General features: G+C 39.8%; 2 protein-coding genes and 1 pseudogene across 3 annotated transcripts; 2 read left to right on the top strand and 1 right to left on the bottom strand.

The window, feature by feature from the left end:
* Positions 1-2,608: 2,608 nt before the first annotated feature.
* CCNB3 (cyclin B3) lies at positions 2,609-71,944 on the bottom strand. Its single transcript, XM_043569833.1, has 12 exons — positions 71,770-71,944; positions 67,891-68,022; positions 65,443-65,529; positions 60,306-60,436; positions 50,881-53,797; positions 49,915-50,010; positions 48,580-48,672; positions 11,027-11,164; positions 7,694-7,849; positions 6,792-6,941; positions 3,134-3,264; positions 2,609-2,919 (listed from the first exon to the last, which is right to left on the bottom strand). Exons 2-12 carry the CDS (start codon positions 67,984-67,986, stop codon positions 2,847-2,849), a joined length of 4,068 nt encoding a protein of 1,355 aa, XP_043425768.1. The 5' UTR covers positions 67,987-68,022; positions 71,770-71,944; the 3' UTR covers positions 2,609-2,846.
* On the top strand, positions 13,112-14,265 carry LOC122477699 (annotated as a pseudogene).
* Positions 71,945-87,499: 15,555 nt separating the features above from the next.
* On the top strand, positions 87,500-98,184 carry AKAP4 (A-kinase anchoring protein 4). 2 transcript variants are annotated; one of them, XM_043570339.1, is made up of 6 exons: positions 87,500-87,635; positions 90,379-90,474; positions 91,502-91,552; positions 92,116-92,217; positions 94,708-96,846; positions 97,840-98,184. In XM_043570339.1, the coding sequence occupies exons 2-6, from the start codon at positions 90,379-90,381 to the stop codon at positions 97,993-97,995; spliced, it is 2,544 nt and encodes an 847-aa protein (XP_043426274.1). In that variant the 5' UTR covers positions 87,500-87,635; the 3' UTR covers positions 97,996-98,184. The 2 variants fall into 2 exon arrangements, with proteins under 2 accessions (XP_043426274.1, XP_043426273.1); XM_043570338.1 differs by lacking the exon at positions 87,500-87,635 and adding an exon at positions 88,390-88,537.
* Positions 98,185-113,269: the final 15,085 nt, after the last annotated feature.

The following is a 113,269-nucleotide window of genomic DNA, read 5'->3' as shown; positions in this document are numbered from 1 at the left end:
ACTTTGGCTCAGGTCGTGACCTTGCAGTTCGTGAGTTCAAGCCCCACATTGGGCTCTGTGCTGACAGCTCAGAACCTGGAACTTGCTTTGGATTGTGTCTCCTTCTCTCTCTGCCCCTCCCCCAGTCACGTGTGAGCGCTCACTCGCGCTCTCTCTCAAAAATAAACATTAAAAAATTTAAAAAGACAAATTCTTGATAAAGAATTAGATGTGCTTCTTTAAGAAAGAACTAAATAACAAGATCCAGGTCTCATAGCTATCTTCATTTTGATGTAGTGATAAGTATAAATTTTGAGACATGTGCAAGGACAACACCACAAATGATTGATGGTTTCATTATCACCTCTAAAGAACAGAGTTGAAAACAGGTGTGGGGCAGGGTGGGGGGTGGAGGGAAGAATAATCAAACCAGCTCATGTTTTCCTCTGATGAAGCTCCAGCATTAAAAAGCAGGTATAAGACACTTCCTTTCAGTGAGGCTGGAATTTGCAAGAGGGATTCCAGCCTAGTGCTTTCAGCATGTTTATGCCAAGTTGGCTATGCAAGCTGAATCACTGCCAAGCTGCTTAGATCTCTAGCTGTGCCCTGTAGTCACCTTGAATACAAGTAGAACAGGGCAGGTGGGAACCCAGTGATGTCTGGTTGCCAGGGAAAAGCAAGTTTGGAGGGGTAATGGAAAACTGACACAAAGAGAAAAGAAAGCACTAAGACATCTAAGGGTTCCGAATGCCCTCCCTCCTGTCCCCAACCATAAAAGGGGATGTGACCAGAATAGCACGGGGCATCTGGGGCTAGAATTGGTGTGGTATTTTCCCCCAAATTTCTCCATGGATTGTCCCCTCTACCAGATTCCTACCCTCAGGACTGATATTCAAACATTTGACAAGTGGTAACAAATGAGCACAGACCAAGACTGGCAAATGCCAGTCATAGTACTAGAATAGGGTCCTAGAGGTCTTCCACTATGACAGACATTACTTAACTGCAGTCACCAGATTGTGGGGAGGTCCCAGAGGTCTTAGAGGCAGGATTAAGGCACTGGCTCTTTGTCATCTTGCATGAAGTAGATTCAACTCCTCTGCTAACAACTAAGATAGCTGTACTAATACATATCACCCCAAAGGTAGGATGGATAGGGAGAGAGAGGAGAACCTCCTTAAGGCTTTATAAATTAACGTTGTACAAACAGTTGATGCTTGCATTCATAGGACATCTCACTGATTGAACAGGTGGAAATTTTCCCTCTTGACAGAAGATAAGGTCCAAAAGAGGTTCTGGTGTGCCACTCCAAGCAGCTTTTCAAATTTAGACTCGAATAAACACTTCTCTAAAGAAGACATCCGGATGGCCAACAGGCACATGAAAAGATGTTCAGCGTCGCTCCTTATCAGGGAAATACAAATCAAAACCACACTCAGGTATCACCTCACGCCAGTCAGAGTGGCCAAAATGAACAAATCAGGAGACTATAGATGCTGGAGAGGATGTGGAGAAATGGGAACCTCTTGCACTGTTGGTGGGAATGCAAATTGGTGCAGCCGCTCTGGAAAGCAGTGTGGAGGTTCCTTAGAAAATTAAAAATAGACCTACCCTATGACCCAGCAATAGCACTGCTAGGAATTTATCCAAGGGATACAGGAGTACTGATGCATAGGGGCACTTGTACCCCAATGTTCATAGCAGCACTCTCAACAATAGCCAAATTATGGAAAGAGCCTAAATGTCCATCAACTGATGAATGGATGAAGAAATTGTGGTTTATATACACCATGGAATACTACGTGGCAATGAGAAAGAACGAAATATGGCCTTTTGTAGCAACGTGGATGGAACTGGAGAGTGTGATGCTAAGTGAAATAAGCCATACAGAGAAAGACAGATACCATATGGTTTCACTCTTATGTGGATCCTGAGAAACTTAACAAGAACCCATGGGGGAGGGGAAGGAAAAAAAAAGAGGTTAGAGTGGGAGAGAGCTAAAGCATAAGAGACTGTTAAAAACTGAGAACAAACTGAGGGTTGATGGGGGGTGGGAGGGAGGAGAGGGTGGGTGATGGGTATTGAGGAGGGCACCTTTTGGGATGAGCACTGGGTGTTGTATGGAAACCAATTTGACAATAAATTTCATATATATAAAAAAAATTTTTAAATAGAAATGAAAAAAAAATAAAGTAGCACTTTGGATGTTCTGTGGAAGGAAAAAAAAACAAATTTAGACTCGAGAAAGCTGCTTAACTATGAAAGTAGGGTTATATTTGGGTTAAAAGTCTGTTCCCCACCTTTTCATCATCTAGGAAGAAACAAAGCAAGCAACTTGAGATGGGGACCAAAGAGTACTGACCCACACTCCCAGCTTCCCCAGATCTGAACACTGAGACCTGTGTGTCCAGTAGGGCTCTCTCTCCTTGGACTGGGCGCTAACCCCCCTAGGATCCTCCTTCCACAGACTCATCCTTCAATTCATACCCTAGGTTCAATTCTTCTTCCCATAAAGAGCAAGTCTCCAAACAGAGAAGGAAATTGGATAAGCTAGATCCTTTAGGCACAGGGAAAACACATCCCTGGACTATGCATGGAGCTCCTGAGCAGTAAGAGAGGAGGTGAGCCATTTTAACGATAAACATTAATTTTTTAATTAAATTTCTAATCAAATACAACAATAATTTCTTTTCCTTCATTAAAAAAAAACTATTTACAACATTACCAATTTGGGAAAAGATAAACAAAAGAGTAAAAAGAAATAAAAGTAATTAAAAGACAAATTCCAAGACAGAATAAATAACAGCTTACTTAAATGCCTGCCTGGCCCTGGCTGCTGCCAGAGTGCCAGATCCTCAGCCTCAGAATTAGCAGTAGTTCAAGATATCCTCCAGGTTCAATGTGTCCAGGGGGGGGATTTTGGTGACTTCAAAGAAGACCCTGCAAAAGGAAGAGGGGCCTGCTCAGTGTAAAATGGGCCAAAGCAAACAGGGTCCATGGACTAAGTGGGACATAGGGCTCTTGGTTCCCTATCTTGCTTTAACCCTAAAGCAGAAAGTAAAGTGAACAGTACTAAATCTTTTTCCTTAAGTGAAGCTAGCCTGCCTCCCAATGGCTAAGCACAAACTCATCCTCACTGGAGCTTGGTACTTACTGGTGAGAATACTTGGAATGCACAGTCTTGAGCCTACTGCAAGGATGCAAAGTCAGCAGGATGTTTAGCTGCTTGACCAAGGGGTGAAGATCAGAGGTCTTGTAGCCACTGCAATACTCCAGGGCAGGAGCCTGGAAGAAGCAACATGAACAGTGACTTTTACCACAGGAAATAGACCCTTCCTCTCTCTGTACTACCTCAAGTCCAAACTTCCTATACATGGTATAGGTAGGGAAGATAGTCAAACACTTCAAAAATGCATACAGTGCAGACACTGACCAACAATTATAGAGTACTTCCTAGAAGACTAGGTTCCAGCTGTGAACTAGTGGTATGGCTATCCATAGTACGTATGTACCATATACCTATACTTACCAGTTGAACATTAGCCCCGTGGTAGGTATTCATGTAAGTCAAAGTCCACTAAAGAATCTAAGGAACATGACTGGCTTTGTAATGTACTTGCTCTTAGGTGAAGAGCGGGTGTCCAGGCAAACCTCAGAATAAACTTAAGGTCCCAAATCAACAGACCACAGGAATTTAAGGCAGCTCCTCTTCCCTGGCTCTAAGAGCTATCATCCCATGCATTTATTTTCTCATTCAATTTTAAGGCTTCCCATTATGTGGCAGAAGTAATATAGCAGAGCATTTGAGAGCAAAGGTTGCAGAGGCAAACTGCTTGGGTTCAAATTCTAGCTCTACCAACAGCAGGAACTTGAGCCAGTTATTAATTTCTTGGCGCCCCAGTTTCCCACTATGCCAAATGAGGATCATTACAGTAATTACATCATAGGATTAAATGAGTTAATATACACAATGCATACGGAACAGAGTCTAGCACATAGTAAGTGCCTGAGACATGCTAGCTAGGATTAATATTACCAAGTCCTGCGTAGGCTGCTGTGAATGCAAAGATGACCCAGGTTCCTGCCCCTAAGGAACCTGTAGTGGGGGAGACAGACATGCATGCAGAGAATTACAGAACATGTGGGAAAGGCTATAATGGAAGTGAGAATGGGACACTGGAGGAGCAGAGCAGCAGGACCCATGAACTTTCTCCAGGAGTCACAGAAAGCTTTGTAGAGGAAGACACATCTGCAATGGGTGTTGAAAGTCAAGTGGGACCTCCACAGGTAGAGAAAAAAAGGTTTATTCTGTAAGGCAGTGGTTTTCTAAAAAATGTCTTAAATTATTTTTCCTGAACTCCTTTTTTTTCAAACATCTTATCTGGAAGCCCAAATATCTTACCTGCAATTAGGGGTGGGAGCTGACAAACCCACCAGTTTGTATCCCTTTACCTTTTACATGGCCCCTGAGACACTTCTAAAGGAATCCCAGGGCTCTGCTAAATACTGTTTAGAAACAACTACCACAGGGAAAAGGGAATCATTGGCATGCTGAGCAGGGGAGTAACACAAGGGGTAACACATTATATTGAGTGTGTCAAATAAGATCAATGGCCCCATTGTCACTGCACAGGCTCAGGCCCCAATGCTTCATCTTGACTATTATGAAAGCCTACTCACTAGTGTTCCCACTTTTGCACTCTCTCTCATTTAATTCACTTTCTATACTGCTATACCGGTGCTGTTTCCAAAACACAGAAACACAAGTAGGTCACTCCTCTGCATAAAAACTTTCCAACGCCTTAGTATAGAGTGGGTCTCAGCTTGGTATCAAAAGTCTCTCACAATCTGATGACACCATATTATTCTGGTCTCATCTCTCACTATTCCCTATTAATATATCCTCTGCTCTATCTATAGAAAGTGCCTTATTCTGCCCTGAAAACATCATACTTTTTTCTTATTGCCTTCACATCTTTTCAATTCTCATTCCCTCTACCAAGAATGTCTTCTCTCACACGTTCCTACGAATCTTTCAAGACCCAACTTAAAAGTACCCTCCTCTGTGAAGCCTTTCTTATCTATAGAAGCAGTATACACAGCACAGAGGACTGTGGAGCCATACTACCTGGATTCAGATCAGGGTTCACATTTAGCCAATACTCACTGGTACACTGGTACAGCCATGCCAAGTATTAAAACACTGATATATTTCTGTAGTGGTTAGCAAGCAGTTTGCTTCCCTGAGCCCCTCAACTGTCTCCCTCAGCACCTATCACATTTCCCCAGGATCCAAAGGTCAAAGCCTGGCATAGCATGGGGCATCTGGGGCCACAGTTCCAAAGCTATGGCCACATCACTTCTGATTACACAGTAGGTATACAATGTGAACACTACTCCTAATCCCCAAAGACTAGCTCTGCCCCTCATTAGCAAAATCTGGGAAGTTATTTCTTATCTGTAAAGTAGGGGTAATTGTACTGATTTTGTGAGGATTAAACATTAATAAACAAAGTACTCACATCACTGTGTAAGCACTCAATAAATGCTAGCCATTTTTTTTTCTTTTTCATCAACATCACTGCCATTTGTTGAATGCTTTCTCTGTCCCAAGAAATTTCAGTATGACTTGTCGAGTTCACACCACTGTTTATAAGATTCTTTCTCAGTACACATAGCTTTTCCCAACAGTAGTAGTTCCAGGATTTCTAGGTTGGAAGAGTTTAGGAGTTTTATTTTGTACTGGGGAAGAAGGCTTTAGGCACCTTCCTCTTCAGAGAAGAGCACCATACTGTACCTCTAAGTCCCCCATTAGACACATGGACAGTTGCTTTCACAACTCTGTTTTCTGGGTCTGTGCCTCTCAAATTCTGTTCCAATAAGCTCCCTCAGGGAAGTGGAGAGCAACCTTGCTGAGGGGACTGCATGGGGCAGGGATAAAATGGGGCTAGGTGAGAAGGGGGCCCATCCTACCCTCTGCTGCAACCAGAATAACTTCAAACGAGTCTGTTTCGTGATATTGGGCTTTCTTTGGAACAAGGGGTACTGTGACTAAGAAAATAAAATAAAATAACTTAAAACCATTGCTGTAAAATCCCTTTAGGCAGCCAGGCTCCTAACACATTGAGATGTCAAAGAATTTATAACCGTGGGTATGCAGCGGTTTTGTCACTGAGTTTCCCATGACCCTAATTTACACCTTCCTCCTGAATGGACCCTGTGTTTTTTTTCTTTTTAATTGAAGTACAGGCGACATACAATACTACATTAGTTTCAGGTGTATAACATAGTGATTCAACATTTACATACATTATGAAATGTTCACCAGGATAAGTGTAGCTACCATCTGCCCCCATACAACATTATTACAATATTACTGACTATATTCCCTATGCTGTACTATACATCCTATGACTTATTTATTTTGTAACTGGAAATTTTTACCTTTTGATACCCTTCACCTATTTCATCCATCCCCTCACCCCTCTCCCCTCACCAGTTTGTTCTCCATATTTATGAATGTTTGTTTCATTTTTTTTAGATCCCACATATAAGTGAAATAATACAGTATTTGTCTTTCTCTTAATTCACTTAGTATAATATCCTCTAGGTGTATCCATGTTGTCACAAATGGGAAGATTTTATTCTTTTTTACGGCTAAGTAACATTCCAGTGTGTGTGTGTGTGTGTGTGTGTGTGTGTGTGTGTACACACCACATCTTCTTTATTCATTCATCCATCAAAGGGCACTTAGGTTGCTGACTCTGTGCTTTTAAATCTCAACCCCTTGCCCCCAGCAAGTGTTTGTTTACCCAGTGTCCGAGTTTCTTCATGTAGAGGGCCAGGAGGAAGGAGCCAGCAGCTAGCTTGGAAGCCCTCTCCTGGATATAGTCATATTCCTGCAGAGTCATCTCACAGATGAAGCGGGACAAAGTCAGCGTCTTCATGCTGGCATGGAGGCACTAAAGGTAGCAAGAACACTGGCTCAGCAACCAATTCAGAAAACCAGCACCAAGCAGAAGACCCCCTGTACCCATTCTCTCTAGTTATCCGAACTCAGGCCTAAATGGTTCTCTGCCTGAACAAGTTACCTGTCCTGCTACCGTGACTCATATGAAGGACCCTACCCGCCAAAGTATAGAATCTTTAGCGGGGGTGGGATTCTGAAATCGGCAATAGGATTTGCTCCCTTTAGGGTTTTTAGCCAATTTATCAATTTATCCAACTGTAACTCTGCACCTGGCTCCACCCTAGAAATATTCCATGCCTCAAAAGAACTTCTCTTTTCTTGTTTGACTCTTTTTAAAAATATATATAACCAATAACACACAGACAAAAGTACACACGTGTACTTGTATAATACAATAAATAATTACAAAGTGACCTCCCCTGTAACTAATACTCAGATGAAGAGAGCTTTACCAGCATCTCCCCCAAACTTCCCACATATTCCTTCCTGATCAAGGAATCTTCTTCCCCTCCCCTACTCTGCCTTTACCTAAACTTAAGGGCATGCCACGAAAATCTGCAATTTTGTTACCCCCACACTTCATAAAGATTGCCAATCTAGGAGGACAGATTGAAGAAGAAATTCCCCAGCACCCCCCCCCACCACAGCCCCTTTCCCTTTTCCTGCCACTCAGGCGGCCACTCTGGGTATGGAAAAGACTAACCCAGTAGTGGGGAGAATGTGGATGTGCCTCCTCCCTCTTACCCTAGCATATCTTCGCAGAAAATGATAGGCAATGGGAATGTTGATATCAAATTTGAGGGTCTGCAGGATGCTGATTTCCATGGTGAGCATCTCATCTCGCTGATAAATATCATCACAGATGTACAGGAAGTCATCCACACAAGGTGGGCAAGATTCCTATGGGTGGAGAGGAGAGACAGTCATAACCAGGCAAAAACAGCCCACTCCTCTCTGCTTTGAGGTAAAAGGCAGTGGGGGAGAGAAGTGAAGGAGAGGAGGCAATAACATGTCCCAGCATAAACCTTCAGGGTAGCTCTGAGAGCAAACTTCTGTTGACTTCAGTGGTCCATCTGAAAAACAAAATCAGAGACATAGGAGAAGTCTGCCCCCAAACTGTACTACTGGAGAGAGAACAGGGCCTCTTGGGGTATATTCTTACTGTTAGAAGTGGTATAATATGACACAGGAACTGGGAGCAATGATCTCTCTATTAATGAGTGAAAACCTGGAATGGAAATCTAAGACTTGCTCTGGGGAAAGGGGGGGAGGGAGGGAAGGGTGGGAAGGGAGGAAAGGAGACCATGGAAAGTGGAGCTAGAGAGAGAAAATAAGCCCATACTTTGTTTCCTAGTCTAAGAAATTAATATGGATGTTTGGGAGGAGCACTACTAGGGTAGTAGGCAGTGAGAGACAGGCAGGCAGCCACAGAGAGCCTAAGCAGAGACTGAGGAAGGACTGCAGGGGGTGGGAGGATGTGCTTGGGGGCTAGACTGGAAAGATCCAGACCAGGCCAAGGGTGAGAAGAACCCAGATCCAGGAGCACCTTAACATGTTCTGCCCTCTGCAGGTTGAAACTTGGTTATGGGGAGAAGACTAGGAGGCAGGAAGACCCCCTGAATCTTTTATGCAGCTACACCTAACTGCCCACCCCAGTGTTCTTCCCACATCTTTCTCTATTTTTATATCTCAGACTAGACCAAGCCTCTAGTCTGCAGACAAGGAAATTGAGGCACAGAAAGAGTATGCAAATAGCTCAAGTTAACACAGCACCTAGCACCAACACCAGGGCAAGAAACTCTCCCTTTCTTTGCTCTACTCACCAGTGGTTCCTTCCTTTCTTCTCTTCTCATACCATTTCCATACCTCCCCTTGCAAAAGTCTTTCTGTATTTCCCTACCCCCCACAGGAGGGGAACACACCCCTTCTCCAAAAAACATAGTGGGGCCCTTCGTCCTGATAACCAGAAGAGGAGTGCTCCTGGTTCCAAGATTTGCTAAGTAGTGCCTCTTTGCACTCTGCTCCTCCTTCTGCTGTTGGCCAGTGATTCCCAACTTCTTTTTAGCCCCCTTGGGGCTGAGGCATGGAGCACTTGCTAAGCCATAAAGATGGCCCTAGGTAGGGGAAGGAAGGAGGAGGGTGAGGAGGGAAGGAGAGAGGGAAGGAGAGCAAGGAATGAACCAGGGAGTGAGTGAACAGGGAAGGAAATGAGCCACACAGGGGAGCAATAAACGAGAGAGAAAGAGACACAGTGAGGGAGGAAAAAAGGAGACAGGGAGAAGGGAAAGGAGGCTAGGGATAAAGGAAGGGATGGAGGGAGGAAGTGAATCAGAGAAGGTGGGAAGGAAGGAGAGACCAAGAGAGGGAGGGAAAGAGGATGGAAGGGAACATGGGTGGGAGGAAGTGAACATGTTAGAGGGAGCTATCAAGAGGTAGAGCTTAGAGGGAGCAGACAGTGAGGGGGAACAAGAGAACCAGGGAGCAAGTGAGTAGGGAAGGAAGTGAACCAGAGAGGAAAGTAGGAAAAGAGCAAGGGAGGGCAGGAGAAAAGAGCGGAGAAGCAAGGGAAGAAGATGAGAGGAGGATGGGAAATAGCTAGAATTAGAGACAGTCATGGTGCCAGAGTACCAGGGAGCAAGGGTGGGAGATAGGGTGGGAAGGAGCACTCAAGGAAGGGAGAGAAGGCATTTACAGAAAAGGAAGGAAGGGAGGATGGGAGGGGGAAGCAAAATAGGAGGAGGGAGGAAGCCTGAAAGGAATGAGGTGGGGACTAAGGAGAGATGGGATGGGAGAAGAGAGCAAGGGAAGGGAAAAGAAAAGGAGGGAAGAAGTAAGGGAGGGTGGGAAGAAGATTGAGTGGAACAGAGTAAGGGGTTGTGGCAGAAAGAGAGACACAGAAGGAGGGATGGATGGAATTAGGTTGGGAGGAGGGGACAGAGGGAACTAGGGAAGGAGACAAACAGTGATAGAAGAAGTGATGCAGGAAGGAAACCCAGTTTGGAGTGGATGAATGTATAAGACAGGGATGGAGGAATGAGGGAGGGATAGACAGAAGGCTGGAAAAAGGAAGAGAGCTAGAGAGCAAGGGCAGAAGTGAAGCAAGGAGGGAAGTGAAGCAAGAGCTGTAAGAAAGGGAAGGAGAGAGGAGGTAAGGAGCAAAAGAGGGAGGACTGAAATGAGGGAGGGAGGTCCGTGATCACGGTAGGGAGTGAGGGAGTGAAGGAGTAAAGGAGGGAGGGAAGCATGAAGCAAGTTAGGGATAAAGTTGGAGAGGGAGTGAGCGAGGGATCACAAAAACAAACCTACAGCTCTAAAGCTCTTCGAATGCAGTAAAAGTTGCTATCTCTCTGCTTCTAAACCCAAGGTTTCACACAACTAGCCTATCTATAGAAAAATAAGTTGAATAAGATCATTTAGCATCTAAAGAAGAGGAAAGAACCAGATAAATGAGATGGATTATGGTTACAAAGGAAAGGCCTGCTACTTGCTTTTATAATGCTACTTCAAAAATAACTATTTCACCTGGACTCATTACCATCTACACGAGGTCATTGTCTCTTAAATGTCTCCAGCACCCAGGTTTGGAACTGCTTTCTTATATATGAAGTTCAAGACTCCACTAGGTAGAGATGGAGTTGGCAGAAGAAAAAAAGGGTGTGGTAGGAGGGCACAGAATTATGGATCAACAGGAAGATTTACAAAGAACAACCTATTTAACTAGGCACATAACCACATACACACGTCTTCAAAGAGGAAATGAAAGAACCCTGTGGACACCAGGAAACAAACACACCGTGATTGCCACCTAACACAAGCTTCATTGCTAAGAAAGAGACCAAAAAAGGTAGGTAATATTATTTTTGTTTGTATGTATGTATCTGTACACACACACACACACACAGGCACACATATATGCAAGTATAAGCATGTATGTGTTTGTGTGCATATACATGTATATGATACATGCACACATATGCCTACATACATACTGATTTTTGTAAACATACACGTACATACACATCTGACTCAGACAGAAACTTGATTAATTATCTCCAGGCTCTATGAACTCGGGCTCACCTCAAATTTTGCTGCAATCAGAAATGCAGTGGAACCAAGGAGTTGGAGCTTGTCCCTCTTGCATATTACCTCCATAAGGTAGTGATCCACCAGTTTCACTGCCAAGTACAGGGTCTCATGACTCATCTCAAAGGTCATCTGGAATAATACACAAACAGGAATCTGCATATTGTCCCACCCCAAAGCCACACCCAGCAGATCTAACCACCTGGTCTGCAGCATGGTGGACAGTGGAGCTACCAGGCCTGGCCAGCCTACACTCTGCTATGAATGTGGGCACTCCTTCAGCTAGGTGCCTGGCCATATCTCCTGTGCCTTTGAGGACCTGGATAATTCTCGCCTTACACAATGAGGTAGATGATCAGTCTTACAAAAGAGATGGTCTGTCTTCTCTATGAGCACCTCGAGTGAACACACCCTCTTGCCTTGGTCTCCAATACCGAGAGTCTTGCTTTCCCCACTTGCTACTACATTATATGGTGAACTCCCCCAAAGAGATCATGTTTATTTAGCTCTAAAATACAGAGACCTGTTTATTATTCGTTCATTAGTGTTTCTTCCCAATTAGATATACTATTAGAATATATGAATTGGGAACAAGTACCAATAGCACCATTTGGAAGTGAGCTGAGGGACTAGAGAAGCCAAGATGAGATTAAAGCATTAGTACTATAATCCTCCTTCCCCTTTTTCTCTTATCTATCCTTGTCTTGCCTTCACCAGCTTGAGGAAACCACCTCCTATAACTCTAGACCCAGTGTTAGTGCTGGCCCATATGGCCTACCTCACAGAGGTATCATCCTCAGAGAACTGCTACTTTCCATTCTTATCTTTTTTTCTTTCAGTAACTATTTGACCTCAATTTCTTAATACTTAAGGTGGTAGTCATTACCTACTTCATTTGCATGAACTCTGTCCATCTCTTTCTTATGACATTGCTTTCGAAAATGTGGAAGGCAGAATAAAATGTTCACATTCTAATCCCCAGGACATATGAATATGTTATTTTACATGGCAAAGGGAAATTAAAATAGAATATGGAATTAAGATTGTAGTCAGCCAAATTTAAAATAGGGTGATTATCCTGGATTATCTGCATGGACCCAATGAAATCACAAGGGCTCTTAAAAGTGGAAGAGGTAGGAGAGAGTAATGCAGTGTGAGAAAGACTCTTCTGGCCATTGCTGGCTTTGAGTTACCTCTGTGAGTAAATGACAAAGCCAATGCGTGCATAGCCTCTTTCCAGTACCTCACATAGGCACATGGTTACCCATGTAGCACACTGTTACAACATGGTAACATCTAAAGTGTAGGTAATATCTGAATGAATGGTTGAAATTTGGAGTCAAATATTCAAATGAGCAGCAGTGTCAGTTATAGTAATCCTCCTTCCTTGAATTTAAGACAGTACTCTTCTAAAATAATTCTACCACCTGGGACTACATAGAACAAGTATAATTGTTCTTGTGACAGCCCTTCAGCTACTGAAGAAATGTATCACATCTCCTATAAATTTCCATTCCAGACCAAATAACTTGACTTCCTCTATTCTTCACATGATATGGTTTTCTGTCCCTCAGCATCAGGAGGAGCCTAACTTTGTGCCAGTTAGAGAAAAGTGGCAGTGCTTTGGATAATTCAAGTAGCTACAGTAAACAAAGACAAGAAGCCTTTCAGCACTATAAGCAAGTTTCTCTCCCTCACAACTGCCTTTGGCTAGCACACCCTTCTAATTGTTCATAAATGATTATGCTCCTTATCTGGGGATAAGCAAGAAACAAGAGGGAAGTAATAAATTAAAAAACCTATAGAAAATATAAAGATTACTCTTAGTCTCAAACTAGGAGACAAATCTGACAAAATTTATCACAAATTCCAAAACCCAAAGACCATCTTCTGCAAAGATAAATAAATGGAGAAAATTGCCCAAATATATAAAAAAGACCAACTAATTTTTCAAGGGGAAATGTTCTGAGAAAACCAGAGCAAGTGTCTATTTATGAAGCCTTTTCATTGCAAAGAACTGAAATAAACTTTTTAAAAGCATATCCTTGACAAGATCTGAGAGGACACTGAATCTAAGAAGAGAACACTGTGGGATCCGGAAAGACTAGTTTCTGATGAAAAATCACGTTATTAAAAAAAAACGTAATAGAGAAAGCGAACAGTACATTCAGTTATGACAAAAATCAAATCAATTATTCTAAAGGCTGCTTTAAGAAATTCTCCCAGAAATGAGAGGCAAGAGAGAGTTGAAAATATGAAAGAAAAGTTGAGATACAAGAACAGATTATGGAGATACACATGTACACATGCATATACACACACACTCAGAATGAGAGAAGAGGCAGAAGAGAAACAATAAGTAATAGTTAATAGATAGATAGATACAAATTTCTCTAAGCCAGTCTCTCCTCCACCCATCCAAGATGCCAAAAGGCAAGAAGACTAAGGGGAAGAAGGTGGCCCTGGCCCCTGCTGTGGCAAAACAGCAGGAGGTCAAGGAGATGGTCAATCCCGTTTGAGAAAAGGCCCAAGAATTTTGGCATCAGATAGGACACCCAGCCCAAAAGGGACCTCATTCACTTGTCTAATAGCCCTGCTACATCCGGCTGCAGCAGCAAAGGGCTATTCTCTCTATATAACTATCTAAAAGAACCTCCTGCGATTTACCAGTTCACCTAGGCCTTGGACCACCAAACAGCTACTCAACTGGTTAAGCTGGCCCAACAAATACAGACCAGAGACAAAGCAAGAGAAGCAGCAGAGATTGTTGGCCCAGGCTCAGGAGAAAGCTGCCAGCAAAGCGGATGTCCCCACTAAGAGGCCACCTGTCCTTAGAGCTGGGGTTAATACTGTCACCAACTTGGTGGAAAACAAGAAGGCTCAGCTGGTAGTGATTGCACATGATGTGGCTCCGATTGAGATGGTTGTTTTCCTGCCTGCCCTGTGTTATAAGATGGGGGTTCCCTACTGCATCAAAGAGAAGGCCAGGCTGGGCGTCTGGTCCACAGGAAGACCTGCACCACTGTCGCCTTCACACAAGTTAACTCCAAAGACAAAGGAGATCTGACTAAGCTGGTGGAAGTTATCAGGACCAATCACAATGACAGATACGATGGGATCCGTCGACGCTGGGGAGGCAACATCCTGGGTTCAAAGTTGGTGGCTGCATTGCCAAGCTGGAAAAGGCAAAGGCTAAAGAACTGGCCACTAACTGGCTAAGTGCATGCTGTTGAATTTTATGTACACCAAAGTAATGAAAATTCTATTATGTCAAAGTAATGAATTTTATGTACATCAAAGTAATGAAAAAAAACCTCTTTTTCAAAGAAAATTTCTCTGAAGCAAAGACAGATTTATTCTTCAGACTGAAAGGACTCACAATATAATGGACAAAGTTAAGGAAAACAGAAATTTCAAAAATAATTCTTTGTAGGGACGGTAATGCATTAAACAACAATAATATGGATCTAAGTCTCAATTATCTTGACTACACATAGAAGCAAAAATAAACTACAAGTGTGCAAATTATCTTACTTGAGAGGCAATTAACAGATCAGGTTCACTAAAGGAGTCGATTTTTTTTAATGTTTATCAATTTCTGAGAGAGAAAGAGAGAGTGAACAGGAGAGGAGCAGATAGGGAGACAGAATCAGAAGCAGGCTCCAGGCTCTGAGCTGTCAGCACAGAGCCTGACCCGGGGCTTGAACTCACAGGCCAAGAGGTCATGACCTGAGCTGAAATTGGCCACTTAACTGACTGAGCCACCCAAGCACCCCAAAGAGTTGATTAAATAATAGACTCTATCCATATAATAAAATATTATGCAACAGATGGAAAAATTGCTAAGACGTTCTTAAAAGAGCAAGTTGCAGAGCAATGTGTACAGCATGACCTATTCATGTAACAAAAATATCACAAAACCCACACTCATTAAAAAGTGGTATTTTTAGGGACACCTGGGTGGCTCAGTTGGTTAAGTGTCCGACTTCATCTCAGGTCATGATCTCACAGTTTGTGGGTTCGAGCCCCGCGTCGGGCTCTGCTGACAGCTCAGAGCTTGGATTCTACTTCAAATTCTGTGTCTCCCTCTCTCTCTGTCCCTCCCCCACTTACACTCTGTCTCTATCAAAAATAAATAAACATTTAAAAAAATTTTTAAGATAAAAATTTAAATAAATTTAAAAATGGTATTTTTGTAAGTATATACATGTATATATATGTGTGTGCATTCATGTATTCCTCATAAAATGTAAGATTTTTAAAGAAAGATAGTCAGGGTGAGCTTGAGCCCCCCACCTGGCCAGCTCGAGCCTCTCTGCCAGTAAGCACAAGGACCACTTCAGTTTGGAGAGAAGATGGTGGCATAGGAGGACGCTTGGCTCACCTCCTCCTGTTGATCACTTAGATTCCACCCACATCTGCCTAAATAACCCAGAAACCCGCCAGAATACCAGCAGAATGGACTCTCTGGAGCAAAGTGTAGACAAGAGGCCCAGGGAAGAGGGTAGGAAGGGTGGAGAGGTGATAAATGCTACAAGGACTGGCGGGAGGGAGCCGGGGCAGTGGAGGGGCAGCCCACCCGGCAAGGCAGAGCCCCTGAGTCTGACTTGAAAAAGCAGAGGGGCCAGACGGAGTGAGTTCTGACAGCCAGCAGGACTTAACATCTGGAATATTAAAAGTCAACAGCTCTGCTCTCAGAGAGCAGGGAGGGAGGGAGGATACCAGGAGGGAAAGTTGTTGAGCCCTGGAAGACAGAGCTCAGCTCAGCAGGGAACAAAGGCGCTGGCCAGCGCCATCTCCCTTTCCCATCCCCCAGCTGAAATCCCAAACGGAACCATTTCCCATCACCAAACTTGCTTGCACCGTGCAAACTCCCAATGCTGTGCTTCTGTGGATCTATCCCGCTGACGGGTCTGCCTCCCTCCCAGTGCTGCAGGGACCCTCCGGAAGCAGACCACTGATGGCAAAGTGAGCTAAGCCTGCCCCTCCCACCCCTGTGCACCTTGCAAATCCACCCATTCACCCCAGCTAATATGCCAGAACCCATCAAAGCAGCACCACAAGCCTGGCAGTGTGCAAGTAGCCCAGACAGGGGCCTCACCACTCCACAGTGAGTCGTGCCCCTGGGAGAGGGGAAGATCACCTACACACCAGTCTGACTGCAGCCCCGCCCACCAACACAAGTTACTCCAGAGAGCACAGGGGAAGTGCCCTGCAGTTCCACGCCACCCCAGGGACTATCCAAAATGATGAAACGGAAGATTTCTTCTCAAAAGAAACCCCAGGAAGTAGCAATGCTAACGAATTGATCAAAAACGATTTAAGCAATATAATGGAACAAGAATTTAGAATAATAGTCCTAAAATTAATCACCAGGCTTGAAAAAAGTATACAGGACAGCAGAGAATCTATTGCTACAGAGATTAGGGACTAAGAAACAGTCATGAAGAGCTAAAAAATGCTATAAATGAGGTGCAAAATAAAATAGAAATGACCACAGCTCGGACTGAAGAGGCAGAGGAGAGAATAGGTGAATTAGAAGATAAATTATAGAAAAAGAGGAAGCTAAGAAAAAGAGAGATAAAAAAAATCCAGGAGCATGAGGGGAGAATTAGAGAACTAAGTCATGCAATGAAACGGAACAATATCCATATCATAGGAATTCCAGAAGAGGTAGAAAGAGAGAAAGGGGCTGAAGGTATACTTCAACAAATCATAGCTGAGAACTTCCCTGATATAGGGAAAGAAAAAGGCATTGAAATCCAAGAGGCACAGAGAACTCCCTTCAGACGTAACTTGAATCGATTTCTGCACAATATATCATAGCAAAACTGGCAAAATACAAGGATAAAGAGAAAATTCTAAAGGCAGCTAGGGATAAACACGCTCTAACATATAAGGGGAGACCGATAAGTCTAGTGGAAGATCTATCTACTGAAACTTGGCAGGCCAGAAAGGAACCACAGGAAATCTTCAATGTGATATATAGAAAAAATATGCAGCCGAGAATCCTTTATCCAGCAAGTGTGTCAATCAGAATAGGAGAGATAAATGTCTTCCCAAAAAAACAAAAACTGAAGGAATTCAACACCACTAAACCAGCCTTACAAGAGATCATAAGGGGGATTCTGTGAGTGAAATGTTGCAAGGACCACAAAGTACCAGAGCCATCACTACAAGCATGAAACCTACAGATATCACAATGACTCTAAACCCATATCTTTCTATAATAACACTGAATGTAAATGGACTAAATGTGCCAAACAAAAGACATAGGGTATCAGAATGGATAAAAAAACAAGACCCATCTATTTGCTGTCTACAAGAGACTCATTTTAGACCTGAGGACACCTTTAGATTGAGAGTGAGGGATGGAGAACTATTTATCATGCTACTGGAAGCCAAAAGAAAGCTGGAGTAGCCATACTTATATCAGACAAACTAGACTCTAAATTAAAGGCTGTAACAAGAGATGAAGAAGGGCATTATATAATAATCATAGGGGCTATCTATCAGGAAGAGCTAACAATCATAAATGTCTATGTGCCGAATACGGGAGCCCCCAAATGTATAAAACAATCACAAAAATAAGCAATCTTATTGATAAGAATGTGGTAATTGCAAGGGACTTTAATACTCCACTTACAGCAAAGGATAGATCATCCAGACTCAAGAATAATAAAGAAACAAGGGCCCTGAATGATACATTGGATCAGATGGAACTGACAGATATATTTAGAACTCTGCATCAAAAAGCAACAGAATATGCTTTCTTCTCGAGTGCACATGGAACATTCTCCAAGATGGATCACATACTGGGTCACAAAACAGCCCTTCATAAGTATAAAAGAATTGAGATCATACCATGCACACTTGCAGACCACAGTGCTATGAAGCTTGAAATCAACCACAGGAAAAAGTATAGAAAACCTACAAAAGCATGGAGGTTAAAGAACACCCTACTAAATAATGAATGGGTCGACAGGCAATTAGAGAAGAAACTTAAAAATATATGGAAAATGAAAATGAAAATACAACAATCCAACCGCTTTGGGATGCAGCAAAGGCAGTCCTGAGAGGAAAATACATTGCAATCCAGGCCTATCTCAAGAAACAAGAAAAATCCCAAATACAAAATCTAACAGCACACCTAAAGGAAACAGAAGCAGAACAGCAAAGACACCCCAAACCGAGCAGAAAAGAAAAAATAAATATCAGAGCAGACATAAACAATATAGAATCTAAAAATATTGTAGATCAGATCAATGAAACCAAGAGTTGGTTTTTTTGAAAAAATAAACAAAATTGACAAGCCTCGAGCCTGGCTTCTCAAAAAGAAAAGGGAGATGACCCAAAGAGATAAAATCATGAATGAAAATGGAATTATTACAACCGATCACTCAGAAATACAAGAAATTATCAGGGAATATTATGAAAAATTATATGCCAACAAATTGGACAACCTGGAAGAAATGGACAAATTCCTAAGCACCCACACACTTCCAAAACTCAAACAGGAAGAAACACAAAACTTGAACAGACCCATACCAGTGAAGAAATTGAATCAGTTATCAAAAATCTCCCAACAAATAAGAGTCCAGGACCACATGGCTTCCCTGGGGAATTCTACCAGACATTTAAATCAGAGATAATACTTATCCTTCTCAAGCTGTTCCAAAAATAGAAAGGGAAGGAAAACCTCCAGACTCATTCTATAAAGCCAGTATTACTTTGATTCCTAAACCAGACAGAGACCCAGCAAAAAAAGAACTACAGGCCAATATCCCTGATGAATATGGATGCAAAAATTCTCAATAAGATACTAGCAAATTGAATACAACAGCATATAAAAAGAATTATACACCATGATCAAGTGGGATTCATTCCTGGGCTGGAGGGCTGGTTCAACATTCACAAATCAATCAATGTGATACATCACATTAATAAAAGAAAATATAAGAATGATATGATCCTGTCAATCGATGCAGAGAAAGCATTTGACAAAATTCAGCATCCTTTCTTAATAAAATCCCTCGAGAAAGTTGGGATAGAAGGAACATCATCAAAGCCACTTATGAAAAGCCCACAGCTAATATCATCCTCAATGGGGAAAAACTGAGAGCTTTGTCCCTGAGATCAGGAACACGACAGGGATGCCCCTCTCACCGCTGTTGTTTCACACAGTGTTGGAAGTGCTAGCATCAGCAATCAGACAACAAAAGGAAATAAAGGCATCAAAATTGGCAAGGATGAAATCAAGCTTTCGCTTTTTGCAGATGACATGATCTTATACATGGAAAACCCGATAGACTCCACCAGAAGTCTGCTAGAACTGAAACATGAATTCAGCAAAGTCGCAGGATACAAAATCAATGTACAGAAATCAGTTGCATTCTTATACACTAACAATGAAGCAACAGAAAGACAAATAAAGAAACTGATCCCACTCACCATTGCACCAAGAAGCGTAAAATACCTAGGGATAAATCTAACCAAAGATGTAAAGGATCTGTATGCTGAAAACTATAGAAAGCTTATGAAGGTAATTGAAGAAGATATAAAGAAATGGAAAAACATTCCATGCTCATGGATTGGAAGAATAAATATTGTCAAAATGTCAATACTACCCAAAGCTATCTACACATTCAATGCAATCCCAATCAAAATTGCACCAGCATTCTTCTCGAAACTAGAACAAGCAATCCTAAAATTCATATGGAACCACAAAAGGCCCCGAATAGCCAAAGGAATTTTGAAGAAGAAGACCAAAGCAGGAGGCATCACAATCCCAGACTTTAGCCTCTACTACAAAGCTGTCATCATCAAGACAGCATGGTATTGGCACAAAAACAGACACATAGACCAATGGAATAGAATAGAAACCCCAGAACTAGACCCACAAACGTATGGCCAACTCATCTTTGACAAAGCAGGAAAGAACATCCAATGGAAAAAAGACAGTCTCTTTAACAAATGGTGCTGGGAGAACTGGACAGCAACATGCAGAAGGTTGAAACTAGACCACTTTCTCACACCATTCACAAAAATAAACTCAAAATGGATAAAGGACCTGAATGTGAGACAGGAAACCATCAAAACCTTAGAGGAGAAAGCAGGAAAAGACCTCTCTGACCTCTGCCGTTGCAATCTCTTACTCGACACATCCCCAAAGGCAAGGGAATTAAAAGCAAAAGTGAATTACTGGGACCTTATGAAGATAAAAAGCTTCTGCACAGCAAAGGAAACAACCAACAAAACTAAAAGGCAACCAATGGAATGGGAAAAGATATTTGCAAATGACATATCGGACAAAGGGCTAGTATCCAAAATCTATAAAGAGCTCACCAAACTCCACACCCGAAAAACAAATAACCCAGTGAAGAAATGGGCAGAAAACATGAATACACACTTCTCTAAAGAAGACATCCAGATGGCCAACAGGCACATGAAAAGATGTTTAACGTCGCTCTTTATCAGGAAAATACAAATCTAAACCACACTCAGATATCACCTCACACCAGTCAGAGTGGCCAAAATGAACAAATTGGAAGACTATAGATGCTGGAGAGGATGTGGAGAAACGGGAACCCTCTTGCACTGTTGGTGGGAATGCAAATTGGTGCAGCTGCTCTGGAAAGCAGTGTGGAGGTTCCTCAGAAAATTAAAAATAGACCTACCTTATGACCCAGCAATAGCACTGCTAGGAATTTATCCAAGGGATACAGGAGTACTGATGCATAGGGGCACTTGTACCCCAATGTTCATAGCAGCACTCTCAACAATAGCCAAATTATGGAAAGAGCCTAAATGTCCATCAACTGATGAATAGATAAAGAAATTGTGGTTTATATACACCATGGAATACTACGTGGCAATGAGAAAGAACGAAATATGGCCTTTTGTAGCAACGTGGATGGAACTGGAGAGTGTGATGCTAAGTGAAATAAGCCATACAGAGAAAGACAGATACCATAGGTTTTCACTCTTATGTGGATCCTGAGAAACTTAACAGAAACCCATGGGGGAGGGGAAGGAAAAAAAAAAAGAGGTTAGAGTGGGAGAGAGCCAAAGCATAAGATACTGTTAAAAACTGAGAACAAACTGAGGGTTGATGGGGGGTGGGAGGGAGGGCAGGGTGGGTGATGGGTATTGAGGAGGGCACCTTTTGGGATGAGCACTGGGTGTTGTATGGAAACCAATCTGACAATAAATTTCATATATTAAAAAAAAAAGTTTTCTTTTTTTTTAAGTTTTTATTTTGAGAGAGAGAGAGAACAAGCAGGGGAGGGGCAGAGGGAGAAGGAGAGAGAGAATCCCAAGCAGGCTCCTGTGCTGTCAGTGTAGAGCCTGATGTGGGGCTCAATCTCATGAACCCATGAGATCATGACCTGAGCAGAAATAAAGAGTTGGTCGCTTAACTGACTGAACCACCCAGGCGCCCCTAAAAAAAGTTTTCTAAGGTAAGATCTACCTACTTAGAAACCTACTTAATACAAACTGTTTCAGCAAATGTAAAAAGAGGAAACACTCCCATATCATTGTATGCAATTCATATATAGTCTTTATGGAGAATAACCAATCTCACATACAAACTTAGATACAAAAATCCTTAAAATGCTAGCAAACCAAAGTAGCAATGCATATGAAAAAGATATATCATGACCAAACTAGAACAAGCAACCCTAAAGTTCATATGGAACCACAAAAGGCCCCGAAGAGCCATAGTAATTTTGAAAAAGAAGACCAAAGCAGGAGGCATCACAATCCCAGAGTTTAGCCTCTACTACAAAGCTGTAATCCTCAAGACAGCATGGTATTGGCACAAAAACAGACACATAGACCAATGGAATAGAATAGAAACCCCAGAACTAGACCCACAAACGTATGGTCTACTAATCTTTGACAAAGCAGGAAAGAATATCCAATGGAAAAAAGACAGTCTCTTTAACAAATGGTGCTGGGAGAACTGGACAGCAACATGCAGAAGGTTGAAACTAGACCACTCTCTAACACCATTCACAAAAATAAACTCAAAATGGATAAAGGACCTGAATGTCAGACAGGTTTCTCCTCAAAACCCTAGAGGAGAAAGCAGGAAAAGACCTCTCTGACCTCAGCTGCAGCAATTTCTTACTGGACACATCCCCAAGGGCAAGAGAATTAAAAGCAAAAATGAACTATTGGGACCTCGTGAAGATAAAAGGCTGCTGCATTGCAAAGGAAACAATCAAAAAAACTAAAAGGCAACCAACAGAATGGGAAAAGATATTTGAAAATGACATATCGGACAAAGGGATAGTATCCAAAATCTATAAAGAGCTCACCAAACTCCACACCTGAAAAACAAATAATCCAGTGAAGAAATGGGCAGAAAACATGAATAGACACTTCTCTAAAGAAGACATCCGGATGGCCAACAGGCACATGAAAAGATGCTCAACGTCGCTCCTCATCAGGGAAATACAAATCTAAACCACATTCAGATATCACCTCATGCCAGTCAGAGTGGCTAAAATGAACAAATCAGGAGACTACAGGTGCTGGAGAGGATGTGGAGAAATGGGAACCCTCTTGCACTTTTGGTGGGAATGCAAACTGGTGCAGCTGCTCTGAAAAACAGTGTGGAGCCTCCTCAAAAAATTAAAAATAGACCTACCCTATGACCCAGCAATAGCGCTGCTAGGAATTTACCCAAGGGATGCAGGAGTGCTGATGTAGAGGGGCACTTGTACCCCATTATTTATAGCAGCACTTTCAACAATAGCCAAATTATGGAAGGAGCCTAAATGTCCATCAACTGATGCATCTGTGAAGAAATTGTGGTTTATATACACAATGGAATACTACATGGCAAAGAGAACGAATGAAACATGGCCTTTTATAGCAACATGAATGGAACTGGAGAGTGTTATGCTAAGTGAAGTAAGTCATACAGAGAAAGACAGATACCATATGGTTTCACTCTTATGAGGATCCTGAGAAACTTAACAGAAAACCATGGGGGAGGGGAAGAAAAAAAAAAGAGGTTAGAGATGGAGGGAGCCAAAACCTAAGAGATGCTTAAAAAACTGAGAACAAACTGAGGGTTGATGGGGGGTGGGAGGGAGCGGAGGGTGGGTGATGGATACTGAGGAGGGCACCTGTTGGGATGAGCACTGGATGTTGTATGGAAACCAATTTGACAATAAATTTCATATTTAAATAAAAATAAAAGTAATAATACAAAAAATAAAAATATCTGGAATGATACTAATTTATTGTTGTTACCTCTGAGGAATAAAAAGCGTTGTTGATTTTATTCATATACATATACACAAATATATATGAAAACATACACACATATTATAAACATTTCTTAATTTTGCAGTTAAAAAATTGTATAGGGCAGAGTTTAAAGTGAGATTGAGGGGTTGAAGAAATGCCAGGACAAATGAACTAAACAATGATTGTCAATGGTTATCACACTGCCCTTAGACTTTGATAAAATAAGCAGAAAAATAAGTTAGCATATAAATTATATAATAATTAAATAAAAAATAATTGATACAATGATCTATGTATTCTAACGAGAATACCTATTTTCTACAAACATCAGTGAATCACTTATAAAAATCCATTATATCTAAAGCCATGAAGAAAATCTCATTAAGAAAAACAGAAATTATTATTCAAGTCACTTTCTCAATATACAATACAATAAATCTAGAAATTGGCAATAAAAGAATAAACCAAATAAAGAAAAGCAAAGCATTTGAAAAAAATGGTAAGAACTATTTTTAAAGAAAGAAACAAAACCTAGGTCAACAAGGAAATAAAAATAGCAGTTGCAGATTATTGAGGAAAAAAAACTAAGATAGCTACAATGCTACTTTTCAAAATTAATGGAATGTAATCAGAACTGCTACTCAGAAGAAAACGTATGCCTTTAAAGCTTTTATCATGAAGTCAGAAACAATTACAACAGACTAAGCACTCATTTCAAGAAGATAGGGAAAATAAATTTTAATAAACTAAGAGTAAAATAAAGATGAAAGCAAATGTCAAAAATTTTTAAAAAGGAGAAGTTATACATATATCCATGAGCTGGTTCTTTGACCAGAAAACTGAATGAAAGTTTTGCAGGAACACTAAAGACAGCATGCACATGCATGCAAACCCATGAAAGCAAGGTAACATAACACACACATTTTTAATGAGAAAAGAAATAATTACAAAGGATTAATTAAAAAATACCATAGACAGACTATGATAATGACTGTCAAAATATCTATAAAATAGATTATTTGGGGGGGTACCTGGGTGGATTAGTCAGTTAAGCATCCAACTCTTGATTTCAGCTCAGGTCATGATCTCGTGGTTTGTGGGTTCAAGCCCTGCACTGGGCTCTGCACTGACAGTGTGGAGCCTGCTTGGGATTCTATCTCCTTCTCTCTCTCTCTCTGCCTCCTCAACTCTCTCTCTAAATAAACTTAAAACTTTTTTTTCAAAAATAGATGATTTTTTAAAGAAAATATAAAGTACAAAAATGACTCCTGAGGAATAATAAAACCTTATAGGCCGGGGCACCTGGGTGGCTCAGTCGGTTAAGTGTCCTACTTGGGCTCAGGTCATGATCTCATGGTTCGTGAGTTCGAGCCCCATGTCGGCCTCTGTGCTGACAGCTCTGAGCCTGGAGCCTGCTTTAGATTCTATGTCTCCCTCTCTCTGTCCTTACCCTGCATGTGCTCGCTCTCTCTCTCCCTAAGAATAAACATTAAAAAAATTTACAAAAAAAAACCTCAGTAGGCCAATAACCATCAGTGTTATTAGAAAGAAAGGGTTATCCAAGAATGACTATTATCCAAGAATGACTAAATGGTACCATGCATCAATAAATTCATGAGCAAGTTCATCAAGGAAAATAATTCTCATGTTAAACTTAGTATTGTAGGAAAATTTCTCCAATTATGTTAAGCTAGAGTAGGTCTGGCACCACAACTTAACAAACACAGCACCCTTGATCAAACATTTACAAAGGAATCTTATTTGTGAATATAGAAGCAAAAATTATAAATAAAGTAAAAGCATATCCAATCCAAGAGCAAAGTCAATAAACCATAACCAAGTTCAAAAAAGTAGATGAATGCAAAATAAATACAGAAAAAATACTGCTTTCCCAATATATGAATAAATTTAAAAATTAAAAGGACAGCATGCATAACATTAAAAAAATTCCTCAGTACCCAAGAAAAACCTTTTCACATCAGTGAGACCAATACAAAGATGACTTTTTTAAAACTTAAAATTGTAAAAGAAGACCTGGTAACTAAACAGACACAACATAACTGACTTGGAAAATTTGGTACTATAAAATCTGTGAATTCTCCATAAATTAATCCGAACAGGCTATTTCTGAAAAGTTGACAAAACTACTCTACAGCACACCTGGAAGAATTAATGTGTAAGAACAATGATGAACATTTTATAAAATAAGTAAAGAGGTAATAAATGTATTACAAAGCCATAATAATAAAAACAGCATACTACTGATATTAGCATAGACAAATGTACCAAAGAATAGAATTGGAAACACCATAAACAAACCCAAGTATATGTGATTAAACATTAAGAGGTCCAAACATCCAGTTATAAAATAAGTTAAGTTACAGAGATGAGAAGTACAGCATAGGGAATATAGTCAATAATATTGTAATAATGCTGTATGGTAAGAGATGGTGAGTACACTCACTGTAGTGAGTGCAGAGTAATGTACAGAATTGTTGAATCACTGTGTTGTACACATGAAACTAACATGACATTGTTTGCCAACTGTACTTCAATAATAAAAAATACATTTCAAACTGCTAGATAATGAAAACAAATAAATGGTGTTAGAATGACCGGATAATCATTGGGGGGAAGTGTGTATAGGTGCTAACACCAAAACCAAAATAAATTCCAATTAAAGATTTAAATGTGAACATGAAACTATAAATGTTCTAGAAAAAAATTCAGAGAAATATTTATATAATTGTGACTGGATAAGACTTTTCTAGGCAAGAAACAAATCTTAAAACCATAAAAAAAAAAAAAAAAACTGATGGGGGCGCCTGGGTGGCCCAGTCGGTTAAGCGTCCGACTTCGGCTCAGGTCACGATCTCGCGGTCCGTGAGTTGGAGCCACGCGTCGGGCTCTGTGCTGACAGATCAGAGCCTGGAGCCTGTTTCAGATTCTGTGTCTCCCTCTCTCTGACCCTCCCCCGTTCATGCTCTGTCTCTCTCTGTCTCAAAAATAAATAAACGTTAAAACAAAAAACAAAAAAAACTGATGGACCTGACTACTTAAAATGTCAATGCATCAACCTAAAGAAACACATTAAGGGGCGCCTGGGTGGCGCAGTCGGTTAAGCGTCCGACTTCAGCCAGGTCACGATCTCACGGTCCATGAGTTCGAGCCCCGCGTCAGGCTCTGGGCTGATGATGGCCCAGAGCCTGGAGCCTGTTTCCGATTCTGTGTCTCCCTCTCTCTCTGCCCCTCCCCCGTTCATGCTCTGTCTCTCTCTGTCCCAAAAATAAATAAACGTTGAAAAAAAATTAAAAAAAAAAAAAAAAGAAACACATTAAGTGAGGGGAAGGTGGGTGATGGGTATTAAAGAGGGCATCTTTTGGGATGAGCACTGGGTGTTGTATGGAAACCAATTTGACAATAAATTTCATATATTTAAAAAAATAATAAAAAAACAGAAACACTAAAATTTTTCATTCATCAGATGGCAAAAAAATATAACACCCTATGTTGGTAAGATTGTGAGAAAACAATCACTTTCATTCAGTAAAAGAACTATGGGCATGATATTTCAGAAGGACAGTGCCTACATGTATAAAACTCTAAATGTTTACTGCTTTGGTCTAATACTTCTAATCCAAGTAATTTATTACAGAAAAAAAACAGTACAATTATCTACAATGTAAGCATATGCATGTTCACTACAGGGTTATTTCTAAGAACAAATTTTAGAAATAACCTAAATGTCCATTAATAGGGGTTGGATAAATAATGACAGTTGAAGAACAGAATACTATATAGTCAACAAAACTGATATAGAAATACATCAATTTAACTGGAAAGATGTCACAATTACATGAACACTGTTACATGAGAAAAAAGGAAGTCACAAAACACTATAAAGAGGATATAACAATCTTCACTGTGTATGTTCCTAATGTATTTTCAAATACACAAACCAACCGATGACACAACTGGAAAAAGAAATATACAAGTTCACAATTACAGTTGAAAATTTCAGTACTATTCTCAGCAACAGAATTAGTACACAGAGGACCCTGAAGGAAGATGGCAGCATAGGAGGATGCTGGGCTCACCGCACGTCCTGCTGATCACTTAGATTCCACCTACACCTGCCTAAATAACCCAGAAAACTGCCAGAAGACTAGCAGAACGGAGTCTCCGGAGCCAAGCGCAGGCGAGAGGCCCACGGAAGAGGGTAGGAAGGGCAGCGAGGCGGTGAGCGCTCCATGGACTGGCGGGAGGGAGCCAAGGCAGAGGGGAAGCCTGCCGGTCAAGCAGAGCCCCGAGTCTGGCTGGCAAAAGCGGAGAGGCCAGACAGAGTGTGTTCTGACAGCAAATAGGACTTAGCATCTGGGAGGTCATAAGTTAACAGCTCTGCCCGGAAAGCGGGAAGGCTGGAGGACAAAGGGAGGGAGAGTTGCTGAGCCCCCGGACAACAGAGCTCAGCTTGGCGGGGAACAAAGGCGCGCGCCAGCGCAATCTCCCTCACCCATCCCCAGCCAAAATCCCAAAGGGAACCAGTTCCTGCCAGGGAACTTGCTGCTCCGTGCAAACACCCAATGCTGTGCTTCTGCGGAGCAAAACCTCCAGCAGCAGGTCTGACTCCCTCCCGCTGCCACAGGGCCCCTCCTGAAGTGGATCACCTAAAGAGAAGCGAGCTAAGCCTGCCCCTCCTGCCCCGTGCACCTTGCCTACCCACCCCAGCTAATACTCCAGATCCCCAGCACCACTAGCCTGGCAGTGTGCAAGTAGCCCAGACGGGGCACGCCACCCCACAGTGAATCCCGCCCCTAGGAGAAGGGAAGAAAAGGCACACACCAGTCTGACTGTGGCCCCAGCAGTGGGCTGGGGGCAGACATCAGGTCTGACTGTGGCCCCGCCCACCAACTCCAGTTATACACCACAGCACAGGGGAAGTGCCCTGCAGGTCCGCACCACTCCAGGGACTATCCAAAATGACCAAACAGAAGAATTCCCCTCAGAAGAATCTCCAGGAAATAACAACAGCTAATGAACGGATCAAAAAGGATTTAAATAATATAACAGAAAGTGAATTTAGAATAATAGTCATAAAATTAATCGCTGGGCTTGAAAACAGTATAGAGGACAGCAGAGAATCTCTTGCTACAGAGATCAAGGGACTAAGGAGCATTCACAAGGAGCTGAAAAACGCTTTAAACGAGATGCAAAACAAAATGGAAACGACGACGGCTCGGATTAAAGAGGCAGAGGAGAGAATAGGTGAACTAGAAGATAAAGTTATGGAAAAAGAGGAAGCTGAGAAAAAGAGAGAGAAAAAAATCCAGGAGTATGAGGGGAAAATTAGAGAACTAAGTGATACACTAAAAAGAAATAACATACACATAATTGGTATCCCAGAGGAGGAAGAGAGAGGGAGAGGTGCTGAAGCTGTACTTGAAGAAATCATAGCTGAGAACTTCCCTGAACTGGGGAAGGAAAAAGGCATTGAAGTCCAAGAGGCACAGAGAACTCCCTTCAGACGTAACTTGAATCGATCTTCTGCATGACATAGCATAGTGAAACTAGCAAAATACAAGGATAAAGAGAAAATTCTGAAAGCAGCAAGGGATAAACGTGCCCTCACATATAAAGGGAGACCTATAAGACTCGTGACTGATCTCTCTTTTGAAACTTGGCAGGCCAGAAAGGATTGGCACGAGATCTTTAATGTGCTGAACAGAAAAAATATGCAGCCGAGAATCCTTTATCCAGCAAGTCTGTCATTTAGAATAGAAGGAGAGATAAAGGTCTTCCCAAACAAACAAAAACTGAAGGAATCCGTCACCACTAAACCAGCCCTACAAGAGATCCTAAGGGGGATCCTGTGAGACAAAGTACCAGACACATCACTACAAGCATAAATCATACAGACATCACAATGACTTTAACCCATATTTTTCTATAACAACACTGAATGTAAATAGATTAAATGCGCCAACCAAAAGACATAGGGTATCAGAATGGATAAAAAAAAAAAAAACAAGACCCATCTATTTGCTGTCTACAAGAGACTCATTTTAGACCTGAGGACACCTTTAGATTGAGAGTGAGGGGATGGAGAACTATCTATCATGCTACTGGAAGCCAAAAGAAAGCTGGAGTAGCCATACTTATATCAGACAAACTAGACTTTAAATTAAAGCTGTAACAAGAGATAAAGAAGGGCATTATATAATAATTACAGGGTCTATCCATCAGGAAGAGCTAACAGTTATAAATGTCTATGCACCGAATACCGGAGCCCCCAAATATATAAAACAATTACTCATAAACATAAGCAACCTTAAAGATTAGAATGTGGTAATTGCAGGGGACTTTAACACTCCACTTACAGAAATGGATAGATCATCTAGACACACGGTCAAAAGAGAAAAAGGGCCCTGAATGAGACATTGGATCAGATGGACTTGACAGATCTATTTAGAACTCTGCATCCCAAAGCAACAGAATATACTTTCTTCTCGAGTGCACGTGGAACATTCTCCAAGATAGATCATATACTGGGTCACAAAACAGCCCTTCATAAGTATACAAGAATTGAAATTATACCATGCATACTTTCAGACCACAATGCTATGAAGCTTGAAATCAACCACAGGAAAAAGTCTGGAAAACCTCCAAAAGCATGGAGGTTAAAGAAAACCCTACTAAAGAATGAATGGGTCAACCAGGCAATTAGAGAAGAAATTAAAAAATATATGGAAACAAATGAAAATGAAAATACAACAATCCAAATGCTTTGGGATGCAGCGAAGGCAATCCTGAGAGGAAAATACATTGCAATCCAGGCCTATCTCAAGAAAGAAAAAAATCCCAAATACAAAATCTAACCACACACCTAAAGGAAATAGAAGCAGAACAGCAAAGGTAGCCTAAATCCAGCAGAAGAAGAGAAATAATAAAGATCAGAGCAGAAATAAACAATATAGAATCTAAAAAAAACTGTAGAGCAGATCAACGAAACCAAGAGTTGGTTTTTTGAAAAAATAAACAAAATTGACAAACCTCGAGCCAGGCTTCTCAAAAAGAAAAGGGAGATGACCCAAATAGATAAAATCATGAATGAAAATGGAATTATTACAACCAATCCCTCAGAGATACAAACAATTATCAGGGAATACTATGAAAAATTATATGCCAACAGACTGGACAACCTGGAAGAAATGGACAAATTCCTAAACACCCACACTCTTCCAAAACTCAATCAGGAGGAAATAGAAAGCTTGAACAGACCCATAACCAGCAAAGAAATTGAAGCAGTCATCAAAAATCTCCCAACAAATAAGAGTCCAGGACCAGATGGCTCCCCAGGGGAGTTCTACCAGACGTTTCAAGCAGAGATAATACCTATCCTTCTCAAGCTATTCCAAGAAATAGAAAGGGAAGGAAAACTTCCAGACTCATTCTATGAAGCCAGTATTACTTTGATTCCTAAACCAGACAAAGACCCAGTAAAAAAAGAGAACGACAGGCCAATATCCCTGATGAATATGGATGCAAAAATTCTCAATAAGATACTAGCAAATCGAATTCAACAGCATATAAAAAGAATGATTCACCATGATCAAGTGGGATTCATTCCTGGGATGCAGGGCTGGTTCAACATTCGCAAATCCATCAACATGATACATCACATTAATAAAAGAAGAGATAAGAACCATATGATCCTGTCAATCGATGCAGAAAAGGCCTTTGACAAAATCCAGCACCCTTTCTTAATAAAAACCCTTGAGAAAGTCGGGATAGGAGGAACATACTTAAACATCATAAAACCCATTTATGAAAAGCCCACAGCCAACATCATCCTCAATGGGGAAAAACTGAGAGCTTTGTCCCTGAGATCAGGAACACGACAGGGATGCCCACTCTCACCGCTGTTGTTTCACATAGTGTTGGAAGTGCTAGCATCAGCAATCAGACAACAAAAGGAAATAAAGGCATCAAAATTGGCAAGGATGAAGTCAAGCTTTCGCTTTTTGCAGATGACATGATCTTATACATGGAAAATCTGATAGACTCCACCAAAAGTCTGCTAGAACTGATACAGGAATTCAGCAAAGTTGCAGGATACAAAATCAATGTACTGAAATCAGTTGCATTCTTATACACTAACAACGAAGCAACAGAAAAACAAATAAAAAACTGATCCCATTCACAATTGCACCAAGAAGCGTAAAATACCTAGGGATAAATCTAACCAAAGATGTAAAAGATCTGTATGCTGAAAACTATAGAAAGCTTATGAAGGTAATTGAAGAAGATATAAAGAAATGGAAAGACATTCCCTGCTCATGGATTGGAAGAATAAATATTGTCAAAATGTCAATACTACCCAAAGCTATCTACACATTCAATGCAATCCCAATCAAAATTGCACCAGCATTCTTCTCGAAACTAGAACAGGCAATCCTAAAATTCATATGGAACCACAAAAGGCCCCGAATAGCCAAAGGAATTTTGAAGAAGAAGACCAAAGTAGGAGGCATCACAATCCCAGACTTTAGCCTCTACTACAAAGCTGTCATCATCAAGACAGCATGGTATTGGCACAAAAACAGACACATAGACCAATGGAATTGAATAGAAACCCCAGAACTAGACCCACAAACGTATGGCCAACTCATCTTTGACAATGCAGGAAAGAACATCCAATGGAAAAAAGACAGTCTCTTTAACAAATGGTGCTGGGAGAACTGGACAGCAACATGCAGAAGGTTGAAACTAGACCACTTTCTCACACCATTCACAAAAACAAACTCAAAATGGATAAAGGACCTGAATGTGAGACAGGAAACCATCAAAACCTTAGAGGAGAAAGCAGGAAAAGACCTCTCTGCCCTCAGCCGTTGCAATCTCTTACTCGACACATCCCCAAAGGCAAGGGAATTAAAAGCACAAATGAATTACTGGGACCTATGAAGATAAAAAGCTTCTGCACAGCAAAGGAAACAACCAACAAAACTAAAAGGCAACCAATGGAATGGGAAAGATATTTGAAAATGACATATCTGACAAAGGGCTAGTATCCAAAATCTATAAAGAGCTCACCAAACTCCACACCCGAAAAACAAATAACCCAGTGAAGAAATGGGCAGAAAACATGAATACACACTTCTCTAAAGAAGACATCCGGATGGCCAACAGGCCCATGAAAAGATGCTCAACGTCGTTCCTCATCAGGGAAATACAAATCTAAACCACACTCAGATATCACCTCATGCCAGTCAGAGTGGCCAAAATGAACAAATCAGGAGACTATAGATGCTGGAGAGAATGTGGAGAAACGGGAACCCTCTTGCACTGTTGGTGGGAATGCAAACTGGTGCAGCCACTCTGGAAAACAGTGTGGAGGTTCCTCAGAAAATTAAAAATAGACCTACCTTATGACCCAGCAATAGCACTACTAGGAATTTACCCAAGGGATACAGGAGTACTGATGCATTGGGGCAGTTGTACCCCAATGTTTATAGCAGCTCTCTCAACAATAGCCAAATTATGGAAAGAGCCTAAATGTCCATCAACTGATGAATGGATAAAGAAATTGTGGTTTATATACACAATGGAGTACTACATGGCAATGAGAAAGAACGAAATATGGCCCTTTGTAGCAACGTGGATGGAACTGGAGAGTGTGATGCTAAGTGAAATAAGCTATACAGAGAAAGACAGATACTGTATGTTTTCACTCTTATGTGGATCCTGAGAAACTTAACAGAAACCCATTGAGGAGGGGAAGGAAAAAAAAAAAAAGAGGTTAGAGTGGGAGACAACCAAAGCATAAGAGACTGTTAAAAACTGAGAATAGGGGCGCCTGGGTGGCGCCTTCGGTTAAGCGTCCGACTTCAGCCAGGTCATGATCTCGCAGTCCGTGAGTTCGAGCCCCGCGTCGGGCTCTGGGCTGATGGCTCAGAGCCTGGAGCCTGCTTCCGATTCTGTGTCTCCCTCTCTCTCTGCCCCTCCCCCATTCATGCTCTGTCTCTCTCTGTCTCAAAAATAAATAAAACGTTAAAAAAATAATTAAAAAAAAAAAACTGAGAACAAACTGAGGGTTGATGGGGGGTGGGAGGGAGGGGAGGGTGGGTGATGGGTATTGAGGAGGGCACCTTTTGGGATGAGCACTGGGTGTTGTATGGAAACCAATTTGACAATAAATTTCATATATTGAAAAAAAAAGAATTAGTACACAGAAAAACAACAAGGATAATTATGAAACTAACAACATTAACCAACTGGATCCAACTGACATTTATAGAACACTACCAACAGCAACAGCATACGCATTTTGTCAAGTGCACATGGAACAATCACCAAGACAGATCATATCCTGAACCCTTGAAATTTTTTAAAGAATTAAAATCATAGTAGTTTCCTTGATCACAATGGAATTAAACTAGAACTGATAACAGAAAAATAACAGTGAGCCCTCCAAACACTTGGAAATTAAAAAAAAAAACACACACACTTCTAAATAGTCCAAGGATCAAAGAGGATGTCTCCCAAGGTGCCTGGGTGGCTCAGTTGGTTAAGCACCTGACTTTGGCTCAGGTCATGATCTTGCAGTTCATGAGTTGGAGCTCCACATCAGACTCTGCACTGACAGTGCAGAACCTGCTTGGGATTCGCTCTCTCTCCCCTCTCTCCCTGTCCCTCCCCCACTTGCACGCTCGCTCTCTCTCTCTCTCTCTCTCTCTCTCAAAACAAATATATTTAAACAAAAGATAATAAAATTTCCTTAACAAAAGAAAAAAAGAGAATGTCTCCCAAATTTTGTGGCATGCAGCTAAAGCAGTGCTTAGGGAGAAATTTATAGCATTAACTGCTTCTATTAAAAAAGAAGAAAAGTCTTAAATCAATAACCTAAGCTTCCACTTAGAAACTAGAAACTTCCACTTAGAAACCAGAAAAAGAAGTACAAACTAAACCCAAAGTAAGAGAAAAGGAAACTATATAAATTGGAGCAGGTGCCAATAAAACTGAAAACAGAGGGGCACCTGCGTGGTTCAGTTGGTTAAGTGTCTGACTTCGGCTCAGGGAATGATCTCACCCTTCATGAGTCCGAGCCCCAAGTCGGTCTCTGTGCTGACAGCTCACAGCCTAGATGGAGTCTGCTTCGGATTCTGTGTATCCCTCCCTCCCTCTAAGCTTCCCCAATTTGTGCTCTCTCTCTCTCAAAAGTAAATAAACATTTTTTTTAATTTAAAAAACTAAAAACAGAAAAACAGTAAGAAAACGAATGGAATGAAAACCTGGTTCATTGAGATCAATAAAATTGATAAACTTCTAGCAAGATTGATAAACAAAAAGAGAGAAGACACAAATTACCACATATCAGGAATCAAACAGTGAATAATAATAGAACACATGAAGAACTCTATGCATATAAATTCGACTTAGATGAAATAGACCAATTCCTTGACACCCACAAACTACCAAGTCACCTGAAACAAAATAGGTAAATTGAATCATCTTATAACCATTAAAGAAATTATATTCCTAGTTAAAATCTTTCTGGAAAATGAAAATAGAAAACTTCAGGCCCAAATAGCCTCACTTGTGAATTCTACAGAACATTTAGAGAATAAACAACATCAATTCTACACATCTCTTCCAGAAAATAGAAGAGGGGGATACTCTCAAATTATTTTATGAAGTATCATTCTCATACCAAACCAGACAAAGACAGTACAAAAAGAGAACACTAGAGAGAAATGTCCATCATAAACATAGATACAAAAATCCTCGACAAAATACTAGAAAATAAAATCCAGCAATATATAAAAAGAATAACATACCAGGACCAAATGGGGTTTATCTCAGGAATAAGACTGCTTCAATATTTGAAAATCAATCAATGTAATCTACCATATTAATAGTCTAAAACAAATAAAATTATATCAGTAGATATGGGAAAAAAGCATTTGACAAAATTCAACATCTATTAATGATAAATATACATCAGCAGACTAAGAATGGAAAGTCAATTTCTCAACCTAGTCAAGGGTGTCTACAAACACTCTAGAGTTAAGATCATACTAGTGGTGAAAGACTACCTGCTTTCTTCCTAAGATCAGGAACAAGGTAAGGTTGTCCACTCTTACTGTTCCTATTCAACATTATAATGGAAGTCCTATGCAGTGCGATAAAACCCAAAAATGAAATTGAAAGCATGAATATTGGAAAGGAAGAAATAAATCTGTCCTCATTTGCAAATTACATGATCATCTATGTAGCTAATTTCAAGAAATCTATAAAAAAAAAGAGCTCCTAAGAATTAACAAGTGGTCCAGGTTCAATCTTCTGCATGTCACTGTTCTTACACCATACACAAAAATACTCAAAATGGATGAAATTGCTAAACATAAGACAGGAAGCCATCAAAATCCTAAAGGAGAAAGCAGGCAAAAACCTCTTTGACCTCGGCTGCCACAACTTTTTACTCAACACATCTCCAGAGGCAAGGGAAACAAAAGCAAAAATGAACTATTGGGACCTCATCAAGATAAAAAGCTTCTGCATGGTGAAGGAAACAATCAACAAAACTAAAAGGTGACTGACAGAATAGGAGAAGATATTTGCAAATGACATTATCAGATAAAGGGTTAGTATCCAAAATCTATAAAGAACTTATCAAAGTCAACACCCAAAAACAAATAAATAATCTAGTGAAGAAATGGGCAAAAGACATGAATAGACAACTTTCCAAAGAAGACATCCAGATGGTTAACAGACACGTGAAAAAATGTTTAACATTACTCATAATCATGGAAATACAAATCAAAACCACAATGAGATATCACCTCACACCTGTCAGAATGGCTAAAATTAACAACTCAGGCAATAGATGTTGGTGAGGATGCAGAGAAAGAGGAACCCTTTTGCACTGCTAGTGCGAACACAAACTGGTGCAGCCACTCTGGAAAACAGTATGGAGGTTCCTCAAAAACTTAAAAATAGAATTACTCTATGACCCAGCAATTGCACTGCTAGGTATTTATCCAAAGGATAAAGGTGTGCTGCTTCAAAGGGGCACATAAACCCCAATGTTTATAATAGCACCATTGATAATAGCCAAAGTATGGAAAGAGCCCAAAATGTCCATCAATGGACGAATGGATAAAGAAGATGTGGTATACACACACACACACACACACACACACACACACACACACACTAGAGTATTACTCGGCAATCAAAAAGAAGGAAATATTGTCATTTGCAACAACATGGATTGAACTAGAGTGTATTATGCTGAGTGAAATTAGTCAGAGAAAGACAAATATCATATGACTTCTCTCATGTGTGGAATTTAAAATACAAAAGAGATGAATATAAGGGAAGGGAAGCAAAAATAATATAAAAACAGAGAGGGAGAAAACATAAGAGACTCTTAAATATAAACAACAACCTGAGGGTTTCTGGAGGCATTTTCGGTGGGGGGATGGGCTAAATGGGCAAGGAGCATTAAGGAGGACACCTGTTGGGATGAGCATTGAATGTTATATGCAGGGGATGAATCACTGTATTCTACTCCTGAAATCATTATTGCACTACATGTTAGCTAACTTGGATGTAAGTTAAAATAACAATCATTATCATCATAATATAAATAAATAAGAAAATAAATAAATAAGAAGAATTAACAAGTGAATTGTAGCAAGGTCATAGAATACAAAGTCAACACATAAATACCAATATTTCATACTGGCAGTATACAAATGGAAAACTAAATTTTTAAAAATATCATTTATAATAGCTGTAAGAAAAGAAAATATTTTGGCATAAATCTAACAAAACATGTATGGGATCTATATGGTAAAAAGACAGAGATGAAAGAAAACCTAAATAAATGAGACACATACCACATTCATGGATTGGAAGATTCAACACAGAAGAGTCAATTCTTTTCAAGTCGACCTACAGATGTGTATCAGTGGTCCTCAAGACCACCCCACAGTAAAGTGATTCCTAGCCACAGGACTTGGCATATAGTCATACTCATGGCTATGATTCATTATAACAAAAGACAGGAAGTAAAATCAGAAAAGGGAAAAGGAACATATACAAAGCTTGCCAAAAGCCAGAAATAAGCTTCTAAGAGTCTTATCCCAATAGAGTCACTCAGGATGCACTTAATTCCTCCAGGAATGAGATGTGACAATACATGTAAAGTATTGTCTATCAGGGAAGCTCATTAATGATCCAATGCCTAAGATTTTATTGGGAGCTAGTCACATAAGCACTCTCTGCCTAGCATATGCCAAAGTTTCAGACTCACAAAAGGTAAGCAGGTGTTCACAATAAATCATATTATTTATATAAAGAGTTTAGGCACAGTTATCATTAAGGGAGGGTTTTATAGCAGTGTAGGGAACTTTTTACCACTCAAGTTCTCAGATGCCCAGACAAGGGCCAACTCTGCAAACAGGACTTTTTAAGGAGAGCAGTATTTGGCCTGTTAACTCTTTTCTGCACAAGATATAAGTCACTTCTAACCAAACATTCAGCAGGATTTTTTTGTAGAAACAAAGTGATTCTAAAATATACAAAGATAAAGGAACTATAATAGCTAAAACAATTTTGAAAAAAAAAGAACAGAGTTGGAAGGATCATACTACCTAGTTTTAAGACTTAACTATAAAACTACAGGAATAAAGACAGTGTAATACTGGCAAAGTGTCATGGAAATCAATAAAAAAGAATAAAGTATAGAAGAATAGAAATAGATCCTCACAAATAAAGTCAATAGGTTTTTGACAAAGGTGCAAAAGCAATTTAATGGAAAAACCATATTTTCCCACAAATGGTGTTAGAACAATTGGACATCCATATGCAAAAATATGAACTTTGACCTCAAAAACCTCATAATATACAAAAATTCACTCAAAATGGATTACAACTTTAATGTTAAACCTATAAAACTTTTAGATAAAATATAAGAAAATATTCATAACCTACATTTAGGTAGAGAATTCTTAAAAAGCACAAACCACAATAGAAAACATTGAAAAACTAGACTTTATCAAAATCGAAAACTTTTGCTCTCCTTAAGACTCAAATAAGAGAATAAAAAGGCTAGAGACTGGTAGGATGTATTTGTAAATAACATCCAACACAAGATTTGTATCCAGAATACGTAAAGAACTCTCATAACTTGACACAATGAAAATAAACTACTAAATTTAAAAAGTAAGACTTAAAATACTTCACCAAAGAGAATATCTAGATAACAAGTAAGTATTATATTCAACATTATTAGCCCTTGAGGAAATAAATGCGAATTAAAACTATGAGAGGAGAGGAGTTAAGATGGCGGAATAGTATAGGGACCCTGTACTTGTCTCATCCCTAAAACACAGCTAGATAAACATGAAACCATTTTGAACACCTAGGAAATAGAACAGAGGATTAATGCAACAATCTGCATAATTTGAGCTACAGATCTTGACAAGTATGCAATGCAGAGAGATGAATTGAAGGAGAGAAAAGTTTCAGTGCCAGGTAAGGGTAGGTGTGGGGAATAAATTCAGGAATTCCCTGAGCTTGCACCAATGGGTTAACAAGGCTTAGGATGAAAGCATCCAAGATTAGGTAAACAGGGTGAAAATGCCCCTAGCATAGTACAAAAGCAGAACGCTGCTTTCACAGGATGAAGGTCCAGTAAAGGTAAATAGGTAAACAGGGCTATAGACCACCGCAGCAGGGTGAAATTGCCCAAAGCAGAGCTAATTAGCAAAAGAAAGGTGCCTTGTTGACCCTGAGGTACCATGCTCTATCTGCCTTATCCCCTAGGCAAGTTAAGATAAACAGACCCATGATTTTGTTTTATATTGACCCAAACCCCTAATATTGCATATCTTCAAAACTCCCTTTTTCTCACACACATGAATTAATGTTCCCTGTTTCATTGTCTCTGCAAATGTATCACGTTTGTAAGCTTTCTGATCCTAATAAAAATGGAGCAAGGACCCTTACTCAGGGCTCTTGTCTCCTCCCAGACATTAGCCTCTCTAGCATTTAATTCTGCATCTGCTCTCTTGCTGGACAAGAGAGAACTCCAGACTCAAATTCTGCAACAGGAAGGAAGCTGTTTTTGTGGGAGAGAGGATAGAGAGAGAAAGAGAAAGGGGGACAGAGAGTATGGCGAGTCAGGAATGTGCAAGAAAAGCACTCTCCAAGAAAGCTAGAGAGAAAGAAAGAAAGAGTGAAAACAAGAAATCTATTCCCCAAAACCACTGAAGGGGAAAAAAGGAGAGGGTTCAATACTGCCAGTTTTATATAAATAGCGGAGCACAGAGTCTGAAGTTTTGGAGCTCAGTGCCTGGCAGTGCTCTAATGAGGGGGCAGAGTGAATCCCCAGGAACAGGTAGCACAGCCTGAGGGGGCCTGTTTGCCACAGGGGAAGAAGCAGTTCCCCTGCTTAGAGTGCATTTGGTATAGGAGAGATTGCCTCTCCACAGGCAAAAGTCTCAGTGGGACCCAGAGAGTTGCCACTTTTACTGGTATAGGAACAAAGATGCCCACTGAGGGCAACAAAACCTGGTGCCGGCTGTGTTGCAATTTACCATAAACTCTGAGCCTCTTCCACTCCACGGTCTTGTGTATGCTTTCTGGAACAAACCAGAGTTTCTCCATTGCTTGGAGAGACTCTCTCCCAGAGGATCAGCACGGGTCTGAGGTGGGAGTCAAGGGAGTTTCTGAAGTCTAGAGTTTTGAAACACAGTGCCATCTGAGATAAAACTCTGGAAGAAGGCTTGGACACAGGGTAAAGGCAGGGAGCAGATGGAACCCTGAGACAAAGGAGGCGTGACTGATCATGCATCTGTGAGGGTGTGAAATTCCCACTCCAGAGACTAGAGGGTGGGGTGAAGCAATTTTCACCTCTAGCATGCCCATACTGGTCGACCCCAGTGAGCTAAGCATAGCACCAAGGGGAAAATGGAGCTGTTACATTATGCCCCGCCCACCTGTGCCATCCAGACACATCCCCCAGAAGACCAACACAAATCCCTTCCACCCACTTAGTCTATAGATCATAGTGTGCTACCCAGGTTCAGTTCCAGGGGAAACTGGATCTAGCTTCATTTGGGATTTTGTTTGCTTGTTTGCTCATTTTCTTTGCTTCTCTTTTTATGTTGTTTTTTTTCTTTCTTTTCTTTTCATTCTTGAACATAGAAATCTCAAATTTTTTATTTCATCCTATTTTATTTAAAATTTTTTAAATTTTTGGGTTTTTTAAGTGTTTTTTTCTTTTCTCTTTTTTCTCTTTTCTATCAAGCTTCTCTTAATAAGCAGACCAAAACACACCTAGGATCTAGATTCCCTTATTCTAATTTTTTGTTTTGTTTTTCATTTTTCATTTTTATTTATTTTATTTTATTAATTTTTTTTCATCCAACAAAATGACAAGATGGAGGAATTCACCCCAAAAGAAAGAACAGGAAGGAAAGACAGCCAGAGATTTAATCAATACAGATACAATACTAGCCAGGGTTGAAAAAAGCATAGAAGACACCAGAGAGTCCCTTTCTGCAGAGATAAAAGAACTAAAATCTAGTCAGGCCAAAATTAAAAATGCTATAACTGAGATGCAATCTCAAATGGATGCCATGATGGTGAGGATGGACCAAGCAGAGAAGCGAATAGGTGATATAGAAGATAAAATTATGGAAAATAATGAGGCTGCAAAAAAGAGGGAAACAAAAGCAAAAGATTATGATACAAAACTTTGTGACTTATTAAGAGTAATAACATTCCTATCACAGGAATCCCAGAAGTTGAAGAGAGAGAAAAAGGGGCAGAAGGTTTATGTGAGCAAACTATAGCTAAAAACATCACTAATCTGGGGAAGGACACAGATATCAAAATCCAAGAATCACAGAAAACTCCCATTAAATTCAACAAAAACCGACCATCACCAAAGCATATCATAGTCAAATTCACAAAATGCACAGACAAGGAAAGAATCATGAAAGCAGTAAGGAAAAACAGTCCTTCACCTACAAGGGAAGACAGATCAGGTTTGTAGCATTTCTGTCCACAGAAACTTGGCATCCAGAAAGGAATGGCAGGATATATTCAACATGATGAATGGGAAAAATACGCAGCCAAGAATTTTTTATCCAGCAAGTCTGTCATTCAGAATAGAAGGAGAAGGGAGCCTGGGTGGCTCAGTCAGTTAAGCATCGGACTTTGGCTCAGGTCATGATCACACGATTCATGAGTTTGATCCCTGCATTGGGCTCTGTGCTGATAGCTCAGAGCCTGGAGCCTGCTTTTAGTTTCTGTGTCTCCCTCTCTCTCTGCCCGTCCCCCACTTGTGGTCTGTCTTTCAAAAATGAATAAACATTTTTAAAATTTTTAAATAAAAAAAGGAGAGATAAAGAGCTTCCCAGACAAACAAAAACAAAAGGAATTTGTGACCACTAAAGCAGCCCTGCAAGAAATTTTAAGGGAGACTCTTTGAGTGTAAGAAAAACAAAACAAAAAAATGACCAAAAGCAACAAAGACCAGAAAGGACCAGAGAACATCACCAGAATCTCCAACTCTACAGGCAACACAATGGTAAAAAGTTCGTATCTTTCAGTACTCACTCTAAATGTCAATTGACTAAATGCTCCAATCAAAAGACACAGGGTATCAGAATGGATTAAAAAAACAAGATCCATCTATACGCTGCCTACAAGAGACTCATTTTAGATCTAAATACACATGCAGGTTGAAAGTGAGGGGATGGAGAACCATCTATCATACTAATGGATGTCAAATTAAAGCTGGAGGAACCATATGTATATCCAACAAACTAGGGTTTAAAACAAAGACTGTTAACTAGGGATGAAGAAGGGCATTATATCATAATGAAGGGGTCTATCCACAAAGAAGATCTAACAACTGTAAATATTTATGCACCCAACATGAGAGCACCCAAATATATAAATCAATTATAACAAAAACAAAGGAACTCATTGATAATAATACAATAATAGTAGGAAACTTTAATAACCCCCTTACAGCAACGGACAGATCACCTAAGGAGAAAGTCAACAAGGAAACAATAGCTTTGAATGACACACTGGACCAGATGGACTTAACAGATATATTCAGAATATTTCATTCTAAAACAGGAAAATACACATTTTTTTTTGAGTGCACATGGAACACTCTCCAGAACAGATCACATAGTGAGTCACAAATCAGCCCTCAACAAGTACAAAAAGATTGAGATTATACCTTGCATAGTTTCAGACCACAACACTATAAAACTTGAAGTCAAACCATAAGAAAAAATTTGGAAACACCACAAACACTTATAAAGAACATCCTACTAAGGAATGATTGGGTTAACCAAGAAATTAAAAGAGGAAATAAAACAGTACATGGAAGCCAATGAAAATGAAAACACGACAGTCCAAACCCTTTAGGATGTGGCAAAGGCAGTCATAAGTGGGAAGTATATAGCAATCCAGGCCTTCCTAAAGAAGAAAGAAATATCTCAAATATACAACCTAAACTTACACCTAAGGAACTGGAAAAAGAACAGCAAATAAAGCCGAAAACTAGCAGAAAAAGGGAAATAATAAAGACTACAGCAGAAATCAATGACATCGAAATAAATAAAAACAGAACAGATCACTGAAAATACGAGCAGGTTCCTTGAAAGAATTAATGAAATTGATAAACCTCTAACCAGACATATCAAAAAGAAAAAGGACCCAAACAAATAAAACCACAAATGAACGAGGAATGATCACAACCAACACTGCAGAAATATAATTATAAGAGAATATTATGAGCAATTATATGCCAACAAATTGGGAAATCTGGAAGAAATCATTAAATTCCTAGAAACATATAAACTACAAAAACTGAAACACGAAGAAATAAAAAATTTGAACACACCCATAACCAGTAAACAAATTGAATGGGTAATCACAAATCTCCAAATAAACAAGAGTCCAGGGCTAGATGGCTTCCTGGGGGGAGTTCTGCCAAACATTTAAAGAAGAGTTAATACCTATTGTTTTGAAACTGTTGAAAGCAATAGAAATGGCAGGAAAACTTCCAAACTCATACTATGAGGCCAGCATTATTACCTTGATTCCAAAATCAGGCAAAGACCCCACTAAAAAGAAATACAGACCAATTTCCCTGATGAACATGGGTGCAAAAATTCTCAACAAGATACTAGCAAATCGAATCCAACAATACATTAAAAAAAATTATTCACCACAATCAAGTGGGATTTATTCCTGAGCAGCAGGGGTGGTTCAATATCCACAACTCAATCAACATGATATACCATGTTAATAAAACAACAGATGAGAACCACATGATCCTCTCAATAGATGCAAAAAAAGCATTTGACAAAATACAACATCCTTTCTTGATAAAAACCCTCAAGAAAGTAGGGATAGAAGGAACATACCTCATCATCATAGAAGCCATATACAAAAGGCCCACAGCTAATATCATCCTCAAGGGGGGAAACTGGAAGCATTCGCCCTAATGTTAGGAACATGACAGGAATGTCCACTCTCACTACTGTTGTTCAACATAGTACTGGATATCCTAGCCTCAGCAATCAGACAACAAAAAGAAAATAAAAGGCATACAAATTGTCAAGGATGAAGTCAAACTTTCATGCTTTGCAGATGACATGATACTCTACATGGAAAACTTAAAAGACTCCACCAAAAACTGCTAGAACTGATAAATGAATTCATCAAAATCACAGGATATAAAATTAACATACAGAAATTGGTTGCATTTCTATACACCAATAACGAAGTAGCAGAAAGAGAAATCAAGGAATCAATCCCATTTACAATTGCACAAAAGACCATAAGATACCTAGGAATAAACCTAACCAAAGAGGTAAAAGATCTGTTGGCTGAAAATTATACAATGCTTATGAAAGAAACTGAAGATGACACAAAGAAATGGAAGAACATTCCATGTTCATGGAATGGAAGAACATTGTCAAAATGTCTATACTACTACCCAAAGCAATCTACATGTTCAATGCAATCTCTATCAAAATAACACCAGTATTCTTCACAGAGCTAGAACAAACAATCCTAAAATTTGCATGGGACCAGAAAAGACCCCAAATAGCCAAAGTTATGTTGAAAAAGAAAACTGAAGCTAGAGGCATCACAATTCTGGACTTCAAGCTGTATTACAAAGCTGTAATAATCAAGACAGCATGGTACTGGCACAAAAACAGACAAATAGATCAATGGAACAGAATAGAAAACCCAGAAATGGACCCAGAAATGGCCAACTAATTTTTGACAAAGCAGGAAAGAATATCCAATGGAAAAATGACCATCTCTTCAGCAAATGATGTTGGGAAAACTGGATAGTGACAGGCAGGAGAATGAAACTGGGCCACTTTCTTAAACCATACACAAAAATAAATTCAAAATGGATGAAAGACATAAATAGAGACAGAAAACCATCAAAACCCTAGAGGAGAAAACAGGCAACAACCTCAGCCACAGTAACTTCTCACTAGACTGTCTCTAGAGGCAAGGGAAACAAAAGCAAAAGTGAACTACTGGGACCTCATCAAGATAAAATGTATCTGCACAACAAAGGAAACAATCAACAAAACTAAAAAGCAACTGATGGAATGGGAGAAAATATTTGCAAATGACATATCAGATAAAGGGTTAGTACACAAAATCTATAAAGAACTTATCAAACTCAACACCCAAAAAACAAATACTCCAGTGAAGAAATGGGCAAAAGACATGAATAGACACTTCTTCAAAGAAGACATCCAGATGGCTAACAGACACATGAAAAGATACTCATCATCACTCATCATCAAAACCACAATGAGATACCACCTCACACTTGGTAGAATGGCTAAAATTAACAACTCAGGAAACAACAGATGTTGGAGAGGATGTGGAGAAAGGGAAACACTTTTGCACTGTTGGTGGGAATGCAAACTGGTGCAGCCACTTTGGAAAACATTATGGAGTTTCCTCAAAAAATTAAAAACAGAACTACCCTACAATCCAGCAATTGGACTACTAGGTATTTATCCAAAGGATATAGGAATGCTGATTTGAAGGGGTATATGCACCCCAATGTTTATAGAAGCACTATCAACAACAGCCAAAGTATGGAAAGAGCCCAAATGTCCATTGATGGATGAATGGATAAAGAAAACATGGTATGTACACACACACACACAATGCAATATTACTCAGTGATGGAAAAGAATGAAATCTTGCCTTTTGAAACAATGAAGATGGAACTGGAGTGTATTATGCTAAGCAAAATAAGTCAGTCAGAGAAAGACAAATATCACATGATTTCAAATATATTATTTCACCCATATGTGGAATTTAAGAAATAAAACAGATGAATATAGGGGAAGGGAAGGAAAAACAAAATAAGATAAAAACAGAGAGGGAGGCAAACTATAAGAGACTCTTAAATACAGAGAATAAACTGAGGGTTGCTGGAGGGGAGGGAGGTGGGGGGGATGGGCAAAAGGGTGATAGGCATTAAGGAGGGCACTTGTTGGGATGAGCACTGGGTGTTATATATAAGTGATGGATCACTAAATTCTACTCCTGAAACCAATACTACACTATATGTTAACTAACTTGAATTTAATTTTTTGAAAAGTCAACAAACAAAATTAAAAATAAAACTATGGTGAGATTCCTCTACCCAACTGTTACATGGCTAAAATAAAAAAAATACTAATACCAAGTGCTGACAAGGATATCTATCCTTGTGTAGAACTCTCACACACTACAGATGGATCTCAAGGGAATTATGGTGAATAACAAAAGTCAATCTCAGAAAGTTATGTACTGTATGATTCCATCCATATAACATTTATGAAACTACAAATTATAGACACGAACAAATTAGGAGTTTCCAGGGACAGGAAGGTGAGGGGAGAATGATGGCTGTTGATATAAAAAGATAACATGAAGGATCTTTGTGGTAATGGAACAGTTCTATATCTCAACTGTGGCGGTCATGCTTACAAAATTTACATGTGCGATAAAACTATATAGACTAAACACACACAACAAATAAATACAGGCAAAATTGATGAAATTTAAATAAATTTAATTATGACACTGTATTATAGTTCTGCAAAATGTTATCATTGAGAAAAAGTAGGTGAAGGGTACACAGAACCTCCCTATATGGTTTTTAACAACTTCTTATGAATCTTATTTCAAATCAAATGTTAAATTTTCATAGAACTATATACCTAAAAGTCCACTTTACTGTTTACTTAAAAATGCAAAAATTAAAGTTATAAAAACACTATGTATATTTTCTAGAACTGTGATTCTCTATCAAAAGGTGTACACTAATATCACTTGTGGAGCTTTATAAAAATATATGTGCCCCTTTACCCAAAACATACAAAAACACTAATTCAAAGGAATACATGTACCCTGAGTGTGTGTGTATGTATGTGTACACATATACATGCCTGAGCCACACCCCCACAATTCAATTCTGATTTGACAGTATATGGGACTTGGGCATCTATGATTATATGATTCGTGCACTAGAGGTACACCCCTAAAGTGGATGACCACCACTTTAAAAGTGGAGGGATAGGGTCGCCTGGGTGGCTCAGTCGGTTAAGCGTCTAACTTCAGCTCAGGTCATGATCACACGGTTCATGGGTTCAAGCCCCTCGTCAGGCTCTGTGCCCATAGCTCAGAGCCTGGAGTCTGCTTCGGATTCTGTGTCTCCCTCTCTCTCTACCCCTCCCCTGACTTGCACTCTTGTCTCTCTCTCAAAAATAAACATGAAAAAAATTAAAAGTGGAAGGATAATATACACACACAAATATGAACAGTAGCTGTGAGTTGTGTGATCACAGGTAATTATAATTTATTACTTTGCTATAACAAATGTGAATTTTTGTGCAATTAAAATAACAAAAGCTTTTTAAAATTTTTTTTAATGTTTATTTCTGAGACAGAGAGAGACAGAGCATGAGTGGGGGAGGGGCCGAAAGAGAGATGGAGACAGAATCCGAAGCAGGCTCCAGGCTCCAGGCTCCAAGCTGTCAGCGCGGACCCTGACACAGGGCTTGAACTCACAAACCGTGAGATCGTGACCTAAGCTGAAGTCGGTTGCTCAACTGACTGAGCCACCCAGGCGCCCCACAACAAAAGCTTTTAAAAAAAAAAGATTCAGTTCATCATTCCAGCTAGTAGAGATATTTTATCTCTGATATCAATTTATGTGCTATCTCTATTCCCAGTTTCATGCCATGCAATATCTGATGAGTAGATCTTTTCTGTTCTCATCTACATCACGACTAAATGTCAATTAGAACAAAGTCCACTGGCAGTCCTTCTTCTACCTTAATAACGATCAGCAACCTTTGGGATCACTTTTACTTACATAAGATCTACCCAAATTCTACTCTTACCTAATTTACTATTCTTCATCATTTCCATAAGATGAGAGGTATTTTCGTGCTCTGCTGATATCCAAATATACCACGTCATCCACATTTTCCTGGTCTGTTACTTTGAAGTGACCCTGAACCACTCCTCTGGTACTCAATAAAGGATATTAAACTCTATGACCTTTTCTTCCCAATTACATAGTCAAGACTCTTCTGGGAATAACCTATGCCTTGTAATTCCTCACAAACTCCATAGCAAGTCATTCAATTCCATTAATTCAAGAAATACTTACTGATATTCCACTATGTGCCAGGTACTTCTCTGGACTATCCTTCCTTAGTGTAAAGTGGTAATTAAGTATTCATGGCAGTATTGCCTCAACATCCAACCCTGCACAAACAGCTACCTGCCATGTCTAGTTCTGCCATGTCTGCCACACTGTCCTTCCTGATACCACCCGAAGCTTGAAAGACTTTCTCACTTACCTCTACCCAAATTACTAGATAGACTTTTACAAAATTTTGAGAATGATTAAACTACCATACCATCATTGCCTTTTCTAGAAATAGTCTCTCCTTCTACTGGGTTCTCACAGTATCTTATATATAACATTCTTATAGTACTTAGGGTATTCTACTTTTTATCATACTTATCTGTCTGCATATCTTATCTTGTCCCCTAGATCATAAGCTCCCTGAAGGCAGGAACCATGGCTTACTCAGCTCTGTACACCCAGAAAAGTTTTACCATGCTTGGCATCTGGTGATGTTGAATGATCAATAAAGAGAAGAGCAGCCCCTTAAAGCAGCAGTTGTCAGGCTTACCTGCACCTCTACCAACCAGTCCACAAGAATGGCCCTCATGCAACTGCTGATGTCAGTCTGCCTGTGCATGTATTTTGTAAGTATGAACTTTTCCTGGCAGCAATAAAAAAGAAATATTAACAAATAAGCACTTCTTTTGGTTCAAAAATGGTAACTTAGAAAAAAATACTGCAACTCATTTCTCAGAAAAATAAATTATAATAACATAATTAATTTCTCACAGTTCTATCTCATTATTTTCAGCTGGTATCAGATAGGGGCAGATCAAAGTATCTTTTTCCAGATGAGTTCTAGTTATCCTTGGGAAATGGATGCACATCATATTCAAGTGTCAGGGTGGATAATGAGGAGTCCAGGATGTATATGGAATATGGGCAGGAATAGGCCTATGACTACAGAAAAATACCAAACAGGTTTTGCCCCTTCTTTGCAATTCAATCCAATGCACAATCCCACACTATGTAGAGCCGTGCTTCTCAAACTTTAACATGTGTACCATTTGGCATCTTTAAAATTCCCATGCCGATTTAGAAGGTCTGGGGTAGGGCTAGGTTTCTGCATTTCTAACAAGATCCCAAGTGAAACTGACAGTGCTGAGCTAAGGCCCACACTTGTAGTATAACAAAGTTATCTCTTACTTCCTCCAAGATATACTAGAAAAAGTGAAGGATCTGGAGTCAGTTAATCAAACATTACATCTCTAGAGAAAAGACAAGATATTCATCCTCCCTTTTATGTATGGCCTGCTAAAATTTTTAGCTGGTTGGTAGATAATCTTGGCCCCATATGTTCCATTGAGAGAGAGAAGAAAATTGGGAAATCAATGAATTTTAGTGGTCAAGCAGACTGGCAGATTTCAAAGGAGGAAGAAAACTTCACCAGGCTGGAGAATGATTTTACATATGATGCCAGAAACTTGGATAGAGAAGGGAAAAGATTGCTAAGAGCAGCCGCCCAGAAAGAGACTACTATTTCTGTGTCTGAGACTGTCTCCTTAACAATTACAGGTGCAGGCTTATGGTCTTCAAAGTAATCAGACTTTAGCCCATATCCTAGCTCTACCATATACTAGTTATGTGATTCTGAGCAGTTTCTCCAATCTACAAAAAGGGGGTAATAATACCTACTATCATGGAGTTACTGGGACAATTAAACAAGATAATGTGTATAAATCCCTTAGCATAATGTCTAACTTATAATAAGTTACTAGTAAATGTCAGTTGTCGCTGTTGTTATTTTAATCATCATTACCTCCCCTTCAACTTGCATTTGAAGGATGGAGTGATGAGAAAATGAGACCTAGAAATCCGTCTTCTCCAACAGCCACCTACATACCTCTCTCTCCTTCATGTAACTGAAGATATCCTTGGCATATATTGAGTTGAAAAATGGATCATTATGGTTCTTGTCAATATCCTCCAATGGGGTCATCTGCTTGGAAATCACCAAAAAGACATTAGGAGAAGAAAGATTCCAAGGAAGGCTTAGCACATACACATAAATGATATACTCCTTTATTCCCACTGTCATCTTCTGCTAAGTTTCCTAAAGCCTTATATATCCTGGGCCATAACAGAGCACTGCTTGGTCCTTCAATACTCATACTGCTAACTGACCAAGAAATGTTTAGTCCTCCTTGTACATGTCTACTCTGCCCTAGCAACTAGACACCATTTTTATAAAATGGTAAGTCCAAGACTCTCCAATAAAAACACTTTTATTTTACTATTTCAACTTATGTTGCCTGTCTTCTTAGGTCACTTGTTTTGTCCCAATGCTTTGATCTAACCCAATTCATTTTCTTGGTAGCCTTTTCCTCCCATCTACACATTTACCCAGGTTGTTTTGCCTACAAGAAAGGTATTTCTCCTCCTGCTTGCCAAATCTCATCCCTTCATCCTTCCAATTTACAACTTAAATACCATTTTCCTTGGGAAATACCTCTGTGGACTTTACCCATCTTTGACTGGAGTCCACTGTAAATGCAGATTGCAATTACTAAGAAAGGCAATTTCCTGAAGGCAATTGGCTAACCACTACTGTAAAGACCAGTTTTACACACACACACATACACATTCCAGATCTTTGTGGGTATTCTTGGAACAAATACTTTCTAATTGTTTGGGTGTATTTCTATGTCAATTGGAAAGTCAAGAGATCCCACAAGGCTAACTTTATTTACTATAGCTTACTATATACAGATCAATCGCTTAGGAAGGCAAAAAAATCTCTTTACTGACAGCCACCTACAGGATAACAAAGAACACATTATCTAATTTAAGAAGGAAGAGAACACAATACCTCCTTCTGTGAACTCTTGCTCCAAGGTGAGAAAGGTCTATTAGAACTGGATTCACAAGCACTGGACTTGTTTGTAGTACTGAACTTGCCCACACTGGACATGGTAGCATTGCTGGACATGCCTATTCTGGATTTGGGGGCAGTGCTGGACACATGTGAGCTGGTTTCAACTTGGAGGATCAAAAAATCTTCGAGAAAGGTGTCTTCCTTGTGGATGGGATTCTCTTGCAAGGCCAGTGGCTCCTTCAGGGACAACTCCTTATCAGTGGTGGATTTCTCATTCAAGGCACATATCTCCTTGAAATGGAATGTCTCATTGAGAGTAGGCTTCTCTTGTATGGCCAAGGACTCCCTTAGGATGGTCTTCTCAATGCTGGGCTTCTCCTGCAAGGCCGAGGGCTCCCTCAGGGTAGCTTCTTCCTCAATTGTGGGATTATCCTGCAAGGCGAAGGACTCCCTTAGGATGGTCTCCTCAATTCTGGGCTCCTGAAAATCCAGTGGATGCTTAATAAGGGATTCTTCATTGGTGATATTCTCTTGCAAGGCCAACTGCTTCTTCAAGAGGAACACCTCCCCCTGAGCAGTGAGTTTCTTCTTTAAAGATAATTGCTTCTCAATGCTTATTGTTGCCACCTCAGTAGAGAGCTCCTTCTTCAGAACCAATGTTTTATTTAAAAGGGATTCCTCTTCAGTAGTGCTTTTCTCCTGCAAAGCAAACAGCTTCTTCAAAGAGTAATCTTTGGTATCGGTCTTCTTCTGCAAGCCCAAAGCCTTCCAGAAGAGGGACTCATCTTTGTTGGTAGGTTTATCATGCAGTGAAAATGGATCCTGAGAGAGGAATTCCCCCTCAGTTGTAGGCTTCTCCTCTAAGGCCAATGGTTCATTAATATAGGATTCTTCTTCAGTGGTGGTCTTTTCTGCCAAGGCCAATGGCTTAGTTGAGAGCGACACCTCCTGCAGAGTGGTGTGCTTCTCTTTCAGTGTAGATGGATCCTGGAAGAGGAACTCCTCTTCAGTTATAGACTTTCTATGAAAGGTCAATAGATTCTTAAAGGATGATTCTTCTTCAGAGGTGGTATTCTCTGATACCAGTGGCTTCTTTAAGAGGAACACCTTCCCCTGAGTGATTTGCTTTTTCTTTAAAGATAAAGGTGTCTTGGTAAGGACTGCCTCCTCAGTTGAAGACTTCTTCCTAAATGACACTGGCTCCATACAGAAGGAATCTTTATCTTTGCCAATCATATTCGGCAAGTCCAACAGTTCTTTGCACATGGACATCGTTATTTGAGTGGCACACTTTTTCTTCTTTAAAGATAAAGGCTCCTTGGTGGAGACTGCCTCATTTATGCTATGTTTCTTCCTAAAGGAAACTGCTTGCATAAGAAATTCATCTTCACCATCGATATTCTCCTGCAATGACCATGGCTTCTTCAAGAGAGCCACCTCCCCCTGAGTGGTGTGCTTCTCTTGCAAGACAGAGGATTCCTTGAAGGGAGACTCCTCCTCAGTGGTAGGCTTCTTTTTAAATGTCAATGGCTCCTTAATCAGTGACTTCTCTCCAGAGGTGGTCTGCAATACTAGTGGCTTCTTCAAGCAGGACATCTTAACCTGAGTAGTACACTTTTTCTTCTTTAAAGAAAATAGCTTCTTGGTGGGGGTTGCCTCCTTGATGGTACATTTCTTCTTAAAAGCCAAAGTCTCCTTTAAAAGTGACTCCTCCTCAGTTGGAGTCTTTTGCAAGGTCAATGGCTTCTTCAAGATGGACATCTCCTCCTGAGAGGTGTGCTTCTCTTGCAACATGGACGGGTCTTGGAAAAGGGACTTATCAGTGGTAGGCTTCTTCTTGAAAGACAGTGGCTCTTTAATAAATGACTTTTCTCCAGAGGTGGTCTTTTGCGATTTTAGTGGCTTCCTCAAGTGGTACATCTTCCTCTGAATGGTACACTTCTTTACAGGTAATGGCTTCTTAGTGGAGTTTGCCTCCTCAGTAGTATGTTTCTTCCTAAGAGACATTGGCTCCATAAGAAGTGTATCCTTACTGTCTTTTTTCTCCTGCAATGCTTGTGGCTTCTTCAAGAGGACCTCCTTCTCATCAGTGGTGTGCTTCTCTTGCAATACAGAGGGTTCCTGGAAGAGAGACTCCTCCCTAGTGGTAGGTTTCTCTTTAAAATACAATGGCTCCTTAATGAGTGCCTTCTCTCCAGAGGTGGCCTTCTGCAATTCTAGTGGCTTTTTCGAGTGAGTTATCTTCCCCAAAGTAGTACACTTCTTCTTTAAAGATAATGGCCTCAAGGTGAGGATTGCCTCCTTGACAGTAGGTTTCTTCTTGAAAGCCAGTGTCTCCTTAATGAGTGACTCCTCTTCAGAGTTGGTCTCCTGCAATACTAGTGGTTTCTTCATATGGGACATCTTCCCCTGAGTGGTATACTTCTTCTTCCTTGAAGATATCACCTTCTTGGTGGGGGTTGCCTCCTCTGTTCTAGGCTTCTTTCTAAAGTTCATTGGCTCCATAAAGAAGGAATCCTCTTCAACACTGATGTCCTGCAAAGCCAAGTCCCCCTGATATGTGCACATCTTCTTTAAGGATAATGTTCCTTTGGTGATGGCTTCCTCCTCAGTTTTATTCTTCTTCCCAAAATTCATTAGCTCTACAGCAAATTCATCACTACTATCAGCCTCCTCCTGTAAAGATGGTGGCTTCTTCATGAGGGATACCTCCCCCTGATTTGTGGACTTCTTTAAAGATAATGACCTCTTGATGAGGGTTGTGTCCTCAGTACTGGGTTCCTCTTCTAAAATTATTTGCTTTTTGAAAAACAAAGCCTCTTCAGTAGTGGTTGTTTTGGAGATGGTCGATATCTCCACGTTTGGTACCAAGTTAGTAGAGACCACTACTGGCAAAGGTTCAAGCTTATAACTGTAAAAGACACAATGCCTGGGTAAGAAGAATGTAGTTCCTAGAATTTTCACCTACCATCTCATTTTGTTGCTGCAGTTACAAAAGGTATAGAAGGGGAAAGGGCTTCAACATCAAGAGACAGATTAAAAGGTAAAAATCAATGGGTACCATACTGAACCAACTAGGTAGCATATTGTATAGTTCTATGGTCTAGGTTCTCACACTTTTCTGAAAAATTTCTCCGAAAATCCATGTTATGTTTTTCCTATATATGACTTATTTACTTTATTTACATACAAAGTCTTTATTATAATACTTACCACATTGTATGAGTTATATACTATATAGTATCAGTCTCCCTCACTAGCTGCATTTATTTTTGTCTATCAGCATCAGGCATCTGGCAAAATGCAGGCTGAAATTAATATTGTTTGAAGGCTTATGAGAGAATTATAAGAGAGAAGCTTATGAGAGGTTTATGAAGGCTTATAAGAGAAAGGTGGGCTGGCACTTAATATTGGTGGTGTCTTTTTTTTTTAAGTTTGAACTACAGAATATTTTATTTTACATTATGTTTTTATTAATTTTTTTCAAGTTAGTTAACATACAGTATTGTCTTCGCTTCAGGAGCAGAAGCCAGTGATTGCACTACTAGGAATTTATCCAAAGGATACAAAAATGCTGATTCACAGGGACAAATGCACCCCAATTTTTACAGAAGCACTATCAACAATAGCCAAATTATGGAAAGAGCCCAAATGTCCATTAACTAACATTGGTGGTATTTAACCACATCCCCTTCAATCTAGGCTATTCATGAGATACTTTCCCAGTGGAGATAATAAAAAAACCAAAATAGACATTTGTTCACATGTGTCAGACTCAAAGCTTTGTTCTAAACAGGATTTCATGACCAAATCAATGGAAGACTCGAAATCAGAATAAAAGAGAATTGCAGAATGCAATAATCAATCTGAACAAAAATAAGTCTCTCCAAAAGACTAGATACCATATGATTCCACTTATATGAAATATCCAGAATAGACATACCCATAGAGGTATATCCATAAAGGAAAGCATATTTGTGGTTGACTATGGCTGGAAAGGGGTAGAGAGGAGACTAGAAAGGGGGACTGGCAAAGGAAAGGGACTGCTAATGGGTTCAAGTTTCTTTGGGGTGGGGGTGTTGAAAAGTTCTAAAATTAGATAGTGGTGATGGCTGTACAACTCTATGACTATAATTTAAAAACCACTATATTGTTTTAAAAAAGAAAGTGTTTCGAGAGGTTCCACATGGCCAGATAGATTCCAGGTCCCTCCTGATGAGAATTTTTTAATGTAGTCTTCGGATAATCTAGTTATGATTAAAAGTATGCATTCTGTTAAAAAAAAAAAAAAAAAGAAAGGGGCGCCTGGGTGGCGCAGTCGGTTAAGCGTCCGACTTCAGCCAGGTCACAATCTTGCGGTCCGGGAGTTCAAGCCCCGCGTCGGGCTCTGGGCTGATGATGGCTCAGAGCCTAGAGCCTGTTTCCGATTCTGTGTCTCCCTCTCTCTCTGCCCCTCCCCCGTTCATGCTGTCTCTCTCTGTCCCAAAAATAAATAAACGTTGAAAAAAAATTAAAAAAAAAAAAGTATGCATTCTGGCTAGACTGCCTGAATTCAAATCCTGGCTCCTCCACTTACTAGCTGGGTGACCTTGGGCAAGTTGATTGTCTGTGCTTCACTTTTTTAACCCATACCATGAGAATCATATTACCTCCTTTGTAGGGTTGCTGTGAAGATCTACTTAATATGCAATAAAAACATGTAAAACAAAAAACTGTTTGAAACAACTGTATGCCAACAAATCAGGTAGTTTAGATGAAATGGACAAATTCCTAAGAAGACACAAACCAGCAAAACTGACTTAAAAAGAAAATAGGAAGTATGAATAGACCTATAACAAGTAAAAACACTGAATTAATAGGGGTGCCTGGGTGGCTCAGTCAGTTAAGTGTCCAACTTTGTCTCAGGTCATGATCTCATGGTTTGTGATTTTGAGCCCCGCATGGGGCTCTGTGCTGACAGCTCAGAGCCTGGAGTCTGCTTCAGATTCTGTGTCCCTCTCTCACTCTCTCACTTCCCTGGCTCATGCTCACTCGCTCACTCTCTCTCTCTCTCTATTTCTCTCAAGAATAAAACATTAAAAAAATTTTTTTAAAAAACACTGAATTAATAATTGAAAACTACCCACAAAGAAAAGTCCAGACCCAGATGGTTTCACTGGTGAATTCTACCAAACATCTAAAGAATACCAGTTCTTCATGAACAACCCCAAGAAATAGAAGATATGAGAACAGGTCCCAACTCATTCTAGGAAGCTAATATTACTCTTATACCAAAACAAAGACATCTCAAGAAAAGTATAGTCTGATATCTCTTATAAATATAGGTGCAAAAACATCCACAAAATACTAGCAAACTAAATCCAGCAACACGTAAAAGGATTATACACCAAATGGGATTTGTCCCAGGAGTGCAATATTAGTTTAACATCCAGAAATCAATTCATGGATTAAGCCATATTAACGGAATAAAAAACAAAAGCCACATGATAATCTCAATAGATCCAGAAAAATCATTTGACAAAATACAACACCCTTTCATGATAAAAGTACTCAACAGACTAGGAATATAAAGGAGATTCCTCAACTTGATAAAGGGCATCTACGAAAAACCCAAAGCTAACATCAGACTTAACGGTGAGAGACTGATGCTTTCCCCTTAAGATCAAGCAAAAGACAAGGATATCCAACTCTTCTTTAGGGGATGGGGGATTGGTCAGGTAGCAGTAGATAACTCATATAGCACTGCTGACACTTTAGGACTAAACCCCTCTATTCTCTGAATAAATTCCAAACTCTTTGCCATGATCTGCAAGGTCCTGGTGACCTGGCTCTTATTTGCCTCTCCAAGTCCATTTCTTAAGAAACATTGGCATGGGAAATAAATATTGAGTATCTATGATACCATAAGTCTGGGGTGATCAGAGTAGGCTTTCTTGATAGAGTGAACAATGGTCTTTGTCTGTGACTGAGAGGGTTTCTGGGATGCAAGACTTTCAGTATTAAAATTGGGCAAATCCTATGAAAACCAGAATAAGTTGGTCACCCAATTATTAGAAGACAAGGATGTCCACTATTGACATTTCTATTCAACAAAGTACTAGAGGTCCTATCCAGGGCAAGAAAATAAAAGGCAACCAGATTGGAAAGGAAGAAGTAAAACTATGTGTATTAGCAGATGACATGATTTATACAGAGAAAATCCTGGGAATCCACATAAAAACTATTAGAACTAATATATAAGTTCAGCAAGGTTCCATGATACAAGATCAATATACCAAAATCATACATATATCTATATCTTTGCAATGAACAATATGAAAATGAAATTACGAAAATAATTCTATTTGCAATAATGTCAAGAAGAATAAAATGCTTACAAATAAATTTAACAAAAGAAGTACAAAACTTATACTCTGAAAACTACAAAAATGTTGAAAGAAATTAAAGATCTAAATAAGTGAAAACACATCTCATGTTTGTGGGTTGGAGGAATTAGTATTATTAAGATGGTAATACTCCCCAAATTGATTTACAAGTTCAAGGCAACTTCTATTAGAATCCCAGCTGGCTTATTAGTGGAAATGGACAAGCTGATTCTAAAATTTATAAGTAATTGCAAGGAACCCAGAAAAACAAAACAATCTTGAAAAAGAAGAACAAAGTTGGAGGAATCACACTTCCCAATTTCAAAACATACTACAGAACAACAAGAATCAAGACAGTGTGATACTGGCATAATGATAGACATGTAGATCGATGGAATAAAACAGAGCTCAGAAATAAACACTAATATTTACTGTCATTTGATTTTTGACAAGGATGCCAAGATAATTAGGTAAAGAAAGAGTAGTCTTTTTAACAAATAGTGCTGGGACAACTGGACATCCACATGCAAAAAAATAAAGTTAGATCCCTAACATACACTACCAACAAAAATTAACTCAAAAAGGAATAAAAATCCTAAGAGCTAAAGCTTGAAAACTCTGAAAAGATAATCTTAAATCTTTGTAACCTCAGATTTGGCAATGAGCTCTTAGATAGGACACCAAAAGCATAAGCAACAAAGGAGAAGATAAACTGGACTTCATCAAAATTTAAAAATTTTGTGCATCAAAGGATATGAACAAGAAAGTAAAAAGACAACCCATAGAATAAATGAAAATATTTGTAAATTACGTATCTCATCAGGGACTTGCATCTAGAAAATATAAAGAACTCTTACAACTCAATAACGAAAAGCTCAACAACCAATTTTTTTTAATGGGCAAAGGATCAGGGGCACCTGTATGGCTCAGTCGGTTAAGTGTCCGATTTCAGTTCATGTCATGATTTCATGGTTCATGGGTTCGACCCCCGCGTCGGGCTCTGTGCTGTCAGCTCAGAGCCTGGAGCCTGCTTCAGATTCTGTGTCTCCCTCGCTCTCTGCCCCTCCCCCACTCGTGCTCTGTGTGTGTGTGTCTCTCTCAAAAATAAACATTAAAAAAATCTAAAAAAAGTAAATGGGCAGAGGATCTGAGTAGACAATCCTCCAAAAAAGTATACAAGTGGCCAATAAGTACATGAAAGATGCTCAACATCAATCATCATCAGAAAAATGCAAATCTAAACCACAGTGAGGTATCACTTCACACCTACTAGCACAGCCATAATAAAAAAAAAGAATAAGGGTGGGCAAGGATGTGGAAAATTGGAAACCCTCATACAGTGCTGGTAGGAATGTAAACTAATGCAACCACAATGGAATACAGTTTGGCAGTTCCTCACTGAGTTCACCATAGAATTACCATATGACCCAACAATTACATTCCTAGGTATATATACAAAATAACTGAAAATAGGTGTTCAAACAAAACTTGTATACAAATGCTCATAACCACACGATTCACAATAACCAAAAGGTCAAAGCAACCCAATGCCCATCAACTGAAGAATGGATAAGAAAAGTACAGTATATTCATACAATGGAATATTGCTGGTCCATAAAAGGAATGAAGTACTGACACCCGAAACAACATGGATAAACCTTGAAAACACTATGCTAAATGAAAAAAGGTAGACACATAATACCACACGTTGTATAATTCCATTTATACAAAATTTCCAGAATAAACAAATCTATGGAAACGGAAAGTAGATTAGTGATTATCTAGATCTGGGGAGGATGGGGGAACTGAGAGGTGACAGTTAAAGATACAGGGTTTTGGGGTGTTTTTTTTGGATTGATTAAAATGTTCTAAAATTCACTGCAGTGATGGCTGAATAATTTCAAATATACTGAAAGCTTTTGAACTATACACATTAAATGGGTGAACTGTATAGTATGTAAATTATATCTCAATATAGAAGTTAGCAAAAAAAAAACCTCACTTAGAATAAAATGTGATTATAGTGAGCTCTCAATAAATGTCAGCTACTAGCTCTAGTGCTATTATTAAGGTCCATTCCACTGAACCCTAAGTGAAGGCAAGAATGTTTGTGGTATTTTGTGAGGATTTCTCTGCTAAAGTTAGACTTATAAAAGAAATTCAGGAGAAAATAATGCAGGGAATTAAAGTCAAAATACACATAGAAATCCCAGGAATTTCATTTCAGCAAGAAACTAAGTAGGAATAAATACTAATCTGGTTTGATTTCTTTCTCCTAGGTAATTAGAAAAAGTGACTCATGGACCTAACATGTTAATTTTCTGGAGTTACCCAAGCTTTTTCTCTTACCCTTTGGAACTCATGCTGAGGCCTGCTGTATCTGTTCAGCTAATTTATTCTCTTCTTTCCTGAAAGTAATTCCCACTGGGATGAGGAGAGGTCTCCTCCACTTTATAACTCACTCCACTTTCTAAGGCCTCACTCCACTTTCTAACTCTTCTTCTAATAAAAGTTTTTCTAGGGGTAAATCCTTTTTCTAACCCAAATAAGAATACTCATACCTACTTGCAAAACCTATGAACAGTTCCCTGTAACATCTGGAATACAAATGTTTTGGGCCTAGAGAGAGAGAGCAATTTCTCTCCAGTAACAAGGAACAAGCCTCTCCCAAAAGCTTCTAATGAGATAAGCAGATTGGCAAACTATCAACCAGCGTCTGAGTATCACCTGAAAAGTTGCCACCATACTCTCAATAATAGACTAGCTCAAACAGGGACTTAATTACTAAAAGAGAGAAAAGATGAGCCCAAGATCTTTTGGCAAACTTCCCAATGACAACAGCTCTTTCAATATGCACACGCCATGGAAGGAGAGAAGAGGCCTATAACACTTCAGCAACCACAGCTGGGCCTACCTCAGCACCCAGGGGTTAATGTATAATCACCACTGTGGCACACTAAATATGTCTCAATGGGGGACAAAAGGAGGTCAAATGATATCACATACTCTCCTTTACCATCTAAAACAATGCCATCAGAGTCACTTCTTACTCACCTTTCCATATTCATCTCATTGTTTTTGGCCAACCCAAGAGCAGGTGTGTTCCCTTTTATCTTCTTGGAAACATCTTTAACAAACTCCTTACTGGCTTCCTTCTTGAGCTGGGCAGGTTGAATTTGAGAAGCCTGTGAAAAAAATGAGGTGGGGGTGGGCAGGGGAAGAAGGAAGCAAGGAAATCTGGAGAACCACAAATTATCTAATAGGTAGCTCTTATAGGAAATTTTTGACTCACATCCACACCTTGTTTGGATATTCCCAAGAGTAATAATCGAAACATCTCACAACCAGTGTGGTACTGGTGCCAACTAATCACAGCAGAAGCTAGCAGTACAATAGTACTGCTAAATATTAGCTAAATAGCAGCCTTAAATGATTCCAAGATACAAAAATGTAGTTCTAATCTCCATGTCAGGCATACTAGCTGGCAAATTCCCAGAAAGATGTTTTGTTAATATCACATTCCACTTTGACTCCATAAGATGTTCAGAGGGAGAAAAAGGTAATATAAATGGCTTGGCTGCCTGGGTATACCAAAATCAACTAGTTTTTCAGGTAGACCTCTGCCACAACACTACCTGCAATACATCTATCCCATCTCATTGAGGGGAAATTTATTTAACATGGGGATTTGGGGAACTCCACCATAAACTCTAATCATGACTAATTCTATTAAACAAAAGAGATCATGAGACTGTGAATATTTTCAGTAAAAATAAATTTAAAAGTTGTGCCTTTAAAATGAAACAAACTGAACATAATTGTATTCCAAATAAATGCCATAACCACATTAAGGGAAAAAGAAAACAGAAGAAAATACAACAACTAATCCAAGTAAACACAGTATTAGACTATATACCCTTAAGATACACATCTTCAGTCAGGATGGGTTTGTGGGGTGGCAAAGAACATTGCAAATAAAGCTGGAAATATTTTTAACAGGTTTATTATGGTGGTATGAATGAAGTAATTTTGAAACCCTTTTAGATGGGTTATAGTATTGAGTAAATGTGTTGATGTCCTTGGTTACAAGAGTTCTCACTGTAGGAGAAAGAAAATACAAATATGGATTAGGGAATGCAAGAAAAATCCCTGTGTATTGGAATAGGAACTGTCCAAATCCATGATTTCTTAAATAGGTGTATGTATATACATCTGAGTATATAGGTATATGTATACATGTGTGTGCATCTGTGTATACAGATATATGTGTATGTATGTTTAAGTACACATATGTGTGCATGCATAGGCATATGCAGATATTTCCTAGTTCTGTCTGCTGAAAGGGCAGAAAAAGTAGGTGCTCCAGTAGCACACTTAGCACTGAGATTTTGGTCTCTAATACCATTCCCCACTAAAAGGAACCAGAGTTCTTTGGAGAAATGGTTGACTCCAGGGCTGAGATAAAACAGATGCAAGAGGAACCTAGAACATCTTGCGATGCTGGAAAGAAGAGGCTCAAAACATTTCTGAGATGGGGTGCCTGGATGGCTCAGTCAGTTAATCATCTAACTCTTGATTTGAGCTCAGGCCATGATCTCATGGTTTGTGAGTTTGACCTTTGCATTGGGCTCTGTGCTAGCAGCGTGAAGCCTACTTGGTATTCTCTCTCTCTCTCTCTCTCTCTCTCTCCCCCTCTCTCTCTGCCCCTCCCCCACTCATTCTCATTCTCTCTCTCAAAAATAAACATTAAGAAATTTTTTTAAAAATTTATGAGAATATGTCACAAAGACACAGCAGTCAGATTGAGGGGAACTCTACTGGCCAAATCTGGGACAATTTGAGCACCAAAATAATTAAGTACAATAACGAACAATAAACCACTGAAAAAATGGGAATTTATAAGTCCACACTAATAATAAATAAACAGGGAAGGAGGGAAGGCTCACACTTTAATAGAATACCAAGGGCAGACTGTTAAATGTGAAGTGAGTGCTATAGCTGGAAAAATCAGCATAAAGATTTGGTTTAGACAAAAATCATCAATGGATGTTAAATCTAGGGGAAAATTTTTATGTAGAGCAGGTTATTTGCAGGCTCTTAAGAGTGTGTCCCACAGACCACATATTAGTTGCAAGAGGAAAAATTATAAATAGTAATTACACAGTGGGAAGCCAGACAACATCTTGACTGCAGCTCCCCAAAGCCCCATGTTAAATACATTTCCCCAGACAACATCTTGACTATCACCAGTGAGGGACAGATGGACATCATGTGCCTCCAGATGTGATATCCTAAGGACAGAACATCACCTACACAGTACCCCAGCCAAGTATGTATAATATCAATCTAGTCACATAGAAGCATCAGACAAACACAAAATGAGGAATGTTCTATTTTTAAAAAGGTGTCTAGGTGGGACTGTATTCTTCAAAAAATGGTAATGTCGATGAAAAACAAAGAAAGGCTATGGAAATGTTCCAGATTAAAAACAGCTAGAGACACAACAAGTAAATGATACTACACTGGATCTTTTACTGGAGGGTAAAAATACTTATAACATTGACCTTATAAGGTCAACTGAAAAAATTGGAATATGAATAGATGACATAAAAATATATCAATGTAAATCTATAAAGTTGTTAATAGTACTGTGGTTATACAATACAATTTCTCTGAGGAACTATACACTAAAGTACTTAGGGGTAAAGGACCATGATGTATATAAGCAAATGGGATAAAATGTTAACTATAGGTTAAACCAGATGAAGGGTATATGTATATTATTTGTACTACTTTGTATTTTTGCAACTTTTTGTAAACTTGAACTTATTTCCAAATGAAATATTAAAAAATATGCCTTTGTATCATCAGATCATAATAAGCAACCACAATTCAATAGGGAATTCTTTCTTAGGTCCCCAAGTCATCCAACTCTGATCCTCAAATAGCTTGGCACTATTTTCATTTTAACTTCTTACTTAAAGTCTTACAAACTCCCTATATGTGCAACCGAGATTCAGTATTAGAAAAGAAATGTATTCTTGGCAGAAGAGAGGTGGAGACCCCAACACTTAGGGTGAAACTCTCTACCTGCCATATGTGAAAGTTCAAAGCACTAATATTCTCAGATTTCAGCTCAAGGGGACCTTAATCTGCACTTCCTTACAATTGTTTCATTAAAAAAAATACGAAAATTGTGTCCTACTGACACAAAATCATTTAGGTAAATGTGGATACAGACCCTATCTCCTTGTCTACTAGCTTAGGACCAGTTCTTACATATCAAAAGTCCTTCCCATGCTTGAATGATAAAGAGGAAAAGAAAAATACAGCAGATTAATTACAACAGATAGATTCCTTTGGCAGGCCAGGACCTCACTGGTGAATGCTGAGGAAAAGATAGATGTGTAGACATGGAGACTTAGTAATACAGACAGAAAGAAGCAAATAATCATATAGGGAATCCCCAAAATTCTGAGAGAAAGGAGCCCTCACCCCTCAAATAGATAAGCTCAGACATACGAATGGTTTAGGCACATTGTAATGATGGAACTTTCTCTGGCAAGTACCAAAGACTATTCAAGGTGACCAAATTGAATCTTCAGAACTTATATGCAAAGGGGAATTCTGCTTTCTGAGTTTCTGGAAAGCTAGGGGTAGAGCTACTGCTGAGAGATGTCTTGCTTCTCCCACTCCAACCCTATATAAGGATGTGGCCTAATAGTGCATCAGTTAGAGACCCAGAAGGATCCTGGATGATTTCTTTTCTATTTGTTTATTCGTGTTTGTTCTTTATGAATTGCAGTATAAACTTCATGGAGGGAAAAAAAAACGACTGACACACAGCCAGAAATTTTCTCATATGCTGTAAGACCTTGCTTTGCACATTGTCATAACTGCTCTCCCATCAGAGACTCTGGGGGTCAAGAGAAGCCACACTAACATGGGCTGCATCCGCTTCCGATTTGTGTAGCTATCTTATTTCAGCTAAGTTTCTAGATCCATGGCTAAATAAGTCAGGAAACAAATCTAACCCTATAGGTCTGTGTGGGAAGGGTCTTTTTCAACCAATCAACAGTCAATCTGAAATTATTCAGAAAGTCATAACCTAATTATATATGTTGCAATCTGCATGGGAAAAAGACTATACTAGTACAAAGGTGGTCACATAATACCTAAAGAGGAGAGATCCAAAAGAGAGAACTTTGCCAATACTTATCCAATCTTGCTCAAGGGAGTAAAATATTGTCTAGTAGATGTATTCTGGTAGTCACAGAAGGACACTCTATTATGGAGGGCAGGGTTCTCTGTATCCTAGATAAAACAGGCTTCAAAAGCAACATTTGGCAAATCCTAATCTGTATACATAATTATGGTATCTACCTCATAGAAATAAATGAGGATTAAGTGAGTTGATACTGGAAAAAGTGCTTAGAATAGTGCCTGGCACATGGTAAGCACTCACTTGTCATCAGTTATTATTTTCTAAAACCAAAGATTACCTTTGGCCCAATTCTACATTCAATTAGTAACATCTTAACTATCAATTCTGGATTTTGCTACTTAATAACACCAGGAGGGAGGTAACTTGGAAGTGAACTCAACAATTCTCACCAAAATTGAGTTTCTCAATCTCCATAGTTGAAGACCAGATAGATCATGGAACTGCGGTCCTCAGTGGTTCCGTACATCGGGGCACATTTTTTTGTGGTCACTATGAATGGGCTGCTGCTGGAATTTAATGCCAGGAGCCAAAGATGTTATGGCTGAGAACAGTTCTACACAACAGAAAAAAACTACTGTACGAACTGCCCATAGTATTTGAATTGATAAATACTTCCCCCAACGACAATGACTCCATCAAAATACTTACTTCCAAGGCCTAGGCAGCTAGCTGAGCCACCTCTGGATTTTATCTAAATGCAAGATTCCATAGTTTTTATATTTATCTACAATTTCACATCTGATAATCACTGTCTGCCGCTTCCAGACAGCTCAACCAATTATTCCAGATGGTATGCATCAACAGAATAGCTCCTGCAGTTTCTGAAATTGGGTCATCCATTCCAAATAAAATTGGCTCTCGACACTCTAGAGAGGGTCAGGGTCTGGCAAACCAAAAAGGTCCCTTAAGGAAGAGGTTATCTAAGCCTTAGCAAACCACAGCAGAGGATTGAACTAGCATACTCACGTTGGTGAGATCTTCAAAAGCTGATCTCTTTTTGCGTGGTCTCTTAGGTGAAAATGAAGATATCTTTGCTTGGTAATTCTCCCTTCTCTAAAAAAGTAAAAGAGACAAATAAGTATATCCAATCATGAACACTTTTCAGGGACTTTGGATCATCTTTAGAGCTCAGGGGGAAGCTCCAGAATCTCCAAGCAACCAAGGATATATAGAATAAACCCTAGTGAACTACAAAAAATGAAATTTTGGCACTCGCTGATACTTAGAGTCCCTGAAAGAGGTAATCACTGATGATAGGGACAAGGCTATGACGATGACCTTTAGTGTAACTCTTAGAATGAGCAAAATAGCTTAGTAAAGCTAGTTTTCCCTCTTAGTTCTCTGATCTTTATGGTTATCCAATCTAAGATTATCAATCACCACCACCACCCAGCTACTCCCAGTCATTCCTTTAATATGGATGCTCTCAAGCAAATTAGTTCAATAGTTTAACAAATAAGTGTCTCTTAAGTATTTAAAACATTCCCATTGGACAATAACACATTATCTCTAGATCCTGGTCTAGGATCGCCTCTCTACTAGCTATTGACATTGGACAACTCACGTAATCTCTCAGCCTCAGTTTTCTTATCAGTATAACTGGAATGATAAACTTCCTTATTTAAAGATCAAATAAGAAAATACATGTTTTAAAAAGTCTGTATAAACTTAAGTGTACATAAATCATATTTTTAAATAATATAGCCCAATATGACTTTAAGCCTCATAAAGAAAATTCTGAATTTTTTAAGTATACATTTTCATGATTTAATTTTGTTATTTTTTTAAGTAATCTCTATACTCAACATGGGTTTCAAACTCACAACCCTGAGATCAAGAGTCAGATACCCTACCAGCTGAGCAGACCAGGCACTCCAAATTTTGTATTTTGAGAAAGGAGTTTGGTAATCCATATTAACCTCTAATTTGTTAGTGTATATGAATGAGGGTTAGTAGAAGGAAGGAGAGGTGGATATTTTGGAGCAGAGGTGGCTTTCTTTCTAGCTATTGTTTACCATGCCTTACTCAACTCCCATGTGAATAAGGCCATCTCCATGGGGCTAGAGGTTAGGATGAATTATACCGTAGGACTCTTCTGCTCCCTAACAATTTTTATTTGGTAAAAGTCTCCTAAGTCTCAAATTTCCTTTATGAAATGAGAACCCTGCCCTACTTATATCAGAGAGCTGTTATAATGGGAAGCAGAACATTAGGGTCGCGCCATTTATTTGCTCTGTTCCTCATCTAGGCCATGAAAAGTTAGTACATGACACAATAAGTGATCAGAAGTTTAAAGAATTGGATTAAAAACACAATAGACCCATCTAGTACAGCAAAGCAATCCTGAAAGAGAAGAATTACTTCTGCTTTCTAATGGATTAAGCTTGGAAATCAGAAAACTATTAGTCTTTTATCTAGTTCTTGATAAATAATCCTAGTGGAAATAATTAGCAAAACTAAAATATTTCGTGGTTACACAAATCTCACAAATTAGCTAAGAAATAAATTGTCCCAATTCCCATTTAATATTACCAGTAGAAACAATCAGCCCCAAATAAAATTCACAAGTGAAACTGAACTCAATAAAATGTAGATTTACAAAATGTGCCCCAAGAAAGTTGGATTTGGAAAAATAACCACCACAAAAGAAAACTCATTATGGCAGAGCTCTAATGTCTAATATTGACAAAAATCTGATCAAGGTATCAAATCCTTCTTACCAAATTTACATATGAAAAAAAACATTTAGCCCCTCCATGAAAATCATTTTAGTAAACCAAAAAATGAAAATCATTGGAAAATGTTTATCTGTACTGCAAGAAAACCAATCAAGGAAATTAAATTGGCCTAATGATGTTTGCTCTAGGAAATACTCCCTTAATGACAATTCATCAGTGTTAGTAAAACTCTGATTAAAATATGTATGATGAGGAACAAAGAACATCACAGGGTTGGAATGACACTGTCAAACTATCCACAAGGTCAAAACAGCAAAAGCAAAAGGGATGCATTATTCAAATTTAATAGCTGTAAAAAGCACGATAATCCATTTGTTGATCTAATCTTCATATTCTCCCCAGGAGGTACTAAGCAGCCTCCTGGCAAGGTACTTTGAACATCTCCCAGAAACTAAGAGTATAGATGTGATCATTAATGAGAGCTCAGTACTGTTTACTTTTGAAGATTGTGAAGGGTGTCCTTCATTTTAGCTATGCATTTATGGAAAAGTAGAATTCATGCTTAGAACCCAAGTTCTAATTTGCTGGTCTTCTTCAACTACAAGGGCTACCATGCCTTCCCAATTTCTCAGATTAAACAACACATATTCAGAAAGATTAGGGGTGGGGATAGGGACTGAGCCAACACAGGAAGAAGCTACTCAAGACACTGTTGGCAGAGACGGCTTGCTCTAACCTTTCCATATTGGCCATGATCGCTGGGCACAACGTTGCTGGACTGAGATTTCTTCATCCCAGGTTTGGAGCCTCGGGATGGTAGTGGTAGTGGCATTTCTTACAGATTCAGCAGTGTCTATCCAAGATAGGGCTGCAAGCAGAAAGCGACTCTTTAAAACATCATTCACCAGAAACATCACAGCATTCTCTGGAAACCCATGAGAATACCCAAGCTCTCTCTAGCATCTCTAGGAGAAAACATACTTTGAAGTAGGCAAATCTGGGTTCAAATACTGGTTCTACCATAATTAACCTTGGGCAGTCTAAAAAGCCCAGCACAGTGCCTGCCATCCTGTGTGGGCACTGGAACTATGGCCTACCTCCTAGTTTAGGCCTGGGAATACTGGGAACAAATCACAGGAACGTTTTGCATTAAAAACAATCAAGAACTTGACAGATCACATAGTATGGAAGCCAGTTGGAAGGGTTAATGTTCTTTAAAAGGCACAGGGTCCTGGCACAGCAATTATAATGATGCTACAGAGAAGACACAAGAATATACTGCACACACATATACATGATAGGCCAAAGTATTCAAACACTGCATTCCATCAGAAGAAACTGTAATCCAGTTCCAGACACCTGGCAAGAAAAAAATTCAAGATGAGATAATGATAGAAGGAACTAACTTATTGAAAAATCACTTGACAGGGGCGCCTGGGTGGCGCAGTCGGTTGAGCGTCCGACTTTAGCCAGGTCACGATCTCGCGGTCCGGGAGTTCGAGCCCCGCGTCAGGCTCTGGGCTGATGACTCAGAGCCTGGAGCCTGTTTCCGATTCTGTGTCTCCCTCTCTCTCTGCCCCTCCCCGGTTCATGCTCTGTCTCTCTCTGTCCCAAAAATAAAAAAATAAACGTTGAAAAAAAAATTTAAAAAAAAAAAAAAAAAAAAAAAAAAAGAAAAATCACTTGACATAAAAATTTAACCATCATTACAGCCCTTGGGAGAGTCCTATTTTTGTCCCATCTCAGTGGTGGACCCCATTCTACATTCCTTAAAGTTCTTTGTGAGTCCTCAATAGTTAGGATACACTTATGTGACTCACAAGCAAATGCATTGTCAGGAGGAACCAGTTTTTGGATATACAGGAGACCTTTGCCACTCAGATGCAACTGCCCTTCCAACCTCACCCACATTCAATCTCCAAGTTCAACTGCATTTGACAAATAATAGGCTCCTCTAAGAGAGACCCTAAAGGCAATGCAACAAACTTACCTGCCACTCTGTACCTGGTATTTCAGGCAATGGAGATACAAACACAAATCATTCATCTTATCCTATAAGTATTCACATGCACAGCTCTAACAGTAACATAAAAATGTGGCAATGATTTAATAAGAGTAAATATGTTGCTGTAGTAACAGCAACATAATAGAAAGTCAGTAATCTTGTAGGGGGGATAAAGGGGTGGAAGAAGCCTTCATAGAGGAAGTTATATATGATCTAGACTTAAGTGACAAAGGGGATCCCAAGCAGACTGGCGAGCTTTTGCAGGCAAAGAAAGCCTGAGCGCAGGCAGAGGCTTGCACATGGCAAGCACAGCAGGTGCAGGGACTTCCCAGTTGTCTGGAGCATGAATACAAAGAGTGTATTGGGGAAGAGTCAGAAAGGGGCTGAATGCTAGGCTAGGGCCAGGCTGCTAAGAAAGGGAAGCAGAAAAGACTGCAGCTTGAGAGGAAGGTTTAAGAAAGGAGAAAGGCTGATTTGGGTTTTGCTTTGGATGGAGAAGTATTAAACATTTTGTCAGGAAAAATCAGTACAAGTATGTGCCTCCGCATTTATTACTTCAGTTGGTCTCACAACAAAGCAGTAAGGGTACGCAGTACAGATACAATTCGTTCCACTGTAGAGCCCCAGATGTGTTAAGTAACTTACTACCCAGGACAAAACTATTAAGCAGCATAGATCACCCAGCTCTTTCTAGGGCTCTTTTTAAAATACCATGAAGTCTCTCCAATCATACTCAAAAGCACTCTAAAACAGTCCATGGTCCAAAGCAAAAGGCTTTAATGTGGAAGTGTAAGGAGACAGAATGAGCCTAAAGATCTTTTAAAGAAGCCACTGGGTTTTTAAACCAGCCAACTTAGCATCTTTGAGCCTTAATTTTCTCACTTGCAATAGAGCAATACCACCATTTATTTGTAGAAGCATCATATGGCTCAAAAGGAAATTTGTATGTGCAAAGCCTAACACATGGTAGGCCCTCAAAGTAAGTGGTGCATCTTATTTTCCTTTTCATCCCCCAAAATCCAAACCTATTTTCTATCTCATCTCTCAAAACTCAGCCAAGCAGGAATAAAGCTAAATTGGGTGCACCCACCCTTAACCACACTGTCTGAAAACCACTTACCTCCCTATTATTATTATTAACACCTCATACAATTTTTTTAATGGCTGACCAAAGATTCATGTTCTGAAACTTTTATCTTTCAAGGGGGAAAGAAAAAAATAGCCTGGAGTCAACAGGATAGAAAGCTTTCAGTTGATTACATCACAGAGTAACTAAGCCTGAGAGAATAAGTTTATTCAGATGATAATCACACACCACCTTCATTTTCCTGAACACTAATCACTTTCTTTGGGGGACACACACACTGACTTAAGTATTCTCTGCCATTAGGAGGGGGTAGGGGCTTGGCACCACCAAAAACAGCTTTCATTAAAGGACATTCTGCAGAACATTCTCGACTTCTACCACCTACAGAATGGAGCCTTGCTTGGACGAGAAAATCAGAATCCTTTCCACTTTCCAGACTTTCCATATTCTCTACATACACACTGATAAGTGTTGGAGACCCCCTGAGCATCCCAGGGCTGATGATAAAACCCAAACAGGGGCAGATTGGCTCATTTAGAAGCCCAGGTGCTTAGACTCCAAAACTGTAGATCAAGACAGTCTATAGGAAACAACAGCAACTTCATTTTATATATAAATGCAGGTTATAGACAGCAAGACACTGGGGAGACAATGCAGCATGGTGTGCATGAAAGCAGTACCAGGCTGTGAAGGATGCCTAGGGTAGAACTCTGACTTTGCCCCTAGCTGGCTGGATGACACTAGGCAAGTCTCTTTTCTTTAGGCCTTGTCTCCCCACCTTAAAAAATGAGGCAATGGGACCAGAACCTCCTAGCTATTAACCATGGTTTGAACAGACCAGCAACATTAGCATCACCTGCGAGCTTATTAGCAATTTAAAATCCCAGGTCCCAAACTAGACCTACCAAATCTGAAAGTGCAAGTTAGCAATATCCCTAGGTGAGTTGTATGCACTTCAAAGTTTAAGAAGCACTGTTCTGGGTCCTTTGACTTCTGACATTCTAGGATCCTAAGTGGACCAAAGCGGAGAGCAGTGGGAAAGCCAGCTGCAGCGGTTGGAGTAGGGGATAGAAGACAGCCAGTGGAGATCAAAGGGAGAACAAGGGAGAGAGCACACATTTCCATCCTCCTTCATATCCTACCACCTGTAGTTCAAAAGACATCCTGCAAGTAGCATTCTCTGACTTAAATAAGGGTCAGTGAAACTAATCCTCCACACTTCCACTTGTGAAAAGACGTTCTGTAAATGTACTCTGATTCAGGCATGTGTACTGGTCACTCTATCTAAAAGCTAGGACCTAGTCTCACTCGTTTTGCCATCTCATCCTCTAAAACACACTCCTGCCCAACTTCGCTCACACTGCTGACATCAGAACAAAACAAAGGTTTCAAGGCAAGGATGCCGCGCTTGCGGGCGAGAGAAGACAGCGTGTTAACCACGAACAGGAGTGGTGCTGAGGCATCAACCCGCGTGCGACTGGGCCGGACATTCGAGCGGACAGTACAAGCCCAAAGACGCCTACCTCACATCGAGACTGAGGACAGAACAGGAAAGATCATGGACGCACTCCTAGACCAGGAGAGGCCCGGGAAATGAACGGAGCTCCGTGTTGTAGCGACCCGTGTCCTTCTCAACCTGGACTGTGCCGGCTCCAATCTGCCCAGTAGCGAATTTTGAAAATTACAGCCCCAGAAGGAAGCGCAGTGGTGATTGGCCAGGAGGAGCCAATCAGCGTGCACAGTTGGGACGCGTGCTCCCCCCAGCCAGGAGAGGCGGGGCTGGGTATTTTTAAATTGAACTCTGCAGCTAACAGACTTCGCATTGGGGCGTAGTTTCAAATACAATTGGTTGAACTAGGCAGGCCTGACCAGCGGAGTACTGGGCTCTTTAAAGAGACGTTTTCTTTAAATAATCCTGCTTCTAGGATGGGAGGGAGTGGCTGCATAGTGCAGATTCAGACCAACTAAAAAATTAATACTAATAACCCTTTGTAGAGTCAAATGTTAACTCCTGCTGGCTTCACAAATGGCCTTGTGAGGGAAGGGCAGTAATTTATTGCCCCTATTTTATGAATAAGCACCCAAAGTGCAGAGAGCTAATAGTAGTTAGCATTAATTTACCAATAGCTCTGTGCTGCTACAAATTTTTGTTTTAAATCCTGTCCAAAAAGAGAGGTACCTTTATTATTGCCATTTTACAGATAACAAAATTGTAACTTGCTAACTGCTCAATGTCACAAACCTACATTGTGGCAAAGCAGGTATTACAACTCAGATATTCTTATTCATTTTACTCATTCATTCATTCATTCATTCAAGTTACTGAGCACCTGCTTTATTCCAGGAGCTAGAAAAACTATAGATGAGTAATTGACAAAAGACTTGAAAATTGATAGCCCTGCCCTATCCTCTAAGGATGCAAAGAGTAAATGGAGATACCAAAGATAAAATCCAGGACTTCCTGCATATACAGCAGATACCACTAAACTACATCCCTGCCTTTATTATCAGCCCATTCTCCTTTTAGTATCTCACAGCTTCTACATTAAAGGTGGAGTATTCACATGATCCCAGACCTTCTTCTCTTTTTAATCTCCCTAGTTTATTTCATCCAGATACACGACTTTAAACATCATCTAAAAGCTGACCCTGAACTCCAGATTCATAAATCCAACTGACTACTCCACATCTGTACTTGGATGTCTGATAGATACCTCAAATTCAACATGTTCACAACACTTACCAAACCTGACCCTTCTTCCGATGTCTCCCATTCCAAAAAATGGTACCACGTCAAAACTGTTAATCAAGTCAGAAACCTGGGTATCATCCTTGATTCAAACTCTCTTCCATAACCTTACCTTCCCGCATCCAATCCTTCAGCAAGTCCTGTACCTTAAAACTGTACCTTACATCCATCCACTTCTTTTCATCTCCACTGCCACAGTCTCTCATTTGGACCACTGCCATGAGCCTCCAAGCTGCTCTCCCTCTTTACAATATTGATCTCCTTTAATGTGAATTAGAGATTACAAGACCACTCGTTTTTAAAAAGAAAAATTATATCCCCTTTCTCTCATGCTTTAGTGGTTTCCCACAGAACACAAAATCCAAACTCCTTACTCTGGTCTACAAGGTCCTGCCTATACCATTAACCTCATCTCATACCACTCTTTCTTGTTCACTACGTGATAGCCATATATGTCTTTCAAAAATTTCCATATAATAAAATCCCTCTCCTCAGAGTCTTTGCACATGATGTTCCCACTGCCTAGAACATTCTTCCCTCCATTCTTTAAATTGTTTTTTTCTGATGCTTCAAGTCTCAACTTAAATGCCCCCTCTTCAGAGAGGCCTCCCCTGACCATGTTATCTAAAGTAGGATTCTCCTCCCACTCCTTTATACTATCCCAGCCCCTTACATTTATTTTAGACTAAGTACTGCTATTTGTAATTTTTTAACCTATCTCCTCACTCAAGAATGCAAGGTCCTTATTTAAAGACTATTACACTAAGTGAAATAAGTCTTACAGAGAAAGACAAATACCATATGATTTCACTTATATGTGGAATCTAAAAACCATAAATGAACAAATAAAAAAACAGATTCATAAATAGAATCAACTGATAGTTGTGGGGGGTTGAGGGGAATGGGAAAATAAATGAAGGGATTAAGAAGTAAAAGCTTCCAGTTATAAAATAAATAAGTCATGAGGATGAAAAGTACAGCATAGGGAATATAGTCAATAATATTTTAATAACTTTGTATGGTGGCAGATGGTAACTACACTTATTGTGATAAGCACTTTGTGATATATATAACTGCCAAATAACTATGTCATGCACCTGAAACTAATATATGTCAACTATACTTTAATTGCAATTTTAAAAATTCCAAAAAATAAAAAATTAAAATGTATAATAAACAAAGCAAAATGAATGCAAGGCCCATAACTATAAGGATCATATCCACTGTGCTCTATCTCCAGTCATTAGCATTGATAATAGTTCATATCTATCAATTGCTTACTATAAGATTGATGCTGTTCTGAGACTCACAATAATACAATGAGGTGTTAATATCCCCATTTTGCAGAAGAGAAACTTGGAGTACAGAGAAGTTTAGTAACTTTCCCAAGATCACACAGCTAGTAAGTTACTGGACTGGGGTTTAAATTCAAGTAATATGATTCCAGAGGCAAACACATAATCATTACCCTATACCTGCCTCCTTGACAAATGATTTAAAAATATTTGTTAACTAAGCAAATTAGTATCTTCTTTTAAGGGTAATCATTGTGAACAAGTGGCTCGCTGGGATGCACTAAGGAAGAAATACAGTATTAGCCCAAGTCACTGTAAGTCTTATTTTCTTTAATTTTTATTATTGAAGTATAGGTGGCATACAATGTGATATTAACTTCAGCTGTACAATATAGTAATTCAACAATTGCATACATCACACAATGATCACCATAATAACTGTACTTACCATCTGTCAATACGAAACACGGTTATATTATTGACTATATTCCCTGTACTGTACTTTTGATTTCCCTGACTTTTTTATTTTAAAACTGGAATTTTGTACTTCTTAATCCCCTTCGACTATTTCACCCAGCCCATCCCTCCAGCAACCACCAATTTGTTCTCTTTATGAGTCTATTTCTGTTTTTTCATTTGTTCATTTGTATTGTTTTTAAGATTCCACATATAAATGAAATGATATGGTATTTGTCTTTGACTTATTTCACTTAGCATTGCACCCTCTAGGTCCATTCATGTTGTCATAAATGGCAAGACCTCATTCTTTTTTATGGCTAACTAATATTCTGTTTTATGTGTGCATGTGTATACAAGATCTTCTTTATTTATCTACAGATGGACACTTAGGTTGGTTCCATATCTTGGCTATTGTAAATAATGCTGCAATAAACATAGGGGTATAAATCAGTGTATTCATATACTTTGGGTAAATACTCAGTAGTGGAATTATTGGATAATATGATATTTTTAAGTTTTTGATGAACCTCAGTGGCTGTACCAATTTACATTCCCACAAATGGCACATGAGGGTTCCCCTTTCTCCACATTCTTACCAACACCTGTCATTTTTTTGACACTAGCCATTCTGACTGGTTGTGAAGTGAGATCTCAGTGTGGCTTTGATTTTCTTTTCCCTGATGATCAGTGATGTTGAGCATATCTTGTCTGATTTCTATAGCTAAGACTTCAAGTACTATGTTAAATAAAAAATTGTAAGTCCTTCTTTAGTTAAGATAGGAAAATTTCCATCCACTAATAGCAATATAAAAATTACAAAAGAAGCCATTTCATTTTTCCTATTTCTTCCCAGCTTTTCACAAAAACAAAAACAAAAAGTTATTGACCAAAATTATGACATTTCCAAACTTTTTAAATTTGTTTTTCTCTCACCCTTCACACCTCCAGTTGACTTAACCTTTCCTTTATATTGAACTCAGAGAGAACACAGACAAAAGAGGAGACAGCCCTTTGAGTCTACCATTTTCCAATATTTTCCTACTCCTAGGCATATAACATTCTCATAAACTCTCCTTTCTCCTCCCCCTGTATTAATACATCCCTGTATTAAAACTTGATAGAAAAGATCTGTTATTGCCTACTTTACTTTTACATGAAAATACATTCCAGATGGATCCAAGATTTAATTGTGAAAATGAAACCATGGAAATACTAGACAAAATATAAAAGGATATTTTTATAATCTTGTTTTCTAAACAGGACAAAAATTTAAAGATAGCAAAAGACTCCAAAAATTTTAATAGGTAAAAACTGAAAATTTATTTGGCAAAACAAACAAAAAACAAAAACAAGCTTAAAAACCTAAAAACAAACTAGCAAAAAAACATTGGCAATACAAATGATAAAAGAATAATTTCCAAAATATACAAACAGAATTTCATGATCAACAAGAAAAAGATGAGCCATGCAGCAAAAAAGCTGTCAAGAAAATGAACAATTAGGAAGAAATACAAATGATCAACATAAAAATATGCTTAATTTTACTAAAAATAAATACAAATTAAAACAGCAATGCATTGTTTTTGTTTAGGACATTGGCAAAGGTTTAGTAGCTTAACAATAACTTCTGTTGATAAAGGGATGGGTAAACAGACACTTTAATTCACTGTCAGCAGGAGTAAAAATTGCTATAAACTTTGGGAGAGTTATTTGAAAATACCAAATTTTAAACGTTTGAATCCTTTTACCCAGAGATTGTACTTCTAGTACGCTTGCCTACAAAAATACTTATTCCAAGTAATAAGGCTCAAATTTTTCCCAAATTTGAGAGAGACATAAACCTACATATTCAAGAAGCTAAGAAAACTCCAAATAGGATAAACCCAGGGAAATTCAAACAAAGACACATCATAATCAAACTCCTGAAAACTAAAAGACAAAAGAACCTTGAAATGAGCAAGAGAGAAATGACACCTTTCTAATTGGGCAAAATGTTTTTGAATGACATTGGATTTCTCAACAGAAACCATGGTGGCCAGAAAGATGTGACACAATATTTTCCAAGTACTAAAAGAAAAAAATATGTAAACTCAGAATTATTTTTTTAATGTTTATTTATTTTTGAGAGAGAGAGAGAGACAGAGCATGAGCGGGGCAAGGGCAGAGACAGAGAGGAAGACACAGAATCCAGAGCAGGCCTCAGGCTCCAGGCTCCAGGCTCCGAGCTGTCAGCACAGAGCCCAGTGCAGGGCTCAAACTCACAAACCGCAAGATCATGACCTGAGCTGAAGTTGGACACACAACTGACTGAACCACCTAGGTGCCCCAACTCAGAATTCTATATCCAAGGAAAATATCTTTCAGGAGTGAGGGGGAAATCAAGTCATTCTCAAATGCTCACCTTAAAAGAACAGAAAATTCACAAAGTAGAAAAAATAGTAATAAAAGGAATCTTGTAACATTAAGGAGAAAGAATAGTGAAAAGAGCAAAAATATAGGTGGACATAATGTACTCTCCTGATGCTCTCTGTTCTCAATGTATGTGAAGGAAATGTTTAAAAAAACAATATAGAGGATGGTAAAAGAATGCACAGTTTCTACACCTCCTTCAAATTGGTAAAATGTCAACTGTGATAATTTTACATATATAATGTAATACCTCAAACATGCACTAAAAACACTATAGATACATCAAAACTGAATTCAAAAGAATGTTCAAGTAACTGACTGGGTGGCAGGTAAAAGTAAATACATAAATGAGAAAGAGAAGCAATAATCAGAAAACAAAAAATAAATTTATGGATTTAAACCCAAACAGATCAATTATTACATTAAATGTAAATTGTTTAAGTAGAGGAATTAAAAAAGAGATTCACAGTGGATTAAAAAAAACATGATCCTATTCAGGTCCTAGGGCCATTTTTTAATTGAATTATTTGGGGTTTTTTTTATATTGAGTTATTTGAGTTCTTTATATATTTTGGAAATTAACCCCTTATCAATCATATCATTTGCAAATATCTTCTCCCATTCAGCACATTGCCTTTTCATTTTGTTGATCGTTTCACTGTACAGAAGTTTTTATTTTGGTGTGGTTCCATTTGTTTATTTTTGCTTTAGTTGCCCTTGCCTAAGGAACAGATCCAAAAAAATATTGCTCACATTGATGTCCAAGAGTTCACCGCCTATTTCTTCTAGGAGTTTTATGTCTTTAAGTCTTTAATCCATTTTAAGTTTATTTTTGTATATGGTGTAAGAAAGTGCTCCTGTTTCATTCTTTTGCATGTATGTAGCTGTTCAGTTTTCCCAAGACCATCTATTGAAGAGACTGTCTTTTCTTCCCCACTGTATATTCTTGCCTCCTTTGTCATAGATTAATTGACCACATAAGTATGGGTTTATTTTTTAATTCTCTACTTTGTTCCATTGATCTATTTTTGTGTCAGTACCATATTGTTTTGATGACTATAGCTTTGTAGTATAGTTTAAAATCAGGGCGCATGATACCTCCAGCTTTATTCTTTCTCAAGACTGCTTTGGCAATTTGGGGTCTTTTGTGGTTCCAAACAAATGGTCAACAGACACACAAAAAGATGCTCAACATCACTAATCATTAGGGAAATGCAAATCAAAACCACAATGAGATAACACCTCACACATGTCAGAATGGCTAGTATCAAAAAGACAAGAAATAACAAGTGTTGGCAAGGAAGTGGAGAAAAGGGAACCCTCATATGCCATCAATCACTGTGGAAAATAGTATGGAAGTTCCTCAAAAAATTAAAAAGGGGGGTCACCTGGGTGCCTCAGTCAGTTGAGCATCTGACTCTTGATTTTGGCCTCACATCATGATCTCATGGTTATAATATCAAGCCCCATGTGGGGCTCCATGCTGAGTGTGGAGCCTGCTTGAGATTCTCTCTCTCTCTCTCTCTCTCTCTCTCTCTCTCTCTCTCTCTCTCTCTCTCTCCCTCTCTCCCCCTTGCTCACTCTCTCTCAAAAAAAAATTAAACATAGGAATACCATACGACCCATAAGTCCACTTCTGGTTATTTATCCAAAGAAAACAAAAACACTAATTCGAAAAGATATATACACCACTATGTTCATTCACTGCAGCATTATTTACAATAGCCAAGATATGGGAGCAACCAAAGTGTCCATCAACAAATGAATGGATAAAGAAAATGTGGTATATACACTTTTACAGTGTGAATACAGTGAAATATTACTCAGCCATAAAAATAATAAAATCTTGCCATTCATGACAAGAATGGATCTAAAGGGTATTATGCTAAGTGAAATAAGTCAGAGAAAGACAAATACCACATGATTTCACATATACATGGAATCTCAAAAATAAAACAAATCAACAAACAAAGCAAAACAGAAGCAGATTCATAGATACAGAAAACAATCTGGTAGTTTCCAGAGGTGGGGAGAGGGATGGTTGAAATAGAGGAAAAAATTAAAAGGTACAAACTTTCAGTTATAAAATAAGACATGGAGATGCAATGTACAGCATAGGGAATATAATTAACAATATTGTAACAACTTTGTACATTGACAGATGGTAGCTAGATTTATCATGGTGATCACCTTGAAATCTATATAAATGTTAAAGCACTATGTTTTACACCTGAAACCAATATAATATTTTATGTTAACTACATTTCAATTAAAAAACTGATCCAATGATACACTGTCAACAAGAAATGCACTTCAAATATAATGATATAAGTAGGTTAGTAATTTAAAAGTGGAAAAAGATATACATAAATTTTTAAAAAGAAAAAGGCAAGAGTAGCTATATTAATATCAGATAAAATAAACTTCAGAACAAAGTAAATCAGTAGGGACAGAGTGGAATATTACATAATGATAAAAGGATCAATCCACAAAGAAGATACAGCAACCCTAAATGTGTGTGCACCAACCAACAGAACTACAAAATACATGAAGCAAAATGTGATAGAACTGAAAGAAGTAGAAAAATCCACATTTATAGTGGGAGACTTCAACACCTCATCTCAATAATTGATAAAGAACTATATTAAAAAATCAGCAGGGATATAGAAGTACTTAACAACACCATCAACAAACATATCCAGTCGACATTTATAGAGCACCTCTCACCCAATATCAGCAGAATACACATTCCTTTCAAGCTCTCGTGGAACATAAGCCAAATGACCATCCCCTCAATCATAAAACAAACCTCAGCAACTATAAAAGAATTGAAATCACAACTGTGTTCTCTAACCACAATGGAATCAATAACAAAAATAACAGGAAAATTCCTAAACACTTGGAAACTAAGCAATACACCACACCAATCAAAGAGGAAGTCTTAAGGCAAATCAATAGGGGCGCCTGGGTGGCGCAGTCGGTTAAGCGTCCGACTTCAGCCAGGTCACGATCTCGCGGTCTGTGAGTTCGAGCCCCGCGTCAGGCTCTGGGCTGATGGCTCAGAGCCTGGAGCCTGTTTCCGATTCTGTGTCTCCCTCTCTCTCTGCCCCTCCCCCGTTCATGCTCTGTCTCTCTCTGTCCCAAAAATAAATAAACGTTGAAAAAAAAAAATTTAAGGCAAATCAATAAATACACTGAATTTAATAAACGAAAATTCAATGTATCAAGATTTGTGGGATACAGCTAAAGCAGTGCTGAAAGGGAAATTTATAGCACTAACTGCTTATATTAGAGGAAAAATCTAAAAGTCAATAATTTAAGCTCCACCTCAAGACTAAAAAAAGAAGAGCAAAATAAAACCAAAGCAAGTATAAAGTATGAAATAATAAAGATAAAAGCAGAAATTGGTGAGATTTAAAACAGAAAAACCAATAGTGAAAATCAATGAAACAAAAAGTGGGTTCTTTGAAAATATCAATAAAATTAACAAATTTCTAGTAAGACTGACCAGAAAAAATACACAAATTAGCAATATCAGAAATAAAACAGAGGATATCACTACAGACCCTACTGACATCCAAAGGATACTAAGAGTATACTATGAGCTCTATACACATAAATTTGACAAATTAATTGAATCACAAACTACCACAATGCACACAATATGAAATACATCATTTGAATAGCTCCATAGCTTTAAAAAAATTTAATTTATGATTTTAAAATTCTCAAAAAAAGAAGTCTCTAGGCGCAGATTATTTCACTGGGGAATGAAACTAAGTGTTTAAAGAAAAGTTCACACTAATTCTACACCATCTCTTCCAGAAAATAGAAGAAGAGGGAACACTTCCCAACTCATATGAAAACACTTCTACCTTGATACCAAAACCATAAAAAGAAAGTACAGAAAAAGAAAGCTATATACTAATCTTCCCTCATAAAAGAGATGCAAAATCTTTGGTAAGATATTAGCAAACAGAATTTAGCAATATATAAAAAGTATTATTTACCATGACCAAGTGGGGTTTGTTCCAAGGATGCAAGGCTGGTTCAAAAAATCAATCCATGTAATCTACCATATTAACAGGCTAAGGAATCCACAAAAAAAATAAGAAAGCTCTTAGAGCTAATAAATGAGCTCAACGCTGTAACATACAAAATCAATATACAAAACTCAATTGTATTTCTATACACTTGCAAGGAACAATCTGAAAATAAAATTAAGAAAACAATTCCACTTATAATGGCATCAAAAGGAATAAAATAGTTAAAAATAAATTTAACAAAAGAAGTACAAGACTTGTACACTGAAAACCACAAAACATAATTAAGAAAAACTAAAGACTTAACCATATGTAAACACATCCCATGTTCATTGATTGAAATACTTAAAATTGTTAAGATGGCATGCCCCTCAAATTGATCTACAGAATCAATGAAATCGCTATCAACATCTGTGTAGAAAAGAGTTAACATAGCTGACCAGAGAGTGTTATCATCCAAAAATCCTGCTGGCAAGGTTGGCCCTTGGCTAGGATCTGGAAACTTGGATTTGGGAAGGGTTCCCACCACCCTAATGGATAAAAGTCACTGTACTTTAACTGTGCAAACAATATGGCTTACGTTGATCACCAGATTTCCTCCTGGGACTTTAGAGTTCCAGTAGGTACTAGCTAGAGGGTGCCTGCACCACCAACCTCCAGAAAAAATCCTTGGCACTGAGTGTCGAAAGAGAGTCACTCGTAAACATTTCACACATGCTGTCACAATTCCATACTGGGGAAATTTATGCTAAGTGAAAGAAGTCAGTCACAAAAGACCCACCTACTACATGATTCCATTTATATGCAATGTCCAAAACAGGCAAATCTATACAGAAAGTAAATTAGTGATTGCCTAAGCCTGGGTAAGTATAGATTTAGTGGAGGAGCACCTGGGTGGCTCAGTTGGTTAAGCCTCTGACCTTGGCTAAGGGCATGATCTCCCTGTTTGTGAGTTCAAGCCCTGCATCGGGCATTGTGCTGACAGCTCAGAGCCTGGAGCCTGCTTTGAATTCTGTGATTCTCTCTGTCCCTCCTCTGCTCACTTCCCTCTGTCTCTGTCCCTCCTCTGCTCATCCTCTGTCGATCCCAAAAATAAGTAAACATTAAAGAAAAAAAATTTTAAAGCATATGGTTAGGGGAGATGGGGTATGACTTTTTTTTTTGGTGATGAAAAAGTTCTCAAATTGATTATGGTGATGGTTCCACAACTCTGAATATACTAAGAATCATTGAGTTGTACACTTTAAATGGGTGAATTATGTGGTATGTGAGTTAGATTTCAATAAAGCTGTTTTAAAAATAACTAGCTAATAAAATATATTGATTCTTTCAAAAAAAATTCTGTTTAAGAGTAGCAAGGAAAGACTCAGTAGAACCAGTTAGGAACTTACTGCAACAAGCCAGGCAATTTGGACAAAGGTGGCTCAACATTCTTGGCCATGGCAATTCTTGAACAACTGTTACCACTAATTTTCGTTATTTTTTTTAACTGATATATAATTGGTAGATAACATATTAGCTTCAGGTGTACATACTGATTTTTTCAGTTATGTAAATATCCTTACGCATATCCTTAAGCATATACGAATCTAGTGCTATCCCTTGCAGGGTAAATGAAAATCAGTAAAACAGTCATTCTCCTCAAGCATTACCCCGTCTGGAAAGATAAAGCTCATGATGAAATACAATAGTCCCTGATTTCCTGGAACCTATAAAGAACTTTTTTGAAGGAGACGCATCAATAAATATACACAAAAAGTGAGGTTTTTAGGATGGAGAGTGATTCTATGAGGGCAGGATCACCAATTTCACCTTTAATTTGAGGAATGCCTTGGCAAAACGGGTTTCTCTAAGGGATGATCTCACAGTGTGGAAACACGTTTTCCAAGTTGCTGCGACCTCCTAGTGGCCACATGAACTCATTACCCCCATTTTACCCTCTTGACTTTAGAGTAACAGGCACGGTCTCAGCCTGACACCCCCATGGGGCAAGTACAAAACAAAGCGGAAGGAAAACTAGGCCAGTCTTCACCCCATTTTAACATTCTTCAAATCAACGAGAACCTTAAGAGAGTCTGGTGGTGGGGGGCGGGAGGGGGTGCCCACCAATGCCTCGAGAGAACCCGAAAAGCTTTATGCTTCCAGATCCCCTTCCTCTTCTCCAAGGGTCTTTGTTTAAAACGTTCATTCACTGACAGATACTATGGGGGGGGGGGGGGCTAGTAAAAACGTTGTTGCCAGTTAATGCTATATTTAAGTACTTTCCATCAGACATTGCAGACAAGTTTGTCGGTTTGACAAGAAAAAAAAATCCTATTCACAACCTAGCTCCCTCACCTAAATCTCCAGCTCGGACACAAAGTATGTTTATATATTTACACATATAAGGCAAAAGACCCGTTTAATGCCTAGAAAAACAAGTTTTACTTTTAACAAGCTATAGACGGGCTGGAACAAACGCTATGTATTGAAAAGGGACTTCCCAAGTAGTAGGAAACGGAAACAAAACAAAACACAAAACAAAACACGGATGGGGGCAAAAGGGACTAACCGCCTCAGAATAACTTCCTCAGAGCAATCGCCTCAGAGCAACCCCCTCCAGAAAAAGTCGCCTCAGAAAATGGATCGCGGAGACAGGCGGTCCGACCTCACCATTCTCACCAGCGCGGGGGGGGGGGGGGGGGTAACAGATCAGCACTTTGTTCAGACTTGAAACCACCAGATGGGGCCAAAAGATCAGAGGACGTACCCCCTTATACTTTTCTTTTCCTCAAGAAATCTCTCTTGGGCGTTTTCAGACCCTTCCAAGAAAGAAAAGGCGTACCACTCTGGGCGCGCACACACATACGCCCACCCAACCGTTAAATGATGTAATGGGTAGTGCCTCACCTAGCCTTACACCCAGCCAAATGGCTTCCCCCCATTGATCCAGCCCCCCGTTGAGATGAAATCGGGATTAAAATAGTACCCGTTTCTTAAGGCTGTGTGACAATTAGATGAGATGATGCGTGTAAAACACAGTACCGGGCAAATTTTCACGCCCCACTCCAGACCTGCAGAATTAAAACCTCTGGGACAGAGCCCAACTAGCTTCACAAGTCCTACAGGTGATTCTGAGCCGCACTAAAGTCTGAGAGTTACTTCTCTAAGAAGTATACTGCCCACTGAAATATTATTACAGATTCCCAGGACTCCGTGGCTTCTGAATTGTTTGCTACCTGAAATTCTAACACCATCATTTGTTCCCCGAGCCCAGCCGTGGGCTGTATTGCAGCGAATACAATGAGAGATGGGAAAAACTGGCTGCCTGCCCGGCTTTTGAAGCAGGTGATCCAGGAATAGAAAAAGTTAATTAACTCTACAAGGCCAGATCTAGTAAATGTCAGATGAATTATACAGACAAGAAGCAAATGTTCTAGGAAATCAGAGGAGGGAAATTTCCCAATTATAAGAGGGAGGAGCCTGACCAGAAATGGCAACTGTCAAGCCAAGCCCACCTTTCACAAATAGCTATTAAGTCATTATCTACAACAAGGCCACAGAACAGACCTTAGCTGCCTAATTAAGCCTCTGCCTAAAAGGAAACCCCAACATATCTAAGAACTTTCTTTTCTTTAACAGCTTCCCTCTGGAATAAAAAAAGAGAGAGAGAGAGAATATTTATAGCATTTTAAAGTCCTTTATTTTCTCCTTCCACTACTTCAATCACTCATAGGAAAGGCCAGGTATACCCAGTACAGATATAACATAAATACTTGACAGAAGTAATTATGCAGCACCGGTGCTGAGATGTTCAGAATAGCTATCTAATATTTCACTTTAGCATGGTTGTGAGAAGCTGCTGTAAATGACAGTGTGTATTCTCATGTCTGAAAAATAATTCAGGAGAACAGGAGTTACATTTATATTGCTCCACAATAAAGAATGTCTGTAAATCACTGGTATCACTGCACAGTTTCCAAATGGTCACAGTGCCATCTCATAAACTAAATTAGGTAGCCTAATCTGAGACTGGAAGATACTTAGTGAGGCTAACAGGCAGACGGTGATTTCATGAAGGCTAATAGTTCAGCTCATTTAAATTTCATTTTGCCATTATTCAGAACAGTGACAAACACAGGTCCCATTTTTACTGTCTTAATAGCTCTTTCAAAACAAATGTACACTGAAAGCATATTTAAAGTGTTGATTTCTACAATTATTCACAAGTTTGTGTGGAAGAGATGTTTGGTTAGAATAAACAAAGTTAGAAAATGGATGATGATGGTTTAAAAAAAAAAAGACAATCAAAGCTTCTATGTTTAACTTCTCTATGTTCGGCTCCTAAAGGCTGATCTAAGTGCATGCCTTGTACCTTACAAATATTCACACACTGACACACCATATTCCTTCTTCTGACTCTTTGAACAGCCCTTCTACCCCACCCATCTGTTGCCATCTCTAGTCAGTATACACTGGTCTGAGAATCTCAGGAGCTTAAGAGAAAGAAGAGGCAGAGGACATGCCATAACCTATGACTGAGCCTCCTTACATTTTTGTTGTTGGTTTCCCATCCAAATGCTGCTCTTGTTTGCTCCTGGGTAGCCTCCAGGATGACAGGATTGGGGCGCTGTGGGACAGGGCTCTAATCATCCATAATAGTTCTCTTTTTGTCATTCAGGAGATTTAGTAAGACATTTTCCAGGCCCAGATCACAGTTGTTCCCTTCTGGGCTGAGAGACATAGAGGTTTTTGGGGCGAGGGTTTTTTTGTTTTTTTAATCTTAGGGATATACATTCTTGTGCTTGGAGAATAAATACACAGTTTTATTCTTTGCTTCTTATTCCACAGACATGAGCCAGACACAGGAGCTCCAACTTTTTCTTTAATAATCAAAAGTCTTGACAAAAAAAATGATACAGGGAAAACAAGTCTTGTACTGTGGATTTAATTCATCACCACTGACTTACAAAGACTCCCTCCTTGACCAAAATGTATTTTTAATAAAAATTGTATATATTTAAAGTATACAACATGATGACTTTATATAGTCAGGCCCCTACGAAATTTCTTCTCAACTAGGCCTCAACCATAGCTGATAAGAACTGCAACTTTGGGTACAAACAGTATCATCCATTCCATACATTAAGAGACTTGAACAAACACTAACATAGTTTCTATCAGCTCAAGGCCATATCCCTAGGATGATGACCCCAGCATCCTTAAAAGACCTGCCTACGGAAGTTAAACACTGCCAGAAGAATTTACTGTTTGTTTCAGCCAAAACCTGATTATAGGCCCCTGACCTCCCTTTTCTTAGAGCATTTCTTTAGAAAACCTATCATTGTAAATCCTTTATCTGTTACTTTGAGATATATCTTCTACAACCCAGAAATATTTTTCTCAAGGACCTAGGAGCCATCCCTTTGAAAGGTAATTATCAAGAAAGATAGGACCCCTGTCTCCTAATCTCTGTGAAAGGATAGGAGCCTAACTTCGATAAGAACCAGTTAGCAAACACAGTTGCCCTAATCACATTGATCACCCCCCCACACACACACACACAGGCTTCCCTCAGCATTTTTTCCTTTAGCACACCCCAACATTTAAAAAGCCTTCTGCCTCTTGTTTCAGTGGAGTTGAGCTCTGTTCATTGGAAGATTCTATTCCTTACTGCAGTAGTCTGAATAAAATCTGTCTTGCCACTTTTAACAAATGTCCAGTTCTGTTTCTTTTTGATGTCATAAACTAACAAGATTGAAATTGTACATCAGGGTTAGGCAAGACATGCAGTCTTGGGGGTAACAAGAAGAAATTGAAGTAGAATCAAGAATACAAAACTCTATTATTTAGGGGATCATCTCGACTTATAATTAGTTCAGATGCATTTATTCACATGTATGAGATTAAAGTGAAAACATATGGAGGAAGGAGAGGAAAAAAGATGAGACTTGGGCACAGTGTGACCCATTTGGTTATGGACTAATGTTGTGAAACTGAGGCTAACCTAAAGGCACCTCAAAGTCCAATGGATAATCCTTTAAAGAATATGGTAGCCAGAAATCCAGCATGGGCCATATAATGAAAAAGAGTAAGTGGGGCTCAGGTCCTTTCATAACTTAAAAAGTCTGTGCAAGGCTGACCCTGTCCTAAGTAGACTAGCCTTTTTTTCTTAGAAAATTATGTCTCATGATGAAGGTTAGAGTTTGCTAGACATGCATAATCCTAAGAATAAAGCTCCCATTTTTGTGCTGTCACTGTTCTCCATAGAAACAGTGATGTCATTAAGTAGGAGTTCTGGGGCCAGCTGGTGGGGAAGGCTTTAGGAGAGTATGGAGGGTTGAGGAAAGAAGCAACATCCTGTATCAGACTAGAAGGGTCATCACAGCATCCAAATTAACAAGAAAAAAATCATCCCAAGGTCCTGTGAAACAGCCTACTCTGATACTACCAAGGTAGGGGCATTTTCTAACTTCTCCTTGTTTTAATATAATTTATTGTCAAATTGGCTAACATACAGTGTATACAGTGTGCTCTTGGCTTTTGGGGTAGATTCTTGTGGTTCATCGCTTACATACAACACCTAGCACTCATCCCAACAAGTGCCATCCTCAATGCCCATAACCCATTTTTCCCTCTGACTTCTTTTTGACTAGCTAAGGGGGTGTCTTCGTGGTGAGGTGAAATCACAGAAGCTATTAAGGCAGCCTCCAACTTTCTATTTTCATATTTTTATTCAGGATATCCGGAAAGGACTTCAACATTTTTTGTTTCTACATAAATCCAAAGATCTCTTGCTACATAACTCTGAATCTCTAGTGGGAAACCCAAAGAGAAATAAGCTAAGATGTGAAAATTAATAGTTGTTTATTCATTAAGGCTGGTGGCAATTCTCTATGTGAAAAATACAGACCCCCACCAAACGGATAACTAATATGATTAGATTGTTCTGGAAACAAGAAGAGGAAAGAGAATGGAAGTCTCAAGGGATTGTGAGCTGGACAAAATGTGAAATAAATATGTGTGCCTTCCTAGAGAGAACAGAAAAGGGTTGTTGTACAGCAGACAGCCTGATGTGCTTTTGATGTGAAGGGCTACTGAGTTTGCCATATTGCCACACCTTTGCTGAGGTTGCTAGTCTCAGGCATTGTGACCCAACCAATTATGTTGTCACACTCCCGGGTCAAAGGCAGCAGGGAAAAGCCTGGCCCATCAGTCTCATCCAACAGCTGACTGGGGTGGCAGCCAGCCGCAAGTGCCCAAGAACTTGGCACTGCCCACTTCCATCTAAAGGGGCACATCTCCCTTCTGGGTGGCACAATTTCAGCGAAAAGCCTAAAATAACTTCATTATCAAGGTAATGAGTTCACAAATTTTATTTTTTTACAATTCTTTTGGATTTGGACTAAGGCTATATCCAAATCATATGAGGGACCTCTATGACTTTCCTTCTTTTTTCCTATGCTAGTGATCTCTAGTTTTTTTAAAAAAGAAACTCCCTCTTATGAGTGGGTATGGGAAGCCCTTTCCTAAAACTTTTTCAGGGGTGTGTAGACATTCTTGAAGTGAGAGCCCGAAAAGATCTGGGGGCAGGCAGTTGGGAATGGCAAAGGGTAGAAATGCAGTATCCTGTGAAAAGATAACCATCAGAGGATAGCTGTTATAAAAATGTTGAGAGAGGGAGAGGGAAGGAAGGAGGAAAGATGAGGGCAAGGGAGGGAGGGAAGAAGGAGAGAGGAGGGCAGGGGAGAGAGGGGAGGGAGGGAAGAGAGGGGATGGCAGGGGAGGGAGGGAGGGAAGGAGAGAGGAGAGGAGGGAAGGAGAGAGGAAGGGAGGGGAGGGAAGGACAAAGGAGGGGAGGGAAGGAGAGAGGAGGGGAGGGAAGGGAGGGGAAGGAAGGAGGAGAGAGGAGGGCAGGGGGGAGGGAGGGAAGGATGGAGAGAGAGAGGAAGATAAGTAGGGAAGGAGGGAGAGAAAGGAAGAAGGGAGGGGGGAAGAAGAGTAAAGAGAGGGAGGGGAGGGAGGTAGAGGTTAAAAGGGTCTAAGTTTTTAAGGGAGTTGGGGAAAAGGAATTCAACTGCCCTCTAATAACTTGGCAAAAAGGCTTCTCCTGTTACATTTTAAAAAGAAATCAAATTCAAGCTCCAGAAACCAAAACAATTCTACTGAGCTCTTAACGTGTCTTCCTGAACATAGATCTGAGGTCTTACATAGCAAAAATCAATCAGTGGTCTCTGCCATTTCCTTTTTACTTTTAGTTCCAGGCCAGGGTGGGAGGTGGTGGGGGGTGGGGGGTTGGAAGAAGTTGGCAGAGATTCTTTTTTCTTTCAAAAATAAAATTAAACTTGGTCTATGGGATCAGGGTCTGGTCTTCCCTCAGACATCTGTCTTTTGGTTATATTTACAGCTATTAGGCAGTTTTCTCAGCATTCATAAACTTGTTTTATGTTGGAATCTTCTATGTTGTTTTGATTAAAAGGGCTATTTATTTACTCTACTGGTGTTGACTCTAGTCTTTTCCAATGGCCCTATGTAACAAGTATTACAGCTATTTACCTAATTTCATTTTCTTTGATGTAATGAGAAAGACTCTGGTTGAACTGGAGTTAGCTAAAATTCAGTTAAATAGGATGAGATGAGCTTTGTTCTTTGAGGTAACCTAGAGTGGGTAAACAGAAGTGGAGACACATGAGATCTAGTAGAGTTGGGTAGAAGTAAATCATTGAATTTAATTCCTACAGTCCCTAGACCTCCTTTAAATTTGCTTCTCAGCCTGCCATTTTTCCTGACTTGTTTCTCACAAATTAATATGATACTCCCATGATTCCAAATACTTGATGTGGGAAGTCTAAATTAAAGGAGACTATGGACTGTGCTAAATGATCCTGATTATCAGGTTCAAACATTTCATAGTTCCTTCCCCCATTGTTCACCCTTCCAGTTCCTAGTCTAAACCTAATTGAAACATACAGATGGGTTTCAGGAAGCCCTTCAGAGATTCTTACCCAAACTCAGCCAGTTTCTAAAAGCATATATATAGTTATATAGTTATATAGCTTAGATAGTTATATAGTTATATATGGCTTTTAGAAACTGGCTGAGCACATATATATATATATATAGTTATATAGTTATATAGTTATATAGCTATATAGTTATATAGTTATATATTCAGATTTCTTTCCTTTCTCTTTATAGATGTCTGATGATATTGACTGGTTACATAGCCACAGGGGCGTGTGCAAGGTTGATCTCTACAGCCCAAAAGGACAGCAAGATCAGGACCGGAAAGTCGTAAGTATAAAATTACCCCTACCAAGGAGTGGAAAGGATCAGTGTAGGAATATAGATATATTGGAGCCCAGGATAGACTAATGGAGAGTGATACTGTGATGTCTCCAAGCAACCAAGCTCAATGACACAAGGACAAAGGGAGAGTCAGGACCAGGAGTGATGTAAAGGACCTGGGGCAGGAAGATTAGGGGGGAGTCTGAGGGGGAGGGAGAAGTGATGGTTGCCTAGTTACCAGCCCTTATTACCTAACACTTCTGAAGTCACAATGTCATCTAGCTACCAGTCAGTTACACTAAAGTGGGACTCCCTCAGGAGGGCAAAATACTTCATGCTCTGTTTCCCAAACTTCAAGTGATTTGCATAGTACTTCACATTTTTTTTATCTTGTTCCAGCACCACTCATACTATTATTTACTTAATACATATTTCTGCTATGTTTTTAAAAATGAATTTAAAATTCAAATACATTTAAAAATTACCATCACCCTAAGCATTATTGTCTGTAATACCACAGGTTTGATGTTTTAGTATGTATTTCCAAATAAACAACAGCAAGTACACCTATTACATACAAACATCTATTTACGTATCACCTAAAATATTCTCTATCATCAGTAGTAAAAATGCCACATTTGGGGAACACTATAGCAGAAAGTGCTGTAAACTGGGAATCAATTAGAATCAACTTCTAATGAAAGTTCCACCTTTGAGTTTGTGTCGGTTGGGCAAGCCACCTCTCTTCTCAGTTTTCTTAATAAATGTGGATATTATATTTTGGGCTTCTGTCTGACAGGTAGGTATTCTCATTTATGAACTACAGGAATGCTTAGATTCTGTCTGCCTAATAATAATCATATTAACATCTATTGAGTACTTAACTGTGTACCGGCACTCTGCTAAAAGCTTTACATTCAGTATCTTAATTAGTCCTCACAAGAATCCTATAAGGTAAGTGCTATTGTCATCTCTCAGAAACAAATTACAGTCTTTAGAGTTTTTCTAAATTCACCCTCCTAATTTGATACAGATATGCTTTGTCGATGTGTCTACCTTGAATGTGGAAGGTAAAGATTCTAAGGTGGGTATTCTCTGCTCCCCTCCCTTGGAATGGGTGGGAAACTGCTGAGTGGGTTTTATCAGCCATGGCATGAGAAAAGTGAGAGGCTGTAGCAGAGTGTGGAAAGGTGGAGGAGATTCAAATGGAAGGTCATTGTTCTTGTGAGCCCAGGATCCCTGGTTCAGAATTTACTGTCACTCTAGATACCAAATCTCGTTTTAGAAGACACTTAAGTTGTTGGTAGGGCTGAAAGAATTAACACATGGAAAATACCATGTCAGAGAAGCGAAATTAAAAAAAAAAAAAACCTGTCCAAAAGTTTGATGATTAACAGAATATGATTCCTGAGACTGACAGCTTTGTGAATACCTTCTGTGGGGCTTGGGAAAGAGGAGTAGTAATTTGTGGAGGGAACTTTATCATTCTTCAAAGACTAGAGAGCACTACAGTCCTACCTCTCCTTCAGAAAGAAAAGCATAATAGGAGACATAACATTCATACTTTGAAGTGGTAGCCTAGGAGGGCAGCCTAGAGAAGTCTCAAAAACCAACTGTTCATAAAAATCTTATCCCTTAATTCCATAGGATACTGCTGGTTCCAGTTCAGAAGGTGACTTAAACCTGGGGAATCTAGAAGAAAAAGAGATTATTGTCATCAAGGATACTGAGAAGCAAGACCAGTCTAAGGTATACTTAGTCTCTGAGCTCACCCTTTCTAATTCTTAGACCTGAATGCTGAGTCTGAGGACTCTGGTTCACAGATAGTAAGAGAATTATTGTCAAACATGCCCATAAATTTGAATAGTATGACATTCTAGAGAACACAGTCCTAAGTTCAGAGTAACGGTAAGTTCAATGCTCAGGTATCTAACAATGGCACTAATCACAAAGGCTCATAATGCCCTTTCCTGATTTCAGGTACGTACTCCAAACATAACTTTGCTATTCTTATCCTAATTAGGACGTGGGCTTATAAGCAAGATCCTTTGCATTATTGTTTGCTGGCTTGTAATAGACTTGTGTGCCCCACATTGCCCAAAGACCAAGAAGGAAGAATGAGGATATGGAGCAGAGAGAATCCACAACAGCCAAGAACTGTAGTTGCCTGGTTCCTACCCTGTTGTCCAAGAGATTACCTAGGCTATTGGATAGCATAAAGTTAGAAACAATTAGAATTGTATGCCCCTGTCACATATAGAATCCTTTTGTTTTTGTGTAAGGATTATATCTGTTGGGCCTCTGGTTTGGGGTAGGCATTAGAGTACATGACAAGTCATCCCCACAGTCCTACAAGCTCAGAGCGGCTGGTATTGGCACAGGATATTTGGCTTTAGTGCAAAACAGTCAAATATTTCTTGTTCTATGTTCCTAGGCTCATGTTATAATGAGAAACATCATTTCTGGCCCCAGGCACCTTTTGAATGATGAGTGTAACCCCTAAGGAAGGAAAAGCCAGTTGCAAAATATTCTCTAAATAGTTTTGAGTTCAGTTGGGGGTGGCCAACTCAATTTTGGAGCCTCAAGAAAGGGATAAATTATACCTGGTGTTTATTTTTAAAAGAGCAGCCCATATTTCCTACACACAAGGCAGATACCCTTGATTGTATCAAGCCCATTTGCAAAAAGTTGAACTTATCATGACCTCACGTTTCCAGGAATTCCATGAAAAGACAGATGAAGCAATCAAAGGGGCAAAGAGGGCCATGGCACTTAGCACTGAGTAGAAAAAGTATATAATACATATACACATACACAGACATGGGCATACACAGTCACAAGCATATAAATCTACACAAAGTGACATATACATTGATACATACATCTATATACATTAACAAAAATGAATTTATACAAGCAATGACATACTCATGCCTGGCTACCTGTGACATTGACAAACACACATAAGCACTAATCTAACAAATTTATGCATTTGACCTATTCATAAACAGTGACTTACACACATACACAAAAATATACAGTCATACAGAGTCAGATACCTTGACACGCCCACATGTGACACACATAAACATCCACATATATATATATCCATGCACACTATGCATAAACATATACTCACACACATTAACACCCATAACCCTTGATCAAAACATTGGTGACCATACAGACTCAGGTATAAGCATACACACCTATAAATATACTTCATGTTGATACACACCCATACAAACTTAAACAAAATGATACATAGTCACTAACTCTCTTTGAATGCATTGATACACACATCCATACAAATGCAATAACATCCCCACTCATGTATTCACACACAAACGCAAATGCAAGGGTGTGTATACTAATACACACTCTCACGCACTGACCTAGCATATAAATAGAGCATAAGTGATACCCAATTTATTGACAGACTACATAGTCATTATTCAATCACCTATTTCCACACAGTCATATTTTAACATACACATCTATTAATATAGTATGCATTAATTATACATGGATATATTAATGAGTGTGTATGTTACTATGTGAATGTATGCAGCAATATACACAAATGCATTTATGGCTGCATGATATATGCTACTGGATTTATATCATAAATATATGCATATCATTCAAATTGGCACTTGCTTATTTACATATTCTCAGATACACTGACATACACACTCTCATGTTTACATTCCCACACATGTACAACATATACACAGTAACATGCACATGTGGCAGTGGGTATCGATGTCAACATATTACACATCCTTATACCTACTCAAACATGTACACTGACATACACATATACACACACATATACACACGCACATCTTCACACACAATACAGTCTGACACATTCTCACATCTATTGAGATGTTCACACTTATGAATTGCTATATTAATATGCATATGCACACAATGGATACATGGATACATTTTTGACACATATTGAGATAAGCACACATACACAGATGAAATTGGCAAATATATTGCTAACACTCAGGTGTAGTTAAGTGTACCAATGTATATACTCTGATCTTTTGTGGCTGCCACTTGTGTTTGAACATGTATTAATGGTTATAATTGTATGTTAAGTTCCCATACAAATTCTGAAAGCCAAATCCCTAATCTGTGTGGTTTAGAAGATATATCTTCTAAATAAAATGAGCGAAAGAAGTACCCTACCCAAACTCTTATGGATAGGTGTTCTTCCTTTTTTAGATGGAGGGATCTGTGTGTCTTTTCAAACAAGCTCCCTCTGATCCCATAAGTGTCCTCAATTGGCTTCTGAATGACCTCCAGAAGTATGCCTTGGGCTTCCAGCATGCACTGAGCCCCTCAGTCTCTAGCTGTAAACACAAAGTAGGAGACACAGAAGACAAAAATCACAAATTACCCTCTGAGAACTGCTACAGCATCTATGCCGACCAACTAAACATAGATTATTTGGCCAACGGACCTCAACGGCTATGTCTAGAAACTACAGCAGCCAAAAACACCAACAATAACCAGAGTCCTTCCACTCCTCCAGCCAAATCTCCTAGCAATCAGAGGGCAGTTATTTCCCCTGATGGCGAATATTCTATGGATGACCTTTCCTTCTATGTCAACCGACTATCTTCTCTGGTAATCCAGATGGCTCGTAAGGAAATCAAGGAGAAGTTGGAAGGTGGAAGCAAGTGCCTTCATCATTCTATCTATTCATCCCCTGGGGAAAAGGGGAAAAACAGCCCTCAAAGTGCTGTGAGGAAGATTGCTTCTGAAATGGCCCCTGATGCTGTGGAACTGACTTCTGAAGAAATGCGGGGCACTGGGGAGGAGTGCAGGGAAGGTGGCCGGAAAACCTTTCTGTATAGTGAATTGTCCAACAAGAACAAGGGTGGTGACAAACAGATGTGTCAAAGAGACAGCAAAGAATTTGCAGATTCTATCAGCAAAGGGCTCATGGTTTATGCAAATCAGGTGGCATCTGACATGATCGTCTCTGTTATGAAGACCTTGAAAATACATAGCTCTGGGAAGCAAGTTCCAGCCTGTGTGGTCCTGAAGAGGGTGTTGTTAAAACACACCAAGGAAATTGTGTCTGATTTGATTGATTCCTGCATGAAGAACCTGCATAATATCACTGGGGTCCTGATGACTGACTCAGACTTTGTCTCAGCGGTCAAGAGGAATCTGTTCAACCACGGAAAACAAAATGCTGCAGATATCATGGAAGCCATGCTGAAGCGTCTGGTCAGTGCTCTTCTTGGGGAGAAGAAGGAGACTAAATCACAGAGTCTGTCGTATGCATCCTTGAAAGCTGGGTCCCATGATACCAAATGCAAAAACCAAAGTCTTGAATTCTCAGCTATGAAAGCTGAGATGAAGGGGAAGGACAAAGGCAAGATGAAACCAGAGCAGTGCAAGTCATTGACCAGTGCCGAGAAAGTCGGTGAACACATCCTCAAGGAGGGCCTGACCATGTGGAACCAAAAGCAAGGAAACCAAGGCAAGATGCCTGGCAAAGCATGTGCCAATATGGAGGAAAAGAGAGAAAAGATCAGCCCTTCCACAGATTCGCTGGCAAAGGACTTGATTGTGTCTGCCCTTATGTTGATCCAGTACCATCTGACCCAGCAGGCCAAAGGCAAAGATGCATTAGAAGACGAGTGTCCCAGTTCCACCATGGGCTATATGACTCAGAATGCCCAATATGAAAAGTGTGCAAGTGGCCAAAGTGCCAAGGCACTTTCAATGAAAAGTCTAGAATCTCATGAAGCTCCTGGACCATCCACCTCTCTAAAGGAAAATCAACAGCTGGACTCCCAGAAGCTCGATATGTCAAACATTGTTCTAACGCTGATCCAGAAACTGCTTAGTGAGAGCCCCTTCAACTGTGATGACCCATGTGAAGGTGAGAACAAGCATTCTGAGCCCAGAACAAGCAAAGCCGTTTCCATGTCCAAGAGACCTGACAGACGGGAAGAAAAATACCAGGACAATCAAGAACTTGACTCTACCACTGGCATGAAGCAAGTGAACCACCAATTTATAGATCAACTGGTAGAATCTGTGATGAAGTTGTGCCTTATCATGGCTAAGTATAGTAATAACAGGGCAGCCCTTGCTGAGTTGGAAGAACAAGCAGCCTTGGCAAACAACCCCAATTACCAGGTTGGTGGCTCCAGATATAGTCATGATGGTGCAATGCCACAGACCCATCAACACTCAACTGGGCCTGAAGTCATAGTTAATAATCAGTGCTCAACCAGTAACTTGCAGAAACAGCTCCAGGCTGTCCTGCAGTGGATCGCAGCCTCCCAATTTAACGTGCCCATGTTGTACTTCATGGGAGATGATGATGGACAACTGGAGAAGGTAAGCAATGCAACAGACACAAGAAGAAAAGAGGGTTGGGATTGGCAGGGGCAGGGAGGCAGCATTGTACTTAGAACCCAAGAGCAGCCCAATTTTTTTCCAAGCCTGTTCTTTACTGTGCACTTCATGAATTACTTTCATTTTGTAAAAAGACAGAAGTGGTGAATCATTAAGTGGGGCTCTGGATATCTCAAGGCCTGTGCACTTCTACCAAGAGGAGGAGAGTAAAATTAGCTCATTTTATCAGTGATCCTTTCAACAAATTATTTGGTAACACATCAGGGAACAATTTTTGAGTCATGTTTTGAGTTTGAAGGCCCTCAAAGGATTAGAGACAGAAAAAAAAAAGAAAAAGGGAGCTACGGAGCTCCTTCCCAAACTCACAGGTCCTGCATTTGTCCCAAGAGTACTTGCCTCCTTAAATTTTTTGCCCTAGGCACCTCACTTACTTCATCCTAGTCTTGGTCTTGCCTTCCAGTCTCACAGAAGCCAGCATTCATACACATACTGTTTCTCTCTCTCCTCTCTCTCTCTCTCTCTCTCTCACACACACACACACACATCTCACAGCTGTGTTTCCTACATTAGATGGGCTCAAGAGAAATAAAACACTGAACCAAAATTATTTTCAGTCCAAGACCAGGAGATTGTCTCTACTTCCAATCACATACTTTTTCAGGGAAGCTGGGGAATGGACCCCTAACACTGACCTAGCAATCATCACAGACTAATTGAAGGATCTAGCACCTATCAGAAGTATTTGGTGAACACAATTGATTCCAGAGTTTGTTTTCTGAAGCTCAAAAAGAAATTCCTGTGGCATTTTGATCTATGTCATTAGAGGAGGGCTGAGGTAAAAGGAAAGCCATGTCCGAAGCCTCCAGTCCTGCATCTGTGTCAGACTTTAATCCTAGAATCATGGCTCACTTTATCCATCTAGGTCCCTTCTCCAAAAGCATCACGTGACTCAAGCTACCTCTGCTCTCTCCACAGCTTCCCGAAGTTTCAGCTAAGGCAGCAGAGAAGGGGTACAGTGTAGGAGATCTTCTTCACGAGGTCATGAAGTTTGCCAAGGAACGACAACTGGATGAAGCCGTGGGAAACATGGCTAAGAAACAACTGCTAGACTGGTTGCTCACTAACCTGTGAGCTAACAACTCCTTTGACTCCTCTCCTTTACTCCCCTAGCAGCATTCCATCCCAGCCTGAACATCCCCACCATCAGGCCAGTGAACTGCACACCACATGATTGTATTTCCTAATACATATGAGCAGTTGGACTGTGCAAATACAGGGTGTCCAAAAGCTGGGCAATAACATGAATAAAAAAAATTAAAAAAAAAAAGTGTAATTGTTTTCTTGATCAGATAGACCTGATGCAAGGTAGGAGAATGGGTTTAATTCCAAGGACCTGGTGATACAGTGTTGGACATGTGTCCAGATCTCACCCTGGCTTCTTTTCTGAGCACCCAAGACACAGGGCTATAACATATGTCCCAAGTCCCCAAGTAATCTGGTTTGTCCAAATCTCAGTATACAATCTCTTTAGAGTTTCCTCACCTGTGGTCTCCCTATTTCTCTCAGAATTTCATAACTAACTTGATAATTCCTCTTCTAATCCCAAGGATGCAACCTTCTTGGGTTTTGTTAATATTTTGAAGATGGGCTATCTTACATGAAATCTAACTGAAAAAAGAAAGTATATTACCCATGGACATTGCTCCCCCTTGCCTCACACACACCCTCACTGTTTACTGTACATGGATAGATACTATCCAGAACTACAATGGGATCTGATCCTCCCCTACATGTGAATAAAGCTTTCTTAGAAGTCATTTACTTCAATTGACGAGATTTCCTGGTCTTCCATCAGTCTGAGAGAAAATCTTTCTGAGAATAAAGCTACAGGATGGTAAATTCATAGCCACCCTATGTGAATCCCAACGTCTCTTTTGAGACCAGCGCTAAATCCTCAGATTGGTTGCATGCTTCTCAGAGGTCAGTCATAATGCTAGAATTCATTACAAGTAAGATCAAGACAGGGGTTTCGGCTCTGTGGTCCTCTGTTAGCTAGTTTGCTGTGGCACACTCTGGTGCCTTTGAGATGCTGTGGCTTACTTACAAGTGCAGGATGTGACATCCTTCTGGATTCAGAAGTCAATACTTTTGCCTCTTACTAGTCACATGGCTTTATAGAGTCACCTAGACCCAGCTTGTTTATCTGTAAAGTATAGCTAAAAATTACCTTCACTGTTTAGAGGTTCAAGTAGAGAAATGGATGGGAAGATGCTTTGCACAGGAGAATCTTGTTACAAGTGTAGCTATATGAAGGAAGCTGTACCCTGCAAAGCCCATCTAACACAGTTTCAAGTGCTATTGATATGCTTTCAAACTGAAAGCAAGGTTCTCTGCTTTCAGAGAGACCCACAGAGGTAAGAGGCACAGAGGCAAACATTGCCAACTTCTCCACAGTGTCTGGACCGGTTAGAAGTAAAGGCAGGCCTCTTCAAAGCAGGACTTTTGAAACTCCCCAATTCATATGAAAGCTAATAAAACCTTTTCCAGTCACACCTGCCCCATGAAAAAGCTTTGGAGTTGAGCTACCACAGATCCTTCTCCTTCTCCTTGAAGAAAATCCTTAATAAACAAATCCTGGGACCAGGGCTGGATTTCTGATGACTCAATCCTCCTTGAGCACAGCTGGGTCCTATAGTAGTTTACTTCCTTGATTAGCTTGGCTCTTGACTTGCTCCTGATTTTTATTATGAGCCGGCCTTGGGGATTCCTTGGAACATGGAAATAGAGCAAAGGAAGTTATATGTTCTGCTAAATGAGGGGAGTTGGGGCAAACAGTCTCTAAGGACCCTTCCAGTTCTGACATTGTTTCTAAGAAAGTGTTTCTCTTCCATAATATCTCAAGGAAACTTGTGTGGATGAGGTAAGATTAGGGTGAGGAAACTTGATTTTTGCCAGAGCTGACAGACTCCAGCAGAAAGAAATGCTTTGGACCACAGAGGGCCCTGACAAGGGTCTGGAGGAGCTCAACAGTCCTTGGGATTTATTCCTGGAGGGTGAGGCCCTGGCCTTTCACCTCTAAATGGAGAAGTGATCCCAGGCACCCTATTGGCAATGTGGCCATGCTCAATGGCAGCAGTTGAAAATAGACAAGGACTTTGGCTGAGCAGAGAGCCCCACATGTAGTAGTAAAGGGATGATAGAAGCAGAAAGAGGATTACCTGAGCATCTCCTGGTGAGTGATGAACTGGCTTGAAATATCTGACAGTTGTAGTGTCTCTGAACATCAGGCCTTCATTTCAAATGGAAGTTGTGAGCAAACATCATCCCGAAAGTTATAGCAGGGCCAAGACTAGGCTGAGGTGAGGTGAGCGAGGCACTTGCCTCAGGGACAAAATTTAAGGGGGAAACCAAAATCTCAGTAATCAAAATAAACGTTTTAATGCACTATTTTGAAAAATTGAAATTAATGACCCCCAAATCCATGCTGAACAAAATATCAAAAATTCTAACAGGGAGGGTCAGTAACAGTGCCATGCCAAATGATAATGGAGCATGAGGTAAAAGGAAAAATTGGTAAAACTGACTTTACGGGAATAACACTTCCTGGGAGATTTCCAAGGCAATAGAGAATGTATTGCCCCAAAACCCTTATCAGTACAAAAAAGCAACAAGGAATTAAGTCCCTGCTTTAAAAACTCAGGAAGAGAACAAACAGCAGATCAAACAAGTTTGGGAAAAGAGAAATAAAATTTGGATCAAGGAGGACTAAACAAAGAAAACAAAGTTTCACTTAAACCTTAAAAAATTCAGGGGTGAGGAGAGGGGTGTTTCAGGGTTTTCTCCCTTGCTTAACCTGAGAGTATATTGTTGCAAACAAAAGCTCGTATTATTTTAATTCTGGTTAAAGACAGGAATCACATAAGATTTTCCCTGTTAAAATTCTATAAAATAGTTCTATAATGAAGGAAGAAAAATAAGTAAAAAGTACAAATATAAGAGAGGGAGAAATAAAAATGCCACTTCTCCATAAGATATATTTATTCATCTATGAAAAGCATATTCCCAAATACCAGAGGTAATGAATGAGTTTTGCAAAGGTATAGGATAAAAGATACTTGTGAGTTGTAAGAATCTGCTATCAACTAAAATAATTCCAGCTGCTTTCTCCCCGGCACTTAGAGACATGTTCCCCAGCAATAAAGTGTCTGTGTTGTCAGAACATGAAAAAAAATCTGGAAGAATCTGTCAAATTTCTATATTCTAGAGCCACCCAGCCGAAAAGGGGAGAGTCTAATTGCCACCATGACAATAATATTAAACACTTGGTAATTAAGGATGGCAAGAAATGACATTTACAGAGCACTTACTGAGTGCCAGACAGGCCTAGTGCTTTAATTCGTTCAAACACCTCATAAGACGGTTTCTTATTAGACGTTTTTACAGATGAGAAATTAGGGACTCAGGTTTAAAGCCCTCCTTCTAGGCCATATGACCAGTAAGTGGGAGAGTTGGGACTCAAATCCAGGCTTGCCTCATGTAAAATACAATGTTGTTTCCATTCTATCACACTCTCAGAGTCCATGTTTACTAAAAAACTATAAAACATGAATGAGAAAAACTAATGGAAAACAGATAAATAGGAAAATAGACCATGCTCCTGACTAGTAAAAAAACTAAATAAAGCATCACTCTTTAATTCAACATATAAGTCTCCTATAAGGCCAATTTAAATCTTCATGGGATAGTCTCAAAGCACCTCTCCCAAGATATTTATTTATTGCAAAGGCAAAAATTGTAACTTTACAACAGATGAGGCCATCAGTGACACCTTAATTAGGTGATCAAAGTTGACATCATCAGTAAAGATATATTGATATCGTGTACCTCCTGATAAGATGTCATGAGAAGGATGCATAACTCTGTGCCATTCTTGCCAAAAACCCCTAACCCCAGTCTACTCATGAGAAACCATCAGATAAACCCAAACTGAAGGACCTTTGTAAATACCAGAACTGACTGCAAAGGATCACAAGAAAACATTTTAGGGTTATGGAAATGTTAACTGTATACCTTGATAGGAAAGATGTTTAACATGGGTATGTGTATACATTTCTCAAGACTCATCACTTAAAGCTAGTGAATGTTATTTTATCTAAATTATATTTCAATAAACTTTATTTTTAAATATATTTAAATGTCATACCTATAAGGAGAACATCCCCTTCCACTGTTCACAAGATTACTGCTCTTCTGCCTCTTTCCAGAAAGTCTCCAATTTATTTTTTTAATGTTTTATTATTTTGAGAGAGAGAGCACAAGCCGGGAAAGGGCAGAGATAATGAGGGACAGAGGCTCCAAAGTAGGTTCTGTGCTGACAGCAGACAGCCTGATGTGGGGCTCAAACTCACAAGCCATAAGATCATGACCTGAGCCGATGTCTAACATTTAACCAACTGAGCCACCCAGGGGCCCCCAGAAAGTCTCCCATTTAGTAAGTCTTTCTGACTTTGGGCTGAGTCACCGTTAACTTACAGCCCTCCCTCCTGCTCCTTCCACTTGTCTGTGGTGTCCCCCCATCTCTGAGCAGGCCTTGGAAGCTCCCTTTTTAGGAGAATTTTCCTCCCAGATCCCAGTTATGTATTCAAGGTGAGAAGGTTTCAAGGTCAGCTCCTCTGTGTTAAGAAAGTCCCCTCCTCAGAAAAGCCTTCCTTCACCACCCTATCTCCTACAGTTACTCTTTATCACATCACCCTGCATTATTTTCATCACCCAAACTGATGCATCCTTTGTGTTATTATGTACTTGCTTATTAATGATGCATCCTTTGTGTTATTATGTACTCGCTTATTAACTATCTTTTCCCACTTTTCCCAGGAGCACAGGGACCTGTCTTGTTCACTATTATATCCTCAGTACCCAGCACAGTGCCTGATACATAGTAGCCATTCAATAAATGTTTATTGAATGAATAGTGATCCACCTACTTCGGTTTTCCCTGGTCAGAAAAGATAACATTAAATGGGGAGTCAGAGAATTCATCATTTACCACAGCCATTTAATATCACTTAATCCCTTGATATAGCCAAGCGTCAGTTTTCTCACCTTAAAAATCGGGATGCTGATCAATACCTTTCGTATCTACTTCTCTGGAGGTGTTGTGCCGATCAAAGAAGAAAACAAGGTAAAAATGTCTGAAAATATGCCTAATGGTGCCCATTAAATATTCAAAGCAAAAGACTAATTAAAATAAGATTAATTAAATTAATTTAATTTTCAATTAAATTAAAAAATAATAATTTTTCCTGAGCTTTTACTATGTGTCAGGCATTCTTTTAAGTGCTTTCCACTACTATGTCCTCTATTCCTCCCAGCAACCCTCCAAGGTAGGTACTATTAGTATCCCATTTTGCAGATGAGGCAATTGAGGCCCAGAGAGGCAGAGTAACTTGCTCAAATTCACACAATTAGGAAGTAGTAGAGTTGGGATTCAAACACAGATAGTCCTGGATTTGAAAGTTCCATTTTGTACTGCTTCATAGAACACCCAGACTTTGTCCATAATGTCATGTCAGGATAAGACCTGGCACAGTGCAGATGATACTGATAGAGTTGAGTAGGCATGTCTCAGAGGCAACAGGAACCTCTGGAGTGATGTGGATGGTTGCCTGGAAGGAATCCAGGCTGGAGGATAGGCACAGGTTTCCAAAGGTCATTGTAGGCATAGGCCATGGCCTGCCCCGAAGGCCAAAAACTACCCCAAGGCAGCAGGCAGCTGGGACAGCTCCTAGGACTCATGGAGCAGGCCATATCCCCAAGTGCAAGCAGAGGTGGTACTTAAAATGCATCCTCGTGGAGCAACATGGGAATTCACATTTGCTCATGGTGCCCAGGGCCTCTACCATTGGCTGGGCAACCAGAGCCAAAGAACAATGCCAGACAAGCTAGCACATGTGAGCTCTGGCAGGGAACAAGGGCAGCCCCTGATGGTATCCAATCAGTGCTCCTGAGAGCCAAACTACACAAGGCATGGGGGGGGGGAGAGGTTAAGGACCACTTGGGGGTACTCAGGGCGCTTGCCAATCAGTATCAAAGTATTTCAACATTTTAACTGCCAGTAGCTCTGTACCAGTGCCTAAAGTCTGAATACCAGCCCTAGGTTGGAAATTCTCTACTTTTTCCTAGCTTCCTAGAACCTCAGGGTCTGGATAAAAATTGAATTTGAGGTAACAAATCTGAGGTGAATCTGGCTGAGGAAGTTGCTCCTTCCGGCTCAAACAGCTCTATCCTTGCTTTGATCACACTGTAGACAATGTCCTATTTCTGTATCTCCCTTCCCTCTACACTGTAAGTAGCATGAAGCAGTTGGATATAAAGGACCTCCCACCTACTGGGCAGCCAGCTGATCAATGTTTGTTGAATGATAACTAACATGTACTATGGGCTCACTTTGTGCCAGGCCTCCCACTTGATCCTTGCTGCACCCCTATTGGTTGCCCATTTTTCAACTGAAGAAACAAAGGCAGAGAGGATCAGAAACTTGCCCATAGCAGGGATTAAGTGCTGGCAGCAGGATTCTGGAGTCTGTACTCTGAAATACTACGCTTGATTTAAGCGGGTGGTGGGTGGCCATACATGTGCAAAAGTTCAGAGATGAATAAAGCATGACATGTTTAGGAACTTTGAGAGACATACAGTAGGTGGAGTGTAGACTGTGCAAAAGGGAATTCATGGGTGACAAAGCTAGAAAAGTCAACTGGCATCAGAGTGTGAAGGGCCTTATGCATCATATTTAAAATTTTGGACTCGGGAGTTCGAGGAAGATGGTGGCATAGGAGGACGCTGGGCTCACCGCGCGTCCTGCTGATCACTTAGATTCCACCTACACCTGCCTAAATAACCCAGAAAACAGCCAGAAGACTAGCAGAACGGAGTCTCCGGAGCCAAGCGGAGACGAGAGGCCCACAGAAGAGGGTAGGAAGGGCGGAGTGGCGGTGAGCGCTCCACGGACTGGCGGGAGGGAGCCAGGGCGGAGGGGCAGCCTGCCGGCCAAGCAGAGCCCAGGTCTGGCTTGCAAAAGCAGAGGAGCCAGACGGAGTTTTTCCAACAGCAAGCGGGACTTAGCATCTGGGAGGTCATAAGTTAACAGCTCTGCTCAGAAAGCGGGAAGGCTGGAGGACAAAGGGAGGGAGAGTTGCTGAGCCCCCGGACGACAGAGCTCAGTTTGGCGGGGAACAAAGGCGCTCGCCAGAGCCATCTCCCTCGCCCATCCCCAGCCAAAATCCCAAAGGGAACCAGTTCTTGCCAGGGAACTTGCTTGCTCCGCACAAACGCCCAGCGCTGTGCTTCTGCGGAGCCACCCCTCCGGCAGCGGGTCTGACTCCCTCCCACTGCCACAGGGCCCCTCCTGAAGTGGATCACCTAAGGAGAAGTAAGCTAAGCCTGCCCCTCCTGCCCCTGTGCACCTTGCCTACCCACCCCAGCTAATACTCCAGATCCCCAGCACCACTAGCCTGGCAGTGTGCAAGTAGCCCAGACGGGCCACGCCACCCCACAGTGAATCCCGCCCCTAGGAGAGGGGAAGAGAAGGCACACACCAGTCTGACTGTGGCCCCAGCGGTGGGCTGGGGGCAGACATCAGGTCTGACTGTGGCCGCGCCCACCAACTCCAGTTATACACCACAGCACAGGGGAAGTGCCCTGCAGGTCCGCACCACTCCAGGGACTATCCAAAATGACCAAACAGAAGAATTCCCCTCAAAAGAATCTCCAGGAAATAACAACAGCTAATGAACTGATCAAAAAGGATTTAAATAATATAACAGAAAGTGAATTTAGAATAATAGTCATAAAATTAATCACTGGGATTGAAAACAGTATAGAGGACAGCTGAGAATCTCTTGCTACAGAGATCAGAGGACTAAGGAACAGTCAGGAGGAGCTGAAAAACGCTTTAAACGAGATGCAAAATAAAATGGAAATGATGACAGCTCGGATTGAAGAGGCAGAAGAGAGAATAGGTGAACTAGAAGATAAAGTTATGGAAAAAGAGGAAGCTGAGAAAAAGAGAGATAAAAAAATCCAGGAGTATGAGGGGAAAATTAGAGAACTAAGTGATACACTAAAAAGAAATAATATACACATAATTGGTATCCCAGAGGAGGAAGAGAGAGGGAGAGGTGCTGAAGCTGTACTTGAAGAAATCATAGCTGAGAACTTCCCTGAACTGCGGAAGGAAAAAGGCATTGAAATCCAAGAGGCACAGAGAACTCCCTTCAGACGTAACTTGAATCGATCTTCGGCATGACATATCATAGTGAAACTGGCAAAATACAAGGATAAAGAGAAAATTCTGAAAGCAGCAAGGGATAAACCTGTCCTAACATATAAAGGAAGACCTATAAGACTCATGACTGATCTCTCTTTTGAAACTTGGCAGGCCAGAAAGGCATGGCAGGAGATCTTCAATGTGCTGAACAGAAAAAATATGCAGCCGAGAATCCTTTATCCAGCAAGTCTGTCATTTAGAATAGAAGGAGAGATAAAGGTCTTCCCAAACAAAAACTGAAGGAATTCGTCACCACTAAACCAGCTCTACAAGAGATCCTAAGGGGGATCCTGTGAGACAAAGTACCAGAGACATCACTACAAGCATAAAACATACAGACATCACAATGACTCTAAACCCATATCTTTCTATAATAACACTGAATGTAAATGGATTAAATGCGCCAACCAAAAGACATAGGGTATCAGAATGGATAAAAAAACAAGACCCATCTATTTGCTGTCTACAAGAGACTCATTTTAGACCTGAGGACACCTTTAGATTGAGAGTGAGGGGATGGAGAACTATTTATCATGCGACTGGAAGCCAAAAGAAAGCTGGAGTAGCCATACTTATATCAGACAAACTAGACTTTCAATTAAAGCTGTAACAAGAGATGAAGAAGGGCATTATATAATAATTACAGGGTCTATCCATCAGGAAGAGCTAACAATTATAAATGTCTATGCACCGAATACCGGAGCCCCCAAATATATAAAACAATTACTCATAAACATAAGCAACCTTATTGATAAGAATGTGGTAATTGCAGGGGACTTTAACACCCCACTTACAGAAATGGATAGATCATCTAGACACACGGTCAATAAAGAAACAAGGGCCCTGAATGATACATTGGATCAGATGGACTTGACAGATCTATTTAGAACTCTGCATCCCAAAGCAACAGAATATACTTTCTTCTCGAGTGCACATGGAACATTCTCCAAGATAGATCATATACTGGGTCACAAAACAGCCCTTCATAAGTATACAAGAATTGAAATCATACCATGCATACTTTCAGACCACAATGCTATGAAGCTTGAAATCAACCACAGGAAAAAGTCTGGAAAACCTCCAAAAGCATGGAGGTTAAAGAACACCCTACTAAAGAATGAGTGGGTCAACCAGGCAATTAGAGAAGAAATTAAAAAATATATGGAAACAAATCAAAATGAAAATACAACAATCCAAACGCTTTGGGATGCAGCAAAGGCAGTCCTGAGAGGAAAATACATTGCAATCCAGGCCTATCTCAAGAAAGAAAAAAATCCCAAATACAAAATCTAACCGCACACCTAAAGGAACTAGAAGCAGAACAGCAAAGGCAGCCTAAGCCCAGCAGAAGAAGAGAAATAATAAAGATCAGAGCAGAAATAAACAATATAGAATCTAAAAAAACTGTAGAGCAGATCAACGAAACCAAGAGTTGGTTTTTTGAAAAAATAAACAAAATTGACAAACCTCGAGCCAGGCTTCTCAAAAAGAAAAGGGAGATGACCCAAATAGATAAAATCATGAATGAAAATGGAATTATTACAACCAATCCCTCAGAGATACAAACAATTATCAGGGAATACTATGAAAAATTATATGCCAACAGACTGGACAACCTGGAAGAAATGGACAAATTCCTAAACACCCACACTCTTCCAAAACTCAATCAGGAGGAAATAGAAAGCTTGAACAGACCCATAACCAGCAAAGAAATTGAAGCAGTCATAAAAAATCTCCCAACAAATAAGAGTCCAGGACCAGATGGCTTCCCAGGGGAGTTCTACCAGACGTTTCAAGCAGAGATAATACCTATCCTTCTCAAGCTATTCCAAGAAATAGAAAGGGAAGGAAAACTTCCAGACTCATTCTATGAAGCCAGTATTACTTTGATTCCTAAACCAGACAAAGACCCAGTAAAAAAAGAGAACGACAGGCCAATATCCCTGATGAATATGGATGCAAAAATTCTCAATAAGATACTAGCAAATCGAATTCAACAGCATATAAAAAGAATGATTCACCATGATCAAGTGGGATTCATTCCTGGGATGCAGGGCTGGTTCAACATTCGCAAATCCATCAACGTGATACATCACATTAATAAAAGAAGAGATAAGAACCTTATGATCCTGTCAATCGATGCAGAAAAGGCCTTTGACAAAATCCAGCACCCTTTCTTAATAAAAACCATGCGAAAATCGAGATAGGAGGAACATACTTAAAGATCATAAAAGCCATTTATGAAAAGCCCACAGCTAACATCATCCTCAATGGGGAAAAACTGAGAGCTTTGTCCCTGAGATCAGGAACACGACAGGGATGCCCCCTCTCACCGCTGTTGTTTAACATAGTGTTGGAAGTGCTAGCATCAGCAATCAGACAACAAAAGGAAATCAAAGGCATCAAAATTGGCAAGGATGAAATCAAGCTTTCGCTTTTTGCAGATGACATGATATTATACATGGAAAATCCACTATATACATGGAAAGCCTGCTTGAACTGATACATGAATTCAGCAAAGTTGCAGGATACAAAATCAATGTACTGAAATCAGTTGCATTCTTATACACTAACAATGAAGCAACAGAAAGACAAATAAAGAAACTGATCCCATTCACAATTGCACCAAGAAGCATAAAATACCTAGGGATAAATCTAACCAAAGATGTAAAAGATCTGTATGCTGAAAACTATAGAAAGCTTATGAAGGTAATTGAAGAAGATATAAAGAAATGGAAAGACATTCCCTGCTCATGGATTGGAAGAATAAATATTGTCAAAATGTCAATACTACCCAAAGCTATCTACACATTCAATGCAATCCCAATCAAAATTGCACCAGCATTCTTCTCGAAACTAGAACAAGCAATCCTAAAATTCATATGGAACCACAAAAGGCCCCGAATAGCCAAAGTAATTTTGAAGAAGACCAAAGCGGGAGGCATCACAATCCCAGACTTTAGCCTCTACTACAAAGCTGTCATCCTCAAGACAGCATGGTATTGGCACAAAAGCAGACACGTAGACCAATGGAATAGAATAGAAACCCCAGAACTAGACCCACAAACGTATGGCCAACTAGTCTTTGACAAAGCAGGAAAGAATATCCAATGGAAAAAAGACAATCTCTTTAACAAATGGTGCTGGGAGAACTGACAGGAACATGCAGAAGGTTGAAACTAGACCACTTTCTCACACCATTCACAAAATAAACTCAAAATGGATAAAGGACCTGAATGTGAGACAGGAAACCATCAAAACCCTAGAGGAGAAAGCGGGAAAAGACCTCTCTGCCCTCAGCCGTTGCAATCTCTTACTCGACACATCCCCAAAGGCAAGGGAATTAAAAGCAAAAATGAATTACTGGGACCTTATGAAGATAAAAAGCTTCTGCACAGCAAAGGAAACAATCAACAAAACTAAAAGGCAACCAATGGAATGGGAAAAGATATTTGCAAACGACGTATCAGACAAAGCGCTAGTATCCAAAATCTATAAAGAGCTCACCAAACTCCACACCCGAAAAACAAATAACCCAGTGAAGAAATGGGCAGAAAACACGAATAGACACTTCTCTAAAGAAGACATCTGGATGGCCAACAGGCACATGAAAAGATGCTCAACGTCTCTCCTTATCAGCGAAGTACAAATCAAAACCACACTCAGATATCACCTCACGCCAGTCAGAGTGGCCAAAATGAACAAATCGGAAGACTATAGATGCTGGAGAGGATGTGGAGAAACGGGAACCCTCTTGCACTGTTGGTGGGAATGCAAATTGGTGCAGCCACTCTGGACAACAGTGTGGAGGTTCCTCAGAAAATTAAAAATAGACCTACCCTATGACCCAGCCATCGCACTGCTAGGAATTTACCCAAGGGATACAAGAGTACTCATGCCTAGGGGCACTTGTACCCCAATGTTTATAGCAGCAGTCTCAACAATAGCCAAATTATGGAAAGAGCCTAAATGTCCATCAACTGATGAATGGATAAAGAAATTGTGGGTTATATACACAATGGAGTACTACATGGCAATGAGAAAAATGAAATATGGCCCTTTGTAGCCACGTGGATGGAACTGGAGAGTGTGATGCTAAGTGAAATAAGCCATATAGAGAAAGACAGATACCATATGTTTTCACTCTTATGTGGATCCTGAGAATCTTAACAGAAACCCATGGGGGAGGGGAAGGAAAAAAAAAAAGAGGTTAGAGTGGGAGACAGCCAAAGCATAAGAGACTCTTAAAAACAGAACAAACTGAGGGTTGATGGGGCGTGGGAGGGAGGGGAGGGTGGGTGATCGGTATTGAGGAGGGCACCTTTTGGGATGAGCACTGGGTGTTGAATGGAAACCAATTTCACAATAAATTTCATATATTGAAAAAAAATTAAAAAAGAAAAAAAATTTTTGGACTCATTTCTAAGGTCAGGAAAAAACCATTTAAAGGTTTGAGCCTGGCAGTTTTAGGTGAGATGTATATTCTGGAATGCTCTATCAGTCCGTTGTGGGAAGGATAAATTGGAGGGAGTGTTCTGCTGCTCAACTGTTGTTTATTTCCATTGTTTATTTATTCTTCCCCTTCATTTTCCATTTTTAAAATGCCAGTCTCACTGGAATTTACTGAAGGGTGAAAATATTTAGGGGACACCTGGGTGGCTCAGTCGGTTGACTGGCCAACACTTGGTTTTTGGCTCAGGTCGTGATCTCATGTTTCGTGGGACTGAGCTTGGGATTCTGTCTCCCCTCTCTCTCTGCCCCTTCCCTGATCTCTCTCTCCCTCTCTCTCTCTCTCTCTCTCTCTCTCTCTCTCTCAATAAATAAACTTTAAAAAAAAGAAAGGATTTATCCACATCTGGGCCAACATATCTCTGGGGGACACAGAGAGGTAATGGATACCCCTTATGACTGACTGGACACTCCAGCTGTGGTGGGGCCACCTGGTTAAAGAGAGAATGGCAGGTTTCTACTTCCCTTCCCTAAGGCTGCACTTTGTCCAACAGCCTGTACTGACACTCTCACTCCCTTCAGATGCTAGGAGCAGTGGACACCAGACTCCATGCTCCCTCCATCCCCAAATGACAAATGGGTATATTTTCTCTGACCCTGGAGTGTTTTCACACAACACCTCCCAGAAACTGTAAGTCCTGTCCCAGAACTCAGCAGGAGAGAGAAGCAAAGGCAAACACCCTGACCTTCTGACCTTCCTCTCAAGGGTTTGATACCATCTGTCTCCCAGAGACCTTGCTTTTGGAAAAGAAATCTCTCCTGTCTGAGATTTCAGGTGCCCTTGTCAGCCAGCCCTGTGGCACAGACTGTCTGCTGGAGGGAACAGAGAGCTGGCCAAGAAACTCTCCTCCAGCACCAAATGGTCCCCTTCTGAACTGATACAGCAAGTTAGCTCTCCTCATCCTGATGCAATCTCTAGACCAGACACACCTAGAATGACTCATCATCTATCTCCATTCTCCTTCAAGTATATTCTTGAGGTTTCCATCCTACTCCCTTGGCCCTTCCTTCTCAGTCTCTCATGGAATATTCTTTCTTTGTCCATCTGATAAATGTTGGAGGGCCCCCAGGATCTATCCTCAGCTCACTGCTCTTCTTACCAGCCCAACCCCTAGCTGCATCTGCTTTGAAAGGGGTTGGAGGAAGGCCCAGCTGCAACATTTCCATAAAGAGCCAGTGCCAGGGTTTGGGTCCTGAGAGAAACCAAGAACCAGAGGAAGCAGAGGTAGGTCTGAGATGAAGCTCTCACAGTGATGCTTCTTTGTTGGGGGTGGGGGAGAGGTAACCTAGAGTTATTAAAATGCAGATCCCCAGGCCCCATCCAGGAGAGGTCTTGATTCCTTAGTTTGGGGCTGCAATAAAGGGCATGTGTATTTTGAAAAACCTTTTCAAAGTGATGTTCTATTACTAACCCTTTACATTTGGAAACATCAAAGCCTACAAAAAGTTGTAAGATTAGTACAATAGGTACCCATATACCCTTCATCCAGTTTCACCAATGATTAATATTTTGCCATCTTGCTTTATCTACCTAGCACACAACTGACTAAAATCATGCATATAGTTATTATTTTAAAAAATAATCATTACTTTGCTGAACCATTTGAAAGTTAGTTGCAGACATCATGATACTCACCCCCACATACTTCAGTGTGTGTCTCCTAGGAACAAGAACATTCTTCCACATCCAATTCCTATTCAATTTCCCTTAAATATCCCAATAATGGCCTCTATAGACATTCCCTTCAATCCTATCCAAAATTCATATACTGTGTTTAGTTATCCGTTAGTCTCCTGTAATCTAGAACAGTTCTTCAGCCTTTCTGCTGGTCTTTCATGACACTGACATTTTTTTTAGTAGTTTTTTTTTTTTCAGTAGTTTGGCAGAATGTCTGAGAGACTTTGATTGACAGCCACATTTGAGAACAGCTTATGGAGTACTTTAATTTGAAAAGGTCATACCCAGTCAATGAACTGAAGGGCAGGCCTAAGGCCAAAATGGTTAGGAGCTGTACAAAAACTAGAAGGAGGTCAGGACTGAAGCGACGAAGGGTGATGGCTGGGCAGGTTGGATGGCTCAAAAATATAAGTCTACAGCAGCTATTCTTCCTCTGGTTACAAATATTGAAATCCATCCAGCAGTGACTCACATGGTGATTCCTTCTGACCTCTAATTTGTCTCCTGTGAACAGAGGGGTGCTAACTTTTTCAGGGTCACACAGCTAGTAAGTGGGGCATCAGAATTTGAACCCAGGCAGTTCTGGCTCCAAAGCCCTTGTTTTTTAAAACAATTATATTTTTTAAAATTATTATTCAATCAAATTGACTTTTTTCTTTTGGTTTACAGTTCTATGAATTTTGACCCATGTATGGATTCATGCAACCACCACAGCAATCAGGATACAGAACAGGTCCATCACCCCAAAAGACTTCCCTCTTGGTATCCCTTTATAGCCACCCCCATTTCCTTCCCCCACCTACAGAGAATGCTGCTATTTTAATTTTGTGCCTTCTGTGGGCTGTGTTTCCAACATCAGCTAGGGTTTTTAACATTTTGCACCGTTAAGCGGA

Source organism: Prionailurus bengalensis, chromosome X, assembly GCF_016509475.1.
Source record: "Prionailurus bengalensis isolate Pbe53 chromosome X, Fcat_Pben_1.1_paternal_pri, whole genome shotgun sequence".
Lineage (NCBI taxonomy): Eukaryota > Metazoa > Chordata > Mammalia > Carnivora > Felidae > Prionailurus > Prionailurus bengalensis.
Note: the sequence above shows the minus strand (reverse complement) of the source record. Positions and strands in the feature narration are given on the sequence as shown.

Bases quoted from the DNA above. Each gene is read 5' to 3' on its own strand.
- CCNB3 (XM_043569833.1), bottom strand. From the start codon at position 67,986: ATGCCACTACCACTACCATCCCGAGGCTCCAAACCTGGGATGAAGAAA. The intron at 11,165-48,579 runs GTAAGCCTGACA...GTATTATTCCAG, and splicing joins ACTGGTTGGTAGAGGTGCAG to ATGACCTTTGAGATGAGTCA. The intron at 6,942-7,693 runs GTAAGAGGGAGG...TGCTACCTTTAG, and splicing joins TTCTGCGAAGATATGCTAGG to TGCCTCCATGCCAGCATGAA.
- AKAP4 (XM_043570339.1), top strand. From the start codon at position 90,379: ATGTCTGATGATATTGACTGGTTACATAGCCACAGGGGCGTGTGCAAG. The intron at 91,553-92,115 runs GTGGGTATTCTC...TTAATTCCATAG, and splicing joins TGGAAGGTAAAGATTCTAAG to GATACTGCTGGTTCCAGTTC. The intron at 92,218-94,707 runs GTATACTTAGTC...TTCCTTTTTTAG, and splicing joins AGAAGCAAGACCAGTCTAAG to ATGGAGGGATCTGTGTGTCT.